We start from the raw sequence: 131,493 nt of genomic DNA, 5'->3' as shown, positions 1-131,493 counted from the left end.
GGGGATATCTGTATGGATGACATTTTGAAGAGGTGAGTAAAATCATAAGCTTCATGTAATAAAAATCATATCCAAGTACTGTATGAATCATTGATGCTGAGGTTGCTGCAACATTGCCGACTGCGGTGTTTGTTTCAGAGCAATGGTGTGGAAAAGACCAATCAATAAGATATAATATCCCCAGAAAATAAAATACCATTGACCTATTCTATTGAGAATAGGTCATACAAGCTGAGAGGCACAGGGAGAAGTTGATCACACAATTCAAAGATGAGCATTCACAACATTCACAGTAGGTGTACTTCACATATGGTGTAAGTCTTCTCCAGTGAGACAGATAAGAAAATAGAAGTGCCGGTTGTAGGTCTTACCTTTGAACACAAAAGGGCTTGTTTATGTTTGCGTAATATAGGTAGGCCTAGATAATTAGGCCTGGTCAAGTTTAATGATCTGAGGTAAAAAAAAAGATTAAGGGAAAGGGGGATACCTAGTCAGTTGTCCAACTGAATATATTCAACTGAAGTGTGTCTTCCACATTTAACCCAACCCCTCTGAATCAGAGAGGTGCGGGGGGCTGCCTTAATCGACATCCATGTGTTCGGCACCTGGTGAACAGTGGGTTAACTGCCTTGCTCAGGGGCAGAACGACAGCTTGTCAGCTCTGGGATTTGATCCAGCAACCTTCAAGTCAGAAGATTGAGTAGGGCTACTGTAGTTTTCTTTCAAGTGTGTCCATCCACTGTTTGACTAAATTACACATATTACTCATATGGATAATGGATGAAAACCTCCTGAGGCAAAAACAAATTAAACATTCAAATTAGAATTCTCCTTCAAGTTAGTGATTAGTCTGTGGCTCTGGATGAATATTTTATGTTGTATGAGGCGAGACTGTTATTCCTAACACTTTTCAACATTCCCCCTTTTTGTAGGCAGACTGCTGTAGCCCTCAGACCAGAGGCGTCATGTCCCTGTGCCCCCTTAGATATGTCTTTAAAATATATGTATATACACTGTGGCCAGTTTATTAGGTATACCAATCTAGTCCCTTTGCCTCCAGAACAGCCTGAATTCTTCTTGGCATGGAAATGTTGCTCACTTGGTATCAAGGGACCTAACGTATGCCAGGAAAGCATTCCCCACACCATTACACCACCGCCACCAGCCTCTACCGTTGACACCAGGCAGGATGGGGACATGTATTAATGCTGCTTGCTCCTAATCCTAACTCTGCCATCAGCATGACGCAACAGGAACCAAGATTCATCGGACCAGGCAATGTTTTTCCACTCCTCAATTGTCCAGTGTTGGTGATCGCGTACCCACTGGAGCCCCTTCTTGTTTTTAACTGATAGGAGTGGAACCCTATCTGGTTGTCTGCTTTTGCTTTTTTTTCACATTTTATTGGTCACATACACATGGTTAGCAGATGTTATTGTGAGTGTTGCGAAATGCTTGTGCTTCTAGTTCTGACAGTGCAGCAGTATCTAACAAGTAATCTAACAATTCCACAACAATTACCTAATAAACACACATCTAAGTAAAGGATCGGAATAAGAATATATACATATAAATATATGGATGAGCAATGACAGAGTGGGATAGGCAAGATGCAATAGATGGTATAAAATCCGGTATATAAGATGAGTATTGCAAGGTATGTAAACATTATTAAAGTGACATTATTATAGTGACTAGTGATCCATTTATTAAAGTGGCCAATGATTTCAAGTCTAAGTAGGCAGCAGCCTCTGGGTTTCTGATGGCTGTTTAAATTAAAAGTCTCATGGCCTTGAGATAGAACCTTGTTTTTCAGTCTCTCATCCCAGCTTTGATGCACCTGTACTGACCTCACCTTCTGGATGGTAGTGGGGTGAACATGCAGTGGCTCGGGTGGTTGTCCTCGATGATCTTTTTGGCCTTCCTGTGACATCGGGGCTGTAGGTGTCCTGGAGGGCAGGTAGTTTGCCCCTGGTGATGCTTTGTGCAGACTACACCACTCTCTGCTGCAATAGCCCATTCGTGACAAGGACTAACGAGTTGTGCCTTACGAAAATGCCGTTCTGCACAACCCTGTTAAACTGCGCCGTTATTTGCCTATTTGAGGTCTGCCTGTTAGTTTACACGATTCTTGCTATTCTTCTTTGAGAACTTTAGGCTATCAAGTTAGAGTAGCTAGCTTGTCTAACTATTTTAGCTGGCATGCCTGCTGGCAAGGTTTGTAGACTTTAGAAAATAGACATACTTTTGACATAGAATGAAGCATAATGATATCGCTTTAGATAGCAGGAAAAGGCTGTTTCAGGTGTTTGAAAAATGCTAATTCTCAACCCCCCAGCCATGTTCACATACTTTAAGCACTTTCAGATTTTTGTGGGGTGCATGATGGCCTTCCCTCAGACTGCAATGTTATCAGTGCAGTAGATGTTACTAACCTACACATGTTTAGTTACAGTGGGGAGAACAAGTATTTGATACACTGACGATAATAATGTAATTTTTATCATAGGTACACTTCAACTGTGAGAGACGGAATCTCAAACAAAACTTAACATAATCATTCCGGGCAGGGCTGTGCACAGACCTTTCAGGAGGCAGATGTTCAACCTGACACCACCACCCATAAGGGCACTTTGGAGACTGGAATGGCAAAGGGGCATGTGCTCTGTACAGGTAGAGCCATATGATTCAGATATGGCTGTGTTGTTATGGAAAGGAAGTGTGCGTGACAGTAAAGGGGTATAGAAAAAACCCCTCTGTAATTTCACGTCACTGAAGTGTGTCCCCTTGTGTATGTTTAGTGGACGACTCTACAGTTCACTATATCAATCTCATCTTTCAGAAGGCGGCTTGGATTCCATTTTTGATTCAGTTAATAACTCTGTTTTAGGAGAAAGGTTTATTAAACTTTGTGATTCTGATATAGATAATACTGAGTTGGACCGAGCCATTAAACAAATGCCTATAGATATATCTCCTGGACTGGATGGCCTGACTCCTGAATTCTATCGACATTTTTGGCCTGATATTAGAGAGTTATTGCTTTTGGTCCACAAAGAGGGTATTGCTAATGCTATCTTACCTCCTTCTGTGAGACAGGGACGAATAGTTCTTAGCAGCTAGCCTAGGGGTTAGTGTTGGACTAGTAACCAGAAGGTTGCAAGATCGAATCTCTGAGCTGACAAGGTAAAAATCTGTCGTTCTGCCCCTGAATAAGGCAGATAACGGAGTGTTCCTAGGCCGTGATTGAAATTGAGGATTTGTTCTTAACTGACTTGCCTAGTTAAATAAAGGTTTAAAAAAAATACCCAAACCAAAGACGGACGCTCTTTACCTGTACAATTGGAGACCAATCACATTGTTGGCAACTGACTATAAGTTACTAGTGTTACGGTGAGTGAATGAGGACCCAAAAGCGAACTAACTTAAACAGAGCTTCTTTAATAACCAAACATAGGTAGGCTCAGATAGACCGGCAGATTCCGACAGGACAGGACAAGGTTACAGCAAACATGACGATAGTCTGGCTCAGGCATGAAACACAACAAACAAGAATCCGACAAGGACAGGAACAAAAACAGAGAGAGATATAGGGGACTAATCAGAGGGAAAAGGGGAACAGGTGGGAGAAGGGGTGACGAGGTAGTCAAGAGGAGACAAGGAACAGCTGGGGGAAAGCGGGGGAGAAAAGGTAACCTAATACGACCAGCAGAGGGAGACAGGGTGAAAGGAAAGGACAGAAAGACACAACATGACAATACATGACAGTACCCCCCCACTCACCGAGCGCCTCCTGGCGCACTCGAGGAGGAAACCTGGCGGCAACGGAGGAAATCCTCGATCAGCGCACGGTCCAGCACGTCCCGAGAGGGAACCCAACTCCTCTCCTCAGGACCGTACCCCTCCCAATCAACGAGGTACTGGTGACCACGGCCCCGAGGACGCATGTCCAAAATCCTGCGGACCCTGTAGATGGGTGCGCCCTCGACAAGGATGGGGGGGGGGGGGGGGAAGACGAGCGGGGGCGCGAAGAACGGGCTTAATACAGGAGACATGGAAGACCGGGTGGACGCGACGAAGGTATCGCGGAAGAAGAAGTCGAACTGCGACAGGATTAATGACCCGAGAAATACGGAACGGACCAATGAACCGCGGGGTCAACTTGCGAGAAGCCGTCTTAAGGGGAAGGTTCTGAGTGGAGAGCCAAACTCTCTGACCGCGACAATATCTAGGACTCTTAGTTCTACGCTTATTAGCAGCCCTCACAGTCTGCGTCCTATAACGGCAAAGTGCAGACCTGACCCTCTTCCAGGTGCGCTCGCAACGTTGGACAAAAGCCTGAGCGGAGGGGACGCTGGACTCGGCGAACTGAGATGAGAACAGCGGAGGCTGGTACCCGAGGCTACTCTGAAAAGGAGATAGCCCGGTCGCAGACGAAGGAAGCGAGTTGTGGGCGTATTCTGCCCAGGGGAGCTGTTCTGACCAAGACGCAGGGTTGCGAAAAGAAAGACTGCGTAAGATGCGACCAATAGTCTGATTGGCCCGTTCTGCTTGACCGTTAGACTGGGGGTGAAAGCCGGAAGAGAGACTGACGGAAGCCCCAATCAAACGGCAAAACTCCCTCCAAAATTGAGACGTGAATTGCGGACCTCTGTCCGAAACGATGTCTGACGGAAGGCCATGAATTCTGAAAACATTCTCGATGATGATTTGTGCCGTCTCTTTAGCAGAAGGAAGCTTAGCAAGGGGAATGAAATGAGCCGCCTTAGAGAACCTATCGACAACCGTAAGAATAACAGTCTTCCCCGCTGACGAAGGCAGTCCGGTGACAAAATCTAAGGCGATGTGAGACCACGGTCGAGAGGGAATGGGAAGCGGCCTGAGACGGCCGGCAGGAGGGGAGTTACCGGACTTAGTCTGCGAGCAGACCGAACAAGCAGCCACGAAACGACGCGTGTCATGCTCCCGGGTGGGCCACCAAAAACGCTGGCGAATGGAAGCAAGCGTACCCCGAACGCCAGGGTGGCCGGCTAACTTGGCAGAGTGAGCCCACTGAAGAACGGCCAGACGAGTAGGAACGGGAACGAAAAGAAGGTTCCTAGGACAAGCGCGCGGCGACGGAGTGTGAGTGAGCGCTTGCTTTACCTGCCTCTCAATTCCCCAGACAGTCAACCCGACAACACGCCCCTCAGGGAGAATCCCCTCGGGGTCAGTGGAGGCTACTGAAGAACTGAAGAGACGAGATAAAGCATCAGGCTTGGTGTTCTTAGAGCCCGGACGATAAGAAATCACGAACTCGAAACGAGCGAAAAACAGCGCCCAACGCGCCTGACGCGCATTAAGTCGTTTGGCAGAACGGATGTACTCAAGGTTCCTATGGTCAGTCCAAACGACAAAAGGAACGGTCGCCCCCTCCAACCACTGTCGCCATTCGCCTAGGGCTAACCGGATGGCGAGCAGTTCGCGGTTTCCCACATCATAGTTACGTTCCGACGGCGACAGGCGATGAGAAAAATACGCGCATGGGTGGACCTTGTCGTCAGAGAGGGAGCGCTGAGAAAGAATGGCTCCCACGCCCACCTCTGACGCGTCATCCTCGACAACGAACTGTCTAGAGACGTCAGGTGTAACAAGGATAGGAGCGGATGTAAAACGATTCTTGAGGAGATCAAAAGCTCCCTGGGCGGAAACGGACCACTTAAAGCACGTCTTGACAGAAGTAAGGGCTGTGAGAGGAGCTGCCACCTGACCGAAATTACGGATGAAACGACGATAGAAGTTCGCGAAGCCGAGAAAGCGCTGCAGCTCGACGCGTGACTTAGGGGCGGGCCAATCAATGACAGCTTGGACCTTAGCGGGATCCATCTTAATGCCTTCAGCGGAAATAACAGAACCGAGAAATGTGACGGAGGAGGCATGAAAAGTGCACTTCTCAGCCTTCACAAAAAGACAATTCTCTAAAAGGCGCTGGAGGACACGTCGAACGTGCTGAAGATGAATCTGGAGTGACGGTGAAAAAATCAGGATATCGTCAAGGTAAACGAAAACAAAGATGTTCAGCATGTCTCTCAGGACATCATTGACTAATGCCTGAAAGACAGCTGGAGCGTTAGCGAGGCCGAAAGGAAGAACCCGGTATTCAAAGTGCCCTAACGGAGTGTTAAACGCCGTCTTCCACTCGTCCCCCTCCCTGATGCGCACGAGATGGTAAGCGTTACGAAGATCCAACTTAGTGAAAAACCTGGCTCCCTGCAGGATCTCGAAGGCTGAAGACATAAGAGGAAGCGGATAACGATTCTTAACTGTTATGTCATTCAGCCCTCGATAATCTATGCAGGGGCGCAGAGACCCGTCCTTCTTCTTGACAAAAAAAAACCCCGCTCCGGCGGGAGAGGAGGAGGGGACTATGGTACCGGCGTCAAGAGCTACAGACAAATAATCCTCGAGAGCCTTACGTTCGGGAGCCGACAGAGAGTATAGTCTACCCCGGGGGGGAGTGGTTCCCGGAAGGAGATCAATACTACAATCATACGACCGGTGTGGAGGAAGAGAGGTGGCCCTGGACCGACTGAACACCGTGCGCAGATCGTGATATTCCTCCGGCACCCCTGTCAAATCACCAGGCTCCTCCTGTGAAGAAGAGACAGAGGAAACAGGAGGGATAGCAGACATTAAACATTTCACATGACAAGAGACGTTCCAGGAGAGGATAGAATTACTAGACCAATTAATGGAAGGATTATGACAAACTAGCCAGGGATGGCCCAAAACAACAGGTGTAAAAGGTGAACGAAAAATCAAAAAAGAAATGGTTTCGCTATGATTACCAGAAACAGTGAGGGTTAAAGGTAGCGTCTCACGCTGAATCCTGGGGAGAGGACTACCATCCAGGGCGAACAAGGCCGTGGACTCCCTTAACTGTCTGAGAGGAATGTCATGTTCCCGAGCCCAGGTCTCGTCCATAAAACAGCCCTCCGCCCCAGAGTCTATTAAGGCACTGCAGGAAGCTGACGAACCGGTCCAGCGTAGATGGACCGACAAGGTAGTGCAGGATCTTGAAGGAGAGACAGGAGTAGTAGCGCTCACCAGTAGCCCTCCGCTTACTGATGAGCTCTGGCTTTTACTGGACATGAAGTGACAAAATGACCAGCAGAACCGCAATAGAGACAGAGGCGGTTGGTGATTCTCCGTTCCCTCTCCTTAGTCGAGATGCGGATACCTCCCAGCTGCATAGGCTCAGCTCCCGAGCCGGCAGAGGAAGATGGTAGTGATGCGGAGAGGGGGGCAACGGAGAACGCGAGCTCCTTTCCACGAGCTCGGTGACGAAGATCAACCCGTCGCTCAATGCGAATAGCGAGTTCAATCAGGGAATCCACGCTGGAAGGGACCTCCCGGGAGAGAATCTCATCCTTTACCTCTGCGCGGAGACCCTCCAGAAAACGAGCGAGCAAAGCCGGCTCGTTCCAGCCACTGGAGGCAGCAAGAGTGCGAAACTCAATAGAGTAGTCTGTTATGGATCGATTACCTTGACATAGGGAAGACAGGGCCCTGGAAGCCTCCTCCCCAAAAACAGATCGATCAAAAACCCGTATCATCTCCTCCTTAAAGTCCTGATACTGGTTAGTACACTCAGCCCTTGCCTCCCAGATTGCCGTGCCCCACTCACGAGCCCGTCCAATAAGGAGAGATATGACGTAGGCGACACGAGCAGTGCTCCTGGAGTAAGTGTTGGGCTGGAGAGAAAACACAATATCACACTGGGTGAGGAACGAGCGGCATTCAGTGGGCTCCCCAGAGTAACACGGCGGGTTATTGATTCTGGGCTCCGGAGATTCGAAAGCCCTGGAAGTGGCCGGTGGATCGAGGCGGAGATGGTGAACCTGTTCTGTGAGGTTGGAGACTTGGGTGGCCAGGGTCTCAACGGCATGTCGAGCAGCAGACAATTCCTGCTCGTGTCTGCCTAGCATCGCTCCCTGGATCTCGACGGCTGAGTGGAGAGGATCCGAAGTCGCTGGGTCCATTCTTGGTCGGATTCTTCTGTTACGGTGAGTGAATGAGGACCCAAAAGCGAACTAACTTAAACAGAGCTTCTTTAATAACCAAACATAGGTAGGCTCAGATAGACCGGCAGATTCCGACAGGACAGGACAAGGTTACAGCAAACATGACGATAGTCTGGCTCAGGCATGAAACACAACAAACAAGAATCCGACAAGGACAGGAACAAAAACAGAGAGAGATATAGGGGACTAATCAGAGGGAAAAGGGGAACAGGTGGGAGAAGGGGTGACGAGGTAGTCAAGAGGAGACAAGGAACAGCTGGGGGAAAGCGGGGGAGAAAAGGTAACCTAATACGACCAGCAGAGGGAGACAGGGTGAAAGGAAAGGACAGAAAGACACAACATGACAATACATGACAACTAGCTCATGTCTATGCCAATAGGCTGAAAAAAGGCCTTGATGATATAATCAGTGAAACTCAATCAGCCTTCATTAAAGGAAGGAGTATCCATAACCATATACAATTGGTTTTAGATATTTTAGACTATAGTGAGTTCATAGAAGATGATGGCTTTATATTGTTTTTAGAATTTTTTTAAATGCTTTTGACACTTTAGAGCTCAACTTTTTATTTAGAACTCTCTCTACTTTTGGGTTTGGGGAGAATGTCTGTAAAGTGATAAGGATGATATTTAAGTTCGGTGGCTATGAGTAATGGCACATCCCCTAGTTTCTCTATTGCTAGAGAAATTAGACAGGGATGTCCAATCTCCCCTCTTTTATTTATTTTAGCCACAGATTTACTAACAAATCTGAGAATTTAAAAGGGATCCATATTTTTGGTAAAGATAAAAAATATCAGTCAATTTGAGATGATACTGCCCTTTTCCTAAAGGATAGAGCGGCTATTCCCTTGGCTATTGACAGAATCAAGAAATGTTCTATGGCCTCTGGGTTGACTCTCAACCTTAACAAATGTGATCGCATGCCAATTCATTGCTGTGACTCCGTCAACAGTGCCTCCATACCTGTTAAAAAGGAAGTTAAATATTTAGGAATTCTTATCACAAAATAAATTCAGATAGAGAATCTTTGAACATTGATAATAGGATTAATTCCATGAGAGTTTCATTAAGTGTCACGACTTCCGTCGAAGCCGGTCCCTCTCCTTGTTCGGGGGGGCGTGCGGCGGGCGACGTCACCGGTCTTCTAGCCATCGCCGCTCCACCTTTAATTTTCCATTTATTTTGTCTTGTTTTCCTGCACACCTGGTTTATGTCTCCTCATAATTACTATGTGTATTTAGCCCTCTGTTCCCTCCATGTCTGTGTGGGGTATTGTTTATTTGTCGAGGTTGGCACGTTTCCGGCTGGTTAGCTGTAGGTTTTCTGTATACCTGTGTTTTGTGGCAGCCTGTACTTTGTATTTTGTTTGTGGTACTTTGTGCTGCCTTACTTGTTTTGGGCATTTGGTTTTGGTGATGCTGTTGTGTTCTGGTCTTACTATTTGCCTCAGTAAAGTGCTTCGTGTTCACTCATCTCTGCTCTCCTGCGCCTGACTTCCATGCACCAGCTACACCCACCGTTGACATTAAGTCAGTGGCTGCAATGTGATATCTCAATTTTGGGTCGTATTCTTTTGTCCAAGACAGATGGTTTATCTAGAATCATTTACCAAAGTCAATCCCTTTTTCTTTCTTCTAATAGCATTTTTTTTTAAAGTAAATTCTGTTATATTTAGATTTGTTTGGAAAAATAAAATGCATTGTATTTGGAAATCACAATTAGTGAAAGACTATGATCGTGGAGGTTTGCAGGCTATTTATTTTGAGTCGTTAGTGGGTGCTTTTAAAATTAAATAGTTGAAATTATGTCTGTCTAATCCTACCTCAATGTGGTATCATATCCCTAACAGTCTGGCTAATCAACTTGGTGGACTTGATTTCCTAATGAAATGTGATTTTGACCCTCCAAAATTACCTGTGAAATTGTCTAAGTTTCACCAGCAAATATATTTTTTCTAGAAAATGATATTCAAGCACATTTGTCCCCCCACAAAATATTGTTATTAAAATTAATAGGAAATCCATTTTCAAAGGCCTTTGGTTTGACAAGGGTAGTCATGTTGTATGTGATTTGGTAGACAACACTGGGGAGTTTTTGCCGTTTGATGAGTTCATTGGAAAATGTCAGGTTTTAATATTACTGAGAGAGAATATATGAAGGTTTGCAAAGCAATTCCACTTCCTTTACTTGGACATATTAAGAACACTTTGTTATATTATGAGGTTGTTCTCTCTTTTCCAAGTTTACAAATTAATGACTTGAAACTTTTGGATAAAAAATGCAACAATAGGTGGATACGATTGTCAGTTAATTAAGTAATTTTTGGTGATTATAATTCAATATATTGCTATGGAAGTGACCAACCCATGCTATGGTCAAAAGCGACTACCTTTTACCTTACTTGTCCAGTTATCCCAAAAGTTAAAGAAACTAATTTTAAAATATATTCTTCCATCTACCCTGTTAATGATTTCTTTCACAAAAGATTACATTTTTACAAAATGCCTTGTGTTTTTTGTTCCTCTGATTCCGAATCTATAGAGCATTTATTTTTCATGCTGCCATTCTAGTTAAATGGATTTAAATTCATGAATGATTGTGTATAAAATCTCCAGAATTACCTACACTACCGTTCAAAAGTTTGGGGTGACTTAGAAATGTCCTTGTTTCTGAAGGAAAAGCAACAAAAAAAAATCCATTAAAATAACATCAAATTGATCAGAAGTACATTGTTAATGTTGTAAATGACTATTATAGCTGGAAACTGATTTTTTTAAAAAAATGGAATGTCTACATATCAGCAACCCTCACTCCTGTGTTCCAATGGCACTTTGTGTTAGCAAATCCAAGTTAATCATTTTAAAAGGCTAAGTGATCATTAGAAAAGCTTTTGCAATTATGTTAGCACAGCTGAAAACTGTTGTTCTGATTAAAGAAGCAATAAAACTGGACTTCTTTAGATTAGTTGAGTATCTGGAGCATCAGCATTTGTGGGTTCGATTACAGCCTCAAAATAGCCAGAAACAAAGACCTTTCTTCTGAAACTTGTCAGTCTATTCTTGTTCTGAGAAATTAAGACAATTCCATGCAAGAAATTGCCAAGAAACTGAAGATCTCATACAACACTGTGTACTACTCCCTTTACAGAACAGCGCAAACTGGCTCTAACCAGAATAAAAATAGGACAACTGAGCTAGAGGACCAAATACATTAGAGTGTCTAGTTTGAGAAACAGACGACTCACAAGTCCTCAACTGGCAGCTTCATTAAATAGTACCCGCAAAACACCAGTCACAACATTAACAGTGAAGAGGCGACTCCGAGGATGCTGGTCTTCTTGGCAGAGTTGCAAAGAAAAAGCCATATCTCAGACTGGCCAATAAAAATAAAATATTAAGACGGACAAAAGAACACAGACACTGGACAGAGGAACTCTGCCTCGAAGGCCAGCATCCTGGAGTCGCCTCTTCACTGTTGACATTGAGATCAATGTTGACGTTGAGACATTTATAAGTGACCCCAAACTGTATGTTTATCTTTGATGATGTTAAATGGCATTATGCTTATCCTTGTAATTCCGATCATAACTATTTTATTAACATTATTATTCTCCTGGCCAAATATTATATTCACAAATGTAAATGAGGTGGAATAATGTCTTATTTTGTATTTTTTTCATTGAACTGTTACAATTTTATAAATCTCTCAAACTTGTGAAACTTAAAAAGTTGGAAAAATTATGAGAAGTCATGTCTCTGAATGTCTGTTAATGTCTGATTGCCTTGTTACATATTATTGATGTCCTGAATTAATCTTTTGTTTGGGGGGAGGGGCTCGCCTGGTGTTCTATTATTACATTTTATTCACAGGAGTGTCGCTGTATTGATGTGTGTTATTGTTATTATTGCTGCAATAATTATTATTATTTTTTTATACAGTATATAAATAAATGTTTGGTGGACCATACCATCATCACAGAAATATAGGGGAACGGCTAGGCAATTTCCAATTCAGCACCTGGCAGCGATTCTTCTGTATGTCCTATCATAATTATAAAGGTAGTATCCGACAATACCGTTAGATGTAATGGGGCAGTGCGAACAAAAAACTGTTTTGCTCGGTGACTCGAGAGGTAGCGAATATTGCGCACAGGCATGTGAGCTAGCCGCTTGGTAGCAGCCACTTTCTATATAGCTAATAAACCATTATCTGGATAGCTGTCTTCAGCTTGCTTCCGCCTGTAGAGGCGGGTAATGAAACATCCATAGGCAACGGAAAACACAACTTGCCAAAATTTGCTTTGTTTCAATCTTTATTTAAATATGCTTCCGGGAAAGGAGCTAACGTTACTGCTCTGGATCTTCAGTCGCTTCAGCAGCCTCAGCGCGGCATCTTCAGCATCCCGTAAGTAGGCTATTAACACACACTGTAGCCTATATCGTATGCGCTTTGCTACGTTGCTTTGTGCTCTTCTTGTTCAGGACCAGGGCATTGGAGACTAAGTGTTATGCGTCAAAGTGTTTACCACTTCGGCATCAGACCCGCTTCGAAGACATGGCAGTATAATAATTACCGGTGTTTATGTTCAGTAATATAGAATCGTATGTTATTGTATTTATTAAGGGAGGGGGGGGGGGGGGGGGGCTATGCTGTTTATAAGCTACCTATGCCTCCTTGTTTCGCTCATAGCCTAGAGATCCTAGATGATGCTGAATGGCAGGCTACGGTAGGATATAGGCTACGTTTGGTGTCAAAATTATTTATCATTGATAGATGTTTCTGCCACTTTGTTTCTGTAGAGTGCGGTTCTTATTACAACGCACTGCAGGATTGTTTCTTTAAAAAAAAAAAATAAGACAAATTCGAGTCTCCGAAAAGTTTAATTAAAAATGTAATTATAACAGGCTAGATTAGGACGCCTACTGTGTTCTTATATAATTGATGAGTGTACATGAATAAGCTTGAATGCACAAACACATCAATAGGCTATGATTGATATTATCATCATACATGTTTTAGGAAGTAGGTGTTCATGCTTTGCTCTTTATGCTACCCTGTTAAACACAGGACTGAAACAGATGTAGTGATGGCTGGAAGAGAGTACTGGTCTCATGTGACAGGCACTTTAGATGTCCCTGTTAAACATTAAGACCTGTTGACCTGCAAGCAAAGTCATTATTGAATATATATATATATATATATATGTATATATATATATATACAGTACCACTCAAAAGTTTGGACACACCTAGCCATTCCAGGGTTTTTCTTTATTTTTACTATTTTCTACATTGTAGAATAATAGTGAAGACATCACAACTATGAAATAACACATATGGAATCATGTAGTAACCAAAGAAGTGTTAAACAAATCTAAATATATTTTAGATTTGAGATTCTTCAAAGTAGCCACCCTTTGCCTTGATGACAGCTTTGCGCACTCTTGGCATTCTCTCAACGAGCTTCATGAGGTAATCACCTGGAATACATTTAAATGAACAGGTGTGCCTTGTTAAAAGTTAATTTGTGGAATTTCTTTCCTTAATGCGTTTGAGACAATCAGTTGTGTTGTGACAATGTAGAGGCGGTATACAGAAGATAGTCCTATTTGGTAAAAGACCAAGTCCATATTATGGCAAGTACAGCTCAAATAAGCAAAAATAAATGACAGTCCATCATTACTTTAAGACATGAAGGTCAGTCAATGTGGAAAATGTCAAGAACTTTCAACGTTTCTTCAAGTTCAGTCTCAAAACCATCAAGTGCTGTGGTGAAACTGGCTCTCATGAGGACTGCCACAGGAAAGGAAGACCCAGAGTTACCTCTACTGCAGAGGATAAGTTCATTAAAGTTAACTGCACCTCAGATTGCAGCCCAAATAAATGTTTCACAGAGTTCAAGTAACAGATACATCTCAACATCAACTGTTCACAGGAGACTTTGTGAATCAGGCCTTCATGGTTGAATTGCTGCAACAATAAATAAAAAACACTGCTAAAGGACACCAATAAGAAGAAGAGACTTGCTTGGGCCAAGAAACACGAGCAATATACATTAGACTGGTGGAAATCTGTCCTTTGGTCTGATGAGACCAAATTTGGGATTTTTGGTTCCAACGGCTGTGTCTTTGTGAGACGCAGAGTAGGTGAACGGATGATCTCTGCATGTGTGGTTCCCACAGTGAAGAATGGAGGAGGTGTGATGGTGTGGGGGTGCTTTGCTGATGACACTGTCAGTGATTTATTTAGAATTCAAGGCACACTTAACCAGCATGGCTACCACATAATTCTGCAGCGATACGCCATCCCATCTGGTTTGCGCTTAGTGGGACTATCATTTGTTTTTCAACAGGACAATGACCCAAAACACACCTCCAGGTTGTATATGGGCTATTTGACCAAGAAGGAGAGTGATGGAGTGCTGCATCAGATGACCTGGCCACCACAATCGCCCGACCTCAACCCAATTGAGATTTTTTGGGATGAGTTGGACCGCAGCGTGAAGGAAAAGCAGCCAACAGGTGCTCAGCATATGTGGGAACTCCTTCAAGACTGTTGGAAAAGCATTCCAGGTGTGTCCAAACTTTTGACTAGTACTGTATATTGTGTGTATACATGTCATTCACCTGTACATGTATGTGTGCAAGAGAGACATTGCGATACCCTGAAATGCCTTGAGATGAGTCCCAGGACAGAAGTAAATAAACAACAAACTGAAATAAAACAAAAAAAGGAGATAATTCACACAGAATCGGGACTATTTGTCATTATATTTGTCTATTCAGCTATTTTTAACAGACAACAGACAATAGTGGCAAACTATCTGATAATTGGAAGTGGAAGTGGAAAATTGAGAAAAACATGGACTACGCCAAGACTCAGTGAGCACAGCCTGACCAATGACCATTTTGACTGGCCTTCACAGGCAGACTTGACTACACGCTGTGCTCACTGAGGATGAGTGACATACTAACCCACTCACGCTAACACTGTGGGGAAACTATGAGTGAGAGATACATGGGGAGAGAGAGGCAGAAGGAGAGTTTGTGCTTTTGTGTCAGAGGTTTGTATTTAACATATCTAAGGAACACATTATTGAATTGTTTTCCTCTAGCCTGCACTGACCTTTCACTACTTGTATGTGTGGAGAGGCAGAGATTTAGATTCAGGTTTAATGGGGTTTTATTTCAGCTTTCTGAATGTCTCCGATCAGATTAAGCTGTAAACCTCTTGGTTACCGTATCTACATATTTATACTGTGTGTTAGACTTGCTCAACAATGAAAGCCAAATGGTGAACTACTATGGAAATGTTATTATTATTGTCGCGGTTTCCCTGACCGATTTATCAAGTTATGTATGTGACTTACATGGTTAAATAAAGGATTATACATTAAAACCAGATTAGTGCCTTTGATACTGCCTTGTGTCAATGACAAGGGAAGCCAGGGACCCATCAGCCTTGACTTCTGTTGATATCTCTGTGTTGACCTTTGTGATCTGTAGTTACCTCTGGGACATAAAGACAGACTCATTGTGGTCAAGTGGCTTTGTGCCACATTTGTGCCTCAATGATTTTATACAGTGTAAAAAAAAGTGTAAAAGTTATTGATCATTATAAACTGGGTGGTTAGAGCACTGAATGCTGATTGGCTGACAGCCGTGGTATATCAGACTGTATACCACGGGTAAGACAAAATATTAATTTTTACTGCTCTAATTATGTTGGTGAACCGTTTATAATAGCAATAAGGCACCTCGAGGGTTTGTAGTGTAAGGCCAATATACCACGGCTAAGGGTTGTATCCAGGCACTCTGCTTTGTGTCACGCATAAGAACAGCCCTTAGCTGTGGTACAGTATATAGGCCATGTACCACACCCCCTCGGGCCTTGTTGCTTAAAGATAACAGGCAATATATAGTATAAACATTTTAAAGATCACATGTGAAATTAAAGCTTAGAATGAATCACTTAATTCATGAGACTCAATTGACTTTCCCTGGCTAAAGGATTTAGATAAATCAAACTCTTGAGTAATGCAATTTGGCCCACTAAAAGGAAATACATTTGAAAAATGAACCCAGTCAATCCTCACTAAAGTAGCTCAGAGACCTGCATGGAGAAGCCATAGGGAATAGACCAAAAACAAATCAGGTCTCTCTGTAGTTCACCAAACTAACTTTAAAAACAGACTCATCATGCACATTTGGAGCATAATGCACTGTAATATAAACATTTGGCACAATAGAAAGAGGACTATTACTATGTGTGAAAGAGAGACTACTCCTTACAAATGCTGTACGGATTTTCAACTCTGCTCTGGTGACTCTAAACAACAAAATGTTTCCAATAATATTGAACTGAAGCTGCTGCCAGGGTCATGTAAGTAGGGAAATAATGATTGCGTCTCCAGATAGTAATCTTGCTGCATATCCCCCTGTTTGAGAATGAACCTCTAGATTGGTGTTTTTTTGTTAGGCAAATGAGAAAGCTCATTAAGATTCTGGACACCTGCCATCCTGATTTGTCAAACCATGTGACGCACTTACCGTGACCCTCCCCCTATTCTACAGGCTCCTCCTTTTGTCCACTCCTGATGGACACCTCCAGAACAAAGACCTGCCCAAAATCAGACCCCAGAATATCAAAAACACAACCACACCATATCTCCGATAAAATGTTGGGCTGTTTTTTTGCCACAATCACTGGTGTTGCATATATGGTGACAGCTTGGCTCCTATACATGCGTATCTGAAGTGATTGCGCATTTATCCCATGTTGTTTGCAGTTGAATTGGGATGTGAGGTGAAAATAGTAGGAAACACTCCCAGTCCCAATGTCTTGCCATGGCTGATTGCCGGTCATAACTCTCTGCGTGTGATTGTGAGGGGAATCACTGGGGTTTCTGAGTCCCAGAAAGAGCAGATTATAAAGGAAGCACTCGTGCACTCGCTTTCAGGCAGCAGACCTCCCCCGTGGATCACTAGCTTTTGACAGAACATGTTCTCATTCAAAATCAGTATTCATTTGTGAGCGCCGCGGGCAGATGCTGTGTTCAGTCTGATTGGGTCGAACAAAGAGACGGAGCTGAGGAGGGAGCCATTCAAAGCCTAGCTCAGTCATTACCACTTGAATGGGGATGGGTTTGAGAGGCATAATTGACAGCGTTCACAACAAAAGTAATCACAACATTTGGAGTGTCAGTCAGTCCGACTCTCAAGATTACTCCCAACCCTGGAATCAGAGATTAAAATCATATAACATTCTAACAACGTCATCATTTTAGGAGGTTACATTTTTTCCTGTTCATTGTTATTAGCTGAAGTTGAGTTAGCTAAATATTGGAAATCGAATAGCTTTGTTTATCACAAAAGCTTCAGGGGCTTAACTTAAAGCCTGCTGCTCTTGTGAATGGAGTGATCCAAAAACATGGCTTTGTATGAAATCTATTATTAAATAAAGCATGCACAATACATGCACAATGATGTAGTCCCATATTGTATTTTGAGCTTCGTTCTGTATTAAACCGGATCCTGTTTGAAACATGGTGTTTATGCTATGTGGGGATAGTTGAGTGTGTTTGAGTTTGGCCCCATTGCCTCTAAATTAAGGAGGTCCGTATGGGACTAACCCTGTCTCTGACACAGATCTTTAGGCACAGAACTCTGTTTAAAGCATCTGCTCTGGTTTACTGTTAAAGAACCTGTCTTATTAATGAATCCTTGTCCCCTTTTTATTCCACATTTAAACTGAATGTTTTTCATAGATGTAGCAGCAGTGTGGTGGTATAATGTGTGATTGTTAAATGATGCATACAGATAATTGTATGAGAAGAAGGCGTTAAGAGTTTGAATTCATTTCAGAGTTCAGATTTAGTATGGGATGGGGGGGGGGCAATGTTTTAAATTTTTAAACAAAACATTTTTAATTGAGCTTGTAAGACATATCCCTGAGGAGACTTCAGACTGTACTGCAGCTCTCAGAGGCAATAACAAGCATTCCCGGGATTTAAGATTCTTACTACATAAAAAGATGACTACTTGGTGTGAACCATGTCATGTTCCTCTATTCGAATGAGCTTTTTGATGAACCTCTCCCCGTATTCATTCAGACTCATGTTCACTGATATCATATCTCCCCCGGCATTACGTGCAACGAGGAGTTCATATTAGGTTTAGACCCACGCAATTTATGTCTGCAATTATAATATCATTATTTCCCTGGTTATTCCAGTTCTTAGATGGCATTTATTATTGATCAGTGTCACACCTTTCTCTGGCAGAATATCATATGTGATTTGGATGAAGAGTTTGCCTCATCAAATTATCGTAAGGATGCCACACCAAAGACTGTAGGCAGGGATAAAAAACTATATAGCAGTTACAGATTTAACAAATGCATTACCACTTAAAAACAAAAAAACGATGTCCTGTGTCTGAATTGGCATTGATCAAGTGCTGTATGTGCTTCTAGCAGTGTGGTAGTAAGAGGCAGCTTCATGAGAGTTATTTAAACACTCAAAAAGCCTCAAATATCCATTTGCTATGAAGGACAGAAGGAGGTGGAGCGAGCGTGTTTAATTTTATGCTTGGCTACTCTCTCCGCAAATCTCACAGGGAAGGCTTCTAAGAGCTTGTTGCTTTTGTTAATACTAATCTAAAGGCAAGGAAATGTAAAAAACTATATATAAGTCAATTTGACTGGCGCGTAAAACATGTAATTTGAAGCAGAATTGCTTCTCCGTGGATAAGAATTAGTAAAATTCTGTTCTCTGATGTTTTAATGTGTTCTACAATACAGTTCAACATTCAAACATCACTCTATCAAACTTCCTAGCGGAGTAAATGATTTGGCTTCTTTAATTTTCCACTCAGAGGGATCAGACTTGGTGCTCAATGAGAAGTGGGCAATTCATTGTCACAGCAGAATGAAAGTACAGTAATGGTCAGAATGAGAATAATTATTCTTAGAGCTTCATTTGCTGATAGAGTGAAGTAAAAGTGTTCTGACTAACACTTTATTTTTCTACTATTAATCCTGTGAGCAAGTGTCCTTGGCTTTTCAGGGACCTACTGTTTAGTATTTTCGGCACGTGTGGTGTCATAGAGCCATTCACTTATTAGTGTCTAAGAATAACAGGAGAAGAGAAGGACGGAAGCCAAAAGACATCAAATTTCAAAGTTCTTCCAATTTTCTCTCTCTCTCTCTCTCTCCCTCTCTCTCCCTCCCTATCTCCCTCCCTCTCTCTCCCTCTCTCTCCCTCTCCATCTCCCTCTCCCTCTCTCTCTCTCTCCCTCTCTCCCACTCTCTCCCTCTCTCTCTCTCTCTCTCTCTCTCTCTCTCCCTATCTCTCCCTCTCTCTCTCTCCCCCTCTCTCTCCCTCTCCATCTCCCTCTCCCCCTCTCTCTCTCTCTCTCTCTCTCTCTCTCTCTCTCTCTCTCTCTCTCTCCCTCCCTATCTCCCTCCCTCTCTCTCCCTCTCTCTCCCTCTCCATCTCCCTCTCCCTCTCTCTCTCTCTCCCTCTCTCCCACTCTCTCCCTCTCTCTCTCTCTCTCTCTCTCTCTCTCTCTCCCTATCTCTCCCTCTCTCTCTCTCCCCCTCTCTCTCCCTCTCCATCTCCCTCTCCCCCTCTCTCTCTCTCTCTCTCTCTCTCTCTCTCTCTCTCTCTCTCTCCCTCTCTCCATCTCCATCTCCATCTCTCTCTCCCTCTCCCTCTCTCTCTCTCCCTCTCCCACTCTCTCCCTCTCTCTCCCTCTCTCTCGCTCTCTCTCTCTCTCTCCCTCTCTCTCTCTCTCTCTCTCTCTCCCTCTCTCTCTCTCCCTCTCTCTCTCTCTCTCTCCCTCTCTCTCTCTCTCTCTCCCTCTCTCTCTCTCTCTCTCCCTCTTTCTCTCTCTCTCTCTCTCCCTCTCTCTCTCTCTCTCTCTCCCTCTGCCTCTCTCTCTCTCTCTCTCGCTCTCTCTCTGTCCCTCTCTCTCTCTCTCTCCCTCCCTATCTCTCTCTCTCTCTCTATCTCTCTCACTCTCTCTCTCTCACTCCTGTCTCTAACATTGAAGGTGACAAAACATGCCATTCCATTAGTTTAAGCTCCGGTCATGCTCCAATAACAGCTCGGCTTCAGCCAAGGCTCAGGCTGTGCTAATAAGTCCCAGAAAGCCAGAGTCTCCACAGTGGCAGATTGAATCTAACCCATTACTTGTGTGTTCCGGTGTGAGGCCAGCGAGCAGGCTGATTAACATGCCACACTTCTCAGTGTAGTAGCGACTCTGCCATTGTGTCACTGACCTTAGCGCAGCAAATTAAAGGAGCATGGTGGACCAAATTTATTAGCCTATCCCCATCAACATTGTGTTGCCTATTTAGGAGGCTTCCATTTCTAAATTGCTTTATGAAATGAAAAAATGACATGTCTGGCTGTAGGCCTCAGGCCTAACTCGATGACAGCTAGTAGGCGTGTGGCGGTAGTCACCAGTAACCACATTACCACTGCTCAATGAGGTAGCGCTTTGCCACCCACTAACGTTCTGTGTAAATAGATATGGTATTATAGGCCTAGTTCCAAGTCATGTAACTATAACAAACTGCCTACCGGTATTCTCTGCTAAAACACAACTCAGCAGCTCATGTACTGTTAGACAAGAGATTAGCAATTAGGAAAAGGTGCCGATGTACAGAATAACCAGCTACCATTTTCCAACATTAGCTCCCCTCTAGTCATTGCGCTCAATTAATTTGTTTTGGTGTAACTCCAATGTTTGTTGATGTTGTGCTGCAGTAGCCTCAAGGCTCCTGGAATGATTGTCACTGCATTTAAGGAAAATGAGTAGGGCCAGTCCCAGACATGAGATGAGTGGACCTTGCTGTAGCTGATGATATCGAAAGTTTTCGTGCTCTTAGCGGAAATGAGGCTATCACAGGAGACAGCACTCAGGCGCTATTGCCAAATCAATAACGTCAGGAGTTCTAGGCTCATCCCACAGCTACAGTAGATACACAGCAGTGAGAAATGAGTTGTCAGCTTTTCTAAGCCATGCCTTTATGCACTGAGGAATTCATCTGGTTCACTTAATGTATGTTTTTAACCATCAGGGACAATCTCACTACAATAAACGATCATGATGCAAAGCTCGACTCGGCAAAGGTGTGTGTGTGTGTGTGTGTGTTTGTTTCGAGTTTCAAGTTTTAATGTCACATGCACAAGTACAGTGAAATGCCTTTCTTTGCAAACTCGAACCCCAACAATACAGCAATCAATAACAATGTAATACAAAAAATAACAAGATAGAACAAAAACACACAAGATATAAAAATAAGAACTAAGAAATTAAGAACACCATAAAGTAAGTAAGCATATACAGTACCAGTCAAAAGTTTGGACACATCTAATCATTCCAGGGTTTTTCTTTATTTTTACTATTTTCTTTATTGTAGAATAATAGTGAAGACATCAACACTATGAAATAACACATATGTAATCACGTAGTAACCAAAAAAGTGTTAAACAAATCAAAATATATTTTATATTTGATATTCTTCAAAGTAGCCACCTTTTGCCTTTATAACAGCTTCGCATACTTTTGACATTCTCTCAACCAGCTTCACCTGGAATGCTTTTCCAACAGTCTTGAAGGAGTTGCCGAGCACATATGCCGAGCACCTGTTGGCTGCTTTTCCTTCACTCTGCGGTCCAACTCATCCCAAACCATCTCAATTGGTTTGAGATTTGGTAATTGTGGAGGCCAGGTCATCTGATGCAGCACTCCATCACTCTCCTTTTTTGGTCAAATAGCCCTTACACAGCATGGAGGTGTGTTTTGGGTCATTGTCCTGTTGAAAAATGATAGTCTCACTAAGCGCAAACCACATGGGATGCAGAATGCTGCAGAATGCTGTGGTAGCCATGCTGGTTAAGTATGCCTTGAATTCTAAATAAATTACTGACAGTGTCACCAGCAAAGCATCCCCACACCATCACACCTCCTCCTCCATGCTTCACGGTGGGAACCATACATGCAGAGATCATCCGTTCACCTACTCTGCGTCTCACAAAGACACGGGGGTTGGAACCAAAAATCTCAAATTTGGAATCATCAGACCAAAGGACAGATTTCCACCAGTCTAATGTCCATTGCTCGTGTTTCTTGGCCCAAGCAAGTATCTTCTTATTATTGGTGTCCTTTAGTAGTGGTTTCTTTGCAGCAATTCAACTATGAAGACCTGATTCACGCAGTCTCCTCAGAAGAGTTGATGTTGAGATGTGTCTGTTACTTGAACTCTGTGAAGCATTTATTTGGGCTGCAATTTCTGAGGCTGGTAACTCTAATGAACTTATCCTCTGCAGGAGAGGTAACTCTGGGTCTTCCTTTCTTGTGGCGGTCCTCATGAGAGCCAGTTTCATCACAGCGCTTGATGGTTTTTGCGACGGCACTTGAAGAAACTTTAAAAGTTCTGGAAATGTTCCGTATTGACTGACCTTCATGTCTTAAAGTAATGATGGACTGTCATTTCTATTTGCTCATTTGAGCTGTTCTTGCCGTAATATGGACTTGGTCTTTTACCAAATAGGGCTATCTTCTGTATACTACCCCTACCATGTCACAACATGACTTGCCACAACATGACTGCATTAACGTTTAACACGACACACCTGTTCATTTAAATGCATTCCATACCTCATGAAGCTGGTTGAGAGAATGCCAAAATTGTGCAAAGCTGTCATCAAGGCAAAGGGTGGCTACTTTGAGAATCTCAAATATAAAATATATTTTGATTTTTTAAACACTTTTTTGTTTACTATATGATTCCATATGTACATATACAAGGTCAGTACCAGATCCATATTTACAATGTGTAAGGATACTGTATCGATAGAGGTAGATATGTATAGGGTTAAGGTAACTAGGCCACAGGATACATGATAAACAGAGTAGCAGCAGTGTATATGATGATTGTATGTGAATGGGTGTGTGTAGAGTCAGTATAAATGTATGTGCATATTATGTGTGTGAGTTAATGATAGAGTGTTTGTATGTGTGTTGGAGTATCAGTGTGCGTAGTGTGTAGGGCCCTGTGAGTGTGCATAGAGACAGTCAAAATTAAGAGTAAAATACAAAGCTCAACTCATATAGTCCCTGTAGCCATTTTTTTTTTATAGCTATTTAGGAATGTTATTGCATGGGGATAGAAGCTGTTCAAGAGCCTGTTGGTGTCAGACTTGATGCACCGGTACCACTTGCCGTGCGGAAGCAGAGAGAACAGTCTATGGCTTGGGTGGTTGGAGTTTTAATGATTTTCTGGAACTTCCTTTCACACCGCCTGATATAGAGGTCCTGGATGGCAGGGAGCTCGACCCCAGTCGTGTACTGGGATGTCCTCACCCATCCTCTGTAGCACCATGCGATCGAGGTCGGTGCTATTGCCATAGCAAGCAGTGATGCACAGTGAAGATGTTCTAAATTGTGCAGTTGTAGATCTTTTTGAGGATCTGAGGGCCCATGCCAAACAATTTCAAGCTCCTGAGGGGGAAGAGGCGCTGCTATGCCTTCTTCACGACTGTACGTGCATGGACCATTTCATATGTTTAGTGATTTGGAATCAAAGGAACTTGAAGCTCTCGACCCGCTCCACTACAGCCATGTCGATGTGGTTTTGGGTGTGCTCGCCCCCCACCCCCTTTCTTGGTCTTACTGACGTTGAGGGAGAGGTTGTTGTTCCGGCCCCACACTGCCAGGTCACTGACCTCCTCCCTGTAGGCTGTCTCATCATCACTGGTGATCAGGCCTACCGCACCGTGTGTGAGCGAGAGTGTGAGTGTGAGCACACAGCACAATATTTGCACACAGATGATGAGTAAAACTCCATCAATACTCAGCAGATGACAAATCTGGCGTGAAGAAAACATCCTAATGCCACAGCTACAGTATTGTGATTAGCGTTCTCCTTGCACTTTCAAGTGCTTCTCTCAAAAAGTTGTTGACAAAATGTGTCTTGGAAAGTAGGGGGTTATTTTCTGGCAATGTTTTTCAACTCCCTTGGAGACCAAAGTTTTCATATGCCAAGAATTGCCTGATTTCTTGGGTCTTAGAAAGTGTTTGTTGCGTTGATACCTTATTTTCTGTTGTGAGGCGCTACATTCCCTCTTCACCTGTCAAAATACAAAGAGCAAATTACTTGTTTGTTTTTTCTTTCATGTTTCCTTCAAATAGCAAGCGTTCCTTCTTTGTCAGTCAGGGCAGACACGTTGATAGAAGCAATTTTCTGTTAAATGTTATTCGAGGCAAATGAAGGGATAGTAACAAACAATCTATGTAACTCAGTAGGTACTCAGCTGTCCAGCAACATTATTAATGCAGGTGATTCAGTTCCCCACAATAACTTTGGTCCAATGTTTACTGGTCATTTCATAGTCTGTGATTGCACAGGGAAATATTGACACAATTCCTGCATGTTATTTACCAAGCAGGGTTGGATATATAGGGAAACCTCAGGAATTGTTATACAGAGGAGTTATACAGCTAGTTCTTCTAGATCAAGTTAGCAGGTAGGAGGTAGCTACATCATTAAAGGTAGTGAGGGCGCTGTGTAACCTTTCCTGAAGTCCACACAGTTGTTTTTGAAGTCTATAAAATGTATCTGGCTTATGGCTACAGATTCAAGAGTGCTAATTGACTTTTGGAAATGATGTTGACCTCCTCAGCTCCATTTTAACATGAGTGGTGCGTGTTGATTTGGAGGCCTCTAGTTAATTAGATTGTAGAGAGTGTGAAGAGAGTTCTGAAATGCAGCCCCGAATTCTAACCCTTGACCTCTGTAGCCAAGCAAGACTGAGTCATCAGCACAAATTGCGATAAGAGTCTGTTGGAGTCTATGGAAAGTTATTCATTAAGATTGAGTGTGTCTATCAATCAAGATCAAAAGTGTCTACCAGGAACATAACAGGCTGAAGGTTAGATGCTAAGCTATTCATGTATTGCTATTGATGTGTTCAATAATAACCAAAATGGTCAGGAAACCAGACAGAAATTGGCCTTGCCATATTCATTGGACAGACATATTGTACTTATATTGAATGGCATTTGGCTTCCAATCATTACCACCAAGGAACTGTTATTGAAAAGGGTGTGAATGGGAAGACGTCTCATGGACGTTTCTCATAATGTCTCTCCAATACATATAATGCTCTCTGTCTATGTTTGAGCAGTATATGAAGTAATGTAAAATACAATTATAAGGAAGAAAATAACACTGACTCAAATAAGTTGTTACAACATGCTGAAGTGTCATTTTATGAGACGATGACTCATTCTCCCCTTGTCTGTATCTTGTGTTTTGTGTTGCCCTCCAGGGAAATGTGATGAAGCGTTGGCCACACCACTCTCTCACACAGCTTTTACCAGCTCTTCTGTGTACTCCAGTGGATATGGGGCTGGATACGCAAAGCTCAACAGGAGAGGAGGTATTAACAACTGAAACCCTAAGCTTTTATTCTGATCATCTCTGGTGATTATTTTAAGCCGCAGTCTCATTCACTTCACTCACATATTGCTTGCCACGTAGGAGCAGAGGATACTGATGTTTCTAAACTCAGCAAAAAAAGAAACGTCCTCTCATTGTCAACTGCATTTATTTTCAGCAAACTTACGTGTAAATATTTGTATGAACATAATAAGATTCGACAACTGAGACGTAAACTGAACAAGTTCCACAGACATGTGACTAACAGAAATTGAATAATGTGTCCCTGAATAAAGGGGGGTCAAAATCAAAAGTAACAGTCAGTATCTGGTGTGGCCACCAGCTGCATTAAGTACTCCAGTGCATCTCCTCCTCATGGACTGCACCATATTTGCCAGTTCTTGCTGTGAGATGTTACCCTACTCTTCCACCGAGGCACCTGTAAGTTCCCGGACATTTCTGGGGGGAATGGCCCTAGCCCTCACCCTCCGATCCAACAGATCCCAGACGTGCTCAATGGGATTGAGATCCGGGCTCTTCGTTGGTCATGGCAGAACACAGACATTCCTGTCTTGCAGGAAATCACGCACAGAACGAGCAGTATGGCTGGTGGCATTGTGATGCTGGAGGGTCATGTCAGGATGAGCCTGCAGGAAGAGTACCACATGAGGGAGGAGGATGTCTTCCCTGTAACGCACAGCATTGAGATTGCCTGCAATGACAACAAACTCAGTCCGACGATGCTGTGACACACCGCCCCAGACCATGACGGGCCCTCCACCTCCAAATCAATCCCACTTCAGAGGCCTCTGTGTAACGCTCATTCCTTCGATGCTAAACCTAAATCAGACCATCACCCCTGGTGAGACAAATCCGCAACTCGTCAGTGAAGAGCACTTTTTGCCAGTCCTGTCTGGTCCAGTGACGGTGGGTTTGTGCCTACAGGCAACGTTGTTGCCGGTGATGTCTGGTGAGGACCTGCCTTACAACAGGCCTACAAGCCGATTGCGGACAGTCTGAGCAGTGATGGAGGGACTGTGCATTCCTGGTGTAACTCGGGCAGTTGTTATTGCCATCCTGTACCTGTCCCGCAGGTGTGATGTTCAGATGTACCGATCCTGTGCAGGTGTTGTTACACGTGGTCTGCCACTGCAAGGACAATCAGCTGTCCGTCTTGTCTCCCTGTAGGGCTGGCTTAGGCGTCTCACAGTACCGACATTGCAATTTATAGACCTGGCCACATTTGCAGTCCTCATGCCTCCTTACAGCATGCCTAAGGCACGTTCACGCAGATGAGCAGGGACCCTGGGCATCTTTCTTTTGGTGTTTTTCAGAGTCAGTAGAAAGGCCTTATCTTGGTATCATATATGAGGCCGTTCACCCCGCTGTCATCCAGAGGGCGAGGTCAGTACAGGTGCATCAAAGCTGGGACCTAAAGACTGAAGAACAGCTTCTATCTCAAGGCCGTCAGACTGTTAAACAGCCGTCACTTACATTGAGTGGCTGCTGCCAACATACTGACTCAAATCTCTAGCAACTTTAATAATTAAAATTAGATGTAATAAATGTATCACTAGCTACTTTAAACAATGCCACTTTATATAATGTTTACATACCCTACATGACTCATCTCATATGTATATACTGTACTCTATACCATCTACTGCATCTTCCCTATGCCGTTCGGCCATCGCTCATCCATATATTTTTATGTACATATTCTTCATCACTTTACACTTGTGTGTATAAGGTAGTTGTTGTGAAATTGTTAGATTACTTGTTAGATATTACTGCATGGTCGGAACTAGAAGCACAAGCATTCTGCTACACTCGCATTAACATCTGCTAACCATGTGTATGTGACAAATAAAATGAGATTTGATTTAGTGTCCTAAGTTTTCATAACTGTGACCTTAATTGCCTACTGTCTGTAAGCTGTTAGTGTCTTAATGACCGTTCCACAGGTGCATGTTCATTAGTTGTTTATGGTTCATTGACCAAGCATGGGACCCTTTACAATGAAGATATGTGAAATGATTTGGATTTTTACGAATTATCTTTGAAAGATAGGGTCCTGAAAAAGGGACATTTATTTTTTTGCTGAGTTTATGTTAAATAGTTTAAGATTTGTGTGTGGAAGACACATGCAAATAAAATGATTTGCAAGTAGGTTAGAGTTGGCTATACAAGGTTATGGAGCTGGTTTAATTGTCTCTCTCAACCCTAGGTGCTGGAGGCTGGTCTCCTGTGGACACTGATCATTACCAGTGGCTGCAGGTGGACCTGGGAACCAGGAAGCAGGTCACCTCCATCGCCACACAGGGCAGGTACAGCAGCTCTGATTGGACAATGCAATACAGACTCCTGTACAGTGACACAGGAAGGAACTGGAGACCATATCTACAAGATGGCAACATATGGGTGAGTCAATGATTTGAACCAAAGTGAAATAACAAAGTTTTTAGTTTAAAGAGAGAGTCGCATCTGTCCTTTCAAATGAGTCCATTAGACATTGATGATGTATCAAAGAGGTACATGGCCAAAAGTGTGTGGACACCCCTTCAAATTAGTGGATTTGGCTATTTCAGCCACACCCACTGCTGACAGGTGAATAAAACCGAGCACACATCCATGCAATTCCCATAGTCAAACATTGGGAGTAGAATGGCCTTACTGAAGAGCTCAGTGACTTTCAACGTGGCACCGTCATAGAATGCCACCTTTCCAACAGATCAGTTCGTCAAGTTTCTGCTCTGCTAGAGCTGCCCTGGTCAACTGTAAGTGCTATTCTTGTGAAGTGAAAATGTCTTGGAGCAACAACGGCTCAGCCACAGTAAGCCGCACAATATCACAGAACGGAACCTCCAAGTGCTGAAGCGCGTAGCGTGTAAAAATCGTCTGTCCTTGGTTGCAACACTCACTACCGAGTTCCAAACTGCCTCTGGAAGTAACATCAGCACAAGAAATGTTCATCGGGAGCTTCATGAAATGGGTTTCCATGGCCGAGCAGCCTAAGATCACTGCGCAATGCCAAGCTCCGGCTGGAGTGGTGTAAAGCTCACTGCCATTGAACTCTGGAGAAGTGGAATCTCGTCCTCTGGAGTGATGAATCACGCTTCACCATCTGGCAGTCCGAAGGACAAATCTGGGTTTGGTAGATCCTAGGAGAAAGCCAACTGCCTCAATGCATAGTGCCAACCGTAAGGTTTGGTGGCAGAGGAATAATAGTCTGGGTCTGTTTTACATGGTTCGGGCTAGGCCCCCCTCCCTAAATCTATAGCGTACAATGACATTCTAGACGATTCTGTGCGTCCAACTTTGTGGCAACAGTTTGGGTAAGGCCCTTTTCTGTTTCAGCATGACAATGCCCCCGTGCACAAAGCAAAGTCCATATAGAAATGGTTTTTCGAGATCGGTGTGGAAGAACTTGACTGGCCTGCACAGAGCCCTGATCTCAACTCCATCAAACACCTTTGGGATGAATTGGAACACAGAGTGCTAGCCAGGCCTAATCGCCCAACATCAGTCCGCAACCTCACTAATGCTCTTGTGGCTGAATTGAAGCAAGTCCACATACTGTTGGCCATGTAGTGTACCTACTCAATAAAAAATGAAAAGCTAGGCTTCAGGATATGGAACCTAAATATCCTGTTTTTGTTTGCTTGCCCAGGCATTTTCTGGCAACTCCAACAGTGAGAGTGTGGTCCGCCATGATCTGCAGCATGCAGTCATAACACGCTACGTGCGTATCATCCCACTGGAGTGGAGCGAAGAGGGGAGGATTGGCCTGCGAGTGGAGGTCTATGGCTGTTCTTACTGTGAGTGAATAGCAAACATCCATGCACAATCTCATGCTACTGTATTAGTTTATTGCAATCCTTTATTAACCAGAGAAATGGAACATGGAATCTCTGAACAAGGAGCATGGAACAAGGAATCTCTGAACAAGGAGCATGGAACAAGGAATCTCTTTGAAAAGTGACTTTATTGCGTGCAGTTCGGATCATTTCTGTATGACGAAAATATTAGAATAATCAGGTGTTGGCCAAAATGGGCTTAATTAATATGTAAGACTGAAGGTTTAATTATCTTGGTATCATATGTCATATTTGTCAGGGGAGCATATTAACATGCTCAGTAAAATACATTAATTGAGTTGAACTAATTAGATTACTGCTCTCCATGCCAACAGCCAAATTCACAGCTACAGGTTTTTGATAGAGTAGGAGATAGAGAACAGCTAGTTTACCTTGGCTGGTTTCTGTTGTTACCATGTACCACAGAAAAACAAGCTTGACTGATCAATTCCCTCCTTCAAAGCGTGCGCATGCCACGCTTTAAAAAGTCCCCAGCCACACAGCCCTTTGCTGTATCCATCCTATTCTGTATTACACGCTGTTGAATCTGATAGACAGGAAAAGCTGACCGTGAGAAACTTGTTTGCCCTAGTCCTTGACCAGTCCAGTTCCCCGTGGCACTTGTCCTTACTGCATATACTCCATCCACAACCCTAAGATTGAACAGCAAATAGATGTAACCGAACAGGGCCCTCTCCTGCCACCTCACCGATAGGGCTGGCTTACAGGACTGTCAGTGTTCTGAGCCCCCTGACCGGTTAAATCAGGGTAAAAAGATGAAAGCACCTTTGAAAGGAGAGAGTTGCCGCAGGGTGATATCACAATGCCGCCATGCTGCTGTCTAGGCACGTAAGCTGGCACATCTCAACAGACAGAATAGTCTTTGCAGCCAGGGTTATATGTCTTAGAGCATTTGAGTCATTTCTCCCTCAGTTGTTCTGTTCCTCCAATTATAAAAAGAGAAAATACGTATATGCTGCCTCACTTTTTTACATCGCTTGTGATTGCAGTAGGTGATCTCTAAAGGACTTGTTTTTTCTTCTTAACACCCCTCTAACACATCCTGTGAATAGTCTTGACATATGACAGTAGAGGTACAGTAATTGAGGGAATATTAAGCTCTGTATCCTTTATCACCATTCGGTGACCTCAGGGGCGGATGTGATCAACTTCGAAGGCCAGGGTGTGATCTCCTACCGCTTCAAGATGAAGAAGATGAAGATTTTGAAGGATGTCATCTCCCTGAAGTTTAAGACCACAGCCAGTAACGGTGTGCTCCTGCACGGGGAAGGACAGCAAGGAGACTATATCAGCCTGGAGCTGAAGAGATCCAAACTACTGCTCATGATCAACCTGGGTAATGGACCATTTCCAATCCTGTCTACCTGTGTGCATCCAAAATGGCACCCTATTCGATATTTAGTCGTCTACTTTTGACCAAATGCAGTGCACTATATAAGGAACAGGGTGCTTTTTGGGACGCACACCTAGTGTTCTATAATCGCTAATAATTTAGCTTCTTATGGTGGCTACTTAGGTCAGTTGATGAAACTTGATAAAATTCCTGCGTATTTCCTAATATGACTGGCCCTTATGCATTATGCATTATACTTCTATTTCTTTTTGATGGATTTGAATATTGGTTGTTGTCAACAAGATACTTATTTATCACAGTAGCCTTCACAAATTAGAATTTGTACTATTTTTATCTCACTATGTCAGCCTGTTGTTTATAGGAACATTTTCCCCTTAAGCATTTTCTTAATAAAGTCGATCTGTTTATGTCTTGTAAACTTCAGGCAGCAATCAGTACGGCTCCATCCTCGGACACACCTCTGTGACAAGCGGAAGTTTATTGGATGATGACCACTGGCACTCCGTAATTATCGAGCGTTACCGACGGAATGTCAACTTTACCCTGGATCGCCACACACAGCACTTCCGCACCAACGGGGAATTTGATCATCTTGACCTGGACTATGAGGTACGCTACAGTTATGTTGGATATTGTCTTAGTGATTCCTCCCATCGCATCCCTCCCTATCAGGGTTGTGGTCATTTCAATTTCAATTCCAGTCAAATCAGGAAGTACACTGAAATTCCAATTCTCTTCAATGTTTTTCAATGAGGAAAAATGTGGAATTGGAATTTGGTTTACTTTCTGAATTGACTGGAATTGGAATGGAATTGACCCCAACCCTGGTTTATATATACATTTTGCAATATATACATTTTGCAATGTATATATCGTCTTAGTTCATTTCTTAATCCCTTCCTATAGAGTTGTATGTGTTGTCTATGTTCCCCTCTTTGCATCCCTCCCTACATTATGTAGTTGTATTGTATACAGTGGGGTCGAAATTATTGACACCATTGATAAAGATGCAAAAATGACTATAAAATAAATACTTCAAATACTGAGCTATATTGTATACTCTGAAAATGTATATTATTTTATAATAATACAGCTGCTCAGAGAAGGTATTTTGTTTAACAAGTAATTATTGACATCCCTGTTTTCAATACCTTTCAATACTTCACATTGCGAGGATAATGGCATTGAGCCTTTTTCTAAAATGTTTTATGAGTTGGAGAACACATTGGGAGGGATATTAGACCATTCCTCCTTACAGAATCCTTACAGATCCTTGATATCTTTCGTTTGTGCTTACGGACTGCCCCGTTCAATTCAAACCACAGGTTTTCAAAGGGTTTCAAGTCTGGAGACTGAATTAGCCATTGCAAAATGTTGATTTTATGGCCAATTAACAATTTCTTTGTGGATTTTGATGTCTGCTTGGGGCTATTACATTGCTTTAAGATCCATTTGAGGCCAAGTTTCAGCCTCCTATCAGAGGCAACCAGCGTTTTGGCTTAAATGTCCTGGTACTGGGTAAAGATCACGATGTTGTTGACCTTAACAAGGGCCCCAGGATAATAGTTACAACTGAAGACACTTTACATAATAAATACCGGATGTGATTAAGTACTATCTATCCAGATGTAATATATATCAAATACATATATTTTTGCTATGTAACTACTGTGTAAAAAAAAGTACAATGTATGTCAAATGTGTGTAGAATGTACACTACCACTCAAAGGTTTGGGTCCACTTAGAAATGTCCTTGTTTTTGTCCATTAAAATAACATAAAATAGATCAGAAATACAGTGTAGACATTGTTAATGTTGTAAATGGCTATTATAGCTGGAAACGGCAGGTTTTTTAAATGGAATATCTACATAGGTGCACAGAGGCCCGTTATCAGCAACCATCACTCCTGTGTTCCAATGGCACGTTGTGTTAGCTAATCCAAGTTTATAATTTTATAAGGCTAATTGATCATTAGAAAACCCTTTTGCAATTATGTTAGCACAGCTGAAAACTGTTGTGCTGATTTGGATTAGCTAACACAACATGCCATTGGAACACAGGAGTGATGGTTGCTGATAATGGGCCTCTGTAAGCCTATGTAGATATTCCATTTAAAAATTAACAATGTCTACGCTGTATTTCTGATCAATTTTATGTTATTTTAATGGACAAAAATGTGATTTTCTTTCAAAAACAAGGACATTTCTAAGTGACCCCAAACTTTTGAACGGTAGTGTAAATGTAACAAAAAAGAAATAGACCCGTAACATCAAAGATCCACCACCATAGTTTACAGTAGATATGGGGTTCTTTTCTGCTCATATATTCTAATTTCGACACCAAACCCACCACTGGTGTGCATGGCTAAAGAAATCTACTTTTTTGTCATCCAACGAATGTAAACGGCTGGAGTTTGCTAAATGGCATTGACATGGATTGGAACTGGTGCTTTGGTCTGATGTCATGAAAATAGAGCTCTTTGGCCAAAAACCTGGTTGCCTCTGCCAGGCTGAAACTTGGCCACAAGTAGATCTTCCAGCAAACAAGAGCCCCAAGCACACATCAAAAACCACAAAGAAGTGGTTAATTGGCCACAAAATCAACATTTTGCAATGGCCATCTCAGTCTCCGTAATGATCTAAGATCCCTCCCAATGTGTTTTCTAACTCGTTAAACATTTTAGAAAACGGCTCAGTGCCATTATCCTCGTAAGGTGCGGTTTTGAAAGTTATTAAAACAGGGTTGTCAGTCATTTTGATCCCTACCTTTTGGAGGGAAAAAAGTATTACTTGTTAAACAAAATGTTTTTCTCTTGAGAAATTGTATTTGTATAAAATAATATACTTTTGCAATTTCTTTGGCATAAACTATAGTTCAGTGTTTGAATTTGTTTTTTTTTAACAGTCGTTTTTGCTAAACTTCATAAAGGGTATCAATAATTTCGGACCACACTGTATATTGCTTATTCTCTTCATTCCTACATATGTATTGTATATTGTCCTGGTTATCTCTATGAGAGTTCCTGTGAGTCATGTTACTCGGAAGTCTGTGTGAAGATGTGTTAGTTCACAGATGCTAAGTCAGAGCAAGCCCTCTGTACTGTGGCTCCCCTGTGATTACAGAACTTAACTTTTAGGTTTGTCTGTGTAATTATCAGTGTGCGATACTGAAGGAAATTACTTTGCCTCCGCAAGGAAGGAGAGGGAAAAAACACAACACCATACACTCATTATAAAGTGGAGATTAATGCAATCAGGCACAAGTGAAAACCAATATATTCCCTGAAGGGATATATGCTGCTGTATTGATTTGATTCAAAGCGACAAATGACTCTGAGATGTGGCTCCTGCTGCCGAGCCTCTTCAACTAAAACTTGACCCCATTTCCTCTTCTCCTTCTGTGTCCTCCAGATCAGCTTTGGAGGCATGCCTGTCTCTGCCAAGCCCAGCTCGGGAGGCAGGGAGAACTTTGTTGGTTGCATGGAGGGCATCACCTACAACGGAGATAACATTACCAACCTGGTCAAGAGAAAGAAAATTGATACTTCAAGTTTTGTAAGAAAATTTCTGTCATTTTTTGTATACCTGAGTGTCATCTTTACTACTTGGTTTGTGATTCACTAGTATACCTTGAAAACATAAACGTTAGGAACAGCCATGTATTTGTGATTACCTATTTGGAAAGGCCAGTGACACAACACCTCACTGCAATACAATTCAAAATAATTTGCCTTTTTCACTGAGGCGCTAATAAAACAGGCTTTAGTGCATCTATAAATCACACTCATAGAAAAAAAAGGTGATATCTAGAACCTAAAATGGTTCTTTGGCTGTCCCCATAGGAGACCCCTTTGAAGAACCATTTTTGGTTCCAGGTAGAACTCTTTTGGGTTCCGTGAAGAACCCTTTCCACAGAGGGTTCTACATGCAACCCAAAGGGGTTCTACTTGAAACCAAAAAGGGTTATCCTATAGGGACAGCCGAACCCTTTTTTCTATGAGTGCAGAAGTGAAGAAACTCTTACCTTGTGGTGATGATGTCGGAAAACAAATACATTTCTTAGAAGTAATATGCTGAATAAAAGAGTATTCCATGCAATGGGATTGAACCCAATAAATGTGTCAAGCTTCAGAAGCCCTCAGCATAGGGTTTAAAGCAATTACTGCTCTGTTGTCAATGGTGTGTGATGGTGTGTGAGCCATTACTGCACTAAAGTATGGATCTAACCATTGTTATTGATTTCACTTCTTATGTGCCTCTTAGCCCTGTTTTTTTTCTGTGAGCAAATGGGTTTACCAAACTGTGGGATATCCACAAAGTTTCTTGGTGTTGGATTGCATGCTTTGCTTTCAGCACAAGTAGAGGGAGAAAGATCAGCTTTGATGAGGAGAGCAGACGAAAACGGTTTTAGTCAAGTGCTGTAGGATGAGTGTTTTTCTGTGTTGGAAATAATGCAGGCGCTTGCATTTTCCAATGCATTAAACCCCAACAAAAAAAGCACTTTAGGTTTTCTGATGTATCTCTTATGCAAAATATATGCTAACCAGAGGAGGCTGCTGGAAAGAGTTATAGGAGGGTGGGCTCATTGTAATGGCTGGAATGGAATAAATGGCTCATTACAATGAGCCTGTCCTCCTATAGATCCCCCCCACCAGCCTCCACTGATGCTAACTATATTTATATGGTTGTGCTAATGTCTTGAGTTTAAATCAAGAGGGAAAGCTGCCTTAACTTGTATAACTGTTTGCTGTCATACTTTCTATCCCCCTTACAGAGGAATCTGACGTTCTCCTGCAGCGAGACACACTCCTTCCCTGTGTTCTTCAACGCCACCAGCTTCCTGCGTCTCCCGGGGCTGCAGGACAGCGACACCCTGTCGGTCAGCCTGTCCTTCCGGACGTGGAACCCCAGCGGCCTGCTCTTCTACACGGCCCTGGCTGATGGCGTGGTGGAGGTGGGCCTCACAGAGGGAAAAGTCACCGTCTACATCAACGTCGCCCAGAAGAAAAACACACGTATAGACATCTCCTCAGGTATGGTCTAGTTAGTACGGCCATGCTGGCTAATGCACTAAAGTAGACGTGTTCATTTAGACCAAAGACCCTCCCCTCCCTTCATTAATTCATTCTCTCTATCAATTTGGGGAGGCCCTCCCCATGAGGGTCTTCCGTAGCTGAAGCTCTGTCTGTTAGGCCCTGTGTTCTCAGAATTTCTAGTTGTTTTTCTGATGTTTCAGTAATTGCAGTTGTCTGCTCATCACCCACCTTGACTGATTCATAAAGCCATATTGTTCTGTCTGTGGTCTCTGTTCAGGTTCGGGGCTCAACGACGGCCAGTGGCACAACGTCTACCTCCATGCTCTGGAGAACTACGCCATGCTGACCATTGATGGTGACGAGGCATCCACTGTCAGAACGGTCATTCCCATTCAGATCAGAACAGGGGGACAATACTACTTTGGAGGTACTTACAGAGATGGCTTATAACAAAGCCATATACAGTACATACAGTGCCTTGCGAAAGTATTCGGCCCCCTTGAACTTTGCGACCTTTTGCCACATTTCAGGCTTCAAACATAAAGATATAAAACTGTATTTTTTTTAGAAGAATCAACAACAAGTGGGACACAATCATGAAGTGGAACGACATTTATTGGATATTTAAAACTTTTTTAACAAATCAAAAACTGAAAAATTGGGCGTGCAAAATTATTCAGCCCCCTTAAGTTAATACTTTGTAGCGCCACCTTTTGCTGCGATTACAGCTGTAAGTCGCTTGGGGTATGTCTCTATCAGTTTTGCACATCGAGAGACTGACATTTTTTCCCATTCCTCCTTGCAAAACAGCTCGAGCTCAGTGAGGTTGGATGGAGAGCATTTGTGAACAGCAGTTTTCAGTTCTTTCCACAGATTCTCGATTGGATTCAGGTCTGGACTGTGACTTGGCCATTCTAACACCTGGATATGTTTATTTTTGAACCATTCCATTGTAGATTTGGCTTTATGTTTTGGATCATTGTCTTGTTGGAAGACAAATCTCCGTCCCAGTCTCAGGTCTTTTGTAGACTCCATCGTTTTCTTCCAGAATGGTCCTGTATTTGGCTCCATCCATCTTCCCATCAATTTTAACCATCTTCCCTGTCCCTGCTGAAGAAAAGCCATGTTTGACAGCGGGGATGGTGTGTTCAGGGTGTTGCTTTTACGCCAAACATAACGTTTTGCATTGTTGCCAAAAAGTTCAATTTTGGTTTCATCTGACCAGAGCACCTTCTTCCACATGTTTGGTGGTGTGTCTCCCAGGTGGCTTGTGGCAAACTTTAAACAACACTTTTTATGGATATCTTTAAGAAATGGCTTTCTTCTTGCCACTCTTCCATAAAGGCCAGATTTGTGCAATATACGACTGATTGTTGTCCTATGGACAGAGTCTCCCACCTCAGCTGTAGATCTCTGCAGTTCATCCAGAGTGATCATGGGCCTCTTGGCTGCATCTCTGATCAGTCTTCTCCTTGTATGAGCTGAAAGTTTAGAGGGACGGCCAGGTCTTGGTAGATTTGCAGTGTTCTGATACTCCTTCCATTTCAATATTATCGCTTGCACAGTGCTCCTTGGGATGTTTAAAGCTTGGGAAATCTTTTTGTATCCAAATCCAGCTTTAAACTTCTTCACAACAGTATCTCGGACCTGCCTGGTGTGTTCCTTGTTCTTCATGATGCTCTCTGTGCTTTTAACGGACCTCTGAGACTATCACAGTGCAGGTGCATTTATACGGAGACTTGATTACACACAGGTGGATTGTATTTATCATCATTAGTCATTTAGGTCAACATTGGATCATTCAGAGATCCTCACTGAACTTCTGGAGAGAGTTTGCTGCACTGAAAGTAAAGGGGCTGAATAATTGTGCACGCCCAATTTTTCAGTTTTTGATTTGTTAAGTTGATTCTTCACAAAAAAATACAGTTTTATATCTTTATGTTTGAAGCCTGAAATGTGGCAAAAGGTCGCAAAGTTCAAGGGGGCCGAATACTTTCGCAAGGCACTGTATATTGCACAAATCTGGCCTTTATGGAAGAGTGGCAAGAAGAAAGCCATTTCTTAAAGATATCCATAAAAAGTGTTGTTTAAAGTTTGCCACAAGAAACCTGGGAGACACACCAAACATGTGGAAGAAGGTGCTCTGGTCAGATGAAACCAAAATTGAACTTTTTGGCAACAATGCAAAATGTTATGTTTGGCGTAAAAGCAACACAGCTGAACACACCATCCCCGCTGTCAAACATGGTGGTGGCAGCATCATGGTTTGGGCCTGCTTTTCTTCAGCAGGGACAGGGAAGATTGTTAAAATTGATGGGAAGATGGATGGAGCCAAATACAGGACCATTCTGGAAGAAAACCTGATGGAGTCTGCAAAAGACCTGAGACTGGGACGGAGATTTGTCTTCCAACAAGACAATGATCCAAAACATAAAGCAAAATCTACAATGGAATGGTTCAAAAATAAACATATCCAGGTGTTAGAATGGCCAAGTCAAAGTCCAGACCTGAATCCAATCGAGAATCTGTGGAAAGAACTGAAAACTGCTGTTCACAAATGCTCTCCATCCAACCTCACTGAGCTCGAGCTGTTTTGCAAGGAGGAATGGGAAAAAATGTCAGTCTCTCGATGTGCAAAACTGATAGAGACATACCCCAAGCGACTTACAGCTGTAATCGCAGCAAAAGGTGGCGCTACAAAGTATTAACTTAAGGGGGCTGAATAATTTTGCACGCCCAATTTTTCAGTTTTTGATTTGTTAAAAAAGTTTTAAATATCCAATAAATGTCGTTCCACTTCATGATTGTGTCCCACTTGTTGTTGATTCTTCACAAAAAAATACAGTTTTATATCTTTATGTTTGAAGCCAGAAATGTGGCAAAAGGTCGCAAAGTTCAAGGGGGCCGAATACTTTCGCAAGGCACTGTATGTCTCTGTACCGGTATATGACTCTGTTCTATAATGTATAAGCCCTTGTTATGGGCTTTGGCACATACTTATTCATTATTACATTTTCCTTAATTCAGTCTGACAAACACTATTGTGATTTGTTGATTGCACATGTTTTTTTTGTGTTTGATGGCAGGCTTTGTCATTAAATCCTCTTTGTTACTTTTGATTGGTTGCCTTTTTGTTGTCTTTGTGTTTTGATTGCCTTTGAAGTACTGTAGTTGCCTTTAAGAGGGTGTATTAAATATTGAATGAAAGCTCCATAATGTTTTAAACTAAAACACAATGCTCATATAATTAATGTTGCTTAATACCTGAACTGTGTCTCGAAACTTTACTTTTCAAACAGAAAGCGCAGTCTTGACCATATGAAAAACTTTTGTACCTTTTTCCTGTTGTCCTCCTGTAGGCTACTTCCTGCGTACCAACACGCCCCCTGCCCAGCGCTCCTTCCAGGGCTGTATGCAGCTGATCCACGTGGACGACCAGCTCGCTGACCTGGTGGCTGTAGAGCAAGGCAACATGGGAACCTTTGAGAATGTCAGCCTGGATATGTGTGCCATCATAGACAGGTAATATTTTATACCATTTATACCATTCCCTTGCTTAGCTGACTTATTCAAACCAGACTTTTTTTCTTTGCTGTTGATCATGAAAGTAAAAGTATAAATGCGTGCTATAACCTTACCTGAGGGGCTACCTGCTTCTTGGGCATGCGTCGCACTGTCTATTCAAAAAGGCAGCACGGGTCCCACCAACTACATCATCGTGTGGACCGAGAGGCTTTGTCTCTCAGTGAGAGGTGAGTATGAAGACCAAGCAGGCGTCTCACACAGAGAAAATGAAAAGGAAAATGCCACACACTGCTGTTCATGCTCCCAGGTGATTTTATTGATACGTTTCGACCCCTTAGGTCTCACACAGGGACACAGCGAGAGGCGGGGATCAGCGGATCACACAAGGCTTTGGTATAGGATGTCTTAGTGTGCAATCTCTGTGTTCCTGCTGGTAAATGCACGCGTACACAAGCACACAGCCACACAGGCGCACATCCCCAAAGCTAAGCTCATTAAAACCATGAAGTGGAAAAGCACTGCTCCTCCTGAGATATGGAAATGCAATTTCACCGAAAGGTTACTCAAAATATGGATATGCGCTAACATTCTTATCCGGATAAACTAATTAAATTCATTCTCACAGTATGTGGGTTCACTCCAACACATGGTTCTGGTTCATAAATGGAATCTTATCTCTGTTTCTTATTCTCCGCTAGTGATTAGGAGTCAAACTGTAGATCCCATTAATCCAACCTTATGTTCCGGAATTGTTAACGACACCATTTGAAATGTCAGAGTAAGACATTTTCAGAAAAGTTAAAGAAAGTCATGCGGATTTGTTTTCATCTTGAAGTTGGAATCCGTTGCGGTGAAACTGCCACGTCTGTTTGCGATATTACAAAGACATTACTTCAAACAACAAACACTGTTTGAGACAATCATTGCACATCACTGCACATGCAATAGAACAGCAGAGTGTGAATATATATATATATATATATATTACGTTGCTCAATGCTCATATCCTCCTTTTCAAAAACAAAAACAAAACAATAATAGAGCCTGTGACGCTGTTTCGCCTAATGCGGATCTCAGCTTTACCATCAGACGTCAAATCAAACTTGATTATTATTCTAGGGAGATTTGTGTAGTATGTATGTATGATAGATCCATTTATGGTTGAATACTCTTGATGTGTGGTTCATTTGGCTTATGTATTTGTTACGTTCTGACCTTAATTATTTTGTTATGTCGTTGTTTTAGTATGGTGAGTTGCGTGGGTGGTCTATGTTAGTTTTTCTATGATTTGCTATTTCTGTGTTTGGCCTGGTATGGTTCTCAATCAGAGGCAGCTGTCAATCGTTGTCCCTGATTGAGAACCATATATAGTTTTCTATTGTGTTTCGTGGGTGATTATTTTCTGTTCTGTGTTTTATTTCACCGTTCAGGACTGTTTCGTTTATCTTGTTTTGTTGTTTTGTTAGAGTATTCGTTTTCATTAAAAGGCATAATGAATACTTACCACGCTGCACCTTGGTCCTCCTCTCTTTCTCCCAACGATGAACGTTACAGAATCACCCACCACCAAAGGACAGAGCAGTGTGGTAAGGAGCAGCGCTATCTGGAGGAGGTTACAACATGGGACGAAATAGAGAGGTGGTCCAAGCCTGCCTGGGATTCTCTGGAACAATGTGAGGAGGGATACCGGAGAATGGAGTTGGCAAGGCGGTCAAGGAAGCCCGAGAGGCAGCCCCAAAAATGTCTTGGGGGAGGCACACGGGGATTGTGGCTAAGTCAGGTAGGAGACCTGAGCCCACTCTTACTGTGGAGAGAGGTGGACCGGGCAGGCACCGTGTTATGCCGTGAGAGGCATAGCCCAGTGCGGTACATAGCAGCGCCTCGTATCGGCTGGGCTAGAGTGGGCATCGAGCCAGGTGCCATGAAGCCGGCTCAGCGCATCTGGTCTCCTTGGGCCGGGGTACATGGCACCAGCCCTACGCATGGTGTCCCCGGTTCGCCAGCACAGCCCAGTGCGGGCTATTCCACCTCACCGCACTGGCCTGGCTACGGGGAGCATTCAGCCAGGTAGGGTTGGGCAGGCTCGGTGCTTGAGAGCTCCAGACCCCCGCACCGGGCTGTCTCTCCGTCTCCTCCCTACAGGTGCCTGTCCAGCGCTGCCAGAGTCTCCCTCCAGTCCGGATCTGCCAGAGTCTCCCTCCAGTCCGGATCTGCCAGAGTCTCCCTCCAGTCCGAATCTGCCAGAGTCTCCCTCCAGTCCGGATCTGCCAGAGTCTCCCTCCAGTCCGGATCTGCCAGAGTCTCCCTCCAGTCCGGATCTGCCAGAGTCTCCCTCCAGTCCGGATCTGCCGGAGTCTCCCTCCAGTCCGAATCTGCCGGAGTCTCCCTCCAGTCCGGATCTGCCGGAGTCTCCCGTCTGTCCTGAGCTGCCGGAGTCTCCCATCTGTCCTGAGCTGCCGGAGTCTCCCGTCTGTCCTGAGCTGCCGGAGTCTCCCGTCTGTCCTGAGCTGCCGGAGTCTCCCGTCTGTCCTGAGCTGCCGGAGTCTCCCGTCTGTCCTGAGCTGCCGGAGTCTCCCGTCTGTCCTGAGCTGCCGGAGTCTCCCGTCTGTCCTGAGCTGCCGGAGTCTCCCGTCTGTCCTGAGCTGCCGGAGCCGTCCGTCAGCCAGGAGCTGCCGGAATCGCCCGCCACGGCGGTGCTGCCGGAATCACCCTTCTCTCCGGAGCTGCCGGAGTCTCCCGCCTGTCCGGTGCTGCCGGAGTCTCCCGTCCGTCCGGTGCTGCCGGAGTCTCCCGTCCATTCGGGACCCGTGGCTAGGGTCCCCAGTCCTAGGTCGGCGGCGAGGGTCGCCGCTCTAAAGAGGCCACGTAGGCGGGCTAAGAGGCGGACAAGGACTATGGTGGAGTGGGTCCACGTCCCGCGCCAGAGCCGCCACCGTGGACAGACACCCACCCAGACCCTCCCCTATAGGTTCTGACCTTTTGTTATGTCTTTGTTTTAGGATGATCAGGGCGTGAGTTGGGTGTGTTGTCTATGTTCGTTTTTCTATGATTTGCTATTTCTGTGTTTTGCCTGGTATAGTTCTCAATCAGAGGTAGCTGTCAATCGTTGACCCTGATTGAGAACCATATTTAGGGACCCTGTTTTCTATTGTGTATCGTGGGTGATTATTTTCTGTTCTGTGTTTTATTTCACCGTTCAGGACTGTTTCGTTTATCTTGTTTTGTTGTTTTGTTAGAGTATTCGTTTTCATTAAAAGTCATAATGGAATATTTACCACGCTGCACCTTGGTCCTCCTCTCTTTCTCCCAACGACGAACCATACAGTATTATGGTAACGCTAATCCGATACACCAGATTTTCTCTTGCATTAAATATAAATAAATGCATATTTACAGAATTGTGGTGATGATATCCTCAGTCTAAACAATGCTACCAGGGGGAATTCACCTACCTTCAATTGGAACTTCATGTTACTACAGCCCTTTGATCACACCAGCAGGTTTAATGCTTTTAACGTTGGGTGTCTGGGGAGACACTGTGACCGACACATAGGTGTAGGGGGTCCTGGAAATGAACTAGTACAGTGATAAAGTGATAGACCCCACAATTCACCACACTGTGGTATCAAACATAAAGTAGCAGTCAAAGGTTTGGACACACCTACTCATTCCAGGGTTTTTGTACTATTTTCTACATTGTAGAATAATAGTGAAGACATCAAAACTATGAAATCACACATGGAATCATGTAGTAACCTAGGAACGCGAAGCATTTCGCTACACTCGCATTAACATCTGCTAACCATGTGTATGTGACAAATACAATTTGATTTGATTTGATAGTAACCAAAAAAGTGTTAAACAAATAAAAATACACTTTATATCTGTCACGGCCATCAAAAGAAGTGGACCAAGGTGCAGCGTGGTGAGCGTACATTTTCCTTTTTATTTCAAAATGTCGCCAACAAAACAACAAACGAAAAAACAACCGTGAAGCTTATAGGGCATTAGTGCCACAAACAAAGTTAACTGGGAAAAAGAGCTGCCTAAGTATGGTTCCCAATCAGAGACAACGATAGACAGCTGTCCCTGATTGAGAACCATACCCGGCCAAAACAAAGAAATACAAAAATAGAACATAGAATGCCCACCCTACATCACACCCTGACCTAAACAAATTGAGAAATATGACGGCTCTCTAAGGTCAGGGCGTGACAATATTTGAGATTTTTCAAAGTAGCCAACCTTTGCCTTGGTGACAGCTTTGCACATTCTTGGTATTCAGCCAGCTTCATGAGTTAGTCACCTGGAATGCATTTAAATGAACAGGTGTGCCTTGTTAGAAGTTAATTTGTGGAGTTGCTTTCCTTAATGCATTTGGGCCTATCAGTTGTGTTGTGACAAGGTAGGGGTGGTATACAGAAGATAGCTCTATTTGGTAAAAGACCAAGTCCATATTATGTCAAGAACAGCTCAAATAAGCAAAGAGAAATGGCAGTCCATCATTTTTTTAAGACATGAAAGTCAGTCAATATGGAACATTTCAAGAACTTTATAAGTATCTTCAAGTACCGTCGCAAGAACCATCAAGCGCTATGATGAAACTAGCTCTCATGAAGACCGCCACAGGAAAGGAAGACCCAGAGTTCATTAGAGTTAACAGCACCTCAGATTTCAGCCCAAATAAATGCTTCACAGAGTTCAAGTAACAGACAGTAACAGATCTCAACATGAACTGTTCAGATAAGACTTTGTGAATCAGGCCTTCAGGGTCGAATTTTTGCGAAAGAAAACACTAGTAAAGGACACCAATAAGAATTAGAGACTTGCTTGGGCCAAGAAACATGAGCAATGGACATTAGACCGGTGGAAATCTGTCCAATTTGAGATTATTTTGTTCCATCCGCAGTGCTTTTTTGAAATGCAGAGTAGGTGAACGGAGGATCTCTGCATGTGTGGTTCCCACCATGAAGCATGGAGGAGGAGGTGTGATGGTGTGGGGGTGCAACAGACCCAACAGACCTCCAGGCTGTGGAACGGCTATTTGACCAGGAATGAGAGTGATGGAGTGCTGCATCAGATGACCTGGTGTAACGTCTGCTTCCAACTCACACTCTCCAACACATAGATCCCCTGAATGCAGCTCACTCTCCAGATCCCAATCACCTGAATTCTGATCACCTGTTCACACACCTGTATTCAATTTACATACAGTATTTAGTTCAGTTCTTTGCACCCCATCATTGTGAGGTATGTTTGTTTTGTACATATACTATTCGAAGCTCTGTTTATTTCTGTGTTAGTCCTCACGTGTATCGTAGTTTTTGGCAATCCTCACTAACGATGCCTTTTTGCCTATTCCCTACCTGTATTTTTGCCTATCAGATTTCCTGTCATCAACCTCTTGCCTGATCTCTCGGACTACGATATTAGCCTTTTCCCTGTCTGTACTGTTACTTTTTTGGAGTCCCTTTGTATGACCTTCTGCCTGCCCCTGGACCCAGCTACCTGCTTCCTCCTGTGGTCCTTTACTAATAAACACCTGTTGCACCCTGCGCTTGAAACCAGCACTCTGTCCCCCATCATACTCATTACACCTGGTGTCACGACTTCTGCCAAAGTCGATGCCTCTCCTTGTTCGGGCAGTGCTCGGCGGTCGACGTTGCCGGTCTTCTAGCCATCGCCGATCCATTTTCCATTTGTCTTGTCTTGTTTTCCCACACACCTGGTTCTCATTTCCCTCATTATGTGTTGTGTATTTAACCCTCTGTTTCCCTCATGTCTTTGTGTGGTATTGTTTATTATGTTTCATGTATTGCGTACGTTAGTCTGTTGCACTGGGTTATGTTAACCCGTATTGTTATTTCGTGTTCACTTTACCGTGTGCTTTTGGTTCGCCAAAATAAAAGGCTCCGTTGGCTACACCATATCTGCTCTCCAGCACCTGACTCCTTTACAACTATTTACGCATACCTGACACCTGGCCTCCACAATCACCCGTCCTCAACCCAGTTGAGATTGTTTGGGATGAGTTGGACTGCAGAATGAAGAATCAAGAATATAAAAAATATTTTGATTTGTTTAACACTTTTTTGGTTACTACGTGATTCCATATGTGTCATTTCCTAGTTTGGATGTCTTCACTATTATTCTACAATGTGGAAAAAAGTTTTAAAAAATAAAGAAAAACCCTTGAATGAGTAGGTGTGTCCAAACTTTTGACTGGTACTGTGCATGGAAAAAAGGTCACAAACCTCCTCACAGCTCTGTGGGTTGGCTGATTACTGTCACGACACAGAGACACCACAGTGATATTTAACCCCAGTTGTCTCACTAAGGTCAGCATATTTCAATTAGACGGCACTTCTTCGCCATGTGAATATGATTTGAAGAAGTACCAAATGTATGCAGCCTCAAATTAATTGGTTTTTGAGGGTAGATGATATTTGCAGGATGCACACTATGAAAGTTATTATCCCTACAATCCTTTATGTCCCATCTGTACAGATGTAGGATCTTAATTTGATCACTCTGTTGCAGGAGAACGTGTAATGTATTTGAGGTTTAAAAAGGCTTCTGATGTTTGTCATTTATTTTTTGATATTTCATACTTAATTTTCCCTTACGAAAAATGTATCAACCCCTACAAAATTGTTCATTAATTATAATGCACATAAGAATTCACATTTCCTGTTGCTGATCAAATTATGATCCTACATCTGTAGTTTCACAAATGTCAAAGTAGTTCAATTATCGGTCACTTCTGCTACTTCATCATGTGATCTACCCCCCCCCCTCAGATGTGTACCTAACCACTGTGAACATGGAGGCCGCTGCACTCAGACCTGGGACAGTTTCAGGTGCTCCTGCAATGGGACAGGCTACACTGGGGCTACATGCCATACCTGTAAGTATCCTCCTCCTCAGCCTATCAAGACATCTTCATACAGTATATGGACATTTTCATCTATGATCTCTCATTATTTATACCCTCAGGGACCCATCTGAAACATCAGTTACATTTTTGCACATTCACCTCACTGACATTAAAACCACATGGGGAAACTCCTGGATTTATAATGATGAATAAGTAATTCTGCTGGAATGTAAACTCCATAATACATGTGGTTTCCTCTCTCGCGTGTGTATTCCTCTTCTCCAGCCGTGTATGAACAGTCCTGTGAGGAATACAAACATCTTGGTAAAACATCTGGCACGTACTGGATCGACCCTGATGGGAGTGGTCCCGTAGGCCCCTTCAAAGTCAACTGCAACATGACTGGTAAGAGTACAGTACCTCCCAAGCCTACCAAACAGAAAATCCACTTAACCATTATGGCATCAAATGATTTTGTCCCATCCGAGCAGGCAAATCTGGTTGAAATTATATCATTATAACCAGAATACAACGAAATCTGGTGTTTGGTTGTAATTTGGGGTGGCAGCCTAGACCTTAGAGAGGCGGGCCAGCAACCAGAGGACTTCAATTTTCTGTGGACTGCAAGGAAAATGGATCAATAAAGTATTGTTCTTCTTCTGGTTGTAGTAACGTCATGGCAACCAGTTTTGACCACTGGGATAGCTGACCTACATTTTGTTCCTCTCATGTAAATATTGGTCACGCTGACTGGTTTTTGATGGTGTTGTTGACTATGTTGCAGAGGACAAGGTGTGGACTACAGTGAGAAACAACCTGTCTCCCCAGACCTCTGTGAGTGGCTCAGACTTGGAGAGGAAGGCTTTGCTGCAGCTCAACTACAACATGTCCACAGAGCAGGTGACCTTACTACCTTATGACCCTATAACATCATCACCCATTCAGGATGGAACCAGCTCAATGGAAAAGAAACATGGATTTTATGGGCAGGTTTAACAGACACGAAGTCTAGTTTTGGACTGAGAACCATGCTCAATGGAGAAACTCCATGGTTATTTTTTTGTGTCGAGAAACCAGCCCTATGTGTATTTTAAATGTTAATGTCGAAGGCACTAGCTAGCTACATTGTTTATTAAAGATGTTCTCTCAGTGTATTTTCACTCAGCTCTGCTACGATCCTCAATTACTAAATGTTATGCATTCTGCTTTGCTCAAGCCCTGTTTTCTCTCCCTGTGACAGGTGACAGCCATCACGAGCAGTGCAGAGTACTGTGAACAGCATGTAGCCTACGCCTGTCGAATGTCTCGACTGCTCAATAACCCAGGTAAAGAGGACTTTGTGTGTTTTTTGGTGTTTGTATGTGTTTTTGTGTGCTCATATGTATATCTGAGAAAAGGATCTGTTTCTAAAGGGAAATACTATTATTTCCAACAAAGACACACTAATTTATGCATTTGCAGAAATAATATGCCAAGAATATGCCGTCTTCTCTTTTCCCTTCCCAGTGTTTGTTTTTGATGAATGTTCATTTAAGTGTTGTCAGATTGTATAGCAGATGGTTATTAGCATTTGGGCGACAAATCTAGAATATTCTTATCTATTTTATTTGGCAAGTGTTTCACAAGATGAGAAGGCAAGCAGGCGTACATTAGATAGCGTCACAGTAGTTGTCATCCCTTGTCATTACTCACAGAAGAGAGCCAAGCGCTTATTGCAGTGGCTCTCTTCCCATCTCATGGAAAAGAGGAATACTATCTGTGGCAACTGGAACTGTTTCATTCCCTCAAGCCAACTACAGGAAATATTACAACTGAAATTCCATGACAGCCACAGAAACCCAAAGGCTCTTCAGTGTCTTCCAACAATCTAGTGTTGTTTTGTTTGCTGTTTTTTTTACCTTGGTTTCATCTCATCTGGTGCTATCAAGTGACAGCCGTTCCCCCTGAGGGTCTATAGAGTTCTGAGCCTGAGGTTATCAGAAGCATGACATCATCATCATCAAGCTGTTTAAAGGCACAATCAACTTAGTGTATGTAAACTTCTGACCCACTGGAATTGTGATACCGTGAACTGTATGACCAGCATAACAAGTTTTCATCAAATCCTTTGGATGTGTTAGGATCTGAGACAATGGTCGGACTGACTGGAGATGTTGACAGATAAAATCCACACATCATTCGTGTTCTGGTGAGCTCTGTACACCTCGCCGCTCGACAGCTGTTTAGCATGGTGAAAGGGAGTGTGTTGGTTGGCAGCATCAGTGAGCTGAAAGAGATGAGGAGTCACACATTCCTGGTCAGAAGACTGCTTGGCCGTACTATTTCTCCCTCATTTAGTAGTCTTATTGTGTTGGCCCCAGTGGTGCCCATTCAACCAGTATTGAGGAATAGAAGCCTACTCTACCTGACATTATCCCCTTGCTGGTGTGCCTCTCCCCTCTCACTCAACGGGGGGACGCTTGGCCTCCAGGCCCTCAGCCTGTCTCCCTCTCATCACCATAAATAACCTGAATTATTTATTATTTTGGGGCAGCAGGGTAGCCTAGTGGTTGGACTAGTAACCGGAAGGTTGCAAGTTCAAACCCCCAAGCTGACAAGGTACAAATCTGTCGTTCTGCCCACTGTTCCTAGGCCCTCATTGAAAATAAGAATTTGTTCTTAACTGACTTGCCTAGTTAAATAAAGGTAAAATAAAAATAAATATCCAGGGAGTCCACACTGCTCCCCCCAATCTCGCTCCACTCTCTCTCTATCCAGCCTCCTCTCTCCATCCAACCCCCTTTGTGTGTGTGTGTGTCTCTCTCTCTCCTCTCGCTCTCTCCATATCCCACTCTTTCCCATGCATGTGGGGACCCGTGTGGAACATAGGTACCTCGCAGGAAACAACCAGTGTAACAGCCTTTGTTCTTTCCCTGGAGCCTCACCACCTCACTATGTGTCCCCCTGGCTATTACTGAAACAATTTTGGGAGATATCTAGGAAGGCGTGTGTGATGAACAGACCACCCCAGCTGCTATAAACCGCAGACGCATTATCCTTCCAATATTATTTCCCCATTGATGTAAACACTGCATAAATGTTTCACCGTCCCCTTTGATAATGTACTACAAACCTATTATTATTTTTCATTCAATTATTATTTGTCATTCACTGGAGGGCAATTTTTGCCAGGTGCTGCTGATAAGTAACAATGACAAGATGGAAAGTGCCTAACGGTTTGGCTGTAATTAAATAACACTTTCTTGTCTTTTGAAAATTACTGTAAACATTGTTTTTTTTTATTTTTAATGTTTTTCCACTGCTTATTGTTATGGCAGACATGACCATTGTCTGATTATTCTGAAAAATATGAACATTTTCCAAATGCATAATTCACATTGTAAACAGCAAAACACAAGAGTGCTTTTAAAAGTTTCTAGAGATGATGCAGGAGTCAGGACACAACACAAGGATGTTGGAGATGTTGAAGAAGAACAAACGCCCTGGGGAGTGTTTGCCTTGATAAATGATCTTGTTTGTCCATCTATAGAACAGACATTTCCACTTGATGTGATTCCTCACACCAGTTATTTTCCCGTTCCCTAGAGCGAGTCATTTTTTATTACCTGGAGTGCTGAATAAGACTATCTGTCTGTGCTGCTGTTGGTGCGGGGGTGAAACAGGGTGAATAGCTGATTAATAGACCACATAGCTTCTCTCAATCAATAAAAAGTAAAGTGTCAAACGGAGTGAGGGAAACGGATCATCTGGTAACGCTTGTACTGTACATAAGGATCTATACATACTGTAGGCTTGGACGTAGACGTTTTATGGCGTCTGACCTATTCATACAATATGCATCAATAGACCCATCTCAACTTCAATGCTATTTGCCATGAAAGATTGACATCAACAAAGGTAGCATTGTGTTATTTGTATGCCAGTAGAAGAGTAAATGAAACAGCTTAGACTATGGTCATTTGTTTAGATATACACAAATAATGTAGCATCATGCTTATGTATTGAGTATTTTGTTGTTTTGGTATATTCTGTGCTGATTCATGCTGTTATTTTGCAGCTGGGTCCCCATTCACATGGTGGGTTGGCAGGGCCAATGAGAGGCATTATTACTGGGGTGGTTCAGGACCAGGGATCCAGAAGTGTGCCTGTGGAATCGAAAGGAACTGCACCGACCCCAAGTACTACTGCAACTGTGACGCTGACCAAACGCGGTGGTGAGTGACTCCACTCTGAACAACACTAGAGATGAAATGCTACCGTATGGAAACGTAAGCTAGATCTAGTTATCCTGAAATGTATCAAGTAATACATTGTAACATTTTCTTTGTGCTACAATCTTACTGTTGTGCCTTTTGTAGTGAAAATTCTACTCTGTATTTCATATAGTTTTGTGATCTATTTTTTTTAGGAGAGAGGACGCTGGTCTCCTGGTGTATAAAGACCATCTGCCTGTGAGTCAGGTGGTAGTTGGTGACACTAACCGTGCTGGCTCTGAGGCTAAGCTGACTGTGGGTCCACTGCGTTGTCAAGGAGATGGTGAGTTTGTTATCATTTCCACAACTTAGAATGCTAATCAGTAATGTACACAGGCAACACAATGTGAGTTATTCTTGTTTCCTGTCTGTTTCCCAGGTAACTACTGGAACGCAGCATCCTTCAACACACCTGCATCATACCTGCACTTCCCTACCTTCCAAGGGGAGACCAGTGCTGACATCTCTTTCTATTTCAAGACTTCCTCCTCTTATGGTGTCTTTCTGGAGAACCTTGGCAATGCTGACTTCATCCGCCTGGAGCTAAAAGGTGAGTGTACTACTACTCAGTAACAGGTCGATATACACTACCTGTAGACCTGTATTATGGATGTGTGTGCAGTTCAGTATCAAAGCTCTACCTCCACATCTGCAAAAAAAACTACCATTACAATATATAATGTATAGATGCAGTATAAATTCAGTGGTTTGGACAGTGTTAGTGAGGCTTATTCACAGTAGATATCGACCTAGACATTCCACTAAGACTTTCCTCTAAGTCAAAAAGGATCATGTCTATCTTGCAGCCACAAAACAAGAATCTCTTGTTCCTACTAAAAAACAAACCACCAGCCACTAAGCAAGTGTCACGTGTCATGTTCCATGAGAGCTACTGTAAAACAACATTCAGTTCTTAATAAACCTCCAGGGTCAGCTCTTGGGGACTGTAACAAGATGGTAGATTGAATTTTGGGGCACCAGTGTGTGTGTACTGTAGAGTCGGAGAACATGTTAGAAGACCAACTCTAGGGCTCTCCATAAAGGCTGCCATTGATCTCATCGATTGCAGGCCGTACTTCTTTCATTTTGTCATCAGATATTAAACTTTAGCACTTTAGAAATGGCTGGAAGTCAGTATTAACTTAAAGTTCACCAGCACAGTGGGATCCCTGTTTGGAAATGGTATTGTTAGATCAAATTGGTTTCCAGTGACATTTAAGCATGATTTTTGAGCTGGTGGGGAGCAGTTTCCTTCCGCTGGGAAAGATCAATGGTCAGAAATATCTTTGAGCTGCTTCCATCGCCTCAGGCCCCATTTGTTATTGTTTCTGACCCTTTTTCTCTGGCAGATTTCAAGCTTTACTGACGCCATTTTTTGGTGCAATGAGTTGACAGTATTTGAGCAGTATTATTACAGTGATTCAGTTGCTCTGAAGAAACAGTGTCTTTCGTTAGAGACACAGACAGAAAATATTCTGTAAAAAACATTTCATATTTAATAGTTTCCCCCCATTTTAATATTCACAAGGTACAGTATTAGTCTGCCAAGAGAAATGGATTTACTAAGCCCCTTGTAAGCTGTTGTATTTTAAATACTTTTTCACTCAAAACTCTAGAGTACCGTTATGCATTAGAATTTATCTTTAGAGCTTGGCAATGGCAGTTGTTTTAATGAGACTTGGCCCCCCTCCAAAATTCTTCTCTGAGCTTCAGGAGGTTCTCTGCCAGTCCTGCAGGCCGAGCATCTGCTCTGAACAGGTGGATCTATGATTGACAGGGCTCCCCTATGTCATCTCCACAGCTTCAGTACATGCTCTGAATGGAGAACAAATGTAATCAGACAGCTCCCTTCAATATAGATCTATTGAGTCGGTTGGGAAATCAAATCAAAGAATGATTCTCCCAATGAAAGGTGTTCCAGGGTGAGACCCCTGGTTAGTGGAAAGCGCTCAATTACTATCCTTGTGAAATCTCATTACTCGATGGTAACCTGGATCTCTGTGATTGATGTGGATTAAACAATCAGAAAGGATGTTGAGTGATTACAGACAGGTTGTCGGTATGTGACGTTTGTCTCGGTGGAATTGGACCCAACAGGGGGTATGATGACACTTGTCAGCAGTGTTTCAATGAAGTAAATGACGATTGACAGAGGGGAAAATGAGCAAACTGTGCCGCTGTGAAGAGGAGATCTATCTCACTACTGGAGTATTTGTCTGCCTTACGCATTTCTAGGTGTCATGGTCTGATAGGTACTTGTCAAAAACACATCTAGAAAATTTTACATTTTTCAGAGCTATAAATGCAATATTGTTAGTCTTTCATGTTTCAAATCATCATGATACCAGCAACAATATTTCAAGGCCTCCGACATTTCAAAGTGTAAATTGAATGACAGCTTATTTCACATTCATTGAAAAGTCAATACTGTTATGTAAGCAGACCAAGGTTATTATAGTAAACAAAAACTGAAACAAAAAATGAAAACCAATAATAATAACCAATATAGTAAACCGAAATCAAATACTGTAATGAACAAACCTGTTTGAAAAACTAAAACTATGCTGAAACTATTATCTTTGACTCCAAAACGAACTCAAATAAAATAAAAACCATCATGAATTATGTTTCGTTTTATACTGACCAAAAATATAAAACGCAACATGTAAAGTGTTGGTCCCGTGTTTCATGAGATGAAATAAAAGATCCCAGAAATGTTCCATATGCACAAAAAGCTTATTTCTCTCAGATTCTGTGCAGAAATGTGTTTATATCCCTGTTAGTGCGCATTCTCATTTACCAAGATAATCTATCCACCTAATAGGTGTGGCATATCAAGAATCTGATTAAACAGCATGGTCATTAGACAGGTGCACCTTGTGCTGTGGACAATAAAAGGCCACTCCAGAATTTGCAGTTTTGTCACACAACAAAATACAACAATGCAACAGATGTCTCAAGTTTGTCTCAAGTTTTTAGGGTTCGTGCAATTGGCATGCTGACTGCAGGAATGTCCACCAGAGCCGTTGCCAGATAATTTAAATATGAATTTCTTTACCATATGCCACCTCCAACATCGTTTTAGACAATTTGGCAGTACGTCCCAACCAACCTCACAACTACAGACCACATGTAACCACGCCAGCCCACGCCAGACCTCCAAATCTGGCTTCTTCACCTGCGGGATCGTCTCAGACCATGTGGGCTTGCACAACTGAAGAATTTTTGCAGAATCTGTCAGAAACCGTCTCAGGGAAGCTCATCTGCATGCTCATCGTCCTCACCAAGGTCTTGACCTGACTGCAGTTAGGCGTCGTAACTGACTTCGGTGGGCAAATGCTCAACTTCGTTGGCCACAGGTACGCTGTTCTCTTCACAGATGAATCCTGGTTTTAACTGTACCAGGCAGATGGCAGACAGCGTGTATGGCATCGTGTGGGCGAGCGGTTTGCTGATGTCAACATTGTAAACAGAGTGCCCCATGGTGGCAAGTTTTTTTTTGGTGTGGGCAGGCATAAGCTATGGACAACGAACACAATTTCATTTTATCGATGGCAATTTGAATGCACAGAAATACCGTGACGAGATCATAAGGTCCATTGTCGTGCCATTCATCCGCTGCTATCACGTCGTGTTTCAGCATGATAGTGCATGGCCCCATATCGCAATAATATGTACACAATTCCTGGAAGCTGAAAATGTCCCAGTTCTTCCATTGCCTGCATACTCAAACATGTCACCCATTGAGCATGTTTGGGATGCTCTGGATCTATGTGTGCGACAGCGTGTTCCAGTTCCCGACAATATCTAGCAACTTGGCACAGCCATTTAAGAGAAGTGGGACAACATTCCACAGGCCACAATCAACTGCCTCTATGTGAAGGATATGTGTCACGCTGCATTCAATTCTCTGGAAAAAGCTCTGGTGGACATTTCTGCAGTCAGCATGCAAATTGCACACTCCCTCGAAACTTGAGACATCTGTGCTGCCGTACCAAGCAAAAAGGCAGTAACTGCTCATTTGGTCAAAAATGAGTTAATGTGTAACAAGTGCACTGAGAGTCGGGAAGCAAGTACAGGGAGTGAGTGTTTTAATAAATAAACAAAACAATAAACACGAAACACAACGCACCAACATGAAACAGAGTCAATAACACCTGAGGAAAGAACCAAGGGGAGTGACAGATATAGGGAAGATAATCAAGGAGGTGATGGATTCCAGGTGAGTGTCATGAGGCGCTGGTGCTCTTGATGATGGTGACAGGTGTGCGGGATAATCAGCAGCTCCAGCCGCAGGATGCCGACAAAGGGGACGAACCCGGGGATCAAGAGCGGACCAGTCACCCCTGCTGAAGCGCGGGAACCTGTCGAGCCGGCCGGGGTGCGGGAACCTGTCAAGCCGGCTGGGGCACGGGAACCTGTCGAGCCGCCTGGGGCGCGGGAACCTGTCGATCCGGCTGGGGCGCGGGAACCTGACAGACCGGCTGATGCATGAGAGCCTGGCGAGCCGGCGGAGGCATGAAAGCCCGACGAGCCGGCTAGCCTGGCGATCTGGCAGAGGCATGAGAGCCTGTGCGGCTCCCGGACATTTACACTGACACACAAAATAAAAAAACACTCCCTGATAATGATTCACAGGTACGCGTAATGATGAGAGCCAGGTGTGCGTAATGATGAATCCCAGGACCGGTGGTTAGTAACCTTAAATGCTTGTTTAATCATGTGGACAAGTATCCTACCTCTATTGCATTGTGTTTTAGAGAAAATTGGGGTCATGTTAGCAGTAACTGCATAATGTAACTGTGAAACCAAGGTAAATAAAAGCAATTTTTCTCAGTTCCATGCTGTTCCATGCAGTGTGGCATTGTGTTGTGTGACAAAACTGTCCCCAGTACAAGGTGCACCTGTGTAATGATCATGCTGTATAATCAGCTTCTTGATATGCCACACCTGTCAGGTGGATGGATTATCTTGGCAAAGGATAAATGCTCACTAACAGGGTTTTAAACAAATTTGTGCACAAAATGTAAGAGAAAAAGCTTTTTATTATTATGGAAAATTTATATTTTATTTCAGCTCATGAAACATGGGACCAACACTTTACATGTTGCGTTTATATTTTTGTTCAGTATAAAATATAGTCATCGCATAACTATTCACCCCCTTTGTTTAGGCAAGCCTAAATTAGTTCAGAAGTCAAATTTGGCTTAAGAAATCACATAAGTTACTCACTCTGTGTCAAATAATAGGGGTTGACATGATTTTTGATTGACCACCTTTCCTCTGTCTCCCATACATACATCTGTAAGGTCCCCGATTCAAGTATTGCATTTCAAGCACAGATTCAATAAAGACCAGGGAGCTTTTTGAAAGCCTCAAAGAAGAGCAGTGATTGGTAGATGGGTAACAATAACAAATGAGACATTGAATATATCTTTAACCATGGTCAAGTTAATAATTGTGCTGTGGATGATGTATTAAAACACCCAGACTCATCAAAGATGCAGTCATCCTTCTGAACTGAGCTGCAGGACAGGAGGGAAACTGCTTAGTAATGTCACCATGAGGCCATTGGGGATTTTAAAACAGCTACAGAGTTCAATGGCTGTGATGGAAGAAAACTGAGGATGGATCCACCACATTGTAGTGACTCAATAATGACCTAAATGACAGTGAAAATAAATGGGATGGAGCTAAGCACAGGCAAAATCCTAGAGGAAAACCTGCTTCAGTCTGCTTTACACCAGACACTAATACCCTGACTACATCACTCGCTTTGCAAAAAACATTTAGAAATCTATGTTATTCAATTATTGCACACACATTGCTTGCATGTGTCAACGAGCGTCTGCGTTGCCAAGGGCTAAAATAGAAGTCCTTTCTATTTCTGATGCAGATCGCGCTGCAAGTCCTTTCTCTCCCATCTCCCCATTGGTTTATAGAAGCAGGTACCCACATGCCATCTCCTAATTGGTTATACCCACGTGGGTGATTGAAAGACGAACTGTGTTGCCAGTTGTCGTGGTAATACTATGAATGTTTAAATGCCAATCACAATATAATTTCAAAGATGAAAAAGCCTGGAAGGAGGAGAGATGACTAGAAACAATTCGGTTGACCGTTTTAAGTGTGGATTAATTGTCGGAGTTGAGGACCTTGTGCATTCCAGGTAAAAAAAAAGAACAACCTAATGTTTATATCCCAGCAACAGCAAGCTAGCTAAATAGGACAAATTAGCTAGCAAGTGCAAGCTAACTAGCTAAATTGTCATAAATGTTTAATGCTTTTCGACCTGTCCCCAAATTAATGTCATTGGTTCAGAGTTTGTTTTGATATTTTAACCTGCGTGTCGTGATCGCGTTTGGTGTAGGGGGACAAAATAAATGTATGCACGATGGCGCACGATGGCGCACGCACACAGTCGGTTTGGCTTCCGTGTAAGAGAAAAGTTCAGGACAATAACAGAGATGGCCGCCTCGCTTCGCGTTCCTAGGAAACTATGCAGGATTTTTTACATTGTTACCCCAGGTAATCTTAGGTTTTATTACATACAGTAGGGAGGAACTATTGGATATAAGAGCAACATCAACTCACCAACATTACGACCAGGAATACGACTTTCCCAAAGCGGATCCTCTGTTTGGCCTACCACCCAGGACTATGGATCGGATCCCAGCCGGTGACCCAAAACAACGACGCCGTAAAAGAAGGTTGCAGACGGAGCGGTGTTCTGGTCAGGCTCCTTAGACAGGCACATTGCTTACCGCTCCCAAGCATAATACTCGCCAATGTCCAATCTATGTAAACTGGAATCCTGAGGCTGCATTTATTGTAGCCGGCGATTTTAACATGGCTAATCTGAAAACAAGGCTCCCCAAATTCTATCATTATATCGATTGTGCTACCAGGGCTGGCAAAACCCTAGACCACTGTTATTCTAACTTCCGCGACGCATATAAGGACCTCCCCCGCCCTCCCTTCGGAAAAGCTGACCACGACTCCATTTTGTTGCTCCCTGCCTATAGACAGAAACTAAAACAGGAAGCTCCCGTGCTGAGGTCTGTTCAACGCTGGTCTGATCAATCGGATTCCACGCTTCAAGATTACTTCGATCACGTGGACTTGGATATGTTCCGCATTGCGGCAAACAACAAAATTGACGAATACGCTGATTCGGTGTGCGAGTTTATTAACAAGTGCATCGGTGATGTTGTACCCACAGCGTCTATTAAAACATTCCCCAACCAGAAACCGTGGATTGATGGCAGAATTCGCGCAAAACTGAAAGCGCGAACCACTGCTTTAAATCAGGGCAAAGTGACTGGAAACATGACCGAATACAAACAGTGTAGCTATTCCCTCCGCAAGACAATCAAACAAGCTAAGCGTCAGTACAGAGACAAAGTGGAGTCGCAATGGCTCAGACACGAGAGGTATGTGGCAGGGTCTACAGTCAATCACGGACTACAAAAGAAAAACCAGCCCCATCGCGGATCACGATGCCTTGCTCCCAGACAGACTAAACAACTTTTTTGCTCACTTTGAGGACAGTACAGTGCCACTGACACAGCCCACTACCAAAACCTACTGGCTCTCCTTCACTGTAGCCAACGTGAGTAAAACATTTAAACGTGTTAACCCTCGCAAGGCTGCAGGCCCAGACGGCATCCCTGGCCACGTCCACAGAGCATGCGCAGACCAGCTGGCTGGTGTGTTTACAGACATATTCAATCAATCCTTATCCCAGTCTGCTGTCCCTACATGCTTCAAGAGGGCCACCATTGTTCCAGTTCCCAAGAAAGCTAAGGTAACTGAGCTAAATGACTACCGCCCTGTAGCACTCACTTCCATCATCATGAAGTGCTTTGAGAGACTAGTGAAGGACCATATCACCTCCACCCTACCTGACACCCTAAACCCACTCCAATTTGCTTACCGCCCCAATAGGTCCACAGACAACGCAATCGCCATCACACTTCACATTGCCCTAACCCATCTGGACAAGAGGAATACCTATGTAAGAATGCTGTTCATCGATTACAGCTCAGCATTTAACACCATAGTACCCTCCAAACTCGTCATTAAACTCGAGACCCTGGGTCTCGACCCCGCCTTGTGCAACTGGGTCCTGGACTTCCTGACGGGCCGCCCCCAGGTGGTGAAGGTAGGTAACAACATCTCCACCCCGCTGATCCTCAACACTGGGTCCCCAACAAGGGTGCGTTCTCAGCCCTCTCCTGTACTCCCTGTTCACCCACGACTGCGTGGCCATGCACGCCTCCAACTCAATCATCAAGTTTGCAGATGACACTACAGTGGTAGGCTTGATTACCAGCAACAACGAGAAGGCCTACAGGGAGGAGGTGAGGGCCCTCGGAGTGTGGTGTCAGGAAAATAACCTCACACTCAATGTCGACAAAACAAAGGAGATGATCGTGGACTTCCGGAAACAGCAGAGGGAGCAGCCCCCAATCTACATTGACGGGACAGTAGTGGAGAGGGTGGAGAGTTTTAAGTTCCTTGGCGTACACGTCACGGACAAACTGAAATGGTTCACCCACACAGACAGCGTGGTGAAGAAGGCGCAGCAGCGCCTCTTCAACCTCAGGAGGCTGAAGAAATTCAGCTTGTCACCAAAAACACTCACAAACTTTTACAGATGCACAATCGAGAGCATCCTGTCGGGCTGTATCACCGCCTGGTACGGCAGCTGCTCCGCCCATAACCGGAAGGCTCTCCAGAGGGTAGTGAGGTCTGCACAACACATCACCGGGTGCAAACTACCTGCCCTCCAGGACACCTACACCACCCGATGTCACAGGAAGGCCAAAACATATAATCAAGGACAACAACCACCCCAGCCACTGCCTGTTCACCCCGCTATCATCCAGAAGGCGAGGCCAGTACAGGTGCATCAAAGCGTGGACCGAGAGACTGAAAAACAGCTTCTATCTCAAGGCCATCAGACTGATAAACAGCCATCACTAACATTGAGTGGCTGCTGCCAACATACTGACTCAACTCCAGCCACTTTAATAATGGAAAAATTGATGTAATCAATTTATCACTAGCCACTTTATATTATATAATGTTTATTTACCCTACATTACTCATCTCATATGTATATACTGTACGCTATACCATCTACTGCATCTTACCATCTTGATGTAATTAAATGTATCGCTAGCCACTTTAAACAATGCCACTTCATATAATGTTTTCATACCTACATTACTTATCTCATATGTATATACTGTACTCTATACCATCTACTGCATCTTGCCTATGCCGTTCGACCATCAATCATTTATATATTTTTATGTACATATTCGTATTCATTCCTTTACTCTTGTGTGTATAAGGTAGTTTTGTGAAATTGTTAGGTTATATTACTTGTTAGATATTACTGCATGGTTGGAACTAGAAGCACAAGCATTTCGCTACACTTGCATTAACACCTGCTAACCATGTGTATGTGACAAATAGATTTGATTTGATTTGGAAACAACGCCAAATCTACACTGGAGTTGCTTACCAAGAAGACAGAGAATGCTCCTGAGTGGCCAAGTTACAGTTTTGACTTAAATCTGCTTTAAAATCTATGGCAGGACTTGAAAATTGCTGTCTAGCCATGACCCTCAACACCTTGACAGAGCTTGAAGTTTTTTGAAAATAATAATGGACAATACAGGTATCTAAAGCTTAGAAACTTACCCAACTTACCCAAGACTCACAGCTGTAATTGCTGCCAAAAGTCTTTCTAGCATGAATTTAATCAAGGTCTTCCACTTTGACATCAGAGTATTTTGTGTAGATCATTGACAAAAAATGACAATTAAATACATTTTAATCCCACTATGTAACATAATAAAATGTGAAGAAATTCAAGAGGGGTGTAGACTTTGTATAGGCACTTAACTAAATGACTACAAAAATAAATGACCACAAACATGATACATTATTGGTCATGTAGAAACAAACGGACCTGACGAGAGCATTGCAACCAACATCCAAAACTTAACGTGTACTGGGTCGTTCCACAAAAGCAGTCCTTTTGCATTTCTTCAATATGTTAAGTAGAAATTGTGCACCAATATTGAATTTTAAAAGCCTGTTTATATTAAATGAATTGCCCTTTAATATAGACCACATGGATAATGTCACGTCCTGACCGTAGTTCCTTTTTTATGTCTCTGTTTTAGTGTGGTCAGGGTGTGAGTTGGGGTGGGCATTTGATGTTTTTGTTCTGTTTTGTATTTCTGCTTTTGGCCTGGTATGGTTCCCAATCAGAGGCAGCTGTCAATCGTTGTCTCTGATTGAGAACCATACTAAGGTAGCCTGTGTTCCCACTATGATTTGTGGTCTTTGTGTGTCTGCACCAGACAGAACTGTTTCGTTTGTTCCGCTTTGTTGTTTTTTTGTTCAGTTTCTTTATTAAATTGATCATGAACACGTACCATGCTGCACCTTGGTCCTCTTCACCTTCTTCCTCCTACGACAACCGTTACAGATAATTCAATAAATCTGATTTTCAATATGAATAAAGACTTGCTAAAGTGCCAAAATTTGGCTTTTTGACATCCCTCCGTGCACCTTCTGACTTCTATGAAGATTTTAACCCACTAACCTTACAAAAAAAAATTCACCAACATTGTAAAGCCCTAGTTATTGCATTTACAAAGTTATTTCTGAAGATTATTTAATGTGAAGTCATTTATTTCCTGTTCCTCATTGTGAACTGAATTCTCATTGTAATATGGTGAAACTACAGTATTCCTTTTAAAATATTTATTTCAAAAGATAAATGAATATCTAATGTCAATTCATAGTGCAAAAGTGAGCTGGTTCTATTCTTTTTGGCAATTTTCTGGTGTTTAGATAGACATGCTAGAAATGTTGTAACAAAAAACATTTAGTTAATCTTGCATTCAATTGCCCCTCCCTGTTGCACACAAGCTTCCATTCCCCCTGTCACAAGGGGATTCATGGTTGATTTAACTAGTAATTACGAGTTGGAGGGCAGTTCAAGTGAATTTTTCCCATCCGTGTGTAACAGTATAACTTTCATCCGTCCCCTCACCCGACACGGGCTCGAACCAGGGACCCTCTGCACACACAGACAACTGACACCCACGAAGCATCGTTACCCATCGGGCCACAAAAGCCGCGGCCCTTGCAGAGCAAGGGGAACAACTACTTCAAAACCTCAGAGCGAGTGATGTCACCGATTGAAACGCTATTAGCGCGCAAAACCGCTAACTAGCTCGCCATTTCACATCGGTTACACGTGGTAAATTCCCACTTGGTTACGAATGCACCATAACGCCGCTAATATCAAGGCACAAGCCGAGACCCAGATGCAGGTGGTTGGAGTCTTACAATGTGTATTAACCCAAAGGGGTAGGCAAGAAAATGGTCGTGGACAGGCAAAAAGGTCAAAACCAGATCAGAGTCCAGGAGGTACTGAGTGGCAGACAGGCTCATGGTCAAGGAAGGCAGAATGGTCAGGCAGGTGGGTACAAAGTCCAGAAACAGACAAGGGCCAAGACTGGGAGGACTAGAAAAAGAAGAATGCTAAAAGCAGGAGAACGGGAAAACCGCTGGTTGATTTGCAAACATACAAGACGAACTGGCACAGAGAGACAGGGACGCATCCTACCTGGGCGCATACCTGGTTGACTAGGGCGTCGGCTGTGGAAGTCGGTGATGAGGGCTGTCTCTAGCGGGAAACCAGCACCTCTCCTCCGGGCCTTAACCCTTCCAGTCAACCAGGTACTGGAAATCTCTGTCCCGTGGTCGAACACCCAGGAGACGTTTTACCGTGTAGGCCGGAGGTCCATCAATGACACGGGGAGGGGGGGTGGGCCTGGGGACAGAAGACAAAGAACAGTGAGACACAGGCTTAATCTTAGACACATGGAAGGTAGGGTGAATATGGAGGGTACGGGGTAACACAAGATGGACAGCAGTGGAACTTATGACTCTGGAGATGGGAAAAGGACCAATGAAACAAGGGGACAGTTTGTGGGACTCTATCCGAAGGGGCAGGGGGCTGTGTGGACAGCCATACCCTCTGCCCAATGCGGTAGCGGGGAGCTGGGGTCCGACGACGGTCCGCTCATTGACGACACCTGGAGTTGGTCTTGAGAATAGCCGCCCTGGCTCTTCCAGGTATGTCAACAGCGGCGGACAAACATCTGGGCCGAGGGTACGCTGACCTCCTGCTCTTGTTCACGGAAGAGTGGAGGCTGATACCCCATGGAGCACTCGAAGGGGGGGAGTCCCATGGCAGAACTAGGAAGAGTTTTCTGGGCCTACTCCACCCAGACTAGTTGACAGCTCCAGGTAGTGGGGTTGGTTGAGACCAGGCACCTTAAGGTGGTCTCCAGGTCTTGGTTTGCTCGCTCCGACTGACTGTTAGTTTGGCAGGCTGGCCAACGACCCTATAAGGGTGCAGAATGCCTTCCAGAACTGAGACGAGAACCCCAATTGGAGACCATGTCTACCGGGAGTCCATGGATCTGGAAGACATGCTGCACAATAAGCGGGGCTGTCTCCTTGGCAGAAGGTAGTTTGGGGAGAGGAATGAAATGGGCAGCCTTGGAGAACCGGTCGACTACCGTCAGAATGACAGTGTTGCCATCAGACGGAGGGGGCCCAGTGACAAAGTCCAGAGATATAAGACCAGGGACGATGAGAAACCGGTAGTGGCTGCAGGAGGTCAGAATGAGCTTGCCGTGGAGTCTTGTTTTGAGCACACACAGTGCATGCGGTGACGAAGGAAGAGACGTCAGGGACCATTGTGGGCCACCAGAAACGTTGTCAAAGGAAGGCTAGTGTACAACCGGACCCTGGATGACCGGACAGCCTGGAGGAATGAGCTCATTCCAGGATCCGGGACCGGACTGGATTAGGGACAAACAGCCGGTTAGCCGGGCCTCCTTCACATCCAGGCTGGGAGTGTTGTGCCTCACAGACCAGGTTCTCAATACCCCAATCCACAGTGGCCACAAGGCATGAGGTAGGGAGAATGGTTTCAGAGGTCGAGGGTGTGGCAGAGGAACTGTATAGGCGGGAGAGGGCGTTAGGCTTCACATTCTCTGACCCTGGGTGGTAGGAGATGGTGAAGTTAAATGTGTTAAACAGGAAGGCCCACCGGGCCTGCCTGGAGGTGAGGCGCTTGGTTGTACGGAGATTTTCCAGGTTTGTATGGTCGGTCCAGACCAGGAATGGCTGTTCTGCTCCTTTCAGCCAGTGCCTCCACTCTTCTAATGCCATCTTCACAGCCAGGAGTTCTCGGTTGCCAACATTGTAGTTCCTTTCAGCAGGATTGAGACGATGGGACAGGAAGGCACATGGATGAAGCTTCTGGTCCTGGGCAGATCGCTGGGACAGGATGGCCCCCACTCCAACATCTGAAGCATCCACTTCCACCACAAATTGATGCGAGGGGTCCGGATGGGTGCAGTTGTGAACCAATGCTTCAGGTCCACAAAGGCTTTGTCGACAGCTGGAGACCATTTGAACGGTACCTTGGGAGAGGTGCCGAGAGGGGGGCCACCAGGGTGCTGTAGTTCTGAATGAAACGTCAGTAGAAGTTTGCAAAACCAAGAAACCGTTGCAACTGCACCCTGGATGTTGGTTGAGGCCAATCCACCACTGCTTTCACCTTTCCAGGATCCATCTGAACATTGCCCTCAACAATGACATATCCCAGAAAGGTGATGGTAGAGTGGTGGAACTCACACTTCTCGGCTTTCACGAACAGTTGGTTCTCCAGGAGGCGCTGAAGGACCTGTCTGACATGAAGAACATGTTCTTGTGCAGATCGGGAAAAAAACTGGATGTTGTAAAGGTACACGAACACAAACCGGTTTAGCATGTCCCGAAGCACATCATTGACCAAAGCCTGGAAAACAGCAGGGGTGTTGGTGAGTCCAAATGCCTTGTCCTGGTACTCATAATGTCCACTGGCTGTGTTGAAAGCTGTCTTTTACTCATCCCCCTTGCGTATCCAAACCAGGTGGTAGGCATTTCGAAGGTCCAACTTGGAAAATATGGTAGCCCCCTGGAGAGGTTCAAACGCCGAGGAAAGGTAGGGGCTCACGATTCTTGACAGTAATGTCATTAAGTCCCCAATAGTCAATGCTCGCTCAGGGTCTTGTCCTTCTTCTCCACAAAGAAAACCCTGCGCCGGCAGGAGATACAGACGGACAGCCCCAGTGGCCAGAGACTCCTCTATGTACTCCTCCATAGGAGGAGACTCTGGTCCAGACCGAGAATACAAAATCGACCCCGAGGTGGTGGAGTGCCTGGGAGAAGATCAATAGCACAATCATAAGGACAGTGCAGGGAAAGGGAAGTAGCACGTGCCTTACTGAACACTTCCAGGAGGTCATGGCATTCTGTGGGGATAGCAGAGACATCCACAGTCTTGATAACATCCTGAGGAAGACAACTAGGGGAAGGCTATGCTGCTTAAAGGTAGTGGGAATGGCAAAATGGGCTCCAACCTAGGATGGCGCTTGTGATCCAGTCAATCATCGATTGTGTTTTTGAAGCCAGGAAAATCCCAAAACAACCGGAACATGGGGAGATGTAATAAGGAAGAACTGCATTTTCTCACTGTGGTTACCAGAAACCCGTAATTGAACGGGCACAGTACTTGGGTGACTTCCCCTATAGAGCGGCCGTCCATTGCCCTAGCATCCATGGGCACAGAGAGAGGCTGAGTGAGAATACCAAGCTCCGAAGCTATCGTGGCATCCATAAGATTTCCATCAGCCCCAGAGTCAATGAGCACTCGGAGAGACTTAGATTGGTCTCCCCACAGCACAAGAGCAAAAAGGGAAGTATGGGTGAATTAGGGAACTCCCAGTCTGACTCACCATAGTACTGGTACCCACTAGAGACAGGGGTTTCCTAATAGGGCAGGTAAGCTATAAAATGTCTTGCCCCTCCACAATACAGACAACAGTTATTATTCATCCTCCGTGAGCGCTCCCAAACTGATAGCCTAGTTCTTCCCAACTGCATAGGCTCAGGGGTATCCAACTCACCCGTCGTAGATTCACGAGAGAGCTCGGGTGGCTTCGACTCCTCCCGAAAGAGCTGCCTTCGGAAACTTCCGGATTCCATAGAACGCGCCATATCGGGTGCAAGAGTGTGCCCGAGACCAGACCTCCTCTCACTCTTGTGTTCCCTTAGGTAAAGGCGATAAGGGAGTCGAGGTCCACAGGCAGTTCCCTAGAAGCTAGCTCATCCTTAACCTCCTCAGTTAATCCGTGCAGAAGAGTATCGAAAAGAGACTCCGGATTCCAGGCACTCTCAGCGGCCAACGTGCAAAAGTCCACTGCATAGTCTGCCACACTACGGGAGTTTTGATGTAAGACGAGCAGTTTACTGGCCGCCTTTCTCCCAGAAACCGGAGATTCAAATACCTTTCTCACTTCTGCCATGAATTTCTCAAGATAACCACAAATGGCAGATTGTTGCTCCCAAACTGCCGTAGCCCAGGAGAGCCCCCTTCCCGACATAAGCGTAATGATATACACCATCTTGGATCTGTCTGAAGGAAACAGAGATGGCTGTAGCTCAAAAATAAGCAAGCACTGAGAAAGAAAACCCCAGCAGGTACCAGGATTCCCCGAATTTCGCTCCGGAGGTGGTAAGCGGGGTTCTTGGGGAGCCGGGATAGGCTGTACAATCTCACCACAGATAGGGGAAAATTACTGTGTGACTGGGGTTTTTCAGGGGTGGCAGGCAACCTCTGAGCTAACTACCTGCTTTGCTTCATAATAGCCTTTAACCCATGGTCATGGCATTCCGTCAAGGAAATGAGCCCTTCCAAAAGGACCTGTACCAACTCCTCATGTCTCCTAATGGTGACTCCCTGCAGGGAGACAGCGTGACAGAGCTGGTCCAAGTCTGCTAGGTCTGTCATGGCCAGTTCGTACTATCAAGGCACAAGGCGAGACCCAGATGCAGACACAGGAGGCAGATCGTTGGAGTCTTACAATGTTTATTAATCCAAAGGGGTAGGCAAGAGAATGGTTGTGGACAGGCAAAAAGGTCAAAACCAGATCAGAGTCCAGGAGATACTGAATGGCAGACAAGCTCGTGTTCAAGGCAGGCAGAATGGTCAGGCAGGCGGGTACAAAGTCGAGAAACAGGCAAGGTTCAAAACTGGGAGGACTAGGAAAAAGGAGAATGCAAACAGAAGGAGAACGGGAAAACCGCTGGTAGACTTGGAAACATACAAGACAAACTGGCACAGAGAGACAGGAAACACAGGGATAAATGCACTGGGGAAAACAAGCGACACCTGGAGGGGCTGGAGACAATAATGAGGACAGGTGAAAAAAGAATTGTACGCAAGTATAAACACCATGGGACCATGATGCCGTCATACCGCTCAGGAAGAAGACGCGGTCTGTCTCCTAGAGATGAACGTACTTTGGTGCAAAAAGTGGAAATCAATCCCAGAACAACAGCAAAGGACCTTGTGAAGATGCTGGAGGACACAGTTACAAAAGTATCTATATCCACAGTAAAATTACTCCTGTATCGACATAACTTGAAAGGCTGCTCAGCAAGGAAGAAGCCACCGCTCCAAAACCACCATAAAAAATCCAGACTACGGTTTGGAACTGTACATGGGGACAAAGATCGAACTTTTGGAGAAATGTCCTCTGGTCTGATGAAACTGTTTGGCCATAATGACCATCGTTGTGTTTGGAGGAAAAGGGGAGGCTTGCAAGCCGAAGAACAGCATCCCAACCGTGAAGCACGTGTGTGGCAGCATCATGTTGTTGGGGTGCTTTGCTGCAGGAGGGACTGGTGCACTTCACAAACTAGATGGCATCATGAGAAGGAGAATTATGTGGATATATTGAAGCAAAATCTCAAGACATCAGTCAGGAAGTTAAAGCTTGGTCGCAAATGGGTCTTCCAAATGGACATTGAACCCAAGCATACTTCCAAAGTTGTGGCAAAATGGCTTAAGGACAACAAAGTCAAGGTATTGGAGTGGCCATCACAAAGCCCTGACCTCAATCCCATAGAAAATTTGTGGGTAGAACGGAAAAAGCGTGTGCGAGCAAGGAGGCCTACAAACCTGACTCAGTTATACCAGCTCTGTCAGGAGGAATGGGACAAAATTCTTACTTATTATGGGAAGCTTGTGGAAGGCTACCCGAAACGTTTGAACAAAGTTAAACCATTTAAAGGCAATGTTACCAAATAGCAATTTACTATTTGTACATTTCTGACCCACTGGGAATGTGATAAAATAAATAAAAGCTGAAATAAATCATTCTCTCTACTATTATTCTGACATTTCACATTCTTAAAATAAAGTGGTGATCCTAACTGACCTAAGACAGGGAATTTTTACAAAGATTAAATGTCAGGAATTGTGAAAAACTTCTGACTTCAGCTGTATGAAATAAGTAATGCGAGATATGTAAACATTCTTAAAGAGGCATTATTAAAGTGACTAGTGTTCCATTTATTAAAGTGGTCAATCATATCAGGTCTGTAGGTAGGCAGCTACCTTTCTGTGCAAGTGGTGGCTGTTGAACAATCTGTTGGCCGTGAGATAGAAGCTGTTTTTCAATCTCTCTGTCCCAGCTTTGATGCATCTGTACTGACCTCCCCTTCTGGATCGAAGTGGGGTGAACAGGTAGTGGCTCGGGTGGTTATTGTCCTTGATGATCTTTTTTGCCTGCCTGTGACATCGGGTGTTGTAGGTGTCCTGGAGGGCAGATAGTTTGCCCCCGGTGATGCGTTGTGCAAATCGCACCACCCTCTGGAGAGCTCTGCGGTTGTGGGCGGTGCAGTTGCCGTACCAGGCGGTGATACAGCCCGACAGGATGCTCTCAATTGTGCACCTGTAAAAGCTAGTGAGTGTTTTTGGTGACAAGCCACATTATTTCAGCCTCCTGTGGTTGATGAGGCACTGTTGCGCCTTCTTCACCACACTGTCTGTGTGCGTGGACCATTTCAGTTTGTCTGTGATATGAACACAGAGGAACTTAAATCTTTCCAGCTTCTCCACTGCTGTCCCATCAATGTGGATAAGGGGGTGCTCCCTTTGCTGTTTCTTGAAGTCCATGATCATCTCTTTTGTTTTGCTGACATTGAGTGAGAGGTTATTTTCCTGACACCACACTCCGAGGGCCCTCACCTCCTCCCTGTAGGCTGTCTCGTCATTGTTGGTAATCAAGCCTACCACTGTAGTGTCGTCTGCAAATTTGATGATTGAGTTGGAGGCGTGCATGGCCACGCAGTCATGGGTGAACAGGGAGTGCAGGAGGGGGCTGAGCATGCACCCTTGTGGGGCCCCAGTGTTAAGAATCAGCGGAGTGGAGATGTTGTTTCCTACCTTCACCACCTGGGGAGGCCCGTCAGGAAGTCCAGGACCCAGTTGCACAGGGTGGGGTCGAGACCCAGGGTCTCAAGGTTAATGATGAGTTCGGAGGGTACTATGGTGTTGAATGCTGAGCTGGAGTCAATGAACAGTATTCTTATATAGGTATTTCTATTGTCCAGATGGGATAGGGCGGTGTGCAGTGTGATGGCGATTGCATCATATGTGGACCGATTGGTGTGGTCTAGGGTATCAGGTAAGGTGGAGGTGATATGATCCTTGACTAGTCTCTCAAAGCACTTCATGATGACTGAAGTGAGTGCTACGGGCGATAGTAATTTAGTTCAGTTACCTTAGCTTTCTTGGGAACCAGAACATAAATACATGGTGGTGGGCCATGTGCCTGCAAGCTGACTCTGGGTGCCAACTGGATGGTGTTTCCTCTGAAACATTGGGGCGGCTGGCTTCGTGTTTCGGGCGACACATGGCTCTTGACCTTTGGATATCACGGAAAAGGGGTCAAAAATAAAAATTAGGAACCACTTTGGTCACCCTGTGTAGACTAGATGTCATAGCCATGCATTTCTGGAGTATTGTCAGGCATTACATGCAAATGTATCTATATGTATTTGTAATATATTTTACGTGATATTAAATATATTGAAATATTTTTTTTTCCATATTGGTAATATAAACATGAAATATACATTTTTCAAAAACTTAAACTAAATAAAAACTAGCAAGTAGATCTGAAAACGTACTGAAACTAAACTGAAAATCAAATAAAAATCTTAAAACTAATAGAAATAAAAACTAATATAAAAACACAAAACTATAATAACCTTGAAGTGGAAGTTCAGTTTCCCTAAAAATGCTTGTTAACTTTTTAACCACTCCCAAACAGACCAAGGTCTCTCATATCTCCTGTTAGGCTCCAGCTTAATCTTTGCTTCATAAACGACCTCCTTGACAGATTTCCACCTCATAATTCAGCTGTTTCTCACCCAAAGCGTACGTATCCCCTTTGTCCCCACTGGCTCATAAGGCAGAGACTAAACCTTTCCACTTCTGAATATCTAAAGCCTGTTTATCAGACTCACCCAAAACCGTATCTGATGCCTTCCGCTCTTTCCTCTCCTGCCCAGCTGCCACGGTGGTGTACTTTTCCTTTGATGTGGGCAACGGTCTGGTGGAGCTGAGTGTGAGGTCATCCACTCCTCTTAATGATGACCAGTGGCACAGGGTGGTGGCTGAGCGCAACGTGAAGGAGGCTGTGCTGCAGCTGGATGGGCAGTTCAAGGAGGTTCGCCCTGCACCCCCACAGGGTCACACTCGCCTGGAGCTTTACAGCCAACTCTATGTCGGTAAGACATCCTTCCTTCCTGCCTCCCACCACATAGGGTAATGATGATCAGGTTTATATGTCTATGTTTGTTAGACAACTGGTGCTCAGCTCATGGTGTTTGGACCCGACTTATACAGGCCCACACAGTTTACACACAGAAACAATGTCAAAAGCTATTAGGATGTCAAGTCAACAACTAACAAGTTTTAAAAAACTTGAGTTTACAATTTTTTTATCTGAAGTGTACTTGGTATCAAAGTTGTTGTAAACCAAAATGTCCAATGAGACTTTATGTCATAAACGTTATCCTTCAGGTGCATCGGGTGGCCAGAGGGGCTTCCTAGGATGTATCCGTGCCCTGAAGATGAACGGTGTGACCCTTGACCTGGAGGAGAGGGCGAAGGTCACCCCGGGGGTGAAGCCTGGCTGCTCTGGCCACTGCACCAGCTATGGGCAGCACTGCAGAAACGGTGGCCAGTGCATGGAGAAATACAACGGTTACTCATGTGACTGCACCTTGACAGCGTATGACGGGCCCTTCTGCACTGAAGGTAAAATATAGTCACAGCCATGTGAGAGAATGGTAACTAAATGTTTTCGTTTTATTTCAACTTCACAATGTTACAAATCTAACTTTACCCTTTGCTTTTAGGAGGCTAATATCAATTCGCTTGTCAATTTCTAAAATGTCTGCTGATGTTTTGTATTGCTGCCTTGTGTCTAATGTGTGTATCAGACGTGGGTGGCTACTTCGAGAGTGGAACACTAGTTCGTTACGACTTCCTTCCCGAGGGGGGCCTTCCAGCCATCAGGGATGTGAAGAGCCTGTCTCCCCTGCTGCCCACGGAGGGCAACCTTACACAGGAGGAGCTGGTGTTCAGCTTCAGCACCTCCAACACCCCCAGCATCCTGGTCTACATCAGCTCCAGGACCCAGGACTACCTGGCTGTGGTGCTCAGACACAATGGTGAGAGGGCAACTGCTCAAAGGGTTTAAAATGCTTGAGAGAATGTGAGAGCAATACTGGCCATCCGTTTAAAGGGTTTGAAAGGCTTGGAAGGTGAAGTTAATGGTTTAGCCAGCAAAGAACCGCAGAATGTACAGGGAATTAGCTCAATAGCTAATTAAATGGTGCAACACACAGGTTGGGCATTGTTCGAGGCAGATGCATGAATAACTGAAACAGCAGAAAGAGAAAGTGATGGTCAATTTAGTATTTTAGCAATGTAGAGCTTAATTTAAAATACAATTGCCACTTGAGTTTGATACTCTAACCATGTTTCAAAGCCTGTGAGATAATGGGTGGACAACTATATGAATATGATGAAGACACATTGGGACTGACTGGGCATTCCATCTCCCTCTGTCAGGAACACTTCAGATCCGCTACAGCCTGGGAGGCCTGAGGGAGCCGTTCACCATCGACCTGGACCAGCGCAACATGGCCAACGGGCAGCCCCACCACATCAACATCTCCAGGCAGGAGAGGAACATACGGCTGCAGGTGATAATAATGAGGACGTTGCTTTATCTATCTATGGAGCACTTTTCAGCTGCAGCTCCAGGATGACCCTAGTGTTCCACTACCACAAAGGGTGATCTATCACACAGTGGGATTTGCCAATATCCTGAAATGTATTTTCCCCCTTCAGACTACTTTAGGCTGCAGGTAAAAATCTTAACAATGATGTAGAACATTTTCATTTTCATCAAGCAGTTGAAAGGTAGGACTCTAATGCTCCACTTGAGTCCCAGGCTGGGACCACTCTCAGTGAGAGACCACTCTCAGACTAAATCAGACTTTTAAAAATATGAATCACATTTTTAGTTGGCGTACCCCCGACAGCATTGCGGGTACCCCTGGGGGTGCTAAGGGTCCAACACGGATCCCAAAAAGGTTCTACTTGGAACCATAGGTGGTTATTCAAAGGGTTATCCTATGGGGCTAGCCAAAGTACCCCTTTAGGTTCTAAATAGCAAGTTTTTTTCTAAGAGTGTAGTGCTTTTTTCACCCCTACTTTACTTTTGCTCTTTTCTTTGGTTTTCCTATATAATTTATTCCATCCTGGCCAAATTTCCTCATCTGCTGGCATGCACCTCTCCTACAGTGCATTCGGAAAGTATTCAGACCCCTTGACTTTTTCCACATTTTGTTATGTTACAGCTACACAGACTATAGATATAGCACTTTTCATAAAGCAGTTCAAAGGTAGAACACTAGTGCTCTGCTATCAGGAAGGGAGGACACCCTTCTCGGTGAGAGGGATTTGCTGATACCATTAAATCCAAAATACATATTTGTTCTGTGTCCTCTCAGACTGCATTAGGCTTTTTGCAACACACCAGACCCACCTTTCCTGTGGAAGTGGTTTATAGTGCATTATGCTTTTTAGCACAGTTTATTTCTGTTTGTTTATCGGATTTCGATAATGCATGATACACTGGCATCAGTTAGGATTTCCAGGCATATGCTGTTTAAAATACACCACTAGGTGGTAGTAATTAACAAAAATAAAAAAAGCCGTCTGTTGGGTTTATAACTGACTGTAATATAACATGATTGATGACCATATCGTGATGTTCTTTTCCAGTTGGACCATTACCCCCCAGTCAGCTACACTCTGCCTGCTGGCTCTGACACCAAGTTCAACCTGGTTAAAACTATATTCCTGGGGAAAGTCTTTGGTAAGTGTAGATATAATCCATGTATTCCTACTGGAGTGTAAATATAAGGAATGCTGTGTATCATGCGTGGAATCAATGTATTATTTACACGGAAGTCAGAGTTACTTGCATTTATCTCTTTGAATTTGTCCAAGAGTGATTAAATCAGGACTTTGGTTCTGTGTGTTTCTGAAAAAACACAAAACCAGATTTTTTGTTGCCCATCCATGACTGAGTGATTGATCTTGTTTAGTCCAGGTGTATTAATATATGTAAAGAGGGCATTAATATATCTGGTAATGGTGATGTTGCCTTGACAGAAAAATCTTGCTTTGTTGATACAAAGACATGTACATCCATCTGAGTGCCCATATTGAGCAATGTTACAATAGGCCTTGTCTAGGCCTTTCCTTTGTCTTTGTCTGACTGACAGTGGTGACCCATCATTCAGGGCAAGTAGGGCAGTGCCTGTTTTGCATGTTATTTTGGCATAAATACGTGTCACATATCAGTTTGAAAACAATGTAAAAAAAGAAAAAGAAAAAGCTGCATAAGAACATTGTCTCTTTTTTGCTATCTTGAGTAAGGCAGCTCCAAAATGCAGGTGTTTCAGCCTAGCTCAGTGTTTTCTGTGGTGGAGGGGCAGCCAGCGGAAAATATAGAGCGTAGGGGTTGGTAATCTTCTCTAGTTCTGCCGTGATTGGCTCAGTGTTCTGTCACTCATGGGGACACTACGTTCAAGCCCCCCTTGGGTGCTGCCATAGATTTACATTAGAAGTGCCCATTCAAGAAGGCTCAAGGTTATTGGCCACAGATAAAATGATGTCAAATCACGTTATATCTACCGTAGCTTTGATTGGACTGATCATGTCAACAACATACTTTCAAAATCCTAGCTAGCAAGCCAGACAAGCAGTCATCTTCATGAATTATGTCGACAATCTACTGGCAAACAATTTTCAGTCTTTGTCATATGAAGAGAAATGATAGATAAAACGTATCTGTGATCATCGGCCATTGGACATAAACATTACACAACAAGTTGGAGATCGCAAATTCAACAATGAGTGGTTTGGAAGGAATCAGTTGCTAACTGCAAGCGTTGCAAAGCAATCACTATTTTTCTTCCCCTGCCTGCTATTCGGTGGAGAGGGTGTGTGGTCCAAGTCTGAGTTTAAGGGTCTCTTTTCCAAGCTTAAAAGGATAAACATTCACACGTAACACCATGGGAATTAATTGGCCATGCTGACAATCCAGCATGACTTCTGCCGCATTCAAAACAACTGGAAACTGTGAAATCTTGGAACTTTGAATAAAACGAGCTCCAACTGGGAAAATACACTTTGAACGGTCATCCAACTAAAAATTCCAAATTGGGAAATTAGGACTCTTTTGAGAGCTCCGACCTGAAAATCACGGACGTCATTATTCAACCATGTTTTTTTTCAGTTCCCCGTTGTCTTGAAAGCACCAGAAATCCAGAGAAGTTTCATAACACATTTTGCCCACAAGAAGGACTCCTGTTGAAGTGAGCACAGCACAACAACGGAGAGGCCAAAAATGTCTTGTATGCTTCTGCATAAATTATGTAATATGCGAGATATGTAGCTAAGAAAGTAACACTCTGTATTTTGTGTAGTAAGCTGTTAGTAACCTCACCCTAATAATTTGGTCCCTTTCCCCATAATACCTTAGCCAACTGTTCTGACTTGGAGGTACACATGTAGCCTATGGCCTGTTTTAGAGAAATTTAATCATCAAATATTGTAAGAGCTTTCATTGCCTGCTTACATGCCCCCTTTATTTATCCTACCTTTCTGACTTGGTGTACAGGGAGAGTACTGTAAGAACGTCTCATTGTTCTGAATTATGTCGTTGTACATTTCAAAAGTGCTGAATAGTCATATCGTCTGTCTTAGCTCGCTCATTAATATCTTAATCGAAATGACGGATTTCCTCTTATCCGCTCATCGTTCCCTTATGCCATAGTTTGTACATCTCAATTGTCAGTAGAAACCACATGTTTAAGCAAGTCAGCCATATAAAAAGGCAGTAAATGAGGCTGGTTTAACTGTTCCTCTGCCAAATAAGGCTCCACTGATAGCCAGGTATAGGGACAGCTTTATGTAGGCCCTAACAGTTTGTGGGCACCATTTGTCATTGTTATAGTGTAATTCATGTATTGTTTAGCGTTGTGTAGTGGCTTTGCTGTCATGCATCTAAAAAAAATGGAGTGTGCCCCACCAAGATTTACAGGCTAAAATCGCCACTGTTGACTGATATAGTACACCTACTATAGTACACCCACACCACTCAGATAAACTCAGGGTAAAAAAGTGTGGATCATAGGGCCATCAAGAACCACACCACTGCAGCACACAGCTCGTCAGTATAGAGGAAGGTAGAATAGAAAACAGAATAAAGTGATGTGCGCATGGCATGGCGTGTTTGATTTCCGCTAAGGGAGGGAGCAGCACCGTGTTAGCAGGAGTCAGACACCAGTACACTGATCCTATTCTGAGAACAGTAGAATGCCCCATTGTGCCTGGCTGGTAAAGCCTTACAACTTCCCAGAGTGCTTTGCTGCTGCACTCGATTAATAAATTAACAACCATCTCTGACATCATCCTCAGGGAGGGAGGGAGCGCAAAAGCCCGGTCCTGATCCCCATCCTGTAATCCTTTACTCACATCCAGGTTTTCTCCGAGCCTCGTTCTGCTTGTGAATGTATTAGCTCACTGATCCATGACATCATCATGTTTTCCCTGCCTGGTCTGGCTGTAAGGAAGAGAAGAGAAGGAAGGGAAAGGAGCTGGGCTGAATCATTTAGGGTGCATTCACATTCAAAGCTCGCTGGCTAACCAAGGCTTCAGGCACATAGACACCCTGGCAGATACACAGACAGGTTGGCATACAGACAGGTAATACACACAGGAAGACAGACAGAGAGATTGATAGACATATTGGCAAGAAGATAAACAGACTACTAGCAGGCAGAAAGGCAGCAGGGCAGATACAGAATTAAATGTTCCTGGCAGACAGACGAACATACAGGTAGACAGACAAGCATGTCTCATAGACAGGCATACAGTGGGCAGTGGTAGCACTGTATAAGACAAGGACTTTTCCTCTGGATAGAGGGGCTGCGCCGTGGGGGCAGACTCAGAGTTAGCGCCACTTCATTCAGGGAGGACAACAGGGCAACCAGGTAATACTCTTCTGTATTTGACAAACTTGAGGTGGCATAGTGTTTTCAATAACAACCTACCTGTAACTACACTGTAAATCTGTAGGTGTTGGGGACCCTTATGGTAAACCTTGACCTTGTGTTGTTGTTGCAACTCTTTGTTTCAAATATATGTCTATTTTTTGTCATTTCCTTTTCATGCAAGGTATGTTGTTTTTAACAAACATTGTCACTGTAGCCTAAGATGGTGAATACTTTTTCTGTAGTTATTGCAATTTGTTTTCTGAAAAGTAGAGATAATGCATTGGCTAATGTTCCAAACAGGATGTGTTTGTCTTTTCAACTTGGGGGCATATGAAACATCCTTCTTACATGTAACCGTGAAATTACTCTTCTTTATCTGCCTTGGAGAATAACATATTGCAAAAGAATTGGATACTCTGTTTTCCCTGGAGTATAACATATCTGCAGTAGGAGTCTCTACAGTAGTTGCCTGTCTGGTGGAAGCTAGGGACAGGGAATACAGTATCACCAACCAGAGACTAGGTTCAAGTGAACATAAATCAAACTGGGGAGGCTTACGGTGTTGTGCTGAGTAGTAGTGCATCGTGGTGGTAGACTAGTATTAAGTGGTCAGGCAGCATCAGTCAGCAGCTCCAAGAAGAACTCCTATCTAATCTAGAAGTCCTGTGATGGTTTTTATTTTTTCTTTGTTTTAATCAGAAACTGGCCAGATTGACCCAGTCCTCATAGAGAAGTACAACACCCCAGGGTTCGTTGGCTGTCTGTCCAGAGTTCAGTTCAACAACATCGCCCCTCTGAAGGCAGCACTGAGGTCTGGCATCGTCGCCCCAGTGACCACCCAGGGCATTCTAGTAGAGTCCAACTGCGGGGCGTCTCCTCTCACCATCTCACCCATGGCTGCTGCCAATGACCCCTGGCACCTGGACTCAGGTACAGTAAATCACTGGGTTTCTATCTATCCCCTTTAATTGTCCCACCAATGGAACCATTTATTCATATCATGGGATTTTATTCTATTCTATTGAATTGTTGTGTTTATTTACATCTCGATACCATCATCTTGAATACTGCATTTTAAAAGTAGTCCTTTACAGTAGATATATTGTCGGTGGTCAACTAGCAGCACCAGCAGTCCACTCAGTCCTCCAAAGAGATTTGACATTTAATTAAAACTTCAAGGCATGATATTTAATAGTGGTACTTTTCTTCTTCAGCTATTGAACCATTTAAACCCATGTGCTGTGCTGTTTAGCTCCTGTGGATAGGTCTACAGGATGGTTATCACTGGGTCAGTGTATTGATCCTGGGTGTGTTCTCTGGACACAAAGGAATGAGCTTTCCGGACACATGAGATCTATTGCTGCCCAGCCACTCACCCTCTTCTCTTAATCTCTCCATTACTGGGAACACAATATCTATCTCATGCCTGCACTGCTCCGTATGAAATGTTATCCCTCAGGGACTCTAAGTGACTATTTGTATGTTTAACCTATGGAGGCATATGAGGTTTCAATAAATCAGATGAATCTTTTTAGTGGTACTGCTTTAGTAACGATTAATATAAACAATTTCAATTGTCCCACAGCTAGGCCTAATGGGACTAGTTATAGATTGTTACACTATTGATACTCTGACTTTTACTAAGAGAGCTTTGGATGAAAAACATGAGAATAAGAGGAAGAATCTTTGTATCATTTGATCTGAGCCTTCCATAGTGCTCCAAAGGCAAACAGATCAGCTCCCTGTAAGAAGTATCTGTGATCCCTGCTCCACTATGTGCGTGCGTGCGTGCGTGCGTGCGTGCGTGCGTGCGTGCGTGTGTGTGTGTGTGTGTGTGTGTGTATTTTGGGGGCGGTGATATGTGATGAGAGATTTGCACATATTCTGCAGAATCCACTCAAATGGACTAGAGTGCCCACAGAGATGCCAGATGAAAAGAGCAGACTGCCCCTCTTAACTCAGCCCACGCCTACTTCCCTCCATGACTCACACTGTGCATATACTGCATGCTATATTTATCGCCTGTCCTGTTTTTTTTTTATAATCGGATGCCAAAGTGTGCCAGTTTACAATTGACATATCCGGTCTCTGTAAAAAATGTGTCATAGCATTTACATTTTTTTTTTAGCATTGTTTGGTTATTTTGTGGTTGATCCGTTTTTGTTTCCTTTTTCAGCTGGTGCTGTATTCCCATTCAACGAGGAAAGAGTTAGCCGGGATGGAGTTGATCGGAACGCTGCAATTATCGGAGGTGAATAGGGGCAGTAATCAACTCACCTACTATACAGGGTTGTTGAGGTTTTTAAAGGTCAAATTAAATGAAATTACATTTTATTTGTCACATGCGCCGAATACCGTGAAATGCTTACTTACAAGCCCTTATCAAAGTGTTTTTCTCACGTGCACAGGATACAGCAGGTGCAAACAGTACAGTGAAATGCTTACTTGCATGCTCTTCCTCAACAATGCAGTATTCAATATATAAAAAAGGAAAATAAATAGAAAAGGGTCAAATCCAGGAATCGATTTTTCAAAAGGACACATTGTCATGTACCTCATAATGTCCTTTATACTTGTAGGTATCATTGCTGTGGTCATCTTCACCATCCTCTGCACCCTGGTGTTCCTGATTCGCCATATGTTCCGTCACAAGGGCTCCTACCACACCAATGAGGCCAAAGGGGCGGAGTCTGCGGACTGTGCCGATGCAGCCATCATTGTCAATGACCCAGCCTTCACAGAAACCATTGATGAGAGCAAGAAGGAATGGTTCATTTAATCAGACATTCACATTTTGCTACTGGTCAGTGGTGTGCCCATGGCTCTTCACACTTCGCTGTGTGAGGACAAGGCTTTCTTTGATGATGATGATGATGATGAGGATGATGAATGAATAATGTGTAAATGGGGCATAGGAAGATTTCCCCATGGACTAGATGTGTGCATTGGCTGGCTTGTCTATAATGTATTTACATTGAGTGAGGAGTTGGAGGAGTTTTGGCAACATGATATCAGTCATTCACATAGAGCCATTATTACAACTACAGCATCACCTGGACGGAGAATTAAAAATTTAAAAAACAATATCACTTTTTATATTTTTTTTTTTAATTACTGTTGATGTCTTAATGTTTTTAGCTTTGATTGTAGAGATGTTTATGCCTGCATTTAATGGGTCAAGCACATAATGTACACTTCTAGTTCCTTTGCTGCCAAATGAGTACCAAGTGAGTTGCTTAGAGACAAAATGCTCTAGAAAAGAATATCCCTGCACAGATTGAAAAACACATTAAGGTTTAGGTCACTGACATTTGATTGTATTGCATTGTAATGTATTGGTTTGATTGCACTGCAGTCCTTATTATGTGTAGAATACAATGGCATGCTACACAACTATGGCATCCCTTCATTGCACCATTCCACACAGTAGCACTGGTATTTCCTCACAAATGTGTCTTTTATCTTGCAGATAATTTTTTGGGGGGGCCAAATTATTCAGCATGCTTTATCTGTTTCCCCGGTCTTGCTACATATGATGATGGCTCTTCTTGGAAAATTGGTTTCTGGCATGATATGACAGGTTCACATTTGGCAACATTGTGACTTGTGAGAGGGAAGTGCTATGATATTGTCATGAAAAGGTTTATTGTACAAACAAGCATCATATTACTTATAGTAATGACAATATCCAATGTGCCTTCAAGACTCAGCCACTCTGCTTTCAGTTTTGGACTATTTCCTTCTGGGCACACTGACTGTACCCTGAATATTGAACAAAATAAATACTGTATGGCCAATAAGGATGTATTTATGATGGTGGCTATATGCTAAAAGGAAAAGGACAGAACGTGGCTTAACTTCAGCTCCATGGGCAGTGATACACTATACACACGCTTAACTAATGCCTGAACTTCTATGCCTTTGTTGGTATCAATGTGTACAGTTCTGTAGCACAGGAGGCTGCTGAGGGGAGGACGGCTCATAATAATGGCCAAAAACGGAGTGAATGGAATGTCACCAAACACATGGCACCATGTGTTTGATGTATTTGATACAATTCCAATTATTCTGCTCGAGCCATTACCAGGAGCCTGTCCTCCCCAATTAAGGTGCCACCAACCTCCTGTGTTCTATAGGTGTTATTTGTTTTGTTTATTTGAGTACAGTGGGGTTGTATGTTTTATGTCTAATCATTTTATTTCCTTATTCATAAGATAACCATTTTCACCCAGTAAGTCAGAATAACCCACAATATTAAACGTTTTTTATGTTACAAGTGCCAACAAGATTATGTCAGCCTTTCCCCATGTTAAGATTCTCATATTCACATCATGTGGTTTGGGAATTGCTGTGATTAATTCAGAGTAGCATTACACAGACAACACAGTGTGTGCTGAAGAGAAGAACTGGAGGATTAGGGGAGCTAAGGGGAATGTAGACAGCATGAGAGACTGTCGTGAAAACCTCTGAAATGAACATAAAATGATTAGCTGTTACTGTTGAAGGCTGTAACAGCATCTGCAAACAGAATGTATCCTTCCATATAATGTCAGTGTCCCACATGCCCACAGCAATCTGAATTGGATGATGAAATCCCTTAAAATTGCACCACTGAACACATAAGCAAAGCTGTTATTATTAGGTAATTTCTTCACATTTTTTGTGTTGCTATTTTGTCATGTAGGCTATTGTTTTGAATCAACATGTAAATCCCTGTCTACATCTCACAATGGTACATTTTGGTTTATTGTTATTAAGAGGAGCAAAACATTGGTTGTTCATCACTGTGTGTGCTAATAGTCAAGTTGCAACTGAAAGACAATATACTTTAATATTCTATAAACCAAAATGATCAGAGGACATCCATTTACTGTAGAGCAACACTTTATGAGAAAGCATGATCTTACATTTCATTAGAATATCTAACACGTCACAGTTCACAATGTAATATATAATATTATAGCATAGGATATAATAAAGCATAATATAGCATATTGATATTATGGAGATTTTTTTTTGTTTTGTTGGTTTACCACTTTTGTCAAATGAATGATTGGCATCGGATTTCAAATTCCATTATTGTTTTTCTTTTCATTAGCAGCATGACAATTAAAACTAAAAACAGTACCACATTGCAGTGCAATTTATTTTACATTAATTCTTTGGAAATATTTTGTACATTTCTTATCTGAGGGATGACGTGCAAAAGTATTTTTTATAATATATTTACATTTATTTCATTGCAATTATAATTAAATGGCAGTTTTCTTTTTGATATTCTGTGTGAAAAACATACATTGTTGAAATTGTCTTTTACAGTGGCTTGAGATCATGTTCCCCAAAATGAAAAATTTTACAACTTCATTTTGTGTTATTTTAGTTCAGTATTGTATGTCAGGCCTGAGATTGCATATGTAATGTGATTTTGTCTTAATATAAAACATTAAACAAGCCTTGCCATACAGAGTTTTGTTGGTTTTTCATCAGATGCCTCCCTATCAGAACATGCGCCCTCTCCCGACACCTACAGTGCTTTCAGAAATTATTCAGACCCCTTCACTTTTTCTACATTTTGTTGTGTTACAGCTTTATCCTAAAATTGATTAAATACATGTTTTCCTCATCAATCTACACACAATACACCATAATGACAAAGCAAAAACAGGTTTTAAGAAATGTTTGTAAATCTATTAAAAATAAAAAACAGAAATACCTTATTTACATAAGTATTCAGACCCTTTGCTATAAGACTTGAAATTGAGCTCAGGTGCATCCTGTTTCCATTGATCATCCTTGAGGTGTTTCTAAAACTTGATTGGAGTCCACCTGTGGTAAATTCAATAGATTGGACATGATTTGGAAATGCACACACCTGTCTAGATAACGTCCCACTGTTGACAGTACATATCAGAGCAAAGCCATGAGGTCAAAGGAATTGTCTGTAGAGCTCCGAGACAGGATTGTGTTGAGGGAAAAATCTGGGGAAGGGTACCAAAACATTTCTGCAGCATTGAAGGTCCCCAATAACACAGTGGCCTCCATCATTCTTAAATTGAAGAAGTTTGGGAACACCAAGACTCTTCCTAGAGCTGGTCGCCTGGCCAAACTGAGCATTCGGATGAGAAGTGCCTTGGTCAGGGAAGTGACCAACACCCCGATGGTCACTGACAGAGCTCCAGAGTTCCTCTGTAGAGGTGGAAGAAGCATCCAGAAGGACATCCATCTCTGCAGCACTCCACCAATCAGGCTTTTATGGTAGAGGGGTCAGACAGAAGACACTCCTCAGTAAAAGGCACTCGAAAGCCTGCTTGGAGTTTGCCAAAAGGCACCTAAAGGACTCTCAGACCATGAGAAACAAGATTCTTTGGTCTGATGAAACCAAGATTAAACTCTTGTCCTGAATGCCAAGCGTCACATCTGGAGAAATCCAGGGACCACTCATCTGGCCAATACCATCCCTACGGTGAAGCATGGGGGTGGTAGCATCATGCTGTGGCGATATTTTTCAGCAGCAGGGACTGGGAGACTAGTCAGGATCGAGGGAAAGATGAACGGAGCAAAGTACAGGGAGATCCTTAATGACAACCTGCTTCAGAGTGACAAAGACCCCAGACTGGGGGCGAAAGTTCACCTTCCAACAGGACAACAAACGAGTGGCTTCGGGACAAGTCTCTGAATGTCCTTGAGTGGTCCAGCCAGAGCCCGGACTTGAACCCGATCTGAAATCTCTGGAGAGACTTGAAAATAGCTGTGCAGTGATGCTCCCCATCCAACCTGACAGAGCTTGAGAGGATATGCAGTGAAGAATGGGAGAAACTCCCCAAATAAACTCGGCTATTATTGTTGGAAATAATAATTTTGTGCTAGCTAGCATGCTAGATAACCATAATAATGGGTTTGGTTAGCTAGCCAATTTAGTTAGCTAGTGTTGTCAACCAGATCAGCATCTGAATTGGATTTATTTTGAGTGTTATGCGTTGATTGGTGACAATGGTATGATCATATATTGAGCATTATATGAGCATTATAACACGAATACAACCCCAAATAAATGTGGAATGGAATGTATATTTAGACTTTGGCTGGGCTTACTAATTGCAAACTTTAGCCAGTGGAGCATTGCATGCTGGGATTTTTTGTGTAACTGGTTATATTCTAAAGCCGTGGAATTGTATTTTTCATATATTTAACACTTGACCTCAGAAAGCAGTTAGCTGCGCTTGTAGAATATAAACTCTGGTGGCATTGTATTTGGTAGACTTCCCAGCTGGCACCACGGATAGGGCCGAACTCAGTTGAGTGAAGGTACGATCTGCGTCAGCCAACGTTGTCAGGTCAACAGCGCGCCGACTTTGATGGTGTTGCAAGGATTTGGGTTACAGCAAGGAAGGCAAATACACTGAAAAAATATATAAACGCAACATGTAATGTCACACGTTTCATGAGCTGAAATAAAAGATCCCAGAATGTTTCCATATGATTATTTCTCTAAAATGTGCAGTTTTGTTACACAGCACAATGCCACAGATGTCTCAAGTTCTGAGGGAGCGTGCAATTGACATGCTGACTGCAGGAATGTCCACGAGAGCTGTTGCCAGATAATTTAATGTTAATTTCTCTACCATACGCCGCCTCCAATGACATTTAGATAATTTGGCAGTACATCCAACCAGCCTCACACCCGCAGACCACGTGCAGCCCAGGACCTCCACATCCGGCTTCTTCACCTGCGGATCATCTGAGACCAGCCACCCAGACAGCTGATGAAATTATGGGTTTGCTCAAGCGAAGAATTTCTGCACAAACTGCCAGAAACCGTAACAGACTTCAGTGGGTAAATGCTCACCTTCGATGGCCACTTGCACACTGGATAAGTGTGCTCTCACTAACGATGCCTTTTGCCTATTCCCTGCTTGTACTTTAGCCTATCAGATCAGATTTCCTGTTATCTACCTATTGCCTCATCTCCCGGACTACGTTACTAGCCTTTTCCCTGCCTGTACTGTTGCCCTTTTGGACCCTCTGTGTATGACCTTCTGCCTGCCCCTGGACCCAGCTACCTGCCTCCTCTTGCGGTCCTTTGCAATAAACACCTGCTGCGCCCTGCGCTTGAAACCAGTTCTCTGTCTCCCCTCATGTTCGTTACAGAATAATTCACCAAAAACGACAGATGGATTCAGCGGTGCTGCAGCTACTTCTGACCCGACATGAGGAACGAATCGATGAACTCTGCGACCTCCTTCGCCAGTCCATTCCTGCTTCACCCATATCAGGTGCCACAGCCTCCTCTCGTTCATCTCCCCCCATATCCATGACTAATAAATATGACGGCTCCCCAGGGAAATGTCAAGTATTTATCATGCAGTGTAACCTGTACATAGACCATCACCCCGCTGACTTCACCTCTGACAAAGACAGGGTGGACTTCGTCATCTCCCTACTCACAGGCAAAGCTCTGGATTGGGTCTCAGCCCTGTGGGCCACTCAAAATTCTGATCTGTCCTCTGAATCACGTTTCCACGCCCTCTTCAAGGAGGTGTTCGACCATTCAGTTTCAGGTCATTACACCTGGGAACTGTTATGTGAGCTGCGACGAGCCGTCGCTCCACCACTGAGTATGTCTTTGAGTCCGTACCATGGCTGCCGGCTGTGGATTGAGTGAACCAGCTCTCCTTACAGTCTACTAGAGGGGTCTTCATTGGGACTTACAGGCCAAACTGGCCTGCAGAGGAGATTTAATGGACCTAAACCAATACATCCGGATGTCCATATCCATTGGCGAACTACTGGTGGACCGCAAACGTATACAGTCGCCCATGGCCTGCGAGTCTTCCACGCCCTTCTCTTATCCACCACGGTCCAATAGCCCCGAACCCATGCATCTCGGCCGCGCTCCCCTCACGCCTGCCGAGAGACACCGGAGGTTACGTGAAAACCTGTGCCTATATTGTGGAGAGTGTAACCACAACCCCTCCACTTCCGCCCGGGTAAGCACCTCTATATTTTGAACATTACCAAAAGGCAGTTTGGGATCCCAGCACTTCTTTCTGTTAATTAGTTCACTCAGTTTGTGGAGGGACTAGTGGACTCGGGGGCTGCAGGAAATTTCATTGACGATCAATTGGCACAACAGTTAAGGGTCAAGCTAATCCCTGTTAATCCTCCCTTTAGAATGAATGCGCTGGGTGGACAACCTCTCGGAACTGGTCTTGTGTCTAGCATGACCCGAAAGTATCACCCTTCTGATTGGCCTCCTTCACTCTGTGGTCATTCAGTTAATGGTGTTATCTTCACCTAAAGAACCCATCATCTTTGGTCACCCCTGGCTAAGCCTTCATGACCCTGCCATCTCCTGGTGGCAAGGGGAACTGCTGTCATGGTCTCCCATCTGTTTAAGCACTGCTTCAGTCTACCATGTTGAGCCACCTCTATAGAAGGATCAGAGTCTGCCATTCCAACCCACATCCCAACTGTATATGCCTAGTTCCTGAGTGTCTTCAGCAAGAAAAAGGCATCCATTCTGCCCCCTCATCGCCTGGAGGACTGCCCGATCGACCTCTTTCCTGGGCTATCGCCCCCTAAGGGTCGGATCTACCCCTTGTCCATCCCAGAGAATGAGGCTACGGACACCTATATAGAAGAGGCTCTCGACATGGGATTCATCCGTCCATCCACGTCTTTGGCTGGATCCAGTTTCATTTTTTGAAGAAAAAAAAGATGGTAGTCTCCGATTACTGACCCCTCAATGACCTTACCATCAAGAATCGCTTCCCTCCTCCTCTGATTCCGGCCGCACTAGAACAAGTTGGACAGTATACAATCTACTCCAAACTGGACCTACGTAGTGCTTACAACCCGGTCCGTATTTGAAGTGGGGATGAGTAGAAGACGGCATTCATCACCGCTAGGGGTCACTACAAATACCTGGTTATGCCCTACGGTCTCACCAATGCTCCCGCAGTCTTCTAGTCCTTCACGAATGAAGTTTTCCAGGACATGATCAACCAGTTCCTCATTGTGTATATTGATGATATCTTGATCTACTCTCACTCCCTTGCAGAACATGTACAGCATGTGCAACAGGTCCTCCAACAGCTACAGGACCACCCTCTTTATGTCAAGGCTGAGAAGAGCGCCTTTCACGTTACTATGGTAACCTTCCCAGGGGTCGTGCTGACACCAGGAAGGGTCAACATGGATGAAGGCGGGGCCTCCCAGGTGGCGCAGTGGTCTAAGGCACTGCATGCTAGCTGTGCCACCAGAGACTCTGGGTTCGAGCCCAGGCTCTGTCGCAGCCGGCCGCGACCGGGAGGCCCATGGGGCGGTGCACAATTGGCCTAGCTTCGTCTGGGTTAGGGAGGGTTTGGCCGGCAGGGAAATCCTTGTCTCATCGCGCACTAGCGACTCCTGTGGCGGGCTGGGCGCAGTGCACGCTGATCAGGTTGCTAGGTGTACAGTGTTTCCTCCGACACATTGGTGCTTCTGGGTTGGATGCGTGCTGTGTTAAGAAGCAGTGTAGCTAGGTTCGGTTGTGTTTCGGAGGATGCATGGCTATCGACCTTCGCCTCTCCCGAGTCCATACGGGAGTTGTAGCAATGAGACAGTATACCAAGAAATTGGGCAAAAAAAATACAAACATTTAAAAAACATGGATGAAGGCAATGTCATGGCCGTGCTTAACTGGCCCAAACCTACCACCGTAAAGGAACTACAACATTTCCTAGGATTCTCCAACTACTACCGCCCGTTCATCTGAAACTGCAGCAGCACAACCGCTCCTCTCTCAGATCTCACCAGTCAAAAAACCCATACCCTCCAATGGACCGACACCGCCCTTACTGCATTTGTGACCTTGAAGCGCCTCTTCACCTCCGCACCCATCCTTAGGCAGCCAGATCCTACCCTTCCTTTTGTTCTGGCGGTGGATGCATCCGAGGTCGGTGTGGGAGCAGTTCTCTCTCAGTGTGTCGGGACACCTTCCAAATTACACTCATGTGGCTTCTTTTCCAAGAAACTGTCACCTGCTGAGAGGAACTATGACGTCGGGAACTGAAAGCGCCTCGCCATTAAACTGGCTGTCGAAGAGTGGTGCCACTGGTTAGAAGGAGCTCATCACCCATTCCTTGTCCTTTTCGACCACCGCAATTTGGAGTACTTAATAAGTGCTAAGAGGCTCAACCCCAGACAGGAACGCTGGGCACTCTTCTTCACCAGATTCAACTTCACCGTCACCTATCTTCCCGGCAAGAAAAATGTGAAGGCTGATTCCTTATCATGTCTATTTGATGCCCCTTCCTATAACACAGCTCCCGAGGCCACCCTGCCTCCGTCTTGTGTCGTGGGACCCATACAGCGGGAAATCCAAGAAGCCTTCCAAGAGGCCCTACGCCACAAACCAGCACCTCCGAAACCCCTGCAGGCAAGACTGTCCGCCAGAAACCAACTAATGCAGTGGTGCCATACCTCGCTTAGTTCTAGCCGTCCCGGAATCCCCCGGACCATGGAGCTACTGACACGAAAGTTCTGGTGGTCATCCCTAACAGCCGATGTCCGAGATTACGTTCTTTCCTGTCCTGTCTTTGCTTGGGCAGAGAGCCCTTTCCAACTACCTACCGGTAAGCTTGAGCCTTTACCTACACCCTACACCACACAGACCATGGTCCCACAACGCCATGGATTTACTCAAGGATCTGCTGGACCCTTCAGGCTTCATGACCATTTTAGTTGTGGTGGATCGGTTCTCCAAGATGTTCCGACTCATCCCCCTTCCGCATCTACCTAATGCCATGGAAATGGCCGAGTGCATGTTCCAACAGGTGTTTCGTCTGTATGGGATCCCAGAAGACATTGTTTCAGATTGGGGACCCCAGTTCGTCTCCAGGGTGTGGCAAGCCTTCTGTGACCGACTGGAGGTCTCCATCAGCCTATCCTACGGATACCATCCCTAAACCAACAGGCAGACGGAACGCCTGAATCAGGAAATAGGGAAGTACCTTCGCCAACACTGCACCTACCAACCACACGAGTGGAGTCGCTCTCTAGCCTGGGCCGAATACGCACAGAACTCCCTGGTGCTCCTTTGCTCCTTTTCAGTGTGTCCTCAGATACCAACCCCTGTGTTCCCATGGGAGACAGAGCCCGGAACTGTACCTGCCGTCGATGAGTGGTTTCGACGGAGCGCGCAGGTTTGGGAGACCACACATCGGCACCTCCATCAAGCTTCCCTCTCCCAGAAACGGTTCGCTGACCGGCGTCGCTGATCTACTCCACTCTTCCACGCTGGGCAATGTGTGTGGCTCTCTAGTTGGGACATCCGGCTTCATGACCCCTGCAAAAGGTTCAGTCCCAGTTCATTGGTCCCTTCAAAATAACACACCACATCAATCCTGTCACCTACCATCTCCAGTTGCCCCACCATTACTGGATCTCCTCATCCTTCCATGTGTCCCTTCTCAAGACTATGAGGTACAACACTCTCCATCCTCCTGTGGCTCACCTCGGCGCACCCCCTCCATTTGACATTGGCGGTGCAATGGCTTATTCCGTCTGAGCCCTCCTTGACTCCAAGCGCCTGGGTGGTTGCATCCACTACCTGATGGATTGGGAAGGGTACGGACCCGAAGAACGGTCCTGGATCCCCGCCTAGGACATCCTCGACCCAGACATGATCCTGGCTTTCCACAGTAACCGTCCTGACCGCCCAGCTCCACGCCCCCGGGGGAGGTCCCCTGCTCAGCTTCCTTGGCCGTCAAGAGCCGCTAGTAGAGGGAGGGGTAATGTAACGTCTGCTTCCAACTCACACCCTAAAACACGTAGATCCCCTGAACGCAGCAGCTCACTCTCCAGATCCCAATCACCTGAATTCTAATCAGCTGTTCACACACCTGTATGTCATTATCACCAAATCCTTATGTAGACCCCTGCCAGACACTGCTTTTAATATTTAATATTTTTGTATTTAGTCCATAGGAGGGTCATGTAATCTGTAATAGATTTAATGTCATATTGCTCAGTGTTCGAGAATTAGTTGCTTATTATATCTCTGTGAACCTGATGCTGCCCCTCATCCCTTATTCTCTGCTGGGTGAGCAATATCAAGTGTGCCTAGTGTGGTCTCAATCCAATCATCCATAGCCTATATGAAGACCATGCTCGGAGAAGCACAGGGCAAAGTTATAGTTCTAAGAAAATATACTTCCTTCCCGTGTTTTTGCGCTGCTGGGATGGTGTAAACTAGGCTACACTGTATTACACGCGGCAATGGATAGGCTGCCCCAATCCTAGGCCCTGGCCTGCCCTGCTCTTGCTGATGTAGGCCTAAAGCCTTTTGTGCTGCCCAACCAATAGTTGTGCTGTGTACAGTTGCACTTCAGGGGAGGAGTCAAAGGCTTCTTCAGAAAAAATACTATATTTGTCCAACAAATTCAATTTACTGTATGTGCAAGCTGACTAGGCCTACTGATGTCCTGTTAAGTTTTAGCGGGATAGTGCGAAGATGAGAATGACGACCAGAGGTAGAACAATCTGTTTCGTTGCCCACAATGAAGATACAGTGCCTTGCGAAAGTATTCGGCCCCCTTGAACTTTGCGACCTTTTGCCACATTTCAGGCTTCAAACATAAAGATATAAAACTGTATTTTTTTGTGAAGAATCAACAACAAGTGGGACACAATCATGAAGTGGAACGACATTTATTGGATATTTCAAACTTTTTTAACAAATCAAAAACTGAAAAATTGGGCGTGCAAAATTATTCAGCCCCCTTAAGTTAATACTTTGTAGCGCCACCTTTTGCTGCGATTACAGCTGTAAGTCGCTTGGGGTATGTCTCTATCAGTTTTGCACATCGAGAGACTGACATTTTTTCCCATTCCTCCTTGCAAAACAGCTCGAGCTCAGTGAGGTTGGATGGAGAGCATTTGTGAACAGCAGTTTTCAGTTCTTTCCACAGATTCTCGATTGGATTCAGGTCTGGACTTTGACTTGGCCATTCTAACACCTGGATATGTTTATTTTTGAACCATTCCATTGTAGATTTTGCTTTATGTTTTGGATCATTGTCTTGTTGGAAGACAAATCTCCGTCCCAGTCTCAGGTCTTTTGCAGACTCCATCAGGTTTTCTTCCAGAATGGTCCTGTATTTGGCTCCATCCATCTTCCCATCAATTTGAACCATCTTCCCTGTCCCTGCTGAAGAAAAGCAGGCCCAAACCATGATGCTGCCACCACCATGTTTGACAGTGGGGATGGTGTGTTCAGCTGTGTTGCTTTTACACCAAACATAACGTTTTGCATTGTTGCCAAAAAGTTCAATTTTGGTTTCATCTGACACGAGCACCTTCTTCCACATGTTTGGTGTGTCTCCCAGGTGGCTTGTGGCAAACTTTAAACGACACTTTTTATGGATATCTTTAAGAAATGGCTTTCTTCTTGCCACTCTTCCATAAAGGCCAGATTTGTGCAATATACGACTGATTGTTGTCCTATGGACAGAGTCTCCCACCTCAGCTGTAGATCTCTGCAGTTCATCCAGAGTGATCATGGGCCTCTTGGCTGCATCTCTGATCAGTCTTCTCCTTGTATGAGCTGAAAGTTTAGAGGGACGGCCAGGTCTTGGTAGATTTGCAGTGGTCTGATACTCCTTCCATTTCAATATTATCGCTTGCACAGTGCTCCTTGGGATGTTTAAAGCTTGGGAAATATTTTTGTATCCAAATACGACTTTAAACTTCTTCACAACAGTATCTCGGACCTGCCTGGTGTGTTCCTTGTTCTTCATGATGCTCTCTGAGCTTTTAACGGACCTCTGAGACACTCACAGTACAGGTGCATTTATACTGAGTCTTGATTACACACTGGTGGATTGTATTTATCATCATTAGTCATTTAGGTCAACATTGGATCATTCAGAGATCCTCACTGAACTTCTGGAGAGAGTTTGCTGCACTGAAAGTAAAGGGGCTGAATAATTTTGCACGCCCAATTTTTCAGTTTTTGATTTGTTAAAAATTTTGAAATATCCAATAAATGTCGTTCCACTTCATGATTGTGTCCCACTTGTTGTTGATTCTTCACAAAAAAATACAGTTTTATATCTTTATGTTTGAAGCCTGAAATGTGGCAAAAGGTCGCAAAGTTCAAGGGGGCCGAATACTTTCGCATGGCACTGTATATATCAGAGTAATTGACTTCACAATAATCCATATTCGAGTACATAACTTGCATTACTATGAAGCAGTAGCCTTGGAGAAGGACAGCACATAGGTGCTAAAAAGCTAATTCGAGAAGGCCTAATTCATTTAAACAGTCTTCATTTTAATTTTACTTCAGGCTACTAACAACAAGATGGCTTTGTGTTAGAGCCTATTTCTTCCTATTCAAGAAATAAGAGGTAGGCCTACCTGTTTGACAGCCTAACCCTTGTTAGCTTAAGATTTAGAAAAATATGTAATGGACCTGATTATATAAAGCTATCTATAATGACGTTTTAGTCCCCAATGCTTTATTCTAGAAACAAGCTGTAAAATTCAGGGGAAAGATGTGACTCATGCATATGGAATATCTTTGATTCGTCTCTATGACATTTAGAGGCCGCGTTACAACCTTCTATAGCCGAGGAGACCAAAAATGTACTTTGCTTGGGAAGTAATATGTGATTCTGTCATTATCAATTCACATTCAATATTTCAACAGGCTATTAACAACATACTAACTCGAAATCAGTCAGGAGCAAGCCGGGTAGCTGTTGGGTTCACCTTGGGGTCATGATAGGGGCTGTACCAAATGTTTGATATATTATAATAATTGATTATGCTTATGTTGTATTAATAGAAGGGGAGAGGTTATAAGACCCCTGTGTGAATGTGAGACAGAACTCTGCAGGGGAGTGTAAGAGATAAGAGACTAGTCAGACATTCCACTATAAATCAACTTGGGGAGTGGACATTTACTGCTGAGCCTTTAGATAACACTGAAACTATTGTTTGTATAGTTGTGTAGGCATGGGTTTGGTCTCATGAGTAGAAGGTCATGACGTAGGCAGTGACATCACTAAGATATATGACTGCAGGCATAATTAAAAAAACTCGGACCCTTTTCTATTTTGAAGAACTTACTCGGAAACATGCGTGCTATGTTCCGGTTGTCAACTTCTGTCTGCAATTGCATTAATAAATGAGTGATTGTGATTGACTTAAAGATATTGTCTGAATGCTAATTTCACCAATGCGCCAATGATTGACAAGGAACAAGGAATGAACCCCAACATAGCCTAAGAAGGAACGAAAATGAATTATTTAGGCTATATTATTATTATTTCAAGGCTATGATCTGCCATTTAAGAAATAGATTGGGAATCATTTGTGACATGCTACAGGCTGGTAGGAGCGCTCAGCATTTCAACAACACTACAACAACAACAGCACTTCAGCAACACTACAACAACAACAGCACTTCAACAACATGCATATATATACATTTCACATTTAGGCTGTATAAAATGAAATAATTTAAAAAAAGATGACTTAGAAATAAATAAGAATGAAACGATAAATGCCTTATTGGGCTCTACAGTCATTCTACAATGCCTTGGAATTCACTTTTAGAAACACAAGTTTGCCCACTATTTGGTTTGAGGATCATGTGGTGACATATGCATGCCTAGTTTGTTAATTTATCCTAGCAGATGTTTTTATATTCCAATGCCCTAATCACAGGCAACATAAATCTATTTTGTAACAAAAATAACATGGAATAAAATAAAATAAACTAGAAAAGGATAATGAAGTGCATTTTGGCCTACCTGATGATATGTGGTTGCTGTGTTAAAAACAAATACCCTTTTCTCCAGTTCATTGATGAACAGATACTTCAGTTGTAACTGGTTCTGTTGTGCTAAACCTTTACAGTTGAAAGACAACTTTGGCACTGTTCTAAACAGTGGCTATTTTAGCATGTAAATATTGGTGGGGCAAACTCCCAATTTTAGTTTTATGCATGCCAGCAAAGCCACGACAAAACAATACATTCATTGCACTATAACAGTGACAAACGGTGCCCACAAACTGTTAGGGCCTACATAAAGCTGTCCCGACAGTGAAGCTTTTCTTCAGCACCATGGAGTGAATCCTTACCACTGCTACAGCTGGCTATCAGCGGAGCCTCATCTGGCAGTGAAGTATTTCATTCAGCCTCATTTACTGAAAACCATAGCAGATATGGCTGACTTGCTTAAACAAATGTGGTTTCTACTGACTCCTTGTGGATTTGTGTAAGTCGATAAGAACCTCATTGTCCTTCAATAATAACAAAAGCCAACATGAGTTTTGACTTTTGAACCATACACAAACATTATTACATTTATGTTCAGTAAATTCATGTTTGTTCTTATATCATTAACACATAGCTCTAAGTATAAGTAAGTGCAAGGAAACGAGCTGTGATGTGGTAGGCCTATTCGTTCAGCACTTTCAAAATGGACAACAACAGACATTCAGACTCCGATCGAGAGAGACATGGTTAGCCTACCATTTTAAGTATTTTTTAGGCCAATATGGTCTAAAAAGGAAGGAAAATACAATCACGAGGATCCACTTTTATAGACAATATACCGACGCACAGACAGCGCATGCGCAAACAAAACAACCCTTGCAATATCACCTGGAATTACATGGGTCTATTACTGAACTTTTTGTTAAAAACAAATATTTTAATGGGAAGAGACTGCCACTAGCAAACATGGTTACCGAGCTAATTACATGAGCTAATTTATACAGCAGCATACAATACATTTTTGGACTCACCATTGTTGTGCTGTGCTCACTTGAACAGGAAGGTGGCTCAGCCGTCCTTCCTGTGAGCAAATTTTGCTTTCAAGGCAACTTGGAACTCTGGGGGGAAGAAAAACAGGTTGAATCATGACGTCAGTGATCTTCAGGTCCGAGCTCTAGAAAGAGGCCTGAGTTCCCGGCTTGGAATTCCGAGTTAGATGACCGTTCAAAATGTATTTTACCTGTCGGAGCTTATTGTTTTCAGAGTTCCCAGTTGAGATTACCCAGTGCCGAGTTTCCAGTTGTTTTGAACTCGGCAGAAGTTATTCTGGATTGATAGCATGGCCAATGTACTCATTGAGCACTGATACCTTTTATCGTGACTTTACTTTAATTCATTTGATGATTGTTATTTATCGAATCAACTAACTATGTTTAATTGTTACCTGATTTAAATGAATCATGTAACAATGAACTCATTAGGAATTTGGGGCACCACGAGAGCGGTTGTTTGAAGAGTTATCATCTCCTGAATTAAACTCTAAAGGTCTTTACTTGTCACATCCATAAAACAGTCAACGTATTAAATCATAACCTCGTCATATCATCATTCTGAATAGTCGTAACCTCATGCATCTGCAAAAACCCCAGCCTCACTTATGATTCAGCACTACACAAATTGGTTTAATTATTTATTTACTAGTGTCGTGCCTTTGGCTATGCCGGATTAAGTGATATGACATGCTATTCTATAAAATCCTTTCTCCGTAATTAATATTACCTGATTGAGCTAATCATGTAAATGTAATTAACTAGAGAGTCGAGGCACCACGAGAGAATATTTATACAGCTGTTATCTTCCGAATAAACTCTTAAAGACCTAGTAATATTTTACATCAATAGCAGTCAATATTAATCGTCACCTTAATTCAGTCTCATCTGAAAGTTGTAAATTCTTGGTTATCTTCACGAACCCTGGCTAACAAGTTGAATCAGCAATGCAAAATTGGGTTTAATTATTTATTTACTAAATACCTAACTAATCACACAGAATTACATATACAAAGAATGAATCATACCTTGATTACAAATTACGTCATAAAGGAAAACGTCCCTAGCGGAGTGAACTGATATGACAGCTGGTTACACAAAAGAAAAGGGGCTGGGTTTGAGTGAAAGAGCGGGAAGTCTGAGGGAAAAAGGGAGAAGCTGTGCTATCGTAAATACAGTATCGTATGCATTCTGAATTACCGCCCATTTGGAAAAGGAAAATGCAATAAATATTTACTCTGAGCTGCGCTTCGGTAGGTTGGTGGTAAATGAAAGTGGTGGTAGACGGGATAATCTGTCTGTTCTTTCCTAGCCCGCGTTTGCAACTGCTGTTGCTAACTCAACGGCTAGGAGGTATCACTTTTGTAGTGAATAAGAGTTCAACGTTCATACCATTCGCAACCAAAGTTCACACTGAGGTTGGCTTATTTCTGTAGTTGACATGTTAGTCCTTTTAACGCAGAGGCTGCAGACCTCACGTACTTGGAACCAGAGGTTATATTGTCGTCAAGGCTTTATATAGGAAGGGAGAGGAGGGCTTACTGTTGTTCACTCTGGAAGATGCTCCTTGGAAGTGGTTAGCCAGCCGTGTTGAAGGTTCCCATTGGTGATGAGAGTAGGAAAATATGGTGATTTGAGGATAGTAGTAGGATGGGATGGTTTGAAGAGTAGTAGGATGGTCCCACTTAAATGCACCTTTCTCAATATTTGACTTAGGACAGCTAATCAACCATACCAGTGATTGTCTGGGAGATGAGCAAAAACGGGGGTAAAAAAAATAAATATATATTTTTAAACATTACTTAACAATATCAACCTGCTTTTCTGTAAAAAAAAAAAAAAAAAGGCTCTGTGAGGGCGAAAACATTTCCTAGCGACAACAGTCCTTGCAGTGCTTCTGCCGTGAATTCTTGGAGACCCAGAACCTTCTCGGCTGCAGATATAATGATGTCCAGCTTCTTGGGCTTCTTAGACCCTTGTGCTGTACAATAAATCACTGTGGCTATAAATGCCCAAAAATCCACTTTCTTCAGATTGAGTGTATCCAGATCACTCGATTGACTTAAAACACTAGCAACTGGTTACAATGCATCCACTGCCATATCCTCAACACTGTTGCCTCTTGCCCCTTTGACATAGGAGATCTGCTGCCCAGCCCTGATCCTTGACACCTTGACCTTCACCCTAACTGGGCACTCAAGGAAGTCCGTAGTATGATCCCCACACTTGCAACAATTTCAATTGACAGATTCAATACTATACTTCTCCCTTCTGCAAACATTTGACACGTGACCATATCCTTCACAATTCCAACACTGTAATGGTTTGGACACAGATGTTCTCACGGCATACCTCACATATCCAAACTTCACGTAGTCTCCTCAAACAACAATAATATTGATAGGCTTTTCTCCTTCCTTCCGTTTACCATACGGGTCAGGCGACGTGCACTGACCACTCTTGGGATTTTCTGAGTACAGTACCAGTCAAAAGTTTGGACACACCTACTCATTCAAGGGTTTTAATTTATTTTTACTATTTTCTACATTGTAGAATAATAGTAAAGACATCAACACTATGAAATAACACATATGGAATCATGTGGTAACCAGAAAAGTGTTAAACAAATCAAAATATATTTGATATGTGAGATTCTTCAAAGTAGCCACCCTTTGCCTTGATGACGGTCATCATAATAGAGGTATGAGAAACATTCTTTGACAGTTTTTGATTATTGTTGCTTGGTTTTATAGTTAGGTAACTCCAGTGAATTTGAGCAGGAAGCGAATGTATTATAAAATTATAATCTGTTTCCATTACGTGGAGTAGTGTCCGGTAATACAAGCAGAATGAAATAAGTATTGACTGCCAAGCTGATAAGACAGCACCAACTTTTTGAAGGTTCTACATTTGTTAAACAACAGTTTTGCATTTTACTAAACTAATGCAACAGGTTAAACTGATAGGATTACTGGAAAGGGGCTCTGGGATTGTTTATTTTAAAATGGGGTCAATTCCACTTAATGAAACACTCTATTCTCTGATGGGTCTTGAATAGAATTCTTGCTTCCAGGAAAAATGGAAGTCCAATACAGTGTGTATGTTTATATAAGGGAGACACATAGGTGTCTAAAACAACTTTTTATTTGATGCCTAGGATCAAATATCACTGATTTCTTCATCTGAGAAATTAACTACATTTGCAACAGGAAAAATATTACATTTAGAATGGTTAACAGGAACAATCTAAGCTGAAACAGATATTAAATGTGTTGATTGGAAATTGGTCTATTAACACACACATACTGTAGGGATAGGAGAGGGCTAAATGATGACCTCCTGGCTAAAGTGGCTAGTTTTCAGAACGGAACATCCTGGTACCTGGCCCTGGTGAGTCACATCATGCACAGCCCACTCTGTGTCTGTCTGTTTCTCTCTCCTGTCTGTATGTCTCTCTCTCTATCCCTCTTTGTCTCTCTCTGGCTCTCTCTCTGTCTCTCTCTCTCTTTGGCCATCTCTCTCTCTGGCTCTCCCTCTCCGACTCTCTCTTTCTGGCTCTCTCTTTCTGGCTCTCTCTCTGTCTCTCTCATTTTCTGGCTCTCAATTAAATTGAATTCAATGCAAGGGCTTTATTGGCATGGGAAACATATGTTAACATTGCAAAAGCAAGTGTTCCCCAAGCATGTCCTCTGTCTCTCTGGCTCTCTCTGTCCCTCTCTCTGGCTCTCTCTCTATCTCTCTCTCGCTCCTGCCTCCCCAAGAGCCAGACAGAATACCCACCAACATCACAACACCTCCCGCCGTCCTCAACAAAAGGTCAGTCCAACAGTAAATATAGGTCTAACTTTGCTAATTCCCCATCCAAGAAGACAACTAGACATCAGTTAACTGCACAAGACATCAAAGCGTTACAGGTAATGATTACTGTGATATTGGATGGTACAACCTTGTAGCTAACTGGTTGTTGTCCTGTGTGGCTGTGTAAGCAGTGGCTGAGCCCCCTACAGGATAACCCCATCGCTGCAGACGGTTCAGACAGACCTGCTGCCCCCCTTCCACCTGTACCAGCCCCTCAAGTGCATTGTGAAAGTGACTGAGGGCAAGCTGAATAAACTGGGCCAGAGGATCTCAGCTAAAGAGAATGCCCAGCTGCAGAATAAGATGATCCTCAATGAGCAGTTCACCAAAGACTACATAAAGGCCTGAAGGATGACCCGGGGAAGCCCCTGCAGGCCAGCTTCGTGTCTTGGCCACCCAGCAGTCCAGTCTTTAGTATGTCAGACTACCCCGACAGGTCCTGACCTGCTGAGGCTGATGGTGAGCCAGGAGCAGATGTTGAGGAAGAAGTTGACAGGCCTGGCAACCAGGCCCCTGACGGACTCATAGTGGCCTTCACCGCACAGGACAACATCATGGCAGGTATGTGAGCAGTTATGGTAGAAGCTGGTTCTTCACTTTCCTTAATTCTTCTATTAACAAAAAATTGGGACAGTGTTTGGTTTTCGGCAGACATAATGGGACCCATCTCGTTCCAAAAAGTTTACTTTAGTTTGCCAAAAAGCACCTGAAAGCATCTGGATGGTTATTAAGACTCTGGAAGAATGTCCTATGGGCAGATGAGTCAAAAGTACATTTGACATTTTAGTAATTTAGCAGCCGCTCTTATCCAGAGCGAATTCCAATAATGAGTGCATGGGTCCCATTATGACTGGCGAAAACCAAACACTGCATTCCACAGTAAGAACCTTATACCAACAATCAAGAATGGTGGTGGTAGTGTGATGGTTTGGGGATGCTTTGCTGCCTCAAGACTTGGGTGGGTTGCCTTAATAGAAGGAACCCTGAATTCTGCTCTGTATCAGAGAATTCTACAAGAGAATGTCAGGCATTCCATCTCTGAGCTGAAGCTGAAGCACAGCTGGATCATGCATCAAGACAATAATCCAATACACACAATCAAGTCTACATGAAAATGTCTTAAAAGCTACAAATTTGAAGTTTTGGAATGGTCTAGTCAAAGATGTTGTGACAGGACTTGAAAAAGCAGTTCATGCTTGAAAACCCACAAATGTTAAAGTAAGTTAAAGTAGATCTGCATGTAAGAATAGGCCAAAATTCCTCCACATCGATGTGAGAGACTGATCAACAAATACAGGAAGCATTTGGTTACAGTCATTGCAGTTAAAGGTGGCACAATCAATTGAGTGTAAGGGTGAAAATACTTTTTCACACAGGGGAATAGGGTGTTGCATAACTGTTAATTAAATAAATCAAATAAGCATATATTTTTTTGTAAACTCTGGTTCCCTTCATCTAATATTTGGGTTTGGTGTAAGTTCTGATAACATTCAGTATCAAAAATATGCAAAAATACAGAAAATCAGAAATGGGGCAAATACTTTTTCACGGCACTGTATATCTGTGCCTTGACAATTAATTTTATGACATTCTCCACAAGGGCTTTATATTACTATTGAAATAAAACGTACATAAAAAAACATACACAACAAATCATGACTCTTATTTTGAAATTGGAAATGTAGGACTTATTTTGGAACAAAACTTATTGTTATTTTGAAAATAAAAAATTATATAACTTTTTTTTGATACGATAAATCAAGGTATTATTATTTTCACATTGAAAATTGCATTACTTATGTTAATGACAAAGCAAGGGACTCTTGTTTTGAAATTGGAAATTGACCAGACTTTTATTTTGGCATGACAAATCGAGGGACTCTTATTTTTAAATAGGAAATTGCAGGACTTATTTTCACATTTCCAATTGAGGAACTCTTATTTTGAAACCTGAAATCGCAGGACTTATTTTCAAATTGGAAATGCAAGACTTTCATTTTTGCTTGACATATTTTAAAATCAGTAATGCTGGCATTACTTTTATTTTGGCATGATAAATTGCGGGACTCTTATTTTGAAGTGCGTTACATCCAGCTCATAGTTACATCCTGCTGGATGTAACGCTGAGCTGGATGTACAGCTCAAGTCGGAAATTTACATACACTTAGGTTGAAGTCATTAAAACAAATTTTTCAACCACTCCACAAATTTCTTGTTAACAAACTATAGTTTTGGCAAGTCGGTTAGGACATCTACTTTGTGCATGCCACAAGTAATTTTTCCAACAATTGTTTACAGATAGGTTATTTCACTTATCATTCACTGTATCACAATTCCAGTGGGTCAGAAGTTTACATACATTAAGTTGACTGTGCCTTTAAACAGCTTGGAAAATTCCAGAAAATGATGTCATGGCTTTAGAAGCTTCTGATTGGCTAATTGACATAATTTAAGTCATTTGGAGGTGTACCTGTGGATGTATTTCTAGGCCTACCTTCAAACTCAGTGCCTCTTTGCTTGACATCATGGGAAAATGAAAAGAAATCAGCCAAGACCTCAGAAAAAAATTGTAGATTTCCACATGTCTAGTTCACCCTTGTGAGCAATTTCCAAACACCTGAAGGTACCACATTCATTTGTACAAAGAATAGTACGCAAGTGTAAACACCATGGGATCACGCAGCCGTCATACCATTCAGGAAGGAGATGTGTTCTGTCTCCTAGAGATGAAGGTACTTTGGTGTGAAAAGTGCAAATTTATCCCAGAACAACAGCAAAGGACCTTGTGAAGATGCTGGAGGAAACAGGTACAAAAGTATCTATATCCACAGTAAAACGAGTCCTATATGGACATAACCTGAAAGGCCGCTCAGCAAGGAAGAAGCCACTGCTCCAAAACCGCCATAAAAAAAGCCAGACTATGGTTTGCAACTGCACATGGGGACAAAGATCGTACTTTTTTGGAGAAACGTCCTCTGGTCTGATGAAACAAAAATAGAACTGTTTGGCCATAATGACCATCGTTATGGTTGGAGGAAAAATGGGGGAGGCTTGCAAGCCGAAGAACACCATCCCAACCGTGAAGCATGTGGGTGGCAGCATTATGTTGTGGGGGTTTGCTTTGCTGCAGGAGGGACTGGTGCACTTCACAAAATCATGAGGAAGGAAAATGATGTGGATATATTGAAGCAACATCTCAAGACATCAGTTAAAGCTTGGTCGCAAATGGGTCATCCAAAAGGACATTGACCCCAAGCATGCTTCTAAAGTTGGGACAAAATGGCTTAAGGACAACACAGGCAAGGTATTGGAGTGGCCATCACAAAGTCCTGACCTCAATCCTATAGAACATTTGTCGGTAGAACTAAAAAAAAGCGCGTGCAGCAGCTCTTTCAGGAGGAATGGGCCAAAATTCACCCAACTTATTGTGGGAAGCTTGTGGAAGGCTACCCCAAACATTTGACCCAAGTTAAACAATTTAAAAGCAATGCTACCAAATACTAATTGAGTGTATGTAAACTTCTGACACATTGGGAATATGATGAAAGAAATTAAAGCTGAAATAAATTATTCTCTCTATGATTATTCTGACATTTCACATTCTTAAAATAAAGTGGTGATCCTAACTGACATAAAACAGGGAATTAATTTATACTAGGATTAAATGTCAGTAATTGTGAAAAACTGAGTTAAAACATATTTGGCTAAGGTGTATGTAAACTTCCAACTTCAACTGTAACTCTGAGCCGGATGCTGGATGTAACGCTAAACTGGATGCTGGCCGTAACTCTGGGCTGAATGTAACTCTGAACTGGATGCTGGATGTAACTCTGAACCGGATGCTGGATGTAACGCTAAACTGGATGCTGGATGTAACTCTGAACCGGATGCTGGATGTAACTGAGCCGGATGCTGGATGTAACTCTGAACCGGATGCTGGATGTAACTCTGACCCGGATGCTGGATGTAACTCTGAGCTGGATGTAACGCTGAGCTGGATGTAACTCTGAACCAGATGCTGGATGTAACTGAGCCGGATGCTGGATGTAACTCTGAACCGGATGCTGGGTGTAACTCTGAACCGGATGCTGGATGTAACTCTGAGCCGGATTCTGGATGTAACTCTGAGCTGGATGCTGGATGTAACTCTGAGCCGGATGCTGGATGTAACTCTGAGCTGGATGTAACGCTGAGCTGGATGTAACTCTGAGCCGGATGCTGGATGTAACTCTGAACCGGATGTAACACTGAGCTGGATGTAACTCTGAGCCGGATGCTGGATGTAACTCTGAACCGGATGCTGAATGTAACTCTGAACTGGATGTAACTCTGAGCTGGATGCTGGATGTAACTCTGAACCGGATGCTGGATATAACTCTGTGCCGGATGTTGGATGTAAGCATTTCCTGGTAAGGTCTACAACTGTTGTATTCGGGCTCCCGAGTGGCGCAGTGGTCTAAGGCACTGCATCGTAGTGCTAGAGATGTCACTACAGACCCTGGTTTGATCCCGGGCTGTATCACAAATGGCTGTTTTTGGGAGTCCCATAGGACAGCGCACAATTGGCCCAGCGTTGTCCGGGTTAGGGCAAGGTTTGGCCGGGGTAGGCCGTCATTGTAAATAAGAAATATTTCTAAACTGACTTGCCTAGTTAAATAAAAAATATAATAATAAAAGAATGTGACAAATCAAATTTGATTTGAAGTCTGAGCCGGATGTACCTTTCAGCTGGATGCTGTATGTAACTGAGCTGGATGCTGAATGTTACTCTGAGCCGGACGTAACTGATCTGGATGCTATGCAGGAAGTTTTAACTCTGAGCTGGATGCCCTACTTGATGTAACATCCAGATCCAGCTCCATGTTACAGATCCTACTGCATTTTACTTTTCTCCCACTGCCAGCCTTCCTCTCATAATATTTGGTGGTGAGTGGAAGGGGAACCATCTGGCTGATAGTTACACTTGTACCTGTAGCATCAAACTATGCCAGAGCCGGACCCATAAAACCATATTAAAATTACAGGATGTTTTAGAATATGACGACACAAATTGTTTTCTGTTGTAGTAGGGGTATACATCATCATCAATCAGTTTTCCTTAGAAATTTTACAATCTCACAAACCAGGCTGTGACATGGAACAAAATGGCCTTATTATCCGCCGACCGTATACGGAACGTTAAATTCCACACTCAAATTCCATGGGACATCTTTCTGTGAACGCAGATTTATAAAGTGTTATTTCTATACACTGCCGCAGCTATTGTTGTGGCAGTGAAAGTAAATCATTTAGAGGGAAGGGGGATTTGTTTTAGAAAGGGGATTTTCCAATACTCTACTCGGATTATAAACGTAATATTTGTGCCTAATTTGCACTGTTTTCTTTGATTTGGAGCCAAGAACGAGCACTACTGCTACTGGACGATGGTAAACTAACGTCAGCTAGCTACGTTCGCTTGTTAGCTAGCTAGTACAGTAGCTAAGCATAGTTAGCTACACATATCACCAGTGAACTTTGAAATTATTGTACCTATTTAGCTAGCTAGGTTAGCTAACTGGTTATAAACTGAACGCGCACTAGACTATTTTGTGTTGTGTTTATACAGCGAACACCGATTGGCTGTCTTATCTCGTCTGCCTTCTGCGGACAGCTAACTTCGTTAGCTAGCATTGCGCCCGAACAACAGGCCTCATTTTTCGCAGTAACGTTAGTTAGCTATATATCATGTTAGTACTAGCCAGTGCCCTCTGTTAGCTAAATAACAGTTGTCAATCAAAATGTGTAGTTTGTCTTGTTATCGAGTAGTTATTTGGTTTTTACTAGCTAGCTACATACACCTAGCAAATAATGCTAGCGTTAGCTAGTCCAAACCATTATTAACTGCTATTGTTGCTTACGCTTCACTGACCAGGTTAATATTAACGTACAGGTTTAGCCATGGCATGATAAAGCTAGTTAGTTACAAACGCAGAAGTTTCCCTGGATAGCTAGATCGTGCCGGAAGACTGTACAGGTGTAACTATATAGCCAGATAAAGTTACTGTAGCTAACGTTAGCTACAACGATGTTGCCTTTGGCTAGCTACCTACAAGTTATCAATGTTAACAGTTGTGCAACTGACAGTGAGCTATGGAGCTAGCTAACAATAGACAGAGAATAGATATGTGACGACGTATTGCAAGCCAGGCATTCAAAGATTGTTGTTAGCTATCAGCTAAGTGACAATCATTTTGCCCAAACATAACGTTATTATCCCTATGATCACGTAGCTTCCTCTTTGCTGCCAACTGTCCGACGTTTCATTTCTTTATTTGTTGAACTGGATTAGTGTCACTGTTTCAGAACGTTGTTATGCAGCAACCTACCTTTACTGCACATATGCTAGTTCCCTCCATCCATAGCACCCACACCACTTTGAGAGGTTAGGCTACCTCTTTCTAGTGAGTTATCTGCATCTGTTGCCATGGTTACAGAGAGCCAACCCTGTCTCTGATAAAATTATGAATAATTGAGCCTTGACTAAAGGAGTAACACATTATCTTGAACAGTTGGTTATTAAATGATTAAGCCCACCACTTATGTTACCATCTCATGTTTGTCATTCATGCAAAGTGCATGCAGTGTTTCTGCATTCAAGACAAGTCATATTCTTATTAGATACATTTGTCTCTAGTAACCAAGGATATTATCATATACACATGTCTATGGTTGTATTCTAAGACTTAGTAGAATCTAAATTAACATATTTGCATACATAAACACAGTAATGAAACAAGATCAGGTTAGGCCTACGTCATCTTTAAATCATAATTCTGTGCTCTTGTCTCCTTTTAAATCATGGTTATTTTTTTTTGTAATTTCTCTACCTTCAATGTATTATTCAATTATACTTGAAGGATGTCCTTCTCCATGCCGGAAATCAGCCCCGCCATGCACATGGTAAACAGAAGCCGAGGGCAGCTGGGTTTAGGTTTCAAGCTGAAGGAAAGCCCAATCCAGTCAGCCATATTCCCACCAGGCATCGCTGCACTGCGGTGGACAGGCACACTTACTGACACTGTATTAAAGTTACAATATTCAGAACCAGTGAAGGTCAGACCTCAAGCCCAGCTGCTAGGTCCTGATCAATGGGAGGCTGGAGTCAATATAACACAGACTAAGCTAATCTCTTACAATATGTCATTCATTAGCACCTGTCTAGAGAGCAGCTTTGTGTGGCAGGGGAATTATTCCAATCATTTTGCTGTGTAGTGTAGTCTATAATGGAAACAGTTTCAAAATAATGCATATATTGATGAGCTAATTGATTTTTCCAACATTTTATCTTACACTTCAGAGTCTGCACTATGTGACTTATACAAATGTATGCTCCTTTCTTACAATGTTTTTTGTTGTGTGTGTGTTTGCAGGTCTCTTGGCAGGGTGCTCCTGATTGCTACTTGAAGGGGGTCTTCCAATATTGTCTGCCACTCTGAAGAGAAGACCCCACCTTGTCTTGTGTTGGATTGTGGCCTCTCTCTTCATCACCTTATGGAGGAGTAGCTCTTGACAGGTTCATTACACACGATAAAACAAAACGTGACACAGCAACTGATAAGAGAGCAACAACAAGCAAAGAGACAATGTCCTCCAACAGAAGCCAGAACCCTCATGGGCTCAAACAGATTGGCCTAGACCAGATCTGGGATGACCTGCGAGCAGGAATACAGCAGGTGTACACCAGACAGAGCATGGCCAAAGCACGATACATGGAACTCTACACGTATCCTTCCCCATAGATGCACTGCAAGGCTTCTCTGACTAATGTACTTCCTAATGTACTTCCCGGTGTGTTTATTAAGGGGCATAGCTAACGGATGGTTAGTCAAACAAAATGGCAAAGCTGGAAAAAATGCATTTTATGTTTTTTGGGACAGGCTTGCATCAGTTTGAAGCATAATTGGGGAAAATCCATTTGTCAGTATTTTCAGTTTCTACATTTATGTTGTTGCCTTAACCCACCACCCAGACATGTTTATAACTACTGTACCAGTGTGCACCAGTCTAATCAGGCCCGTGGGACAGGGCCCCCTCCATCCAAACCCTCCAAAAAGGCCCCCACCCCAGGAGGGGCCCAGTTTGTGGGCCTGGAGCTCTACAAGAGACTCAAGGAATTCCTCAAGAACTACCTGACCAACCTGCTCAAGGTAATGCTCTTTCCTGTACCTTTTTAAATGGACTGAGGTTAATGAAGTGACTGAATTAATTGAATACTGGTTAATTCTCCATAAGCCCTTTCAAAAGAGGTTAAAGGAAGCATATGAAATATCCTACCACGTTTGCTTGCTTATCTTTAACTAAATATCAGTTTCTTATTCTCTTTCCTCTCTTTTCCCTTCATCTGCAGGATGGAGAAGACCTGATGGATGAGAGTGTATTAAAGTTCTACACACAGCAGTGGGAAGACTACAGATTCTCCAGCAAAGTGCTGAATGGTATCTGTGCCTACCTCAACCGGCACTGGGTCCGCCGCGAGTGTGATGAGGGGCGCAAAGGGATCTATGAAATCTACTCCGTAAGACGATAGACAATAATTTTTCTTAACCCACATCTCATCTTAGATGGTATTCTCAACCGTATGCATCGCCCCATCCTCTCCTCTCCTTTCAGCTCGCTTTGGTGACATGGAGGGAATGCCTTTTCAGACCTTTGAATAAACAAGTGAGTATCCCCTCAGATCAGCTGTGGAAAAGTTATTCCCAGTCTTAGTTTATTAGTGAGTAGATTGTGATAATGTACATTTTGTTGAAGGCATTTACCCTACATTTCTTTCCCACCGCAACTAAGGTCACAAATGCTGTATTGAAGCTCATCGAGAAGGAACGAAACGGAGAGACCATCAACACCAGGCTTATCAGTGGAGTCGTCCAATCCTACGGTAGGTCCTGGCATATTTTAGTTGTGTGTTGGTCAACCAATATGAAACTATTGTGATTTCATGGCTCTGACAGTGGAGTTGTGTGTCTTTTAGTTGAGTTGGGCCTCAATGAGGATGATGCCTTTGCCAAAGGCCCCACATTGTCGGTCTACAAAGAGTACTTTGAGACTCAGTTCTTGGCGGACACCGAGCGCTTCTACACACGAGAGAGCACAGAGTTCCTGCAACAAAACCCTGTTACTGAGTACATGAAGAAGGTAGGTTATCAAACCTGTGCATCGAGTGAAATAGTAGCTGTATCTGTGGCCTTTGTTTAGTGTAAAAATGTTAACCGAATCCTTTTTTCTCTATCCGTCTCCCTCTGCTCTCTTTTTCTCCTTCTCTGTCTCTCAGGCGGAGGCACGTCTTTTGGAGGAGCAGCGGAGGGTGCAGGTGTACCTCCATGAGAGCACGCAGGACGAGTTGGCCCGCAAGTGTGAGCAGGTGCTCATCGAGAAGCACCTGGAGATTTTCCACACAGAGTTCCAGAATCTTCTGGACGCTGACAAAAATGAAGGTACAGAGGAGAGTCCAGATGGCAATTGCCAGACGTGCCTTTTTGCTTTGTGTACTTTCCATAAATTTGTACACAGTGTACAAAACATTAGGAACACCTGCTCATTCCATGAAAGACTGACCAGATGAAAGCTATGGTCCCTTACTGATGTCTCTTGTTAAATCCACTTCAATCGGTGTAGATGAAGGGGAAAGAACGCATTAAAGAAGGATTTTTAAGCCTTGACAATTGAGACATGGATTGTGTATGTTTGCCATTCAGTTAGTGAATGAGCAAGACAAAATATTTAAGTGTCTATGAACGGGGTATGGTAGTAGGTGCCAGGCCCACCAGTTTGAGTGTGTCAAGAACTGCAACGTTGCTGGGTTTTTCAAACAGTTTCTGGTGTGTATCAAGAATGGTCCACCAACCAAAGGACATCCAGTCAACAATGCTTTGTACACTATGTATGTACTTCTATATGTACATTTACTGTATATGTACTTTCCATGTGAGCTTTGGCTGTGTAAATGTATGTTTGTGGTTATCACCATTTATTCTCATATATATATATCTCTGTGCAGACCTTGGGCGGATGTACAATTTGGTGTCCCGGATCACTGATGGGTTGGGAGAGCTGAAGAAACTCCTGGAGACGCACATATACAACCAGGGCCTTGCTGCTATAGAGAAGTGTGGAGAAGCGGCTCTCAATGTAAGAACTACAGTGGCTAAAATAGTGACATTTACGCATACTTTTTACCCAAAGGTTCACATCTTTATTGGATTCATCTGAGACACTCTCTCCAGATCACTTGAGTTATCCTTGACTTTATTGTTTTCATTTACTTCACCACAGGATCCCAAAATGTATGTCCAGACCATCTTAGACGTCCACAAAAAGTATAATGCCTTAGTAATGTCAGCGTTCAACAACGACGCTGGTTTTGTTGCTGCTCTGGACAAGGTATGGTCAAATGTTACTATATTTTGTGGTGTAAGAGGTTTTCATATGGTGTCATGCACACTGTTGCTGTTAAGTTTGAACTGTTTTTTCCAGGCCTGTGGACGCTTCATAAACAACAATGCTGTGACCAAGATGGTGCAGTCGTCCAGCAAATCTCCAGAGCTGCTGGCTAGATACTGTGACTCTCTGTTGAAGAAGAGGTGTGTCACTCAGTCTCTCCTCTGATGCATTCACCCAATACATAACTCCAGACCCACAGTTTGTAATTCAAGTCTACGCACGCCTGAGGGCAGTAGCCTGCACTCCAGTATTGCTATTGACTTTTGCTCTGAAACGGTTCACATTGACATTGATTTTAAATGAAATTCTTTATTTCGCACAGCTCAAAGAACCCAGAGGAGGCAGAGCTGGAAGACACACTAAACCAAGTGGTAAGTTGGGGGACTGCTTTTTCTCAAGTATTCAGCTGTCACACTGGCAATGTCTGAATACACATACTAGCGTATTACATACTTAAACTGCATATTATGTACTCATTGTCGCATACTATTCAGCACATACTGTTCAGTAAAAAAGTATGCAGGATGCCACGGCCGCCATACGGTAGCGGCTCCTGACTCCTGAGGTGCGTTCGGTTAGCTTAAACGTTTGCCACATTGCAGAATGGTTGGTACTGAACGACACGTTTCCCAAAACGTTCTTGAACGGACTTTGAGGTACGTTTGGCGAGGTGTGGCTTGAAGTAATGAGTGACGTATTTAATGGGCAGTAGCCAGGCTGACAGCGTTCCACAACCCAACTCCTCCCGATTTGTCAACTGGTCGGAATCTTGTTTCCGTTCAATCGAATGTTCCAGAACATAGAAACATACTGACCGTGGCCCTGCATCGTATTAACGAGCCTGACAATAGCTAAATTCCAATTGGATTAATTTCTCTAAATGCTGAGTAGAGTAAGAATGAAGTTAGAGGCCTACTCAGGCTGGTTAAAGGCAGACTATCACATTCAATCTTTACTGTAGCCCATATAGTCCATCTATCCTATTTATACTGAACAAAAATATAAATGCAACATGCAACAATTCCAAAGATTTTACTGTTACAGTTCATATCAGTCAATTTAAATAAATTGGGACCTAATCTACGGATTTTGCATGACTGCTAATTAGAGGTCGACCAATTAATTGGAATGGCCGATTTAATTAGGGCCGATTTCAAGTTTTCATAACAATCAGTAATGGGCATTTTTGGACACCGATCATGGCCGATTACATTGCACTCCACGAGGAGACTGCATGGTAGGCTGACTACCTGTTATGTGAGTGCAGCAAGGAGCCAAGGTCAGGTGCAAGCTAGCATTAAACGTATCTTATAAAAAACAATCAATCTTAACATAATCACTAGTTAGCTACACGTGGTTGATGATATTACTAGTTTATCTAGGTTGTCCTGCGTTGTATATAATCGAGGCGGTGCCTGTTAATTTATCATGAATCATAGCCTACCTCGCCAAATGGGTGATTTAACAAGCTTATTCGCGAAAAAAGCACTGTCGTCACACCAATGTGTACCTAACTATATACACCAACGCCTTTCTTAAAATCAATACACAAGTATATATTTTTAAACCTGCATATTTACTTAATATTGCCTGCTAACATTAATTTCTTTTAACTAGGGAAATTGTGCCACTTCTCTTGCGTTCTGTGCAACAGAGTCAGGGTATATGCAGCAGTTTGGGCCGCCTGGCTCGTTGCGAACTGTGTGAAGACTATTTCTTCCTAACATAGACAGCCAACTCCGCTAAACGGGGGATGATTCAACAAAAGCGCATTTGTGAAAAAAGCACAATCGTTGCACGAATGTACCTAACCATTAACATCAATGCCTTTCTTAAAATCAATACACTGAAGTATATATTTTTAAACCTGCATATTTAGTTAAAATAAATTCAGGTTAGCAGGCCATATTAAACTAGGGAAATTGTGTCACTTCTCTTGCGTTCATTGCACGCAGAGTCAGGGTGTATGCAACAGTTTGAGCCGCCTGGCTCGTTGCAAACTAATTTGCCAGAATTTTACGTAATTATGACATAACATTGAAGGTTATGCAATGTAACAACAATATTTAGACTTATGGATGCCACCCGTTAGATAAAATACGGAACGGTTCCGTATTTCACTGAAAGAATAAACGTTTTGTTTTCGAAATGATAGTTTCCGGATTTGACCATATTAATGACCCACGGCTCGTATTTCTGTGTGTTGTTATATTATAATTAAGTCTATGATTTGATAGAGCAGTCTGACTGAGCGGTGGTAGGCAGCAGCAGGCTCGTAAGCATTCTTTCAAACAGCACTTTACTGCGTTTGCCAGCAGCTCTTCGCAATGCTTCAAGCATTGCGCTGTTTATGACTTCAAGCCTATCAACTCCTGAGATTAGGCTGGCAATACTAAAGTACCTATTAGAACATCCAATAGTTAAAGGTATATGAAATACAAATGGTATAGAGAGAAATAGTCCTATAATAACTACAACCTAAAACGTCTTACCTGAGAATAATGAAGACTCATGTTAAAAGGAACCACCAGCTTCCATATGTTCTCATGTTCTGATCATGGAACTTAAACATGAGCTTTTTTACATGGCACATATTGCACTTTTACATTCTTCTCCACTTTGTTTTTGCATTATTTAAAACAAATGGAACATGTTTCATTATTTATTTGAGACTAAATAGATTTTATTGATGTATTATATTAAGATAAAATAAAAGTGTTCATTGTTCATTCAGTATTGTTGTAATTGTTATTATTACAAATATATATATAAAATATTGGCCGATTTAATCGGCATCAGCTTTTTTTGGTCATCCAATAATCGGTATCGGCATTGAAAAATCATAATCGGTCGACCTCTACTGGGAATACAGTTATGTATCTGTTGTTCACAGATACTTAAAAAATACTGAGCCTCACAAAGGAGCCTTAGGATCTCGTCACGGTATTTTTGTGCTTTCAAATTGCCAATCGATAAAACGCAATTGTGTTCATTGTCCGTAGCTTATGCCTGCCCATACCATAACCCCACCACCACGGGGCACTCTGTTCAAAATGTTGACATTAGCAAACTGCTCACCCACACGACGCCATACACATGGTCTGTGGTTGTGAGGCTGGTTGGACGTACTGCCAAATTCTCTAAAATGATGTTGTAGGCGGCTTATGGTAGAGAAATTAACATTAAATTCTCTGGCAACTTTCTTTGGTGGACATTCCTGCAGTCAGCATGCCAATTGTACGCTCTCTCAAAACTTGAGACATCTGTGGCATTGTGGTGTGACAAAAATGCACATTTGAGTGTCTTTTTATTGTCCCCAACATAAGGTGCCCCTGTGTAGTGATCAATAATCAGCTTGTTGATATGCCACACCTGTCAGGTGGATGGATTATTTTGGAAAAGGAGAAATTATCACTAACAGGGAAGTAAACAAATTTGTGCACAACATTTGAGAGAAGTAAGCTTTTTGTGTATTTAAAACATTTCTGGGATATTTTATTTCGGCTAATGAAAACATGGAACCAGCACTATACATGTTGCATTTAAATGTTTGTTCAGTGTAAAAAGGACTGAAGACAAAAAACGATAATTTGGTTCCATTTCAGCATATTTATTAGTGAAACCAAAGTGCTGTAACATATATAAATGAAATAGAATAGCCTATTACACGCACAAACCTTTCGGATGTTCAAATCAAAATGCTATTGCACAAAACATGGACAGTCGGGAACCACTGTTCAGCAACATAATAAACTAAAGCACTGGAAAAGTGTGCATCGAATTCCACTATGACGAAGAGACGAAATAAGTATAACATCCTGGCATTTTTATACTTGATTTTTGAAAAGTCACATACTATAACACATGGTATTTTCGCATGCTGAGAATGCGTCATGCGCGATTGCGTTATTTCCCACTATTTGTTGATTTCGGTAGCACCTCCCAATATCTAATTGATCAGCTGTTGTCAAAAGCCGAAATTAGTATGACATCAGTGCTTTTAAAGTATACTTTATTTTTTAAACGTTGCATACTATTAAACTAAATGTTTTCGCATACTCAAACGGCCTACTATTTAGGACGCAAGGATTGGTATGCCTACACGGCTACTGGTACTTCATCAGGTTATCTGGAGTCAACAGGAGGAAAACTGGGACTTCCACAACTGCCTGCCCGCCATTGCAGACCCAATCTCCTCCCCCTCCTTCAGCCTGATGTTATATTTTAGTTGGTTTACAGTATGTGACGTGATCTCTATTCACAACCCTATATCTAACTGTTATGTGTTCTCTTCCCTAGATGGTGGTCTTTAAGTACATAGAGGACAAAGATGTGTTCCAGAAGTTCTACGCCAAGATGCTGGCTAAGCGGTTAGTCCATCAGAACAGCGCCAGTGACGATGCTGAAGCCAGTATGATCTCCAAACTGAAGGTAGTACACAACTAAAATCTTGTTCACCTCATGACAATGCCTTTAATTGCCTTGAAACACATTTGATCAGTTTGCAGTTTTTATTGTGATATTGCCATTGCATTTTGATTGGTTTGTTGAATTACAAACCGTAAGATATTCTCTGGTTGCTCAGTGTTTGGACCTGTTTTACCTGGGATCACCCCTGTTTTAATGGTTTGTCCTGCCCTCTTTCCCAACAGCAAGCATGCGGCTTCGAGTACACCTCTAAACTCCAGCGCATGTTCCAGGACATCGGCGTCAGCAAAGACCTAAATGAACAATTCAAAAAGCACCTCACAAACTCTGAGCCTTTGGACTGTGAGTATAATGTGACTAATGAGCAAAGGGAGAGTTTCCCGATTCTGGGATTCATTATGACAGAAAGGAGTTTATTGGAAACTCGGCTACTGAGATTAATCTACAGCCCTGTGTTATCCTAACCAAACTGTAAAACAAAGAATCACTTTGAAACCAAGAACTATGGTAAGAAGATTGCTAATCTGTTTGTGTGTCTATATTCCAGTGGACTTCAGCATCCAGGTCCTAAGTTCTGGTTCCTGGCCCTTCCAGCAGTCCTGTACATTCGCTTTGCCCTCTGAGGTAAGACACACTAACGATCTCCTCCACAGTGACCCAATTAACTGACATTGATCCCTGTTTACTCACCGTTCTCTCTTTTCTTCTCCTGCCCTCATTCAGCTGGAGAGGAGTTACCAAAGGTTCACGGCCTTCTACGCCAGCAGACACAGCGGGCGCAAGCTGACCTGGCTCTACCACCTGTCCAAAGGAGAGCTGGTCACCAACTGCTTTAAGAACAGATACACTCTCCAGGTGAGTACAGCTGTTGTCTCTCTGGTCAAATAAAATGCAATAATGTCCTTTCAGACTCTCACAAGTTAGGAATATTCATTAATCAACCAACACTGTTGAACAAACATACTGGAGCGTACTGCTGTGTGCTCACTGTCAACAAGCAAAAATTCCACAAATCAACCATATGCATGGAGCTGAGTTGCCGTTGTATCCTGTACTGTAAGATGGTTTTGATATATTCCCTGTTGCTCCTCCTGTCCTCCCAGGCTTCTACCTTCCAGATGGCCATCTTACTACAATACAACACTGAGGATGTCTACACAGTGCAGCAGCTCACTGACAGCACGCAGATCAAGATAGTGAGTACTGACAACTCTAAAGGATCCAGTATACCATCGAGGACCACTTTGGAAACAAGCATTTTAATGAATACTTTCAAGTGATATCCTCTGGGTCCACATTGTACATTTGTTTTATATGTCTGTTACTCAAAATAAATGTAATTCAAAAGTTACTGTCAGACAGACCATTCTCTTTGATGGATGGTTTTTCAAAAGAAGATGTTATGCTGTGATGTGAAGATATAAGCTGAAAGCAACAGCCAACTAATTTGCTTCATACATTTTGATGAAGGTTTTTTTTTTCCCCAACAGGACATTTTGGTGCAAGTTTTGCAAATCTTGTTGAAGTCCAAATTGCTGGTAAGTTTCGTGCCTCTCATTAGCAGACAGACAGAAACAACTCCAGTTGATAGGGAATCACCATTCAGCACTGTAGAGTCTCTTTGAAAGTTTTGACCTAAGCCATGTTCTTTTGTCCAGGTCCTGGAGGATGAGAATGCAAATGTGGATGAAGTGGAGTTCAAACCAGACACCTTAATAAAACTCTTCCTGGGATACAAAAAGTGAGTGATGACACACACCATGGCTGATTCCAAATGTCACCTTATTCCCTATATAGTGCACTACGTAGGGAATCCCATTTGGGATGCAGCCCTGTTTATCAGTGTAGATCACAACTGTACAAATGGTGTAAAAAATATATTCATAATCCCTATGATGTTACTGTACTGTAATCGATTCCATGAACTGTTGCTGATAGCAGGTTTTGATTTTAATCTTGACAGCAAGAAACTTCGGGTGAACATTAACGTGCCAATGAAGACAGAGCAGAAGCAGGAGCAGGAAACCACTCACAAGAACATAGAGGAGGACAGGAAACTGCTAATACAGGTACACTGTCCATCAGTCCATCATCATGCTCTTCTGTTCACTGAAATTTACACACTCTCAAGCACTCATTAACATTCACAAAAATCGCTGTTTATCATCCATCGTCCACAAATGACTCTAGTCTAGAATATTGTTGTTTAAGGCTGTTCTGTTGTATTCCTCCACCCTACTGTAGGCAGCCATCGTGAGAATCATGAAGATGCGTAAAGTGCTGAAACATCAGCAGCTCCTGGCAGAGGTTCTGAACCAGCTGTCATCCAGGTTTAAACCAAGAGTCCCCGTCATCAAGGTAAATTATGCATTAAATTAGGGAACATTAGATGGCAATTTACCTTCCGACTCCAGAGGATTTCATGGAACCACATACTGTAAATGCATCACTTGCCATGGTAGGAACGGTCTTGTTTGTCTTTCAGAAATGTAACAAATCTATACTGTGTTTTTACATTACGGTTGTTTCCTGTAGGTTTATGGAAACCACTTTCTGTATGCAACATCTGCCATGTTAGTAATAGTAATAATGGTCATGTGTGTATGTGTCTTTCAGAAATGCATCGACATCCTGATAGAGAAGGAGTACCTGGAGCGTGTCGATGGAGAGAAAGACACGTACAGCTACTTGGCTTAAAACCTTTTCATTGTTCTCCACCCTTCCTCCTTTCTTTTTTTAAGTTGTTTCTTGATTAATAAACATCATTCTTTTTGACATTTGGCCAATGTTGTCAGGAATGCGAGCACAGAAGGAGAAAAATAAAAACCATAAAGAAGAAAGAAAAGTCTTCTGAATCATCAAGGTGGTTGCTAAAGCTGGACTTCCCTTTAAACTCGGAGATTATGGGATAGCTGCTCGCCCAGTGTTTGTTTGAAGATCCCATCTGAACTGCTCAGGTTCGACAGATACATTTTGATATGTAAATATGGACAGAGACCTTTACCCCTTTATCTTAACATTACAAAATAAACAATCAAAACCCTTCACACCGAGGGTTGCATGCTACTGCCTATCTGCATTTAAGGAGCAAAAAGACGTAATAGGGGAGAAGCTATTGAGACACTGCTGCGTTACGTGGCAGGAGAACGTGTTTTAAAAAAGATGAGCAATTTTAGCTGCACTTCCAGAGCGCGATCTGTGTGTTTGAAAAAGGCCCTTAGAAGTGTAATCTGCATTGTTACCTGCTACCAGAAAACCATTTGTATAGTGTGGTTCACTTTTTTTTTTTTATGTGGTAAATAAAAGTTAAAGGTTTCTGTATGCCCTCTGATGGTCTTTATTCCCTCAAAACCGATGTAAAAGTTTGGATGATATGTTAGACATTAATGGATATATACTGTGCCCTGAATTTATGCTCTGTGCTCAGGCTGTCACTTTGGGGGCCAGGGCCATCATGTAATTGGGGGTGCAGGAATGAAAAATGTCACCTGGATATTTTAAGTCAGTGCTGGTTACTTGACATTACAATCCCGAAATGACATACTTAGCTGTTCATCACTAGTCATTTGTAAACTGTTAAACTCAAATAAAGTTTGTCAACAGGATAAATTGGGATTTTGTGGGTATTAAAACTGAAGGTTGCTACATGATCAGCTTTCATCAGAATGTACATCAATGTCACTGCAAACTAGCAGTGATGTAAAGTACTTAAATATTACTTAATTGTTTTTTTTAGGGGGTATCTGTACTTTACTATTTATATTTTTGACAACATTATACTTTTACTTTACTACCATTCTTAATGAAAATGACTTTTTACTCCATACATTTTCTCTGACACCCAAAAGTACTCATTATGTTTTGAATACTTAGCAGGACAGGAAGATGGTCTAATTCGCACACTTATCAAGAGAACATCCCTGGTCATCCCTACTGCCTCTGATCTGACGGACTTACTAAACACATGCTTCGTTTGTAAATTATATCTGAGGGTTGTTGGAGCATGCCCCTGGCTATCCGTAAATGAAAAAAGACACGAAAATGGTGCCCTCTGGTTAGCTTAATATAAGGAATTTGAAATTAATTATACTTCTGCTTTTGATACTTAAGTAAATTTTAGCAATATTTTTAGACTTACTCAAGTAGGGTTTTACTGGGTGACTCACTTTTACTTGAGTCATTTTCCATTACGTATTTTTACTTTTACTCAAGTATGATAATTGGGTACTTTTTCCACAACTAGCTGCACTTCGTTTCATTTGACTTATTTTTCAATTGTCATTTGTATATATCCATAAAAATGATACCAGCTGATTCATGATTTCGACTGGTTGAGAAAGGCTGCCTTCCTGTTTATCTCGTCCCGACACGTTCATTACTACGAGACAGATGGAGATCGAATTTGAATATTTTAACAATTTTGCAACGTCGGAGAGACAGACAGCAAGGTTAATACAAACGGGGGTACCGGTTATTTGAGGTACTAAGCACTTGCAGGTAGAGTTATTAAAGTGACTATGCATAGATGACAACAGAGAGTAGCAGTGGGGGAGAGAGGGGGGGCACTGCAATAGTCTGGGTAGCCATTTGACTAGATTCAGTTCAGGAGTTTTATGGCTTGGGGGTACAAGCTGTTTAGAAGCCTCTTGAACCTAGACTTGGCGCTCCGCTGCTGTGCGGTAGCAGAGAGAACAGTCTATGACTAGGGTGGCTGGAGTCTGACAATTTTTAGGGCCTTCCTCTAACACCGCCTGGTATAGAGGTCCTGGATGACAGGAAGCTTGGCCCCAGTGTTGTACTGGGCCGTTTGCACTACCGTCTGTACTGACTTGCTGTCGGAGGCCGAGCGGTTGCCATATTAGGCAGTGATAAAAACCATGCTCTCGATGTTGCAGCTGTAGAACCTTTTGAGGATCTGATGACCCATGCCAACATCTTTTCAGTCTCCTGAGGGGAAATAGGTTTTGGCGTGCCCTCTTCACGACAGTCTTGGTGTGCTTGGACCATGTCAGTTTGTTGGTGATGTGGACACCAAAGAACTTGAAGCTCTCAACCTGCTCTACTGCAGCCCCGTCGATGAGAATGGGGGTGTGCTCTGTCCTCTTTTTCCTGTAGTCCACAATCATCTCCTTTGTCTTGATCACGTTGGGGGAGAGGTTGTTGACCTGGCACCACATGGCCAGGTCTCTGACCCCCTCCCTATAGGCTGTCTCATCGTTGTCAGTGATCAGGCCAACCACTGTTGTGTCATCGACAAATTTAATGATGGTGTTGGAGTCGTGCCTGGCCGTGCAGTCATGAGTCAAAAGGGAGTACAGGAGCATGCACCCCTGAGGAACCCCTGTGTTGAGGATCAGCGTGGCAGATGTGTTGTTACCTACCCTTAACACCTGGGGTCGGCCCGTCAGGAAGTCCAGGATCCAGTTGCATAAGGAGGTGTTTACTCCCAGGGACCTTAGCTTATTGATGAGCTTTGAAGGCACTATGGTGTTGAACACTGAGCTGTAGTCAATGAATAGCATTCTCACATAGGTGTTCCTTTTGTCCAGGTGGGAAAAGGCCGTGCGGAGTGCAATGGAGATTGCATCATCTGTGGATCTGTTGGGGCGGTATGCAAATTGGAGTGGGTCTAGGGTTTCTGGGATAATGGTGTTGATGTGAGCCATGACCAGCCTTTCAAAGCCCTTCATGGCTCCAGATGTGAGTGCTATGCTTGGAACATGTTGGTATTACAGACTCAGACAGGGAGAGGTTGAAAATGTCAGTGAAGACACTTGCCAGTTGGTCAGCGCATGCTCGGAGTACACATCCTGTTAATCCGTCTGGTACTGCGGCCTTGTGAATGTTGACCTGTTTAAAGGTATTACTCACATCGGCTGTGTAGAGCGTGATCACAGTCTTCCGGAACAGCTTGTGCTCTCATGCATGTTACAGTGTTATTTGCCTCGAAGCGAGCATAGAAGTTATTTAGCTCGTCTGGTAGGCTCGTGTCACTGGGCAGCTCTCGGCTGTGCTTCCCTTTGTAGTCTGTAATGATTTGTAAGCCCTGCCACATCCGACGAGCGTCAGAGCCGGTGTAGTACGATTCGATCTTAGTCCTGTATTGACACTTTTCCTGTTTTATGGTTCGTCAGAGGGCATATTGGGATCCCTTATAAGCTTCCGGGTTAGAGTCGTGCTCCTTGAAAGCGGCAGCTCTAGCCTTTAGCTCAGTGCGGATGCTGCCTGTAATCCATGGCTTCTGGTTGGGGTATGTACGTACAGTCACTGTGAGGATGATGTCATCAATGCACTCATTGATGAAGCCAATGACAGATGTGGTGTTCTCCTCAATGCCATCGGAGGAATCCCGGAACATATTCCAGTCTGTGCTAGCAAAACAGTGTTAGCATCTGCTTCATCTGACCACTTTTTTATTGATCTAGTCACTGGTGCTTCCTGCTTTAGTTTTTGCTTGTAAGCAGGAATCAGGAGGGTACAATTATGGTCAGATTTGCCAAATGGAGGGCGAGGGTTAACTTCCGGCGCCGACAGAGATGGCCGCCTCGCTTCGCGTTCCTAGGAAACTATGCAGTTTTTTGTTTTTTTACGTGTTATTTCTTACATTAGTACCCCAGCTCATCTTAGGTTTCATTACATACAGTCGAGAAGAACTACTGAATATAAGATCAGCATCAACTCACCATCAGTACTACCAAGAATATGTTTTTCGCGACGCGGATCCTGTGTTCTGCCTTACAAACAGGACAACTGAGTGGATTCCATGCAGCGACCCAAAAAAAAACAACTCCGAAAAAGAGGGAAACGAGGCGGTCTTCTGGTCAGACTCCGGAGACGGGCACATCGTGCACCACTCCCTAGCATTCTTCTTGCCAATGTCCAGTCTCTCGACAACAAGGTTGATGAAATCCGAGCAAGGGTAGCATTCCAGAGGGACATCAGAGACTGTAACGTTCTTTGCTTCACGGAAACGTGGCTCACTGGAGTGACTCTATCCGAAGCGGTGCAGCCAACGGGTTTCTCCACACATCGCGCAGACAGAAACAAACAACTTTCTGGTAAGAAGAGGGGCGGCGGCGTATGCCTTATGACTAACGTGACATGGTGTGATGAAAGAAACATACAGGAACTCAAATCCTTCTGTTCACCTGATTTAGAATTCCTCACAATCAAATGTAGACCGCATTATCTACCAAGAGAATTCTCTTCGATTATAATCACAGCCGTATACATCCCCCCCCAAGCAGACACATCGATGGCTCTGAACGAACTTTATTTAACTCTTTGCAAACTGGAAACCATTCAACCGGAGGCTGCATTCATTGTAGCTGGGGATTTTAACAAGGCTAATCTGAAAACAAGACTCCCTAAATTTTATCAGCATATCGATTGCGCAACCAGGGGTGGAAAGACCTTGGATCATTGTTACTCTAACTTCCGCGACGCATATAAGGCCCTGCCCCGCCCCCCTTTCGGAAAAGCTGACCACGACTCCATTTTGTTGATCCCTGCCTACAGACAGAAACTAAAACAAGAGGCTCCCACGCTGAGGTCTGTCCAACGCTGGTCCGACCAAGCTGACTCCACACTCCAAGACTGCTTCCACCACGTGGACTGGGACATGTTTCGTATTGCGTCAGACAACAACATTGACGAATACGCTGATTCGGTGTGTGAGTTCATTAGAACGTGCGTTGAAGATGTCGTTCCCATAGCAACGATTAAAACATTCCCTAACCAGAAACCGTGGATTGATGGCAGCATTCGCGTGAAACTGAAAGCGCGAACCACTGCTTTTAATCAGGGGAAGGTGTCTGGTAACATGACCGAATACAAACAGTGCAGCTATTCCCTCCGCAAGGCTATCAAACAAGCTAAGCGTCAGTACAGAGACAAAGTAGAATCTCAATTCAACGGCTCAGACACAAGAGGCATGTGGCAGGGTCTACAGTCAATCACGGACTACAGGAAGAAATCCAGCCCAGTCACGGACCAGGATGTCCTGCTCCCAGGCAGACTAAACAACTTTTTTGCCCGCTTTGAGGACAATACAGTGCCACTGACACGGCCGGCAACGAAAACATGCGGTCTCTCCTTCACTGCAGCCGAGGTGAGTAAGACATTTAAACGTGTTAACCCTCGCAAGGCTGCAGGCCCAGACGGCATCCCCAGCCGCGCCCTCAGAGCATGCGCAGACCAGCTGGCCGGTGTGTTTACGGACATATTCAATCAATCCCTATACCAGTCTGCTGTTCCCACATGCTTCAAGAGGGCCACCATTGTTCCTGTTCCCAAGAAAGCTAAGGTAACTGAGCTAAACGACTACCGCCCCGTAGCACTCACTTCCGTCATCATGAAGTGCTTTGAGAGACTAGTCAAGGACCATATCACCTCCACCCTACCTGACACCCTAGACCCACTCCAATTTGCTTACCGCCCAAATAGGTCCACAGACGATGCAATCTCAACCACACTGCACACCGCCCTAACCCATCTGGACAAGAGGAATACCTATGTGAGAATGCTGTTCATTGACTACAGCTCGGCATTCAACACCATAGTACCCTCCAAGCTCGTCATCAAGCTCGAGACCCTGGGTCTCGACCCCGCCCTGTGCAACTGGGTACTGGACTTCCTGACGGGCCGCCCCCAGGTGGTGAGGGTAGGCAACAACATCTCCTCCCCGCTGATCCTCAACACTGGGGCCCCACAAGGGTGCGTTCTGAGCCCTCTCCTGTACTCCCTGTTCACCCACGACTGCGTGGCCACGCACGCCTCCAACTCAATCATCAAGTTTGCGGACGACACAACAGTGGTAGGCTTGATTACCAACAACGACGAGACGGCCTACAGGGAGGAGGTGAGGGCCCTCGGAGTGTGGTGTCAGGAAAATAACCTCACACTCAACGTCAACAAAACTAAGGAGATGATTGTGGACTTCAGGAAACAGCAGAGGGAACACCCCCCTATCCACATCGATGGAACAGTAGTGGAGAGGGTAGCAAGTTTTAAGTTCCTCGGCATACACATCACAGACAAACTGAATTGGTCCACTCACACAGACAGCATTGTGAAGAAGGCGCAGCAGCGCCTCTTCAACCTCAGGAGGCTGAAGAAATTTGGCTTGTCACCAAAAGCACTCACAAACTTCTACAGATGCACAATCGAGAGCATCCTGGCGGGCTGTATCACCGCCTGGTACGGCAACTGCTCCGCCCTCAACCGTAAGGCTCTCCAGAGGGTGGTGAGGTCTGCACAACGCATCACCGGGGGCAAACTACCTGCCCTCCAGGACACCTACACCACCCGATGTCACAGGAAGGCCATAAAGATCATCAAGGACATCAACCACCCGAGCCACTGCCTGTTCACCCCGCTATCATCCAGAAGGCGAGGTCAGTACAGGTGCATCAAAGCTGGGACCGAGAGACTGAAAAACAGCTTCTATCTCAAGGCCATCAGACTGTTAAACAGCCACCACTAACATTGAGTGGCTGCTGCCAACACACTGACACTGACTCAACTCCAGCCACTTTAATAATGGGAATTGATGGGAAATGATGTAAATATATCACTAGCCACTTTAAACAATGCTACCTTATATAATGTTACTTACCCTACATTATTCATCTCATATGCATACGTATATACTGTACTCTATATCATCGACTGTATCCTTATGTAATACATGTATCACTAGCCACTTTAAACTATGCCACTTTGTTTACATACTCATCTCATTTGTACATACTGTACTCGATACCATCTACTGTATCTTGCCTATGCTGCTCTGTACCATCACTCATTCATATATCCTTATGTACATATTCTTTATCCCCTTACACTGTGTACAAGACAGTAGTTTTGGAATTGTTAGTTAGATTACTTGTTGGTTATTACTGCATTGTCGGAACTAGAAGCACAAGCATTTCGCTACACTCGCATTAACATCTGCTAACCATGTGTATGTGACAAATAAAATTTGATTTGATTTGATTTGATTTGAGGGAGAGCTTTTTATGAGTCTCTGTGTGTGGAGTATAGGTGGTCCAGAGTTCTTTTTCCTCAGGTTGCACATTTAACATGCTGATCGAAATGTAGTAAAATTCCCTGCATTAAAGTCCCCGGCAACTAGGAGCGCAGCCTCTGGGTGAGCATTTTCTTGTTTGCTTATGGCGGAATACAGCTCATTCAATGCTGTGTTGGGGGTGGAAGGTCCTTTAAACAGTGGGGCAAAAAAGTATTTAGTCAGCCACCAATTGTGCAAGTTCTCCCACTTAAAAAGATGAGAGAGGGCTGTAATTTTCAACATAGGTACACTTCAACTATGATAGACAAAATGAGAAAAAAAATCCAGAAAATCACATTGTAGGATTTTCAATGAATTTATTTGCAAATTATGGTGGGAAATAAGTATTTGGTCAATAACAAAAGTTTATCTCAATACTTTGTTATATACCCTTTGTTGGCAATGACAGAGGTCAAACGTTTTCTGTAAGTCTTCACAAGGTTTTCACACACTGTTGCTGGTATTTTGGCCCATTCCTCCATGCAGATCTCCTCTAGAGCAGTGATGTTTTGGGGCTGTTGCTGGGCAACACGGACTTTAAACTCCCTCCAAAGATTTTCTATGGGGTTGAGATCTGGAGACTGGCTAGGCCACTCCAGGACCTTGAAATGCTTCTTATGAAGCCAATCCTTCGTTGCCCGGGCGGTGTGTTTGGGATCATTGTCATGCTGAAAGACCCAGCCATGTTTCATCTTCAATGCCCTTGCTGATGAAAGGATGTCTTCACTCAAAATCTCACGATACATGGCCCCATTCATTCTTTCCTTTACACGGATCAGTCGTCCTGGTCCCTTTGCAGAAAAACAGCCCCAAAGTATGATGTTTCCACCCCCATGCTTCACAGTAGGTATGGTGTTCTTTGGATGCAACTCAGCATTCTTTGTCCTCCAAACACGACGAGTTGAGTTTTTACCAAAAAGTTATATTTTCGTTTCATCTGACCACATGACATTCTCCCAATCTTCTTCTGGATCACCCAAATGCTCTCTAGCAAACTTCAGACGGGCCTGGACATGTACTGGCTTAAGCAGGGGGACACGTCTGGCACTGCAGGATTTGAGTCCCTGGCGGCGAAGTGTGTTACTGATGGTAGACTTTGTTACTTTGGTCCCAGCTCTCTGCAGGTCATTCACTAGGTCCCCCCATGTGGTTCTGGGATTTTTGCTAACCATTCTTGTGATCATTTTGACCCCACGGGGTAAAATCTTGCGTGGAGCCCCAGATCGAGGGAGATTATCAGTGGTCTTGTATGTCTTCCATTTCCTAATAATTGCTCCCACAGTTGATTTCTTCAAACCAAGCTGCTTACCTATTGCAGATTCAGTCTTCCCAGCCTGGTGCAGGTCTACAATTTTGTTTCTGGTGTCCTTTGACAGCTCTTTGGTCTTGGCCATAGTGGAGTTTGGAGTGTGACTGTTTGAGGTTGTGGACAGGTGTCTTTTATACTGATAACAAGTTCAAACAGGTGCCATTAATACAGGTAACGAGTGGAGGACAGGGGAGCCTCTTATAGAAGAAGTTACAGGTCTGTGAGAGCCAGAAATCTTGTTTGTTTAGGGGCAACACTCAGTGACATTCCTGAAACAGGAGGTAAAAAATACAGTGGGGAGAACAAGTATTTGATACACTGCTAATTTTTCAGGTTTTCCTACTTACAAAGCATGTAGAGGTCTGTCATTTTTATCATGGGTACACTTCAACTGTGAGAGATGGAATCTAAAACAAAAATCCTGAAAATCACATTGTATGATTTTTAAGTAATTAATTTGCATTTTATTGCATGATATAAATATTTGACACATCAGAAAAGCAGAACTTAATATTTGGTACAGAAACCTTTGTTTGCAATTACAGAGATTGTACATTTCCTGTAGTTCTTGACCAGGTTTGCACACACTGCAGCAGGGATTTTGTCCCACTCCTCCATACAGACCTTCTCCAGATCCTTCAGGTTTCGGGGCTGTCGCTGGGCAATACGGACTTTCAGCTCCCTCCAAAGATTTTCTATTGGGCAGGTCTGGAGACTGGCTAGGCCACTCCAGGACCTTGTGATGCTTCTTACGGAGCCACTCCTTAGTTGCCCTGGCTGTGTGTTTCGGGTCGTTGTCATGCTGGAAGACCCAGCCACGACCCATCTTCAATGCTCTTACTGAGGGAAGGAGGTTGTTGGCCAAGATCTCGCGATACATGGCCCCATCCATCCTCCCCTCAATACGGTGCAGTCGTCCTGTCCCCTTTGCAGAAAAGCATCCCCAAAGAATGATGTTTCCACCTCCATGCTTCATGGTTGGGATGGTGTTCTTGGGGTTGTACTCATCCTTCTTCTTCCTCCAAACACGGCGAGTGGAGTTTAGACCAAAAAGCTCTATTTTTGTCTCATCAGACCACATGACCTTCTCCCATTCCTCCTCTGGATCATCCAGATGGTCATTGGCAAACTTCAGACGGGCCTGGACATGCGCTGGCTTGAGCAGGGGGACATTGTCTGCGCTGCAGGATTTTAATCCATGGCAGCGTAGTGTGTTACTAATGGTTTTCTTTGAGACTGTGGTCCCAGCTCTCTTCAAGTCATTGACCAGGTCCTGCCGTGTAGTTCTGGGCTGATCCCTCACCTTCCTCATGATCATTGATGCCCCACGAGGTGAGATCTTGCATGGAGCCCCAGACCGAGGGTGAATCTTGGGTGAACGTCATCTTGAGGGTGAACGTCATCTTGAACTACTTCCATTTTCTAATAATTGCGCCAACAGTTGTTGCCTTCTCACCAAGCTGCTTGCCTATTGTCCTGTTGCCCATCCCAGCCTTGTGCAGGTCTACAATTTAACCCTGATGCCCACAGTTCTCTGGTCTTGGCCATTGTGGAGAGGTTGGAGTCTGTTTGTTTGAGTGTGTGGACAGGTGTCTTTTATACAGGTAACGAGTTCAAACAGGTGCAGTTAATACAGGTAATGAGTGGAGAACAGGGGTTATTCTTTAAAAAAACTAACAGGTCTGTGAGAGCCGGAATTCTTACTGGTTGGTAGGTAATCAAATACTTACAAGTATGTCATGCAATAAAATGCAAATTAATTACTTAAAAATCATACAATGGGAATTTCTGGATTTTTGTTTGAGATTCCGTCTCTCACAGTTGAAGTGTACCTATGATAAAAAAATGACAGACCTCTACATGCTTTTTAAGTAGGAAAACCTGCAAAATCGGCAGTGTATCAAATACTTGCTCTCCCCACTGTATATAACATAGATTCACAATGTTAACATTCAATGTATCAAAATATATGATCATACACAAGGAATGTGATCAATATTTACAATAATATAAAAAAGATTTGTCCCTTTTTCAGGACCCTGTCTTTCAAAGATAATTTGTAAAAATCCAAATAACTTCACAGATCTTCATTGTAAAGGGTTTAAACACTGTTACACATGTGTCACGCCCTGACCGTAGATATGCTTTTATTCTCTATGTTTGTTTGGTCAGGGTGTGACTCGGGTGGGAAAGTCTATGCCTTCTGGTTCTTTGTTTTTGTCAGGGTATTATTCTTAATCAGGGACAGCTGTATATCGTTGTCTCTGATTGGGAATCATACTTAGGCAGTCTTTTTTCCTTTTCTCATCAGTGGGTTGTTGTCTTTGTTAGTGGCATGTGTAGCCTTACAGAGCTTCACGTTCGTTTTGCTGTTTATTGTTTTGTTGGTGACATTTAAAATAAAAGAATGTACGCTTACCACGCTGCACCTTGGTCCGGTCATTTCCTTGACGACGATCGTGACACCATGCTTGTTCAATGAACCATAAACAATTAATGAACATGCACCTGTGGAACGGTTGTTAACTTCTTATGGCTGGGGGCAGAATTGAGTAGCTTGGATGAATAAGGTGCCCAGAGTAAACTGCCTACTCCTCAGTCCCAATTGCTAAGATATGCATGATATTAGAATATTTGGATAGAAAACACTCTGAAGTTTCTAAAACTGTTTCAATGATGTCAGTGAGTATAACAGAACTCATATGGCAGGCAAAAACCTGAAAAAAAATCCAACCAGGAAGTGGGAAATCTGAGGTTGGTTGATTTTCAACTCATTCTCTATTGAAGATACAGCGGGATATTGGTCATGTTGCACTTCTTAAGGCTTCCACTAGATGTCAACCGTCTTTAGAAACTTGTTTGAGGCTTCTACTGTAAAGGAGGGGCTCATAAGGGTCATTTGAGTCAGTGGTCTGGCAGAGTGCCACAGGCTCATGACGCTCGTTCACGTGAGAGGTAGCTCCCATTCTATTGCTTTTCTACAGACAAAGGAATTCTCCGGTTGGAACATTATTGAAGATTTTGTTAAAAACATCCTAAAGATTGATTCTATACGTCATTTGACATGTTTCTACGGACTGTAAAGGAACTTTTTGACATTTTGTCTGCTCCCAGTGAAGGCGCTTCGTGACTTTGGACTTGTTTACAAAACGCGCTAACAAAAGTAGCTATTTGGATGTAAATGATGGACATTATCGAACAAATCAAACATTTATTGTGGAACTGGGATTCCTGGGAATGTATTCTGATGAAGATTATCAAAGGTAAGTGAATATTTATAATGTTATTTCTGACTTCTGTTGACAGCACAATATGGCGGATATCTTTTTGGCTTGTTGGGTCTCTGAGCGCCGTACTGAGATTATTGCATGGTTTGCTTTTTCCATAAAGCTTTTTTAAAATCTGACACAGCGGTTGCATTAAAGAGAAGTTTATCTATATTTCCATGTATAACACTTGTATTTTCATCAACATTTATGATGAGTATTTCTGTAAATTGATGTGGCTCTCTGCAAAATCACAGGATGTTTTTGGAACTACTGAACATAACGTGCCAATGTATACTGAGATTTTTTTTTATATAAATATGAACTTTATCGAACAAAACATACATGTATTGTGTAACATGAAGTCCTATGAGTGTCATCTGATGAAGATCATCAAAGGTTAGTGATTAATTCTATCTCTATTTCTGATTTTTGTGACTCCACTCTTTGGCTGGAAAAATGGCTGTGTTTTTCTGTGACTTGGCTCTGACCTAACATAATCGTTTGTGGTGTTTTTGCTGTAAAGCCTATGAAAAATCGGACACTGTGGTTGAATTAACAACAAGATTACCTTTAAAATGGTATAAGACACTTGTATGTTTGAAGAATTTTAATTATGATATTTCTGTTGTTTTGAATTTGGCGCCCTGCACTTTCACTGGCTGTTGTCATATCGATCCCGTCAACGGGACCTCAGCTCTAATTAAGACACTAACAGCTTACAGACGGTAGGCAATTAAGGTCACAGTTATGAAAACTTAGGACACAAAAGAGGCCTTTCTACTGACTCTGAAAAACACCTAAAGAAAGATGCCCAGGCTCCCTGCTCATCTGTGTGAACGTGCCTTAGGCATGCTGCAAGGAGGCATGAGGACTGCAGATGTGTCTAGGGCAGGGGTGTCAAAGTCAAATGGACGGAGGGCCAAATAAAAAAATCAGCTACAAGACGAGGGCCGGACTGTTCGAATGTTCATTGAAAAATTTTTAAATGACGCATATAGTCTAGTGAACCTAATTGAACCTACTGAAAACCTAACAAATATATTACAATATGATCAGATAAATAAAGCAATATTTTCTTATGGCTCTGTCAGTAATCTTTAATTTTCAACAGACACAAAAGACAAATTTCCTTTATATAAATATCCCCATAACATGAACATTAAATGAAAGAAACCGGTATTCAAGGCACCATCAGTAGACTATATTTTCTATTTTAGCAAAAGTGGGCTAAATTTACTTCAAAGAAAAAACAATAATAGCAATTTTCTATCATCCACTCAACTGAAATATTTTTAAAATATAATTGGATTGAAATACAAAAAAATAAAGTGCAAAAATCTATTAATCAAAAACAACACTTTGTTTAAGGAGAAGTAACATGCAGTGAAAACAAATATTAAATTTTAACTTTTAAACTTGAACTGAGTAAAAACTCTAAATATGTGATTGCACAGTAATGTTCACTTGTTTGAGGTTGAGGGTGATACTTGGTGGTGTCCCATCTTTTCCACAAGTTCATCAATGTTCGGGGTAAGGCTCTGAGCTGAAGAAATCCTCAGAATTGAGTGGAGGTGTTCAGCAGTAAGTCGACTTCTGTGTGATGTTTTGTTCAGGTTCATCAAAGAAAACAGTTGTTCACACAGGTATGTGCTGCCAAACATAGACAACGTTTGAGCAGCCTGGATGCGCAGCTGGGGCATTGTGCCGGGGAGGAAACGGGCGAACTCCGCAGCACCCACTGCCGCATATTTTGCCCTCAGTGCATCATTGCATTGGAGGTCAATCAACTCCATTTGGAGGTTTGGTGGTGAGCTTTCCACGTCAACAGCAAATGGGTTACCGAGCAGTTCCAACCTGCTTTTTTGTGCTTCAAAGTCAGCAAATCGGCGTCGAAAGTCAGCGGCAAGCATACCTATTTTATCAGCCAACTGTGTGCTCGGGAACGCACTGGTAGAGAGCTTCTCTTTCATGGTCTGGCAGCTGGGAAAGTGGCTCAAATTTTCTTTCCGCATCTGCGTCTCCCACAGAGTCAGTTTGGTTTTAAATGCCTTCACTGTACTGTACATATCAGAGATGACACGATCCCGACCCTGCAGCTGCAAGTTTATTGCATTCAGATGACTCGTAATGTCACACAGAAAAGCCATTTCACACAGAAACATTTCGTCTCGGAGTTGTGTTGTGTCTTTCCCTTTGCTGTCCAAGAACAGACAAATCTCCTCACGAAGCTCGAAACATCTTTGAAGCACCTTTCCCTGGCTTAGCCATCGCACCTCTGTGTGATAAGGCAAATCACCATGCTCCGTTTCTAACTCCGTCAGAAATGCCTTGAACTGGCGGTGATTCAAACCTTTGGCTCTGATAAAGTTAACTGTGCGCGTGATGATGCTCATTACATGCTCCATTTTCAAGGCTTTACCGCACAACGCTTCCTGGTGTATGATACAATGATAAGCTGTCAGCTCACCTGTCGCGTTTTCCTCTTGCATCTTTTCCCGTATCTTCGCCACCAGTCCGCTCCTGTGTCCACACATCGCAGGTGCTCCGTCGGTTGTCAAACCCACGAGTTTTTCCCAAGGCAGCTCCATCTCATTTACACATCTTGACACCTCTTCATACAAATCATGCCCCGTAGTTGTGCCATGCATAGGACGTAAAGCCAAAAACTCCTCTGTCACGCTTAGGTTGGAGTCCACTCCGCGGATGAAAATTGACAACTGGGCAATGTCAGAAATGTCGGTGCTCTCATCCACAGCCAAGGAATATGCAATAAAATCTTTTCCCTTTTTCACAAGCTGCTCTTTTAGATTGATGGACAACTGGTCTACTCTCTCGGCAATGGTGTTTCTGCTCAGACTCACATTTAAAAAGAGTTGCCTTTTTTCTGGGCAAACTTCGTCACAAACTTTAATCATGCAGTTTTTGATGAAATCCCCCTCCGTAAATGGCCGGGCTGATTTAGCGATCTCTTCTGCCAAAATAAAACTGGCCTTGACAGCAGCCTGGCCTTGTGATTTGGCTTTTTTGAACAGAGCCTGTCGAGATTTGAGGCCTCGTTTTAATTCCTCTGCCTTTTGTAGCCTTTGTTCCATGTCCATATTCTTGTTTTTGTCCGCGTGTTTCGTTTCATAATGTCGTCTCAGATTATACTCTTTCAGTACCGCCACACTTTCTCCACACAGAAGACACACAGGTTTTCCAGCTACCTTCGTGAACATATACTCCGACTCCCACCTTGTTTGAAACCCCCGGTTCTCAGTATCCACCTTCCGTTTTGCCATTTTTGATGGGTATCTGAAAGTTAATTTTACTGTGATGCTGACGACTGCTGTGCCAATAAATATTGAAATGAAGCAGCCTACTGCTCGGTGCGTCACCTTTGCATTGTGGGAAATGTAGTATTGGTGCGTGTAAAAGATCTGCGGGCTGCCGGCTTGCTGCGGGCCGGTTCTAATAATAAATCAAGATCATCCCAGGGGCCGTAAAAAACCTTCTTGCGGGCCGGATGTGGCCCGCGGGCCTTGACTCTGACATATGTGGTCTAGGGCAATACATTGCAATGTCCGTACTATGAGATGCCAAAGAGCGCGCTACAGGGAGACAGGACGGACAGCTGATCATCCTCGCAGTGGCAGACCACGTGTAACAACACCTGCAAAGGATCGGTACATCCGAACATCACACCCGCGGGACAGGTACACGATGGCAACAACAACTGCCCGAGTTACACCAGGAAAGCATAATCCCTCCATCAGTGCTCAGACTGTCCACAATAGGCTGAGAGAGCCTATACTGAGGGCTTGTAGGCCTGTTGTAAGGCAGGTCCTCACCAGAAATCACCAGCAACAACGTCGCCTATGGGCACAAACCCACCGTCGCTGGACCAGACAGGACTGGAAGAAGTGCTCTTCACTGACGAGTCATCGTTTATCGTTGAAGGAATGAGCGTTTACACCGAGGCCTGTACTCTGGAGTGGGATCGATTTGAAGGTGGAGGGTCCGTCATGGTCTGGGGTGGTGTGTCACAGCATCATCGGACTGAGTTTGTCGTCATTGCAGGCAATCTCAACGCTGTGTGTTACAGGGAAGACATCCTCCTCCCTCATGTGGTACCCTTCCTGCTGGCTCATCCTGACATGACCCTCCAACATGACAATGACACCAGCTATTCTGCTCGTTCTGTGCGTAATTTCCTGAAAGACAGGAATGTCAGTGTTCTGCCATGGCCAGTG

General features: G+C 43.4%; 2 protein-coding genes across 5 annotated transcripts; both read left to right on the top strand.

Moving 5' to 3' along the window:
• Window positions 1-11,909: 11,909 nt before the first annotated feature.
• LOC110508678 (contactin-associated protein-like 2) lies at window positions 11,910-81,495 on the top strand. Of its 3 annotated transcripts, none has more exons than XM_090225579.1 (26): window positions 12,204-12,470; window positions 14,418-14,637; window positions 25,407-25,517; window positions 27,744-27,937; window positions 29,187-29,334; window positions 30,527-30,730; window positions 31,173-31,357; window positions 34,160-34,303; window positions 35,523-35,781; window positions 36,062-36,211; window positions 39,144-39,306; window positions 46,110-46,216; window positions 46,472-46,591; window positions 46,971-47,086; window positions 47,427-47,511; window positions 50,244-50,400; window positions 50,595-50,722; window positions 50,819-50,989; window positions 69,955-70,173; window positions 70,469-70,705; window positions 70,891-71,121; window positions 71,525-71,658; window positions 72,746-72,839; window positions 76,729-76,959; window positions 78,206-78,280; window positions 78,609-81,495. In XM_090225579.1, the coding sequence occupies exons 2-26, from the start codon at window positions 14,451-14,453 to the stop codon at window positions 78,806-78,808; spliced, it is 4,050 nt and encodes a 1,349-aa protein (XP_090081705.1). In that variant the 5' UTR covers window positions 12,204-12,470; window positions 14,418-14,450; the 3' UTR covers window positions 78,809-81,495. The 3 variants fall into 3 exon arrangements, with proteins under 3 accessions (XP_021445063.1, XP_090081705.1, XP_090081706.1); XM_090225580.1 differs by having other exon boundaries at window positions 12,288-12,470; window positions 46,971-47,091; window positions 47,432-47,511; XM_021589388.3 differs by lacking the exon at window positions 14,418-14,637 and having other exon boundaries at window positions 11,910-12,470.
• A 21,171-nt stretch (window positions 81,496-102,666) lies between these two features.
• On the top strand, window positions 102,667-115,935 carry LOC110508677 (cullin-1). 2 transcript variants are annotated; one of them, XM_021589387.3, is made up of 22 exons: window positions 102,667-103,133; window positions 105,117-105,469; window positions 105,716-105,893; window positions 106,094-106,261; window positions 106,357-106,407; window positions 106,534-106,624; window positions 106,718-106,881; window positions 107,018-107,180; window positions 107,744-107,874; window positions 108,019-108,126; window positions 108,220-108,326; window positions 108,509-108,557; window positions 112,486-112,617; window positions 112,839-112,956; window positions 113,162-113,238; window positions 113,338-113,469; window positions 113,718-113,810; window positions 114,105-114,152; window positions 114,273-114,355; window positions 114,578-114,683; window positions 114,859-114,972; window positions 115,231-115,935. In XM_021589387.3, the coding sequence occupies exons 2-22, from the start codon at window positions 105,330-105,332 to the stop codon at window positions 115,309-115,311; spliced, it is 2,334 nt and encodes a 777-aa protein (XP_021445062.1). In that variant the 5' UTR covers window positions 102,667-103,133; window positions 105,117-105,329; the 3' UTR covers window positions 115,312-115,935. The 2 variants fall into 2 exon arrangements, with proteins under 2 accessions (XP_021445062.1, XP_090081704.1); XM_090225578.1 differs by having other exon boundaries at window positions 102,825-103,133; window positions 108,019-108,326.
• Window positions 115,936-131,493: the final 15,558 nt, after the last annotated feature.

The sequence above is a fragment of the Oncorhynchus mykiss genome, chromosome 28 (genome assembly GCF_057628025.1).
Source record: "Oncorhynchus mykiss isolate SJ-2025 chromosome 28, ASM5762802v1, whole genome shotgun sequence".
Taxonomy (NCBI): Eukaryota; Metazoa; Chordata; class Actinopteri; order Salmoniformes; family Salmonidae; genus Oncorhynchus; species Oncorhynchus mykiss.
This window is presented reverse-complemented; position numbering and strand designations above follow the sequence as displayed.

Coding starts and splice junctions, on each gene's coding strand:
- LOC110508678 (XM_090225579.1), top strand. CDS start 14,451: ATGGGCTATTTGACCAAGAAGGAGAGTGATGGAGTGCTGCATCAGATG. Junction 14,638..25,406: donor CTGTTGGAAAAGCATTCCAG/GTGTGTCCAAAC, acceptor GTTGCCCTCCAG/GGAAATGTGATGAAGCGTTG. Junction 46,217..46,471: donor TGGGGCTACATGCCATACCT/GTAAGTATCCTC, acceptor CCTCTTCTCCAG/CCGTGTATGAACAGTCCTGT.
- LOC110508677 (XM_090225578.1), top strand. CDS start 105,330: ATGTCCTCCAACAGAAGCCAGAACCCTCATGGGCTCAAACAGATTGGC. Junction 106,882..107,017: donor TTACTGAGTACATGAAGAAG/GTAGGTTATCAA, acceptor TCTGTCTCTCAG/GCGGAGGCACGTCTTTTGGA. Junction 107,875..108,018: donor GTGGAGAAGCGGCTCTCAAT/GTAAGAACTACA, acceptor ACTTCACCACAG/GATCCCAAAATGTATGTCCA.